Source organism: Anolis carolinensis, chromosome 3 (genome assembly GCF_035594765.1).
Source record: "Anolis carolinensis isolate JA03-04 chromosome 3, rAnoCar3.1.pri, whole genome shotgun sequence".
Classification (NCBI taxonomy): Eukaryota; Metazoa; Chordata; class Lepidosauria; order Squamata; family Dactyloidae; genus Anolis; species Anolis carolinensis.
The window spans coordinates 114373503-114495260 of record NC_085843.1 but is presented as its reverse complement, the minus strand read 5'-3'; the positions used below and the strand labels follow the sequence as shown (position 1 = coordinate 114495260).

Genomic DNA, 121758 nt, shown 5'->3' with positions numbered 1-121758 from the left:
AAATTGCTGGAAGAAACATTAAAAACCTTAGGTATGCAGATGATACCACTCTGGTGGCTGAACGCGAGGAGGAGCTGAGGAGCCTTATCACCAAGGTGAAAGAAGAAAGTGCAAAAGCTGGGTTGCAGTTAAACGTCAAGAAAACCAAGATCATGGCAACTACATCTATTGATAACTGGCAAATAGAGGGAGAAAACGTGGAGACAGTGACAGACTTTATATTTCTAGGCACGAAGATCACTGCAGATGCAGACTGCAGCCAGGAAATCAGAAGACGTTTGCTTCTTGGGAGGAGAGCAATGGCCAACCTTGACAAAATAGTGAAGAGCAGAGACATCACACTGGCAACGAAGGTCCGCATAGTCAAAGCAATGGCCCAGGGCTGTGGCGCAGGCTGGAGAGCAAGCCAGCTGCAACCAGCTGCAATGAATCACTCTGACCAGGAGGTCATGAGTTCGAGGCCCGCTCGGAGCCTATGTTTGTCTTGTCTTTGTTCTATGTTAAAAGGCATTGAATGTTTGCCTATATGTGTAATGTGATCCACCCTGAGTCCCCTTCGGGGTGAGAAGGGCGGAATATAAATGCTGTAAATAAATAAATAATTCCCCATAGTAACCTATGGATGCGAGAGCTGGACCATAAGGAAGGCTGAGCGAAGGAAGATAGTGTGATGACTCATGGGCCTTGTAGTCCTGCTCATGACATGGTGATACCTGATGAAGAAGAAAACTTGGGTTTTTTACCTTCCCAGTCAGAACTGGAATCTTCCCAGCCAGATTCTTCCCAGCCAGATCTGGGAACCTTGCACCTGCAAGAGAGTTGTGTTCCAGAAGTATGTCAAACAAACCCTGAGCCTACATCTCCTGTGTTTTCTCGCCATGAGTTTTGTAAACAACAGAGAGGTTTGGAAGCGGCCTCGCGCAGGAGTGCTAGAATAGCTGCTAAGAATTTAGCCAATTAAGCCTGCTTTCCATGAGAATCTTTAAGGAGTCAAACATCTGGTCTCAGAGATTAGCTTTCGTTTCTGGTTCCCAGAGAACTGCTCTCGGCGGGAAAGTTAGACTCTATATAGGTGTTTTACCCGCGAAGTAACTTCGCGGAGTCAATTCGTCAGCCTCCGGAGCGAGTTGTGTCTGGACAACGCGCTCCATTTCAAGCCTCGTTCCTGTTCAAGCCTTGTCCTTGTTCTCAAGCCTTCGCTCCTGCTTCCCAGCCTTGTTTACCTTCGGACCTTGCCTCGCCTTCCAGGACTAAACCTTGCCTTGTTTCACGGATTTTACCAAGTAATTCCACGGATCTTGTTCCTGCTCCTCGTTACCTTGTAGTCTTGAATCAAGCCTTGTGTTCCAAGTATCAAGTTATTTCCTAGCCTTGCTCAAGTTCATGGACTAAAGGACCTTGTCATCTCCCCTCACTTGCTTGGCAAGTGAGTGTTTCGGTTATTGGATTACAACTTTGGACCTTAATATTTCATATTGGACATTGTTTTCTTGGACTAATTTTGACCTTTCCTGAAAGGTCTACTCCTGGACTATTTCATACACTTGCTTTTATTAACTTTATATATTCCTTCAATAAAGATATTAGATAGAATCTGGCCTCTGTGTATGGTTATTGGTGCCTTGCAGCCTGGGTCCTGACAGATAGATGCTTTTGAACTCTGGTGCTGGAGGAAAATCCTGAGAGTGCATTGGATCCAACCAGTCCATTCTCCAGGAAATAATGCCCGGCTGCTCACTGGAGGAAAGGATATTAGAGACAAAGCTGAAGTATTTTGGCCACATCATGAGGAGACAGGAAAGCTTGGAAAAGATCACGATGCTGGGGAACATTGAAGGAAAAAGAAAGAGAGGCCGACCAAGGGCAAGATGGATGGACGGTATCCTTGAAGTAACTGGGTTGACCTTGAAGGAACTGGGGGCGGTGATGGCCAACAGGGAGCTCTGGCGTGGACTAGTCCATGAGGTCACGAAGAGTCGGAGATGACTAAACAACTGAGCAGCAGCAAACTCTCGGTGCCCTTTCTTATAAACTCAAAAGAGGTGAAACCAAATAAAACTAGAAAATACTTTAAACTTCCAAATACTATGACTGAAAAATAAACATCCCTTATGTGAATTGTGCCCCCCTTTTATTTGTTGTTTTATTACCACAAAAAGACTTAATTTATCATGGGTATAATAAACCCCAGAAGCCACAGCATGTCGTATTCTTCTGAGTATTGGAATAGACTGGGGACCTCATCACATGATGGAAATTCACTGTCCTAGGACGCTTCTATCCCAGTTGACCCACGGAGCCCCACGCTGCCCATCATGCAACATAGACTCACTTCCTGCAGAGCTCTGAAGGTCAACTGGAGTAGCAGCATCATAGGATGGTGCATAACCAACACGGGAGCCTGCCCATGTTCCGTTTGGAACAACAGAGCTAACATGGAAGAAAGCTGCATAGTGAAGCTTCCCCACGTGTGATGGGGAACCTTCAGCTGGCAGTGAGGTGGGGCACAGGGTGCCAGAATTGCCCCACTGCCCCTCAATTTGCCATGGAGGCTGGTGAATTGGAATGCTGGGCCTCATCAATGTGATGAGGTCCTGGGAAACCAATGTTCAGCCCTGCACTCAGTAAATGGAAACCCACTGGGTATTCTTGGACAAGTCACACTCTCAGCCTCAGAGGAAGGCAATGGCATACTTCTTCTGAAAAAAACATTGCCAAGAAACCTCCATAAGGTTGCTATAAATCACAGCAGACATGGAGGCACATAACAAAAACAAATAAAACCAAAAGAATTATTATGTGTGAAGAAGCACATAATAATTTGTGCTTTGATCTTTTCAAAGACAGAGATCCAGAAAACGCAAGGTAGGATAAAAGCAAAATAAATGTAGATTTTATTTTTAAAATACCTAGAATCATAGAATCGTAGAGTTGGAAGAGACCTCATGGGCCATCCAGTCCAACCCCCTGCAAGAAGCAGGAAAAACTCATTCAAAGCACCCCTGACAGATGGCCATCCAGCCTCTGCTTAAAAGCCTCCAAAGAAGGAGCCTCCACCACTGTCCGGGGAGAGAGTTCCACTACCTATCCTATATTATGCAGGTTTTCTTAACTCCAGTGAATTCACATGTCCCCCAATATAAGAGTTGTATACTTTTCCCCTCATATATCCACATAGCAACAAACTTTGCTTGCCTCCTCTGTTTCATTGGCCACCATATGGCAAGCAGTCAACATTTGGGAAATTGTTTACAGCCCTTCAAATAACAGTGTGTAAGGACTTCATCATATAAAGCTGAGGAAAATGTGGAGAAGTGGGAGAAATCATCTTATTTGCATGGCCATTTCATTGGGTTCAGTCTTTAAAGAAGACTAAGAATGTATTCACCCACATAACACAAGTTCTCCTCCTCTGGCTTCTAAGTCAACCATCCACTTAATTCCCATCACACTGGCAGGTGATGTCACCTTTCATTTCAAGGATACTTTTAAAAATACCCATCCTTTTTGAGACACCACTTTCCTTGGGGTCCTTATCCCTCTAGCTCCTTCCACCGTAGAAGCATTAAGGCACTTTTCTTAAGGCACCACATTCCCTGGAGTAGCTTTCCCTCAAAACCTCTCCACTAAAGGAGAGATAAGACACTCTTTTTAAACACTTCTTTCAGTGGGACCCACACTGTCTGAAGGCGCATTAGCAGTCCACCCTTTTATTGCTCCATGTCACTAAACTGAAACGACCCAAGGAATCTGACAGATCCCATTCCATCCCATGTGTTTCCCCCCTCTTTCTCCTGTTTCCACCCACATTGGGAGCTCAGAAGATGATTTCTTGCTGTCTTCTCCACCCCCTTTCACTACACTTCTACTACATTTCAGGGACGAAAGGCAAAAGATGACAACTGGAAGTAGTTTGACATCGTGTAGAGGGCTCTGTAGCACTTCGTTCCTGAAATGGCTTAGAAGTGTGTGGAGGGGACCTGCATCTGATGAGTTCCTTAGAACGGCTACACATTAGGGCAGATTAAGGGATCTGAAGCAAAAAAAATTGTCATATATTTTACATTAGGGTAGTGGTTCTCAACCTGGGGTCCCCAGATGTTTTTGGCCTTCAACTCCCAGAAATCCTAACTGCTGGTAAACTGGCTGGGATTTCTGGGAGTCGTAGGTCAAAAACATCTGGGGATCCCAGGTTGAGAACCACTGCAGTAGGGTAAAAGATATAACAATCAGACACATCTTTTCATTTAGAATAAACAAAAAGGATCTGATCCAACTTGGGGCCATACTCTGGGGATAGGAGAGCTTTCATACAGATGTTCAAAGTTGTCCTGTTCCAGGTCCCTCTCCTTACAATGTTTCTAATGAACCATTTTGTTTTTAAAAGATCAGCATGGAGGAGTGCAATGCAGATATTTTAAAATGAAGAGTGAGAAGAGATAGAAAATAATCCAAACCAATAGAATGTAATTTGGAGAGGAAGGAGCTCTTCTTTTATTTTTGAGACATCTTGTGCTGCTGATATATCAAGTTCATATTAGATTCTTTTGGCTTTTGAGTACATATGAAAATGTGTTGGTAATTTACATTCTGAACCTCTCAGACCTCTGTTTTTTTATATACCTATGCCTTTATTTTGAATGGTTTCTCTCTTCTTCTGTTTTATTTTTGTATTCATGAGTTCTAATCAGAGCCTCAAATACTGGTAGTTATTTTTTTCAACAACAAATTCAATAGCATGCTGGCTAGAATGAGTAGTGAGTAGCCATGCTAACAGATGGATTCTGGAAGCTTTATTTTTTAAAAGTTTCCAAACTGCGGTTAACTCATTTTGTGGGTGTTCTACACATTTCATGAGAAAGTTATTCAATAGTCCTGGTCTTTCCTATGATAATCCATATAAGAAATAACAATGTCAGGTGCTCTGACATGATGTTGTTGCATTAGCCTGCAATGAAAAGATTTCCAAAATAAACTTTTATACAAAACACACACATGGGTTTAGTTCCTTTAGCTTTGGTGGAACTGATTAACCATGCACCAAATTGGAAATGAGATTCCATAAAATCCTAAAAATAATTACTTATATGTCTTATTTCTTGAGGTTTATCAGATATTTTCTAAATCCAAAACATTTTCATAATACAAAATACTTGTAATATTTCAGTAAGAATTTTATGTTACTATTGATACAGGAAAAATAACCAAATTTTAACCTACAAATTTTTCTCTGTACTGAGCAAAAGTTGATAAAAGTATTCATTGGTATTCATTGGTATTGTTTGACCCAGGATCCCTAACCAACACAGCTTAACTGTCCATGTTGACTGGGCAAGGATTCTGGGTTTTACAGTCAAAACAGTAACCCTTTGAAGCTGTGATACTGATCTTCACCATCCACTCAGTCTAGTGTTGTGTGTTCAAATTGGCAATGACTCCTAAATGTTATGTTTGACTGGGTTTTTTTTGGTTTTTTTGTTTTGCACTTGTATTTTGTATGTCACACCTTGGGTGTTCTGTGAGCCGCCCCGAGTCTCTCCAGGAGATGATGGCAAGATATAAATAAATTATTATTATTATTATTATTATTATTATTATTATTGACACAACAACATTGTATGACACAGCAAACAAGATAGATATGCTGGATTTCGTATCACAAAATCACAAGTCGAATACTTCCCAAGCGTCTAGGACTGTGTGATGTATTTTCGAATGATGCGCACAGATCCCAGTAGGGTGGCCTTTTGCAGTTGGCAGATCATAATTTTGTCAATGTTTATTGTTTCCAAATGTTACCCCCCCCCCCCCCGTAGGTGCCACCGTGTCATGGTGGGGGGAGGGGGCTTAACTGTTCCAATGATGACAGAGAGCTGTGCTGGCGGTAGTGTAACTACTGGCAGGTCCAACCAAGCCAGAGAGGTCTCAGCTGAGGAGTGGAACTAAGAGCACCTAACCCATTAGCATTATGGAGAATCAAACCAAAATGAAATCTTTACTGGCTCGGTCGTCGCCCAGGATAAAAAGGACCGCGGTGGATGCTGCTGATTCTGGACATCCATCGAAAAGTGGGCTATGGAATCAAAATACAAATGAACAGTCACAGAAGCAGCAGAAATATACAATGCCAGAAAACCTCACTATTATTATTATTATTATTATTATTATTATTATTATTATTATTATTATTATTATTTAGGAAAAAGTGTTTCTACTTTCATTGTCCCATAACCTTCCTGGCCTTAGCTCTTATGGTATGTTTAACTGGCATGCAATACCACAGTTTTTTCGAAAATAGCTTATTAGGAGTAGAAGAAGTAGATATTTCCCAAGTAATCCTGGGCAAAATCTTGAGAACTTTCTTCACTTTCTGAGGTAATAATTGTGGCTCCTGGAAAGGCTCAAACTGAATTAGGATTAGTTTGATGGTCTTATCGTCCAGTACAGTGTTGACTGCTGCTTCGAGTTCAAAGAGGGACTCTGTGTTTTTGAAATAGCTAGGGCTCAGGACCATTATAGCCCGCCGGCTCCTTCGGAGAGCATTTACGATGTCATCAGTGTATGCTGGGAAAAGAAATCAATGTTATTGACCTGTCTAATTTATTCTAAGAATTTCTAAACCAAGTTTTAATCCAAAAATGATGTACATAATGTTCTGTATCTCAGTCAAAGACATAGCCGTGTTAGTTTGAAATATATCAAGAGATTTTGTAGTACCTTAGGACCTCATCCCATGAGTGGGGGGAAATTGGACGGAACCATCTTACTTCATTCCCTATCATTGAATAAAGTTCAGGCAGAGCTGTGGTTTTAATTCAGTGGGTGCTGTGGGTGGGATTGGGTGGAATATGAGTTTTAAAGGCCATTTTAGTGTACAGTAGAGTCTCACTTATCCAACACCTGCTTATCCAACGTTCTGGATTATCCAACACATTTTTGTAGTCAATATTTTCAATATATCGTGATATTTTGGTGCTAAATTCATAAATACAGTAATTACTACATAGCATTACTGCGTATTGAACTACTTTTTCTGACAAATTTGTTTTATAACATGATGTTTTGGTGCTTAATTTGTAAAATCATAACCTAATTTGATGTGTAGTAGGCTTTTCCTTAATCCCTCCTTATTATCCAACATATTCGCTTATCCAACGTTCTGCCGGCCCGTTTATGTTGGATAAGTGAGCTCTACTGTATTTACTATATTTAAATTTTGTTTTTACCACAATGTAACTATTTTAATTGCTTTTAAACTTTTCTATTGTAACTTTAAACTTGTCTAGTGTGGAGTGTTAGTCACTATTAGTCCTCATGGGAAGAAAGGCAGGATATGAATAAAGATAATAATAATAATAATAATAATAATAATAATAATAATAATAATAATAATAATAATAATAGAGGTCCATCTTCTGAGATGGCCAGCCATCCCATGTCCTTTCCCTGTTTTTTATCATATGGACTCGGGTAGCACACAACTCCTGAAAATGCATTCTGGGAAACATTTCCATGCACTCCAGAAATGGAATCTCATGGAGACCCACCAGAAATGCCCTTACTTCTTGTGATGGCCTCCGTGGGCCTTTGTTTCCGAAGCTCATGGAAATGGAGCCAAGACTGCGTTGGATGAGGTCCCTAGGTAGCCCTTAGTAGGGCTAAGGGCCCTATACACTGACGAAATAATAAAGTTCCAAGCCTACTTGAGGCCATGTTGGCCACAAAACTACAGTGCCAATACCCACTGAGTTCTGTCAAAAAATGCACTATAGCAGATGCCAGTGTGTGCCAGCTCTAGAAATCAGCAGAGCATTGTAGAAGCTCTGTTGAAGCGCATTTTAGAATCCAAAAGGGTGGCTGCCAAAAAGAACCCCAATGACATGGCTGGGCAGGAAGGGGCTGATTGAGCCTCTGGGAGAGGTAATCAACTATCTCCACTCCTAACTGTCACTTTCCCCTTTTTACCTCTTATATCAACAGGTAATAAGGGGCGGGGACCTTCATAGTAGTGGTTTTGAGACTAGGTTGTGGTTCATGTTGGCCTGAAATGATTTATATCTGATTGTTTTGTTTTAGGGAAAGTCTGTCTTGCTATATTGATTTCTTATACTATACTCATTTTTTCTATTAACAAGTGGTTATTTTTTTTTTACAAGAATTATCATTCAAACATCTAAGACATTACCTCCTCCTGGAAGAATGTTCCTTTCTTTAAGACACAGCGTATAGCCATATTCATTTTCTAAAATCTGAGGAAGAAACTCCAAGGCAAACTGTTCGTCATTGCACAGTGCTTTATCTGTCACAGTAGGATCTGGCTTTGCATAGGACACAAATGCATCATATTCCTTGCAATCTAAAAGGAAATAATAATAATAATAATAATAATAATAATAATAATAATAATAATAATAATAATAATGTAATTTGTCACCTGCCTCTCCTCATGATTCGAGGTGTGGCTGAACATGGTTAAAATACACAGATAATATATACTATTATTAAAATTATATATTAAAATACACAGAACAAAGACTGACTTTTTTCATAAGCAATACAATGGAGAAGAAAACATTCTTGAAATAAAAAGGCATGAAAAGGAAGAAGGAATAGAAGTATTATTTAAGACACTTGTACCACAAAGTGTCTTGCACTTTGTCAAACACTCATTTAACAAGTCAAGCTTTTCCCTATTGACAATAGCTTTTACATTTCTGGAATACAAACCTTCTCTATTTGCACAAGACAGGTAAAGCATTTCCCAGCATTATTATCTTATTCGAAAAATAGACTCATGTCTTTAGTCACACCTAGTTGAATACTCTAAGAGCACCAGAACCTGACTGATCTTGTAATCTAAGCAGGGTCAGCCCTACTAAGTGCTTGGATGGGATCCATGATGCAGAACATGTAAATATAGAGTTACAGTTAAGGTAGTTAACTAAGATGTAATGAAGCATTTTGACTTTGATTTTTTCAAGCTTAATGACATTTTTCTATGATCCTAGCCCCCTCCCTCTTTAAGAAAATAAGTGCAAAGTCATGTAAAATGTACATACTACGTTATTCATGTCTACCATCATGATGAATAATGGCAGTAAGTATTTTTATGGCATAACAGAGAGCAGGACCAACTATATCTGACATGTACAGTTGGTCTTCTATAGCCACAGATTCTGCATCCACAAATTTAACCATCCACAGCTTGTAAATATTATACCACCCTGCATCAGCCTTCGCAATAAGGAGATACAGTAGAGTCTTGCTTATCCAACATAAATGAGCCGGCAGAACGTTGGATAAGTGAAAATGTTGGATAATGCAGAGGGATTAAGGAAAAGCCTATTAAAGGTCAAATTACATTATGATTTTACAAATTAAGCACCAAAACATCATGTTTTATAACAAATCAACAGAAAAGGCAGGTCAATACACAGTAATGTTATGTAGTAATTATTGTATTTACAAATTTAGCACCAAAACATCGCAATGTATTGAAAACATTGACTACAAAAACATTGACTACTAAAAGGCAGACTGTGTTGGATAATACAGAATGTTGGATAAGCGAAGGTTGGAGAAGCGAGACTCTACTGTACATGGTTTCAGAGTTCTATTGGTTTTTAAAATGTTCTCCAAGATTAATTGTTCTTCATTTGAACAGCAGAGGCTGCTACAGGACAAGAGATAGAATCCAAGAGAGAAGGAGATAAACTATTTCCACATGTCAACCAATTCTGACATAGAAATCACTTCCTGATGTTTAAGATTATTATGATGGAAATTTACATATTTTTGTGTTGAGCCACAAGTCCCAGCATCTGTGCAGGGATTAATTTGAGGGCCAAATCCGAAGAGTCTTTTGGACAAGGGCAGGGGTAACTACAGCCAAAACAGGGGCTCTGGTTTCCCCAAAGAAATGTTTTCAGATAGGTGCGGAGGGATGAAAGCTCTTGCTGCCAGTAACTAAATCTAGCAGAGGTATTCTGATCTTTCAAAATGACTAAAAGCTGGGAAACCCATTGATGCTGACAAAAGGAAAGGGACATGGATATGCCAGGAAGCTCAGCATGCCACATTTTGATTTGAGGAGGGCTGGATTTTCTTTATGGCCTGGGGTTTCACAGTCTTAGTTTCAGGTGTTGGTAATGCATGTTGTAAACGTAATCAATCTGATACATGTGTATCAGCAAAAAGCAAGGTCAGTGCCACTTATATCTCAGTAGACTGGTATAGAATTGCAACATTAAGGCTCTTAAATCCTTTCTGACATCATCCCTTTTGCACATGTTCTGTACCCGGGATAAATTAGCTTTCTACCATTCTAGGAAACAATTAGATGGTATTTTGATCCACATCAAAGTTCAAAAATATTTGAAGTTGATTTGCTGTTTGTGGTTTGACATGGAAATTACAACTTCAAAATCTTGCTTTAGGTGGCCTTAAGCAATTTTCTTAGCCTATTAGTCACACTTTAAGCAGGATAGTAGAATGAATACATTTAAAATATGTTCCAACACTTCTTCAGCGTCAGTTTCCTTATGAACTTTCTACTTCTGACCTAATTTTATTTCCTGAATTTATTTTTATCCTCCCCCCGCCCCACACACACACTGATTGCCATCTGTTATGTTTTCTTTGAGCTTTCTCTATTCAGCCCCAGCAAAGGATCGTTACCTTGACGCGGTGCTGGGGCTTGAGTGCCTCAATGAAGCCATGAGCTATACCGTGCAGGGCCACCCAAGACGGGAAGGTCATGGCAGAGAGGTCAGACTAATTACGATCCCTGGGGAAGGCAATGGCAAACCACCCCAGTATTCTTGCCATGAAAACTAAGTGGATCAGTACAACCAGAGAAATGTTGGTATACCATCGGAAGATAGGACTCCCAGGTCGGAAGGTGGTCAAAATGGTACTGGGGAGGAGCAGAGGACTAGTCCAACTAGCCCCAGATGTGATGACGCAGTTAGCTCAAAGCTAAAAGGAAGGCTAACGGCCGACGGTGCTGGAGGTGAAGGACGAATCCGATGTTCTAGAGATCAACACACTATAGGAACCTGGAATGTAAGATCTATGAGCCAGGGTAAACTGGATGTGGTTATTGGTGAGATGTCAAGATTAAAGATAGACATTCTGGGAGTCAGTGAACTGAAATGGACTGGAATGGGCCACTTCACAAACGTTGACCACCAAATCTACTACTGCGGACAAGAGGAACCCCGAAGAAATGGAGTAGCCTTCATAGTTAATAATAAAGTTGCGAAAGCAGTGATTGGATACAACCCAAAAAATGATAGAATGATCTCAATTCGCATTCAAGGCAAGCCGTGTAACATCACAGTGATCCAAACATACGCCCCAACCACAGCTGCTGAAGAAGCAGAATTAGATAAGTTCTACGAGGATCTGCAGCACTTAGTGGATAACACACCAAAAAGAGACATTATTCTCATTACAGGAGATTGGAATGCTAAGGTGGGCAGTCAAATGATAACCGGGATCACAGGCATTTTGTTGGGACAACAAAATGAAGCAGGACATAGGCTAATAGAATTTTGCCAGGAAAACGCTCTGTGCATAACAAACACTTTCTTCCAACAACCTAAAAGACGACTTTACACATGGACTTCACCAGATGGTCAACACCGAAATCAGATTGACTACATCCTCTGCAGCCAAAGGTGGTGGACATCCATCCAGTCGGTGAAAACAAGACCTGGAGCTGACTGTAGTTCAGACCACGAACTTCTTATTGCAAAATTTAGAATCAGACTAAAGAAAATACACAGACCAATTAGATATGATCTCACAAATATTCCTAATGAATGTGCAGTGGAAGTGAAGAATAGATTTCAGGGACTAGATTTAATAAATAGAGTCCCAGAAGAACTATGGACAGAAGTCCACAACATTGTTCAGGAGGCAGCAACAAAGTACATCCCAAAGAAAAAGAAAACCAAGAAGGCAAAATGGTTGTCTGCTGAGACACTGGAAGTCGCCCAAGAAAGAAGGAAGGCGAAAGGAAACAGCAATAGGGGGAAATATGCCCAACTAAATGCACAATTCCAGAGGTTAGCCAGGAGAGACAAGGAACTATTTTTGAACAAGCAATGCATGGAAGTGGAAGAAGACAATAGGAAAGGAAGGACAAGAGATCTCTTCCAGAAAATCAGAAACATCGGAGGCAAATTTCAGGCAAAAATGTTTAAAATCTTGAAAGATGTTGCTGTCAAGGTGATGCATGCCATATGCCAGCAAATATGGAAAACACAAGAATGGCCATCAGATTGGAAAAAATCAATTTACATTCCCATACCAAAAAAGGGAAATGCTAAAGAATGTTCAAACTTCCGTACAGTGGCACTTATTTCACATGCCAGTAAGGTTATGCTCAAGATCCTGCAAGGCAGATTCCAGCAATACATGGAGCGAGAGCTGCCAGATGTCCAAGCTGGCTTTATTAAAGGTAGAGGAACCAGAGACCAAATTGCCAATATCCGCTGGATAATGGAGGAAGCCAGGGAGTTTCTGAAAAACATCTACTTCTGCTTTATTGACTATTCTAAAGCCTTTGACTGTGTGGACCATAACAAAGTATGGCATGTGCTTGGTGGTATGGGGATACCAAGTCACCTTGTCTGTCTCCTGAGAAATCTGTATAAAGACCAAGTAGCCACAGTAGGAACAGACCATGGAACAACAGACTGGTTCAAGATTGGGAAAGGAGTATGGCAGGGTTGTATACTATCGCCCTACCTATTCAACTTGTACACAGAACACATCATGCGACATGCGGGGCTTGACAAATCCAAGGCTGGAGTTAAATTGCTGGAAGAAACATTAACAACCTTAGGTATGCAGATGATACCACTCTGATGGCTGAAAGTGAGGAAGAGCTGAGGAGCCTTACCACCAAGGTGAAAGAAGAAAGTGCAAAAGCCGGGCTGCAGTTAAATATCAAGAAAACCAAGATCATGGCAACCAGACCAATTGACAACTGACAAATAGAGGGAAGAAAACGTGGAGCCAGTGACAGACTTTATATTTCTAGGTGCGAAGATCACTGCAGATGCAGACTGCAGCCAGGAAATCAGAAGACCTTTACTTCTTGGGAGGAGAGCAATAGCCAACCTCGATAAAATACTGAAAAGCAGAGACATCACACTGGCAACGAAGGTCCGCATAGTCAAAGCAATGGTATTCCCTATAGTAACCTATGGATGCGAGAGCTGGACCATAAGGAAGCCTGAGCGAAGGAAGATAGACGCTTTTGAACTCTGGTGCTGGAGGAAAATCCTGAGAGTGCATTGAACCGCAAGAAGATCCAACCAGTCCATCCTCCAGGAAATAATGCCCGGGTGCTCACTGGAGGGAAGGATATTAGAGGCAAAGTTGAAGTATTTTGGCCACATCATGAGAAGACAGGAAAGCTTGGAGAAGATCACGATGCTGGGGAAAATGGATGGAAGAAAGGAAGAAAGGCCCACCAAGGGCGAGATGGATGGGCAGTATCCTTGAAGTGACTGGGTTGACCTTGAAGGAACTTGGGGCGGTGACAGCCGACAGGGAGCTCTGGCATGGACTGGTCCATGAGGTCACGAAGAGTCGAATACAACTGAACGAGTGGCAGCATCTCTATTCAGGGCTAAGTTGATCTTGCTATACAGCCCTTGCTGTGTGCAAAATAGTGATGATGGAGGCAGATATAGCATTGAAGGACATATTCTGCAGGTCAGGAAGTTGTTTTCAAAGAGCCCAAATACCCTAAAGAGACCAGATCCTTTCTGATCTTACAAGATTAACAAGGCCAGCTGTGGTTATTTCTTAAATGAGAGACTGAAAGGGAATGCCACAACTGTATGCTGTATTTCAGAGGACGGAATTGGCAAACCACCTCTGAGGATTCCTTGCCTGTGAAATTCATGGGGCCACCATAAGTCATCAGGTGGCTTGAAAGCACATACATGCAAACAATATCTGGAAGACCAAATATAGTCTCTAATCCAGGGGTTCTCAACCTGAGGTCCCAGATGTTTTTGGCCTTCAACTCCCAGAAACCCTAACAGCTGGTAAACTGGCTGGGATTTCTGGGAGTTGTAAGCCAAAAATATCTGGTGACCCCAGGTTGAGAACCACTGCTCTAACCTAAAAGTTTCATAGAAAACAGCTTCAAATTCCTATTCCATTATCAATCTCATTGCCTGATCTTGATCATTCACTGAAAAAGGGGGAAGGTAGAATTTAGTAGCACTGTTCAAACTAACTGAACAATTTTAACACAAGATTTTGTGTATAGTAATCAATTTCTTCAGATTACAACATAATATAATATGTATTTATTTATTACCCACCTCTCCTTGTGACTCGAGGTGTGTTACAAATTGTTGAAATAACCAGGTAAAACAAAGCACGGTTAAAATAAGGGGCTTTGATAGGTGTTTGTTTCAAAAGAAACAACAGAATGAAACAATAATGGGAGGGAGACAAAATATAACAGTATACAAGAATATGTAAAATGTGAGTCTGGGCATAATCTTCAAGGAACTGTATGTTCTCATACATCTCAGGGTGTTGTTGTAAGGACATAATGCAGGGCAACCTTTTTATGCCACTATGAGGTCCTTGGTATCTGTCTAGCTAGCTAACTAACTCCATGCATGCATCCATCCATCCTTAAAGAAACTGCACAACATAACAAGAATTATTACTGAAGCATTCTTACCCCCTATAGTTTCATCTTTGGCCAGGTAATACCGATAAAGAAGCACTAGATCAATCCAGCGCCAGTAAGCCAGTGTACTTCCCAAAATTATTCCAAGAAGTGTTGTGATGGTACAGCACAAAGCCAGAAGGAAATAGATACCTAAAAAGAAAAAGGCATTGCTATTTGCGTAAATGCAATACTGATGAGAAACGAAAAGATGAAAATGAAGTGGTCTTAAAATATATGGGTTCATTGTGTTTTTGAAGGCTTTCATGGCCGGAATCACAGGGTTGTTGTGTGTTTTCCGGGCTGTATGGCCATGTTCCAGAAGCATTCTCTCCTAACCTCAGGAGAGAATGCTTCCGGAAAAGACACAACAGCTCTGTTCATTGGTGACTTAAATAGCAAAGTTAGCTGCTCACATTTGAACACATACTGGTCATGAGGCCAAGTCATGAAGCATTTGTTTTATTTTCAGAGCAAATGTGTATGAACAGTTCCAAGAAGGTCTGTTTTCATACATTGTATAATCAGAGGCTGGAAATGTCACTTTGTAATCAAACTTCCAGAATCTCCCAAGAAGAATGGGCAGTGGCTTTTATAATTGGGGGATTAAGGGGACGTAATTCAAAAAGTAACTTCTGGACATCTTGTAATTTGGACTTGCCCAACTGTAGGAAAAGGGAGAACTATTCTGAAAAAAAGAGCAAAGCACACTTTGGGCCCTTCCACACAGCCATATAACCCAGAATATCAAGGCAGAAAATCCCACAATGTGTCAGGACCCAGGCTGCAGAGCACCAATAACCATACACAGAGGCCAGAATCTATCTAATATCTTTATTGTGGAAATATATAAAGTTAATAAAAACAAGTGTAGAAAATAGTCCAGAAGTAGACCTTTCAGGAAAGGTCAAAATTAGTCCAAAGAAACAATGTCCAATATGAAATATTAAGGTCCAAAGTTGTAATCCAGTAACCGAAACACTCACTTTGCCAAGCAAAGTGAGGGGAGATGACAAGGTCCTTTAGTCCATGAAACTTAAGCAAGGCTAGGAAGTAAACTTGATTCTTGGAACACTAGGCTTAATTCAAGGCAACAAGAAACGAGGAGCAAGAACAGGATCCGTGGTAAATTCGTGGCGAGGTCCGGAAAGCAAGGCAAGGTCCGTGGAGCAAGGCAAGGTCCGTGGAGCAAGGCAAGGTCCTGGGAAGCAAGGCAAGGCTGGAAACGGGAGCAAAGGACTTGGACGCGGGAGTAGCGTAGTCCACACACAACCTACTCCCGAAGCTGACGAATTGACTCCGCAAGATTCCTACGTGGGCAAAACACCTAAATAGGGTCTCGTTTTCCCGCCAAAGAACAATTCTCTGGGGAACCAGAACCGAAAGCCATTCTCTGTGTCCAGATGCATGACTCCCTAAAGTTTCCCATGGGAAGCAGGCTTAATCAGCTGAATGCCTGGCAGCAATCCTAGCGCTCCTGCGAGACGCCTCCTGAGCGCCTTTCTGTTGTTTATAATAATCACGGCGAGAAAATGGGGGAGATTTCGGCTCAAGGCTTGTTTGGCAGACTTCTGGAAGGCAAATCTCCTGCAGGTGCAAGGGCTCCAATTCTGGCTGAAAAAGCTCCAATTCTGGCTGAAACGGTGGGAAACCTAAGTTTTCCTCTTCATCTGTCACAACAGTGCTAGGAACGGGACTACATGGCCCATGAGTCATCACACTATCCCCCTCCTCAAGGCCCCTCTCCAAAATGGGCTCTCTTCCCGAGGTGCGGGGCCGTGGCTTGGCGGGGTAGGCCTGGTGGAAGCGGCGGGCTAAATCGGGGGCATGGACTGTGGAAGCGTCTTCCCAAGAGCGTTCTTCGGGGCCAAAACCTACCCAGTCAATGAGATACTGAAGGCGGCGGCGATGAAAGCGAGAATCCAAAATGTCCTGAACCTCAAATTCCTCCTCCCCATCCACCAAAACAGGAGTGGGGGCCGGCCGGTCTGCATCAGGGCGCACACCATCCGCCGGAAGGAGCAGGGAGCGATGAAACACTGGATGAATGCGCATAGAGCGCGGAAGTTGAAGTTTGAAAGTCACGGGGTTAAGTTGCGCCACCACTGGATAGGGACCAATGAAACGGGCATCTAGCTTCCGGCAAGGGCGGTGGGAGGGCAAAAAGCGAGTGGACAGAAGAACCCGGTCTCCTACCTTGATTTCGGGGCCCGGCTGGCGATGATTGTCAGCGTGGCGTTTATAGTCCTCCTTGGCTTGGTCTAGTTGCTGGAGCAAAAGTTGTTGCACCGCTGTGAGTTCTTGCAGCCAGTCCTCTGCTGCGGGAACTTCTGAGGTTTCAATGACAGAAGGAAAGAAACGTGGATGGAAGCCGTAGTTTGCAAAGAACGGGGTTTCTTTAGTTGAAGCCTGGACACCATTGTTGTAGGCAAACTCCGACAGCGGCAACAGGGAAGCCCAATTGTCCTGCTGATAGTTTACATAACAGCGAAGGTATTGTTCCAAAGTGGCATTGGTGCGCTCAGTTTGCCCATCCGTTTGGGGATGGTGAGCCGAAGATAAACGAGAGTCTATGCCCAATAGTTTTTGTAGTGCTTTCCAGAAACGAGAGGTGAATTGAGACCCACGGTCTGTGACCAAACTCTTGGGCAAACCATGTAATCTGAAAACATGCTGAAGGAATAAATCTGCAGTCTCTTTGGCCGTGGGGAGGCCATCGCAGGGAATGAAATGGGCTAACTTGGTAAAAAGGTCCACCACCACTAGGATCGTGGTGAATCCAAGGGAAGGTGGTAGGTCAGTGATAAAATCCGCAGAAATTATTTCCCATGGACGAGATGGAGTAGGAAGGGGATGCAGTAGCCCTGAGGGCTTCTCCCTTCTTGTCTTGGAACGCTGGCATACCGGGCAGGTATTGACATATTTTTCCACATCCTTGCGGATCTTGGGCCACCAGAAATCTCTTAGGATCAAATGCATGGTTTTAAATAATCCGAAATGCCCTGCTGGCTTGCAGTCATGACACAGACGAAGTGCCTTTTCCCTGCCCGGTCCTGGAGGGATGTAGACGTGATTTCTATAGCAAAGCAACCCATCCTTAAGCGAGAAGGGAAAATGTAGTCCTTGGCGAAGTTGATCTTGAGCCCAGGCATCCGCCTGTTGACTGGCCCTGATTTCCTGAGCACAAAGGGGCCCTGGAGTAGAGGAAGTAGATTCAATTGGAGTGGATTTGGTGTTCCCCACTGTGAGCGTGGCAAAGTTCTCGGGCTGCAGCAATTGGGATTCAAAGGTCTCTCTGCGCCCTGCAGCATATTCTGGTTTCCGTGATAGAGCATCTGCTTGCTTGGTCTGAGCTGGGGTTACATAATGGATCTGGAAGTCAAAACGCTCAAAGAATAAAGCCCAGCGCTGCTGCCTCTGATTTAACTTGCGGGCAGTTCTTAGATGTTCTAGATTCCGATGATCAGTATGGACCTCAATGGGAAATTTGGCCCCTTCTAACCAATGTCTCCAAGTTTCAAAGGCTGCCTTTATGGCCAAAAGTTCTTTTTCCCAAATAGTGTAATTTCTCTCTGGGGCTGTTAGTTGACGGGAGTAAAAAGCACAAGGGTGAAGATGATCTCCCACTGGTTGCAAGAGTACAGCCCCAATTGCCACATCGGAGGCGTCGGCCTGCACAACAAAAGGGGTTTTAGGATCTGGGTGCTGAAGGATTGGCTGGGACGTGAATAATTTCTTTAGTTGCTGGAACCCTTTCTCTGCTTGCTCCGTCCAGCGGAAAGGCTGTTTCCCACGGATGCAGCTGGTGATTGGATCAGACCAGCGGGCAAAGTCTGGAATGAACTTGCGGTAATAGTTCGCGAACCCCAAGAAACGCTGCACCTCTTTCTTGTTGGTTGGCGCCCGCCATTCCAATACTGCTGAAACCTTTGCCGGGTCCATGGAGAGCCCTAGTGGCGAGACACGGTATCCCAGGAAATCTACCTCTTGTAGATCAAAAGCGCATTTTTCCAGCTTGGCATAAAGTCCATGATCCCGCAATCGTTGTAACACCATTCTGACGTGGTTCTCATGTTCTGATTGTGATCTAGAAAACACCAAAAAATCGTCCAAGTAGATGATCAAGAACCGATCTAGATAATCCTGAAAGATATCATTGACAAAATGCTGGAACGTTGCGGGAGCTCCACATAAACCGAAATTCATGACCAGGGACTCGAATAATCCGAATTTAGTCTGGAAGGCGGTTTTCCACTCGTCCCCCTCCCTGATGCGAACTAGATTATAAGCCCCCCAAAGATCCAGCTTGGTGTAAACCTTGGCCCCTCGAAGCCGGTCTAATAGGTCCGAGATCAAAGGCAGGGGATAGCGGTTCCGCTTAGTGATATTGTTCAATGCTCTATAGTCCACCACCAAGCGTAGGTCCCCTGACTTCTTTTTCACAAACATCACTGGGGAAGCGGCTGGGGATTGAGAGGGTCTGATGAACCCCTTGCGGAGGTTTGACTCTATGAACTCCCTGAGAGCTTCTTGCTCTGGTTCAGTCAGGGAGTAGAGGTGTCCTCGCGGGATCGGGGCCCCCTTGTGATGACTCATGGGCCATGTAGTCCCGTTCCTAGCGCTGTTGTGGCAGATGAAGAGGAAAACTTGGGTTTTCCACCATTTCAGCCAGAATTGGAACTTTCCCAGCCAGAACTGGAGCCCTTGCACCTGCAGGAGGTTTGTCTTCCAGAAATCTGCCAAACAAGCCCGGAGTCAAAATCTCCCCCATTTTCTCGCCGTAGTTATTATCAACAACAAAAAGGAGTTCAACAGGCTAATCGCAGAAGCCTGAGAATCGCAGCCAGGCATTCAGCTGATTAAGACTGCTTTCATGAGAACCTTTAGGGAGTCATGCATCTGGACACAGAGATTGACTTTCGGTTCTGGTTCCCCAGAGAAGTGTTCTTGGTGGGAAAACGGGACCCTATTTAGGTTCCTTGCCCTGAAGGAATTTTGCGGAGTCAATTCGTCAGCAACTGGAGTAGATTGTGTGTGGACAGCGCTACTCCCGTTTCCAAGCCTTCGTTCCTGTTTCCAAGCCTCGTTCCTGTTTCCAAGCCTTCGTTCACGTTTCCAACCTTGCCTTGCTTCCCGGACCTTGCCTTGCTTCCCGGACCTTGCCAAGTATTTACCACGGATCTTGTCCTTGTTCCTCGTTCCTTGTTGCCTTGTATCAAGCCTTGTGTTCCAAGAATCAAGATTACTTCCTAGCATCACATCAAGTTCCTTGGATTAAGAACCTTGTCATCTCCCCTCACTTTGCTTGGCAAAGTGGGTGTTTCGGTTATTGGATTACAACTTTGGACCTTAATATTTCATATTGGACATTGTTTCTTTGGACTAATTTTGACCTTTCCTGAAAGGTCTACTTCTGAACTATTTCCTACACTTGCTTTTATTAACTTTATATATTTCCTTAATAAAGATATTAGATAGATTCTGGCCTCTGTGTTTGGTTATTGGTGCTCTGCAGCCTGGGTCGTGACACCCCTCCACCAAGTCAATGGCACAATCATAAGGCCTATGCGGGGGCAGTTTCTCGGCTTCCTTCTCATTGAAAACATCCCAAAAGTCTGAGTATTTCTTGGGCAAGGTGATGATGGATTCAGCGTCTGTGGCATGGCAGACCTTGGCTACAAGACAATGGTTTTGGCAATATTTAGAAGCAAACTGCAGTTCTCTGTTGGTCCAAGAGATGCTGGGGTCGTGGAGTGTCAGCCATGGGATCCCTAGAATCACAGGGAAATGAGGAACCTCGATAACAAAGAAGGAAATCTCTTCCATATGTTCCCTTATCCACATTCTGGTGGGTTCAGTCCATTGGCTTACTGGACCTGTCTTTAGGGGGCGGCCATCTATGGCTTGCACCACCCGGGCGTTCTTGAAATCGTGATATTGTAATCCCAGAGAGTCGGCATACTCTCTATCAATGAAATTGTTTGTTGCTCCTGAGTCTATCATGGCATGGATCATGACGGGTCCTTTTTTCGCTGACCACAAGGTGACCACTAGGAGAAATAGGACCCCGGTTGGCGGCTCTTGAGTGGGGTTTCTGACCGGGTTGGCGAGCCTCTCTACGCCCGGTCGTTGGCTTCCCCCGCCGGCTTTGCACCAGCCGCCTCGGCCGTCTCCGACTCCACGGAGGACGCCGCCGCCAAACGAGCGGCGGGCTTTCTTTTGGCTGGGCACTCTCTGGCAAAGTGGCCCCCGTCTCCGCAGTACCAACAGAGGTTTAAACGTTGGCGGCGGGCCTTCTCGGCAACGTCTAACCTGGGGCGCACATTGCCCAATTGCATTGGCACCTCCCCGCTTTCTCTGGGGTATGGGGCTGGTGGCGGGGGTCTCCACACTGGACGTGGTTGGACGCCGGCGGGAGCGGGAGGTTTTGCCCCAGCTCTCCCACTCTGGCCTCGGAGCCATTGTTTTCTGTTGGCGAGCATGACTTCGGCTCGTAAACATTGGTCAATAAGTCTTTCAAGAGAGTTCGGAGGATCCACCTTGGAGATTTCTTCCAACATCTCGATATTGAGACCCTCCCGAAAATGTCCTCTGAGGGCTATGTCATTCCAACCGGTGCTTTGAGCCAGCACTCGGAACTCGGCTATGTACTGGGACAAGGGCCTGTCCCCTTGAGAAAGGCGCCGGAGTTTGTGGCCGGCCGCCTCTAAATTGTCCTCGATCCCCCAAGTCGCCTTAAGGTGATTTAGGAAGTTATGCGCGGAGCTTAGGTGTGGGGAGGATTCATCGAACAGCGCTGTGGCCCAATTGGCCGCGGGGCCGTCCAGGAGACTGTAAATCCACGCCACCTTGATGTCTTCTTGGGGAAACTCGGCATGACGGGCTTCTAGGTATGCCTGGCATTGACGACGGAAAACGTGAACCTTGGAAGCTTCTCCAGAAAACTTGGTTGGCAATGCCAGGGCAGGGAGACGGATTCCGCGTTCCTTCAAGCCCCGTATTTCTCCCTCCTGCGCATGGATCATATCACGGATTCTGTCCACTTCATCCTTGGTGATGGTGTAGCTGAGTGGCTGGTCTCCCGGCCCGGCTCCGGTAGACATTCTGGCCTAGGTTGATTGGTGCTTAAGGTGGCGGAGTCAAACTGTCAGGACCCAGGCTGCAGAGCACCAATAACCATACACAGAGGCCAGAATCTATCTAATATCTTTATTGTGGAAATATATAAAGTTAATAAAAACAAGTGTAGAAAATAGTCCAGAAGTAGACCTTTCAGGAAAGGTCAATATTAGTCCAAAGAAACAATGTCCAATATGAAATATTAAGGTCCAAAGTTGTAATCCAGTAACCGAAACACTCACTTTGCCAAGCAAAGTGAGGGGAGATGACAAGGTCCTTTAGTCCATGAAACTTAAGCAAGGCTAGGAAGTAAACTTGATTCTTGGAACACTAGGCTTAATTCAAGGCAACAAGAAACGAGGAGCAAGAACAGGATCCGTGGTAAATTCGTGGCGAGGTCCGGAAAGCAAGGCAAGGTCCGTGGAGCAAGGCAAGGTCCGTGGAGCAAGGCAAGGTCCTGGGAAGCAAGGCAAGGCTGGAAACGGGAGCAAAGGACTTGGACGCGGGAGTAGCGTAGTCCACACACAACCTACTCCCGAAGCTGACGAATTGACTCCGCAAGATTCCTACGTGGGCAAAACACCTAAATAGGGTCTCGTTTTCCCGCCAAAGAACAATTCTCTGGGGAACCAGAACCGAAAGCCATTCTCTGTGTCCAGATGCATGACTCCCTAAAGTTTCCCATGGGAAGTAGGCTTAATCAGCTGAATGCCTGGCAGCAATCCTAGCGCTCCTGCGAGACGCCTCCTGAGCGCCTTTCTGTTGTTTATAATAATCACGGCGAGAAAATGGGGGAGATTTCGGCTCAAGGCTTGTTTGGCAGACTTCTGGAAGGCAAATCTCCTGCAGGTGCAAGGGCTCCAATTCTGGCTGAAAAAGCTCCAATTCTGGCTGAAACGGTGGGAAACCTAAGTTTTCCTCTTCATCTGTCACAACAGTGCTAGGAACGGGACTACATGGCCCATGAGTCATCACACAATGTCTGCTTTGAACTGGGTTCTCTAAGTCCACACTGCCATATATCATAGTTCAAAGCAAAAAAAAAAAAGTGGGATTTTAGTCAGCTGTGTGCAGACATGTAGCGGGGGGGGGGGGCGCTTGAGGGGCTTCAGCCCCCCCCCTGAAATTCTCAGGGTGGTCCACGAGAAGGCCTTGCATTTATTATTTGAACTGTTATGTTTATTCATATCATGATCTGATCACTGTGCTCAATATATACCATAGGCATAAGGGTATTTGGATAGTGATGCAAAAGATTTGCTAGGGTAGAACCTCCCCCCCCCCCCCCGCTCAGACTCAGCCCCCCTGAACCAAAATCCCACCCACCCCCTGAATCAAAATCCTGGTTACGGACTGTGTGGAAGGGGCCTTGATTGCCTAAAAGAGTAAAGAAAGGATATAAAGAACATATGCTTTCTATTTATCTGCTTTATGATTCAAAAATAGTAGATGCATTCTATTCTATTCTATTCAGTTAGTTAAGCCAGGAGACAAAAGCCTGAAGTGAATGTATATAGCCTAGAAAAGTTACTTATTGGACCACAACTCCCAGAATCCCCAGTCAACATAGTGGTGGCTGGAATGTTTTGGGAACTGTAATCCAAACATAATTTTTTCTAAGCTCTAGCAGTGATCAATTCATTCATCTGATATGAGTTTTGGATGCTTTTAACAAAGGTTTAAATAAATGCACAGATGACCAATATATTTATAGCTGTTTGCCGTTATAATTACAACATATTGAACTTCCATACTTTGAGGCACTGTAACTTGATTACCAGATCCCAGAGAACAAATAAACAACATGAAAGGTCTGCTGTCCCTATGCTTTTTCTGGAAACCTCTTGAGTATTTACTTCCAGATAGACCTTTCTCTGATCCATCTAATATAGTGCTTCCCAACCTGTGGGTCCCCAGATATTTTGGCCTTCAGCTCCCAGAAATCCTAAACTGGGTGGAATTTCTGGGAATTGTAGGCCAAAACACTTGGGGACCCACAGGTTGAGAACCACTGAGTGGTGCTAGAAGTAGCAAATGTCTCTCCAGGACAGGATAGGAATGCATAGCAACACTTTAGTATTAAAGTACTTTTAATTTTTTGTCATTTCTGCTATTTAAAGAATGTCTCTGAAGTGAAAATACTGGTGGATAATTAATACAAGTTATCTTGAGTTGTGTACAGGATATCAGTTACACATACACAGAAAGAGAAAGATACATAAAAATGTGTTCAATTTTTACCTTTTTCTGTTTTTCTTTTAAGCCTGAACATGCCAGTGGAGTTGCCAATGGAGTTTTGAGCCAAGCAAATGAAATGGCTCCTTAAATCTTTTTCCATTATTTCCATCAGGGTGAAAACATTATTAAAGATTTGACCTTCTAGTCCCTTTGGATGAACCCTAAAGAAAATAATATTTCCATCGCACACTAGTTAGAATCCATTTTTACAGATTTACAGTGGCACTGGAAGTTTGTCGACATTGATATTTTTATATGGTGGCTGGCCTAATTATCTCAGTGACAATGACTCACAGTGCAGAACACTAACCTTTTCCATAGACAGCCAATGAGGAGGTATTTCCTTTCACCACATAGGTGGCTGAGATAGTGAAGGTTCAAAGTATAAAAAACATTGTTTCATTTTTTACACTAGCCCTTCAAGCATGAAGGAATCACACTTCTAGAATCTGTCACATAGCATCCTCCTCTCTAAAAATAGCTGCTGATTTCTAGCCAAAATTATACCTATGGTGCATATACACTATGGCAGGGGTCCTCAGACTTTTTAAGTGGAGGGCCGATTCATGGTCCCTCAGATTGTTGAGGGGCCGAATTATCATTTGGAAAAAAAAAACCAACAAATTCCTATGCTCACTGCACATGTCTTATTTGTAGTGCAAAAAAACAAAACAAAACCCAGCAACATTTATTTATTTATTTACTACATTTATACCCCACCCTCTCTCACCTCGAAGGGGACTCAGAGTGGCTTACAAGTTGTATGTACATACAATATATTATATTAGCATAGCACAATATTAGCATATATATTACTGTATTGTACTATACCATTATACCATAATATTATTAGTAATATTACATTTAATATATAATATATAATTAATATTATTATATCATACAATATTATTATATTGCATTATTATTATTAGCTACCCTGAGTCCCCTATTGGGTGAGAAGGGCGGGGCAGAAATACTGTAATAAATAAATAAATAAATAAATATTATCTTGTATTACCTAATAATATTATTATCAATATTATATGTATACACAATATATTATATTGTTACCATATCATTCATTTACAATATTTCATTTACAATATTGGTAAATGAAAGAACAATACAATATTTAAAAATAAAAATAGTTTTAACCAACATACGCTAAACTTATCAGGATTTCAGTGGGAAGTGTGGGCCTGCTTCTGGCCAATGAGATAATCAAGTAGGATTGTTGTTGTTGTGCCTTCAAGTCATTTCAGACTTTGGGCAAGCCTAAGTCTAAAACTGAGGGCGGGGGCCAGGTAAATGGCCTTGGAGGGCCGCATCCGGCCCCCGGGCCTTAGTTTGGGGACCCCTGCACTATGGGATTAATGCAGTTTGACACCACTTTCACTGCTGTGCCTCGGTACTACAGAATCATGGGAGTTTTGGTTTTACAGTTCTTTACCCTTCTCTGCTGGTGACTTGCCAAACTACAACTCCCAGGATTTTATAGTATTGAGCCATGACAGTTAAAGTGGTGTCGAACTATTAATTCTACAGTGTAGATGCAATCCTACTATCCTTGTACAGTTGTGCATTTATTCCTCTGTGCAGTAACACAAAACAAAGCCAATCAGAAGATAAGAATTTGCCAATGGTGAAACATTTCCAAAACTAAGGAGAGATTGCTCCTGAAAATTTAGGGGAATGATGTATAAATGAAGAAGACTAATTCCGATTCCAGCTACATCTGTTTTTTATGGCCTGTGTATCACATAAAACATTATATAAAAATGCTGTTCTGAATCTACAAGTCTCTCTTTCACTCAAATTATATATTAAAAAAATAACTTTTTGTTATATTCAATTTGGAGATTATTTACCTTTTTTTAGATGCTAGTTCCTTATTTTCACTAGTTTCTATGTACCACTGTATTGAAGATGAAGCATTCATTTCAAATCCAAACTTGGCTTTGCATTCAAGCTCAATATTTTGTCCTGAGCAAAAGGAAAGGACACATGCAATTCAGCATTTTGAATATAGACATGTTCCAGACCAAAATGTAAATGCTTCCATTATCCTTTAATTACATGCACTAAAAAAAATGAATGTTTGAGCACGTAAACCAAAGTATTTGAAAAACATTGTTCTGTTGATTAGAATTCAAGTTTTCTTGATTTATCAATGTAAGCTACTTACCAAGTTCTACTTCAAGGATTGTCTCACCACTGGGATACAAAACTGTAGGAGGATTCAGAGTGTCTTTCGCTACAATATGAAAGTGGGAGGTCACAAGCATGCAGTGTATCGGGCACTTCTTAACATAAACTACAGTATTTTTTCTTAGGGACTACAACCAACACATGAAAATAGAAGTTCTATGTAATCAGGAACCCTAGAATATCAGCAGGTACCAATAGCAGAGGGAATTGGGTGGGGGGCTGTGTAGACTTGAACATGCTCCCTTTGAGCAGAGCTGGAGATGGAGGTAGGACCAACACACTCATCTTCATGTCTTCATATGTTCATTCAAAACACTTGGTAAATGTGTGAACAGATTATATCAAGTCAAACAAATTATTTAATATAGTCTTAAATAACTAGAGTATTATGGAATGATAGAGGAAAGCAGCTCAGTCAAATACTATTTGAATACATTTGAATTTTTAATAATACTGAGAGCTGAATAGGATTCACTACTGAGGTAGGAACATCTTTTCACAATATGTTGTCTTGCCTATATCTGTTCTTTTCTAATGTTCATTGTCCTAACTGCTTTTAATTCGACTGATACTTTAATTATATAAATATATTTGTCTTTTGTGTGATCTGAACATGTAATGGTATCTGTTTTAACTTTTGTAAGCCACCTTAAGTTCTGGACTGAAAAAAGAAGGGGATAATGGGGATATAGGATGGCAAAACTGTGACCCATTTTTCTGGCAGTTTATTTTTTATTCCTTAGTTTCCCTCCATTTCTGTTCCAAATGGATGCAGTATTAATTCAGGTCACAATTTGTAAAGAGAAGCAAAGAAGGTAGTTTAGCACATTTAAGAAACCAGTTGGAGGAAAATTGTTCCCTAGTCCCTAGGCAAATGCCTGTAGTCTGTGGAGGCTTTTAAATAGAGGCTGGATGGCCATCTGTCGGGGGTGCTTTGAATGCAATTTTCCTGCTTCTTGGCTGGGGGTTAAACTTGATGGCCCACAAGGTCTCTTCCAACTCTATGATTCTATGATTCTATGATTTTATCTAGTACATCTATATCAGAATATAATGAATTATTACAATGAAGGCATAGCGACTTACCGATAATAATTACTTCAACTACTGTTCTCACTTGCCACTGAGCACTGTTGTCAACCAATGTATAATCACACACATAAGTACCATTATCTTTGTCATAGACAGTACGTAATACCAGTTTATCTCCCTTAAACTGTAGACCAGGTCTTTCGATATTATGATGTTTCATTTTACTTCCATTCTATGGGGATAAAAAGAAGACAAGCCATCCCACACGTTAGATTGTTAGGAAGCACTTGGCAACTAGCAAAGGTTGAATTGAAGGATATGCCTCATCCTCTATCAGGGAGAATCAACCTTCGCCTGTTTCCCAGTAACCCACTCATTTGCCCCTAGTGGCTGATTTCTGAAGTAGCTTAGACAAAATGGGGAAAAGAGACATCCTTTCTCCCTCTTGCTGGCCTCATCATTTTCTTTTTGATCTCCCTCCAGGCCTGAGTGAGGTGCAACATCCATGCTTCTCTTAAGCCCTGTTTGGAATGTTCATGTTCACCCAATCTATATAAATAAAAATGTAATGTTCGTTTGTCGAGACCTCAGATCTCCCAAACTACTTCACCGATTGCTACAAAATTTGTGTGATCGAGGTGACCGCCCCCCCAGGACTTTGTAAAAGATAGTTCAAAAATCAAGACTTTATGTTCTATATTTCATAATTTATAGTAGAAGGTGATTGAGACTTTTTACTGGAGTTTACTGTGGTTTACTAAAACTCTCTGCACAAAAGGTGTTTGACCTTTTAGCCTGAGGCAAGAGATAACAATTTCCTTAATACTTTCTTTAACCAGTGACAGAAGCACTCCCTTTTGTTTACCCAGACAAAGGAGTTAGCAAAGGAAAAATCTAGTTTTAAACCACATGCTTTACAATCTTTCCTTTGGATTCTGGATTTCGTATGAAACTTTATGAACTCTAGACCTTTGGGTGGCTGGGAGAGGGCAATATGATTTCTGATTCTATGAATGTATTCCTATGTGTCTCCCTTCCCAAAATGCCTCATATATGAAAAAATAGAGTGACTGAGGTTTGACTCAGCTACGTGCAGACAGCCCCCCCCCCCCCCGGATGGGCTGGAGTACCCTGCCCGGAGGAGATTATCACCTACCCTTGCATGGGCAATTATTTGGGCTGTTCCCCCTTCTGAGTTCGGAGCAGGCCATCAGAAGGAAGAATAGCTCACCCTTCATCCACACAATTATTCAGGAAACAGCTCTCCCTTTGTCAATATCAGTGTGTCAGACACATATGTAGATTGGACATATTGACTTATCCATCCTTTGCATAATCTGCTTGGCTGTCCATTAATCGCTGCTCAGCCCGCCCCTTGTCCCTGATTGGTAGACTGTAGGAAGCCATCTGACTGGGGGGATTTCGAGCCACCCAGTCAAAGAGCCAATCAGAGTGGAACTGGGCGGGGAAAGGCGGGGAGGGAGATTTGAATTGCTCCGCCTGTCTTTTTGCTTATAAAAATTGCTGCACTGGATTATGTGACATGTCATCACTGCGAATGATTGCGTCTTGACATCTGCGTCAGCTGACTCGAAATAAAGACAACTCGGTTCTCTCTCTTCAAGATTTGGGTGAGATTATTGTGGGAAATAGGGTTTTAATTTGCAGTGCCCCCGCTGGCCAGGATCGAATCCTGCGGTCAGAGGGCATCGGTTCATTCCTGCTCCAGGGACAAACCCTAAATTTGCTCGACAACACTTGGACACAATGTAGCATTCCAACTGACTAGTGTTTTAAGGTATTCACATACCTACTATCACAAACCTGTCATACCTAAAACAGGCAAAACCATGCCCCTTTGCAATGGCCAAGCAGTCTCCTCCCTTTAGCAACCAGCATAGGTGGGGTCACAAGAGATAGCTAGGCCCGCCTCATCACCACTCAGTTTGACTGGACAAGTTATGCAAAGCCAAGGCTCTGTGGCCTAGCCACAAAAAGGAGAGATAGTGACAGTGAAAATCCTTTTCGTGGTCCCCAGTGAGGTGAGTGAGAAATATCACTACTGAACAGACTGGAGGGAGTTGGGAAGAATTCACCATGACTTATAGGAGTTGTAGGGACTGGGATGTATAGTTCATCTGCAATCTAAAACCACTCCGGTTAACTGAGCGTCCGTATTATCTGAGGCGTTTGAAAGAAGGAGAGGGAGAGGGAGGAGGAAGCGCCCTGCGATCACTGCTGCCTAGCAATGCTCACAGGGTGCTTCCCAGGGGGCGAGCCCTTATCAGGCCTTTACTGAAGGGAAGAGTTTTCCCTTCCCTTCAGTAAAGGCGCTGGACTTTGAGGAAACGAAGAGCCTGTTGCAGTTTAGCAGCGTGCTCTGCCTTTCCCCAATCCCCGTCAGGCCTTTACTGAAAGGAAGGGTTATCCCTTCCCTTCAATAAATGCACTGCACTTTGGGGAAACAAGGAGCCCATTGCGGTTTAGCAGTGGGTGCCGCGTTTCCCCAATACCCATCAGGCTCTTACTGGAGGGAAGAGTTTTCCCTTCCCTTCAGTAAAGGCGCTGGACTTTGGGAAACGAGGAGCCCATTGCCGTTTAGCAGTGGGCGCCGCATTTCCCCAATCCCCATCAGGCCTTTACTGAAGGGAAGAGTGTCCCCTTCCCTTCAGTAAAGGCGCTGGGCTGGGCCTCCCTATTATCCAACAGATCTGGCTATCCAAGACGCGGCCTGCCCGTTTAACTCGGATAACCGGAACTCTACTGTACTTGTATTCCGGTGTATATAGTAGACTCTGATTCACAATACAGTAGGCCTATAACTTTTGCAGTGGTTGGGGACACAGGACCTTCACAAAGGTGGAAAACACACACAAACATACAACCCAATAATGCAATTCTGCATAGAAAACAGAGTTATCTGACCCCAAATGGATCTTACCTTGTACCATTTAACTGATGAATGCTGAAAATGATGGTAACAATCTTTTCCTGGGCAAGCAATAGATGTTCCTTGAGAAATAAATAGATACTTCTCATTCTCGCTGTCACCTGAGCAATCGGCCACATTTTTTGTTTCAACAACTATAAAAATATTAATGCATGGTGATATCTTTTCCCTGTGGGACACAAAAGGAAGTTCAGGAAAAAATACTCAGAGAAGACTCAATTCTGTGAAGGCATGAGAAATGGCCAAGATACACCCAACAATGTAATTTCTTGTTAAAAATACATAATGAATCTTCACCTACACATTTAAATCCATCTCACATCAGCACGCTAGCAGAGAAAACATAATGTATCATACAACATTTTAGGTAACAATAACAAAACAATTCTGAGCAATGGATGATGAATCAATATGAATACACAAAATCTAATTTAAAATAGAATTAAAATAGAATTATGGAGCAACAGTTGGAAGAGACCACAAAGGTGACCTGCCATGCAGGAAAAGCACAATCAGTGCATGCCTAACAGATGGCATCTGTTTAAAAGCCTCCAAGGAAGGAGCTTCCACCACACTCAGAGTCAGAGAGTTCCACTATTGAACAGCTCTTACAGTGAGGAAGTTTATTTATTTATTTATAGTATTTATACCCCACCCTTCTCAGACTCAGAGAGGCTTACAGAACACACGGCAAACATTCAATGCTGATTATACAATTAACAAGGGCAAACACACAAACAGAGGTAAAGGCAGTTTTTCCCATCTTATTTCTGGCAACTTGGAGATTGTGTTTGACTTTGGCCATGGGGGGGGGGGGGGGTGCTGTCATTCCATCTTACATGCTGAGGAGCTTTCCTCCAGTCTTTAAGGGCGCCTTTATTATCTCCCCACGAAATGTGATACCTAACTATTTATCTATTTGCATTTCTGCTTTCAACCTGCTAGGTGGCCAGGTGAGCTGGGGCTAACGAAGGGTGCCCAGGGTACCCAGGCTCGAACTGCCAACCTTCTGATCAGCAGGATGTTTCTGCTGCACAGCGATTTAGCCTGCTGTGCTAAGCCCGTTCTTCCTAATGTTCAGGTAGAATCTCCTTTCCTGTCATTTGAAGCCATTGCTCCAAGTCCTAGTCTCCAGGATAGCAGAAAACAAGCCTGTTCCCCCTTCCTTATTACAGCCTTTCATATGTTTAAACATGGCAATCATGACTTCTCTCAACTTTTTCTTCTGCAGGCTGAACATACCCATGTCTTTAAGCCACTCCTCATAGGGCATGGTCTCCAGATACATAAAGTTATGTGTTCAAATGCCACACTTTGCCACTGAAAGGGACAAAGAATGATCTTATAAAATAAGAAAGCAGATTGGAATGCAATCATATTTATTATGTTATTGCTGTACATTACTTCAGAGGATAATGGAAATCTCAGGTCCAGAGAGATTTAGATGTAGATGCTGAAGATGCAAACTCTGCATAGGATTTTCAAAATATTAGTGAAAGGAGATTGAGAGGTGGGGTTTTTGAAAGTATTGTGTCAGAACAACAAACCTATTGATGCAGACATATGTGCCAGAATGTTGGACTTTCAGTGGATTAAACCAAAGGGCATTCCCCCAAAGAGTCGGGTTGCTGGTTGCATTCTTGAAGTCCATTTTAACTCCTCCATCACTTGATTGCCGAAACCACTGCACCTGGCTTTCATCCAGATGAGAAGAGTTGAAGATCACAGTGGGGTCCTCAGATAGTAAGTCACAGGATACAACAAATTTCTGGTCACTGATAGCTCGATACCTCAAATCACTGGGTTTTTGAAGACATCCTGAAAGGATGTGAAAAAACCATATAATTTGAGAAGAAACACAGCCATTATTGCGACCTCATCAGATGTTTTTTTTCCCCTGTCCTAGCACGCTGCTGACAGGCAGCTGGGACATAGTCTGCCAGAGCCCATCATATGATGCAGAGCTGCTTCTGCTAAGGCTCTGTTGGGCTCCATCCCAGAAGCATGCCAGCAGCGTGCTAAGAGAGAGGCCTGAGGATATGAGCGACTACCTGTATCCTCATAAAAGAAGTTGAGGACAGCTGGAAAATGTTGTGGGATAGCAGACCACAACCAGCCATAGTAAGGGGATGAAGCTGGGTGCTGCCTCACAGTTTCCCACACTGTCCCCCGGCTTCTGGACCTCCATGTGATGAGGTCCTTAGTTTCAAACTTCAGTAATATCATGACCATTTCTCCTTCACTGAGCTCATAGATAGATAAGAAAGCTAGAGCCTTTCACAAGGCCTGAGTGCCAACTGCCAAAACCAATTTTAAACAAATGACAAGGGAGTATCGGCCTTTCTGCTCTATACTATATGGCAGCAATCCCCCAGTTTCAGACAAAGGCGTTTCTCACACCTGCCTAGAGAAAACAAGGACTTATGTTGCAACCTATTGCATACAGAGCATATTATCTTGTACTGAGCTTCACACCCTCCTCCATCAAATAAATGCTGATGATGGTGAGAAGCTAAATGTACAGGCTGTTTAGGAGGGAACTGTGATTATGGGAGAGAAATCTTTGTATCTTCTAGGTAAGATGCCTGTCTATGCATACTTTGCTACGGGAAGGCCTAAAGCAGCCCTAGCTATTCTTTGATTAGAAAACCTCTACAGCTAAAAGTTGTGCTTTCATTCAAAGCCTGCAACTACAAAAAGGTCCATTTTCAAACTTCTACGCAGGAAAAGCCAAGCTCTGTGTGAAAATTAAGACTAAGCTAACTGTATCACTACAGAAAATGAGCATTTGAACTGTGTGGACAAGCAGAAGAACATGATGTCTTACCTGTAATGTTAAAATCTCTGGATTCAGCACTTTTCATTAATAGCAGGATAATCCAGTAAAATAGCATTGCTTTCTAACACGACATTTCTTCAGTACTCATTTGGCCCTGAACATTCATGGTCAATGCAATTTTTCCTAGGACAGTTTATGTACCTGTAAAACAATTTTTTAAAAGAACAAATAGTTGACTGTTTTGAGGAACAGCTTGTCCCATTCAGGGCAGCGCAGCAAAATATTAGCAGTCATGCCAGCCACATGACCTTGGAGGTGTCTAGGGACAACACCGGCTCTACGGCTTAGAAATAGAGATGAGTACCAACACCCAGAGTTGGACACAACTAGACTTAATGTCAGGGGAAAACATTTATCTTTTACTTAAGATTTGATCTCAATTAATTGTTTTTAAAATTTTCTTGGAAATGTTTTTGTCTTTGGAAATTGACACATTAAATAAATAAATCAATATAACATGACATTTCTTCATGTCATGGCTGACTACCTTTGGGGACAACTTGCCCTATGCAGATTTGAGGTAAGAGATGGGAGCCATGAAAAAGCTAAATGAAAAGTGTGTCTAGCTAAACAGGAGTCCTTGTGATCTCCAAGAGTCTGATGCTATTGTGGGGGTGGGTTTCTCATTTGAGGATATCTAAACTCTGGTTTCATCTATCTCTAATGACACCCACCTCACCCTGAACATGCCTAATCCCCTTTATCAGGATTTTTTTTAAAAAGGAGACAAGTGATTTGACTGATACTCTAACAATTCATCAGTTACAGCCCTCCAAGATAGCCAAGTTGAGCCTAACTATTTTGCTAAATCTAAAGGTAAAGGTTTCCCCCGACGTTAAGTACAGTCATGTCTGACTCTGGGGGTTGGTGCTCATTTCCATTTCTAAGCTGAAGAGCCGACGTTGTCCGTAGACACCTCCAAGGTCATGTGGCCGGCATGACTGCGTGGAGCGCCGTTACCTTCCCGATGGAGCGGTACCTATTGATCTACTCACATTAGCATGTTTTTGAACTGCTAGGTTGGCAGAAGCTGGAGCTAACAGCGGCCGCTCACACCGCTCCCAGGGTTTGAACCTGGGACCTTTCGGTCTGCAAGTTCAGAAGCTCAGTGCTTTAACACACTGGGGCTCCTTTTGCTAAATCTAGTGGGGAAGAAATCTGAGTTCAAAACCAGCAGGTCTTGGCATTTCACTTCTGGCTGAGGGAAGGCTGGTCAATGGTGACCTGTGTTTTTTAAAAACAAAATATCCCTTATCATGCAGAAAGACACCAAGTTTATCTGGGACAGAGTTTTTAAAACCCTGCTGTAGAACAATTGGTATCAATCAGTGGTGAATAACCTCAGGCCCTGGGTATCTGCAATCTAACTGTTGGTTTCCTATAGCGGTTTGTCTATTTTCCAGTTTTTGTATTATCCAAGTTTCAAATTCCAATAGGTTACATGCCGCTCTTAAGGCTTGTATGCTGATAAGTAGCCTTATATTTCTTCTCCCATGGAAACATAGTCCCCAAAACTTATCAAAACCTTGTGGTGAAAGATTTCCCAGCTTACATAAAGGAAGGATAGTAGTTTGATGACAGAGTACATGCTATATACAAAGACAGTTCCAGATTCAGATTCAACATCTTTCAGTGGGGCTGGGAAACTCTAGATACCTCTTAATGTATGTCAAATTTATCTAAGCATAGTTGTAGCTCTCATCATGCTTAGAATGGAAATTGTACCTAGAAGGGACAGGTTTGGAGCAGACAACGAGGAACAATAATCTGGCTTGGTATACGTTTCTTAAAGTGATCCCCAAAATGCAATTTTCATGTAGTGATTAATGAGCAGAGTGAAAAGCATGGAAGTGTGGGGCTCAGTTTAGGCACAAATGCTCTGGATATAACTGTTAGTCCACCTCAGACTTCGGTACCTATGCAATAAGTATAAAATAGCATCTAGGAGATTGCTGTAAGGCTTACAAAGAGATGTTTCAAGACAAGAGCTACTAAAACTCAAAAGACATTGTGTACTTATTCCATCTATATTTGGTTTTGGAATGGGAGAAAACAAATGATACAGTTACAAGTGGAAAATATCTTCTGGATCCCATATAAACCATGTTTGAGAGTCACGGCTCAATAATCCCATAAAGTAGAAGCTCTCAGAAAAAAAATCTATGTAAAGTTATTTAAAAATATAGTATGCATAGAGATTCCAGATAAGGTTATTTTCAAACATTGCCCTTCCTCATCCACTGAATTTTACAAGGGTTTTACATGAGGTTATCTTCATCATTCTCCACAGAATCCTCACTTGTTTTTTCCACCACTGTTTCTATTTTTAATTCTTATGGAGAAAAACCACTAAGCAGAAAAAGTCAGAATAGCTGCACAGTGCCTTTTCATTCCTATTGTCAGGGGACCTCCATTTGGAAATGACTTAGAATTACTGATCATTCCACATAGAAAAGGAAATATTTTCCATGCAGACACAGCATCCTCCTTAATGATCTTTTGATCCCCTGAAAGAGGACACAATTTTAGGTATTACACTAAAAATTCTGGAAAAACATTCAAGAATTCATTAGTTATAATTTTAAATCAAGTGTCTGATCAGAAGTAAATCCAATTGAGTTCAATGGAATCCACAGGTGTTGCAATTTGCTAGTTTAATCCTATAGCTGTCTATTCAGACTCAGTAGCACTCACTGACTCTGGTGAAGCATACACAAAATTAGATTTACATGAGGATAAGTTTCATTGAATTTATTTCTGAGAAAATAGTGATATAGGCTTGATCTGTTAAGTTTCTATAGTAAAATAAAAATGTCTATAATATACCCAATTATCATGCCAATATTCAAACTCAAGAGTACTACAATGCACTACAATGGCTGAGTATAATATTTAAGCTAAGGAAGTAGTCAATTTGAGTTAAGATTAATATGTTGTTGGTTCCCTCCGAGGGAAAAGGAGAAAGATGGAAACTATTTCTTCAGATAACATCTATGTGACCTGTAAAATCTTTGCAACATTTATTGAGTTCACTTCAGATTCTGCTGCACTATTAAACAATGCTGATCCATTAGGCACTGTTAATTACAGCTAGAAGAAAATAATCTTTCCAAAACACCTAGATAATATATCTCCTACAAATTCTTAGTCACTAACTGAAGAAAATCAGAATGGGGAAAAGGCAATATGCTTATCATTGGGAAAGAGAATAAGAGCATCACAGGCAACAAACCTCAAAATAAAAAAAAAAACGTTTGCTTCAGAAATATCTGAAGCAGAACATTACAGAATTGGTAATCTGAAAAAGTGACTACTATCTGGACAAATATCTTACCTCTGAATCCTGCCAGTTGCGATAAGAGCTGTGATTAGCTCTGAGGCGGCATGTCAGTTTCCTTCTAATCAGAGTTTCCTTTATCACGATGTCATCAGCTTCCTTTTTGCTATGCGTTTCTGGCAACTCTTCACATAAAATGTGGGAGGGGAAAACTGAATGAACTTTTCCATGAAAGCTACCAACGATGTCTTATTAATGTCTTATTCTTATTTGCATAAAGGTTTTCAAGATCATTTCATCAGGAAATGCCACTCTCCTCCCACCCTACCACCAGTTATGCAGTTGGTAATATAAGATTGATGCCAAGATGTTTCCATCTAATGTAATTCTTCCTCATATCTATCTGCTCACCCACCCTTTTGCTACAGATCACTGACAAGATAATGTTTACTTATACACTGTGTACTATTGTCTGAAAAAAAACTATAGGGAAAAGCATTGTAATCCTGAAGATCACTGCACTTTGTGACTGAAAAATAGAGGAATTCCATACATCTCAACACTTCACACATGAAAGCTGGGACATATGGTCAAACAACACCAGCATGTGGTCAAGATAGCCAAAGAGAGTTATATGTCACTACAACCATTTGCTTTTGCCAGGTCTTATTTGCAAGACTAAGATTCTGCCTCTTTCTCTTTCCTCTTTGTTGAATTAATTGAGAGCAACCTGCTTTTGTGCATCAAAGTCAATTTTCAGCACTTGATCTAAGCTGGAGGGCAAAGGAGGAAGTTGGAGAATGAAACGGGGACATTTTAAAAGCAGCTGGGAAAGTGGGACAACAAAGGGTTAATTGGGACTAGCCCTGCCAAATAGGAATAATGGAAGAGTTTTGGATTTCAGGGCTGACTCCAGAAGATAGATACTGCTAATTCTGTGGGTGAAAAGAGCAGCATGAGAAAAAAGTTTCCCTTGTATGTTGCACATCCTTCATAGTGGAAAACCTGTTGAAAGTGCCTAGTGAAAGTCCACAACTCTCTCAAATGCTATGGCCCAAGTGGGTCTAAGGGCCAATTTTTTGTACTTAAGATTGTCTGGGGGTGACCTGGGCTGTGAAAAGTACCAAGAAATAAAACAAATGGAAGTAGCTAGCACCTCACTTCTTATTTTGAAAACAAAACCTGATACGTTTTAATTTTAAATGGCGTAGAGGCCTGGCAATTTTCTTTCAATGCGAATTCCTGTGCCTGGGGGTGTGAGGAGAGGGAATTCACCCTCTGGCTAGCTGGAGGAGTTCAGGGTGTTAAAATAGCCAACCTATGATGTTGTGGCTATACTTCCTGTTAGGGACAAAACTCTGCTGTCCCCCAGTTCTGCTGCTCTGTAAAATATTTGTAAAAATACTTTAAAAAATAACTTCACGGTTTCATGGGAGCTTTGCAAAATAAAATCCTATAAATGTTTGATTACAGCAGGGGAAGAAGGGGACAATCTCATCCCCTGATGTCACTTGTATGCCATGCCATATGGCACAAGGAAAATTCCAGGACCATGGTTTCCTCGTCAATAGCAGAAGACAGGTTTTGCAGGGAAGTGGCAGACCGGAAGCTGGTTGCACACAGAATCAAACAATAGGAACGACCACCAAAGGTCACATTCCTGGAGAAAAAACATGCTGGTACCTTCCAAAGGTAACAGCCTTCCTTCAGTGCTGGTTTGCCACCTTCCTGCAATAAAGTTGCTCTGCATGCATCTAGTCCACATGGACCACTTGTTATCTCTGGCCCCTTCTACACTGCCATATAATCCAGATCATCAAAGCAGATAATCCACATTATCTGATTTGAACTGGATTATCTTAGTCTACACTGTCATATAATCCCGTTCAAAGTAGATAATCTGGATTTTATATAGCAGTGTTAGAAGGGACCTCAATTTCCTTCATCACATCACTGTTGGCTCAGATCCAGAAAGGATAGCTCCTCTATAAATATAGGCAAATCTTGTCAAAGTCCAAATCCTTTGGACTATAATGCCTATAATTTCCTAGTTAACTTTATAATCCACCATCTTCAAGCTTGGCACATTAAATCCATTCTTGGTTTGCAACCCTTCATGATCACTTCCCCATCACTATCCAATTATAACTTTGAAGAGTAAATACCTGGACAGGATTTTCAATATGAAAATTTGATCATTAGTTTGCCATTTCTTTGACTTTCCCAGTTCAAACTCACAATTTCTGAGATAGAACAGGGAACTGTATACTGTATTCCTAGAGTCACTCTACCGTTGATTTTTAAGAAGTCTATTTGATATCACTCCCTTTCTTTCCTAATTCCCCCCTCACTTCATTTGTTCTCTCTTTTTTACCTCAATGCATGTTCCTTTATAATTAGTTAACACTGAACAAAGTTTGCACCATTACCTATTTTGTTGAGATCCTTTAGAAAGTATCTGCAAGTTGCTTAGCTTGTTGCTGCTCTGAATAATCACGTATCTTCTCAAATTCAGCCACTTGAGCGCTTATCCCCAATCCCAGATCATTTAGGAAGAAGCCAAATAGCTTTACTCAATTCATTAAAGCTGTCTGGGAGCCCCACTGAATCTTTCTCACCACTGCAAGAACTGTTTACTCATATTTGCTACATCTAGCAGTACTGTAATCCAGAAATCACAATTGCTTCAGAGGACACACAGGAAATTGCAGACAAACTGTCCTGCATGTTCAGTGTGAGCTGCTTTGTGATGACGAACACTACTCTGGCAGCAGCCTTCACTAATCTCCTCCTCTTCCAAGGTTTTCATAGCATCCAACATCTCGCAGATGAAAACTGGGATCTATGGAAGAAGCACACACACAAACATGCACACTCAGAAGACCCATTGGACTTTGCTTTTGCCTGAGCACACTGAAGTTACGATTATGTCCCCTCAACAAGAGAGATAATGGGAGAAAGTGGGGCAAGAAAGGATCGATGAGAAATGACAGTGACAAGGGCTCCTTCTAGACAGACCCTTTATCCCAGGATCTGATCACAGGTTTTCTGCTTTAAACTGGATTATATGAGTCCACACTGCCAGATAATCTGGGATAAACAGAAAACCTGGGATAAAGGGCCTGTCTGGAAGGGCACAAACCGGAACAGCTGGAAGGTACATATTTTTACACTGCTAAAGTGAGTAGGACCAATAAGCAATAGCATGTTACCTTTAAAATGCTCAAATATCTCGTACTCTCCATGCCAGCTAAGTTACTCCATGAGTAAGCTTTGAAAGATTAACTAAAAAGTTCATTGCGTACAGTATATGCCTGGGGGTTATAGTACAGTAGATATAGTCCAAAAAACGAATTTTCCCCAAATTGATCTTGTAAACTAAAATATGGAAATACCTTTAAGTACTGATGGGCCATCAATATGCTTCTGCCAAATCTCCCTGTTTGGCAGACTCCCCTCCAAGACATCTGTTCAACATGCCTGGAGCAGGCCCTTTTCCTGGAAGATTGTGTTGCCCTCAAAATAATCTGTTGGGAACTATGAACTCAGAGGATGGAATGAAATGCTGTGGAGTCCACAACACATAACATGCAATTAAAACTAGAGAGGGAGCAAATATCCCCCCTCTCCATCAACATCACACATACACAGCCTAAAAGCAGAACACCTTTCAGTTTTGAAAAGTAGACAGGCAAGGAAAAGAGAACACAAGACAAAAGACACACAATGGAGGTTGAAAAGCACAAAATTTGCCAGTTTGTGCAATCAGCTGGTGGCTCAGACATTTGCTTTCTTCCTTCACCTTCTCATGTAGTCTTCCACTTAGGAATGTAGCAGGGAGAGCAAAAAAATGAATATATTGTCCATGAATAATTCTTCTCACTCCATTACATTTTCCCCCAATCCCCAAATTTTTAGCACTGTATGTAGAAACAGAATTCCAGCATCCGAAGAAAAGGTGGCAGACAAAATTACCCAGATGATGTAAACACAGCAAGTGGAAGAGTTCGTGCTGTGAAAGATTTTGAATGTCTCATGTTCTATTATGCTAGATATTTGGGAGCCCAAAGAAAAAAATATTTGGTATGGTAGAGTTCCTATTGAGGGGGTGTCCTTATTTGGCCCCTTTTCCCCATAATGCAAATCCCTCTTTTTATATCTTATTTGGAATTTTTTAAACAGAAACCGGATCTCTATCTGTTGAGAGTGCTTTGTTTGTGTATTCTTGCATGACATAATGGGATTGGACCGGGTGGCCCTTGGGGATCTATCATTTTTACGGCTTCAGCTCCAAGTTCGTGCTCCTTACTTCATTAATCGTTTACTTGATTTCAACTACAGAAATCATTTTCTAAACATCACTTGAAGGCAAAGTTGATTGTGACAAGTAAATGGTCCCTCTATGTACAAAGATTATGTAGTAATAACAGCAACTTTTATTTATTACTCATCTCTTCTCACAGCTCAAGGTGGGGTACAACACAGCCAAAACACATATACCAAAATGCAAAGTTTAAAACATATGAATAAAATGCAAATTTAAAATCCACAGTTCGAAGTTGGTTGAGGTAGGCCTACCAGAAGAGATATTTATTTACTCCGTCCTTCTCACCCCCGAAGGGAGACTCCGGGCGGCTTACAAACTATGGCAATAATTCAATGCAGATTCAGACTATAACAATATTAGTAAAATGCAATATTATAAAACTGTAAAAACATATGCATATCGACTAAAATAGTCTTTCAAATGATGAAAACATATCAAACATATCAAAAATCTACATAGGTTTTTTTTTCTTGTTTCTTAAATGTTGACATCTCATTTTGCTGTTGGATCGCTTCTAGCAAGTCATTCCAGTCTCTGGGTAACAGTTGCCAGGTAAGTTTCAGCTGGTTGAGATAAATGTCCCCTCCACTTCAGTGTCCAGGACAGATTATCGGGAGGAGGGGGGGGGGGGGTAATCCTGTAGGTAACCTGGACTCAAACTATGTAGAGCTTTAATGATCAGCATCAACACTTTGTACTTTACCCGGAAACTAACTGGCAACCAGTGGAGTTACTTTGATATAAGTGTAATATGCAACACATAATTTTTGCACTGTGAAGTCTTCTGAAAATAGCTATGATAAAATTATCTGATTATTTTAAAAGGTCACTCTTTATACCAGTTGAACATTAAGTCTAGTTTTCCATGTTACCTTGTGCTGGGGTTGCTAGGTGTCTTGTATGCCCCTTATTTCAGGATAACTGTGTTTCATACAATCATTAAATGTGACACCCTAAATCCCATTCATTCTGTTGAACACATGATCATCATATTATACACCAATGTTGGGGAGTCTATTGCGATTGTGGCCAGTACAAGTAGCAAAATCCCTCTCCTTGTGTTGGCTTCCGGCCTGCCATCACAAGATTTCAAGGTTTGGGGATTCTTACCAGATATGGGGGTTTACAGGAGTGACTTCCCATGATTGGTATTGTTTGCATGTAACCAGTCCAATGCAATACTTGTGAACTCTTGAACAAAGAATAAATCCATTTGAGTTTTAAAAAATATTGAAATCTTTCCCAGTCTTGTAGTAATATCCTACCCATGCTTCATTTCCCATAGGTTACATCAAATGGTTTTTGTTTTTTTTTGTTTTTTTTTGTAATTGTTGATGGAAGAGTTTATCATTCGCTGGATCACTCTGCTGAGGTAAGTGGAGGGAGCAGGCATGTTCATCCATTCCTCCTCTCCAAGCAGTTCTGCTCTGCCACATTAAGGGGCCACCCAGACAAGGCCTAAAATACGCAAGTCTCGCACTTTTACCAGAGGCACCCAAACGACATATCCTGTAAAAGCAAATTAATTCAAGAAAACCCTGCTTTATTCCGAATTAATGAAAGGCCTGGTTCTAAGGGGTTATGGACTACCAGGTAGTACTGGGACTACACGGGGGCCAGTCCTCACCTTGCACCTTTTGGGCTCCTGGAGCCCAAAGATGAGAGACGGCACCCACTTCCTTCCTAAGGCCCCTCCCCCAAAAAGCCCTAAAAATAAAGAGTAACCCTACCAGACCACCATTAGGCCTCCCTGCTCGCCTTCTGGAGTGTAACAATGACTTGCCAGGAAGCTGGGGGGGGGGGGGGGAGGACAAATTGCTTCTGACCACCCCCGCCTCCTAGTACATCATTAGTATGCTCCAGAAGACATGCAGAGAGACATCATGGCAGCCCAGCAAGTTTACTCTTATTTTTAGGGCTTTTTTTGGGGGGGGGGGTTCTCGGTGTCCCCATGCACTCCTGAAAGATACTAGGACATGCAAAGCCCTTTTTGGCTGTGGGGAATTAAACCCACTTTGGAGCAGGTTTATTTTACCCGCTCTGAAGTGGGTTTAAATGATGTCTGGAAGCGCCTTGGGAGAATCCTCTGGAACTATTTGGGAAGGGATGCAGCTGAGAAAAATCACCACCCCTCTTGGATCAAACACTTTCCACAAGCAGAAGTTCTTTCTACCAATAATCAGTGGGCATAATCAGGCACAACCACATCAAGCTGAGTTACTTAAATGTAACCAGGAGCAGGTAGCTTTACTTGAAATGTCTTACTCCTATTTCTTACTCACATTAGACATGTGTTTTAAGTTGCTGTTGTACTTTAGTGCCAGCAGAAGCCTGTTTTGCTATGAAGATTTCATCCATCCATCCATCCATTCATTCATTTTATATGCTTCATTCACCCTAAGTGAAACCCAAGACAACTCAAAAAACATTGGACCAGTTCAAATGTGAACAGACACAGTTCTACAATCAGAAAAATTATACCATAAAAATGAGAGAATATGTTCTCTTTTGAGCCCTATGACAATTCTCCTCTTTGCAGGCAATTCCTATATCCTTTATTTATTGTTTGTTTGTTTGTTTGATTGATTGATTCTTACCTTTCCTTTCCCTCAGAAAAATGGATACTCAAGGGAGTTCATAATATTTTAGAAAAAAGTATTTTAAAAACTTAAGTTATAACATTAGACACGAAACAGATGGGTACATTGAAACACACCTGAATTAAAAGCCATTGAAAAAGCACATCAACAGGAAAGTACATCCATATATTCAAAGGACCTTCTTCTGCAGTCCATTTTCAGAACTCTACTTGAAAAAAGGGGGAGCCTCCAGTGGTGTAACGGGTTAAACCACTGAACTGCTGAACTTGCTGACCAAAAGGTCAGCAGTTTGAATCCAGGGAGCAGAGTAAGCTCCCGCTGTTAGCCCCAGCTTCTGCCAACCTAGCAGTTCGAGAACATGCAAATGTGAGTAGATCAATAGGTACCGCTCCAGAAGGAAGGTAACAGCGCTACATCAAGTCATGCCAGTCACATGACTTTGGAGGTGTCTACAGATAACATTGGCTCTTCAGCTTAGAAATGGAGATGAGCACCAACCCCCAGAGTTGGACACGACTAGACGTCAAGGGAAAACCTTTACCTTTACCTACTTGAACAAAAAGGACTTTGTTTGCCAACAGAAGTTCAATGGAATTGGCTGAGTCTCCCATTACAGGGAGTTCCATAGAGCAGCCAATGAGGAAACTTGCGTCCTGTCCTCAGTCATGTTTCTGAGGATTGAGGGATTTCATCCTCTCAAAGGAAAATAATAGTGGCTTGAAGCAAAATACACTGTGATCAGAGACAGTCCCGATATGGTACAAAACACATTAGTTTTTAATGTTCTGTCCTGCAATGATTCTGCTCTTCAAAAGTAGTCAATGTTTTTCTCAAGGGGGGCTTAGCAGGCATTGCATAACGGAGCTTCTTCCAAAACCTAGAATTTAAAGGCAATGATTTCTCTTTGTTCCATTTCACCACTTGTTTGGATGAAAGAAGTTGCAAAGACATGGGCAGGAAATCAAAATTAGTTACAGGCATATATTCTATTAATATTACTTTAATTTTTCTTTCAACTAAAGCCTTGTGAAGCCCAATTTCAAGTTCAAACATGACTTGGTCAGAAATGTAGTTCTTACTCAGTATAATGATTAGTCTTCGACTTCTGTCAATAAATGACTGGACATCATCAATAACAGCTGTAAGCAGAAGAAAGATGAGTCAAAGTTCATTGAAACAATGAAGGGAAATTAAATGCTAATAAAACAATTTGCAGTGTTCTATTCATGGGGTGTATTATAATCATGTGTAACCCACAGGACTATACTACTACTAAATATTCTTTAAAAACAAACAAACTTACCAACATTTATAGAGTTCTTTCTCTCAGTACAACCTCCTCAACGTGAGCAAGAGTGATGATAAATTTCTCACACAAATTTCTTTAAAAGTTCAATCCAGAAGCCAGTTAACCTCACCCAATGACTTTTGTTCTTTCCACTCATGCCTCTTTTGCTGTTCGATCTCACTACTATTCATACATTTTAACAGAGGTATAGAACGTGCATCCCAAGGCCATTTTGGTGGGTTTCGAGACCTCAGTTAACCACTCAATGCACTCCCAACTGGGAGGAAATCCTATTTTGCAATAATATCAGAAACTATTTTTGAACATGTCCCGAACATGTCCCACGCAGCATGGGAGGCGGGGTCAGGGCGAGTAGCACGGGAGGTGGGGCCAGGGCACGGGAGGCGGGGCCCGCCAGCGCTGCGGGAGGTGTGGCCATGTGTCTCCCGCGGCACATGGCCACGCCTCCCGCAGCGCCGGCGGGGGGGGGGGCGCTTTTCCCACCCCCGCTTAATATTCAAAATTGTCTCCGGCCGGCCCTGTCCCCAAACTTTGCCTAAAGTGGGGCAAGCTTGAATCAAGTCAAGAAAATCCTTGACACTGGGTTTTGTTACTGATGAAGACAAGCTCCTAGTTTTTCTGTCCATATTTATGCAGAGGAAGTTTGCAATTACCTTCTTAGACTGAGAAAGTGTAGCTTACCCAAGGTCTTCCATGGCTAGATAAGGACTTGAAACCGTTTTTTCCCAGAATCCTGGTCAAGCACCCAAACCATGTATAATATATTGAATGCCATTAAATGACAGGACTATCTCTGTAAGGCTGTTGCAAACATAAAGTTGCAGCACAAAGTTATAGTCCACTTTACCACTTCCTCATTATGCTCTTTGGATATAAATCCAACACAGTTTTCCCCAGATATCTCCTTCTGCAGTTTCTCTTCTCTTCATTGTTCTTTTTAAAGTTACCAATAATTACGATGTGAAGGAATTGGCATTTTTGTATTATCATATTTTAAAAAAATGTTAGAGGCCTTTCTTTAAAAAGTAGGCTAAAGATATTTAATGAATAACTAAAATGACATTAACATCTAGTAGTTTTTTTTTTCTTTTTGAAGGCTCAGAAAACTATGTTAAAGGTTGTCCTTGGTACATAATGCAAAATTGTGCAACTGTCACACAATATCAAATCTGTGGTGTCTGAGAACTTCAGAAAGAAATTAACTTCTGCAAAGGAAGGAAGGTAGGTAAGATGTTATCTGCAATATTATCAGAAACTAGACAGCTCTTCCTTTAAATCAATATGACTACTTAACCAAATTGTAAAACAGCAACCACCTATGTCAGTCACATATTTTTGTTTTGGACAGAGTAAAAAAAACCCATCAAAATGTCTTCAGCATGGAAACACACATCTCCCAGTTGGAAAGCTACTTTTTACAAAAATAATTTGTTCCCATTATGCATTGCAGGGTCTGAAAATTCATTCTCATTATTTATTACAGTGTCCTCATTAAGAAGGGATGCAGTCTTTGTTAGTTTACATAGCCCATTGACACAGGCTTAAGTGCATATCTTTAAGCAATATTTTCACACTTTAGGATGCATATGGCAAGTGACTGATCAGGTTTCCCAGCAAACAAATGCAAAGGGAATATGAATTAAATCAATTCCATTCCATGCATCCATTGTTAAGTACTTTCAGGTTTATAGGGACTCTATCTTGATTTTTAGTGGCAAGGTTTCTTTACATGTGGCTTCTGCCATTGCCTTTCTCTAAGGCTAAGAGACTGACTTGCCCAAGATCACCTAGTGGGTTTTCATGGCTGAGCACAAATTCAGACCTGGTATCCTAGTGTTCTATTCTAAGACAACTAAACAATGGTAGATCCAAGTATATAAAGCATTTTAAAAAACTGAACTACAAGGAGACATGCCATTATACATTTTGCAAGAATGTTCATTTGTATACATGGATAGAGGCAGAGATTTGGAATAATGCAGCAAAAAGAACATTTTCCTTCCTCCAAAATCTAATTGGAGCAGACAGATGACGTCTAAAAATTTATCTGCATGTGATGCTAAATGATGTCAGTGAATTTTTAAGAAAAGTCTAATCCTCAGATAAGATCTATTCTAGCTTGCAATTACAGCCCACGAGGAGAGGGTGAGCAACCCTTTTCCTGACACAATCCAAGGGGGTAAAAACAAACAATTCCCTCACAGTGTATAAATGATGGACAGGAGAACAGGCACTAATGGAACCTTTGTTTCTACTGCTATTTGCAGAGGTGTGACCTTTTTCAGGAGTGAAGCAACTGCAGTTCATCTCCCTGTACACTGTATTCCCTTCTAGAGTGTCATAAGCTGCACTTAATTTCCCATCCAGAGTGCATACATGGTGTTGGAATCTGCACTTGATTTTGCTATTTTAAAAAAAAAAAGCCAAAGTGACTGCATGTGACACATTTCATGTACAGGCAGGCTGTAGGTTGAAAACATTCAACTTACAAATGACTCCTAGTTAAGAACGGGGGTGAGACAACAGGAAGTGAGAGAAATCTAGGAAGGGAAATTCACTCCTGGAAGACTTAACTAGGAGAAAAGGTATCTCTACTGAAGTTTTATCCTCAATCCTTGTTTCCACAACAAGCCAAAGTTTTCAAAATCCAGTTATTACAGGGACAGAAAATGAGGTGGAATATTCTAAACAGTGGTACAAACAGCAAAATAAACATCACAGGGGTATTAACCCTTACCTATGCTATCCAAAGCTATATTTGGCTGGAATTATACTTTAAAAGTGTACACGTTCTGTCTTAAAAATTCAACTTAGAACAAACCTACAGAACAGATCTTGTTTGTAACTTAGGGAATGCCTATACCTAAACGCTAATACCTCAGTAAAATGTTAGTTTTCAGAGTATATAAGCAATACCATGTTAACTAGAGCAATGGTTTCCAATCTTTTTTTGACCAGGAACAACTCTCCAACATTAGTACCTAGAGGGTTACGAATCAGGTTTTTGGTCAACTTTGGAAAAGCAGCAGTCAGGAGGTTTGTTGCTACGCCTTTTGTGAATAGTCAACCTCTCTCCTCCCAACATCCCTGTTGCCTCAGCACTATAAGAGGGTTTCATAAGACCAGTCGCTCTCATTGCAATGATGCAATAACGGTGAGGCCGCGGGCCATATTTTAGTTTTTTGGGGACCACTGGTGGTCTATGGACCAAAGGTTGGGAACCACTGAACTAGAGCAATGGTCTAGATCAGGAGTCCCCAAACTAAGGCCCGGAGGCCACATGCGGCCAAACGAAGCCATTTATCCGGCCCCCACAGTAGCAGCTCCCTCCTCCTCCGTTGAGGAAGGCGCGTGCGTGCCTTCCAAAGCTTTGCTTGTTTATAACGGTACTTTAATTATTATTTAATAATTATTAAGGGGTGCTTTGCTAGTGCTTGTGGTGCACAAAGGCAGAAGGGGGTTGGACTAAATGGCCCAAGGGGTCTCTTCCAACCCTCTTTATTTTTATCATTATTATTATTATTATAATTATTATTGACACAAAGACACAGTATAGCACAGCAAACGAGATAGATATGCTGGATTTCGTATGACAAAATCACAAATCAAACACTTCCCAAGTGTTTAAGACTGTGTGATTTATTATTATTATTATTATTATTATTATTATTATTATTATTGACACAACGACGTTGTATGACACAGCAAACAAGATAGATATGCTGGGTTTCGTTTCACAAAATCACAAGTCGAACACTTCCCAAGTGTCTAGGACTGTGTGATATATTTTCGGATGATGCGTGCAGATCCCAGCAGGGTGGCTTTTTGCAGTAGGCAGATCGTGATTTTGTCAATGCCTATTGTTTCCAAATGCCGGCTGAGATCTTTTGGCACGGCACCCAGTGTGCCCATCACCACCGGGACCACCTGCACTGGTTTCTGCCAGAGTCTTTGCAGTTCAATCTTGAGGTCCTGATAGCGGCTGAGTTTTTCCTGTTGTTTTTCGTCAATGCGACTGTCACCTGGGATGGCAACATCAATGATCCAAACCTTGTTCTTTTCCACAACTGTGATGTCTGGTGTGTTGTGTTCCAGAACTTTGTCAGTCTGGATTCGGAAGTCCCACAGTATCTTTGCGTGCTCATTTTCCAATACTTTTGCAGGTTTGTGATCCCACCAGTTCTTTGCTGCTGGGAGGTGGTACTTGAGGCATAAGTTCCAATGAATCATTTGGGCCACATAGTTGTGCCTCTGTTTGTAGTCTGTCTGTGCAATTTTCTTACAGCAGCTGAGGATATGATCAATGGTTTCATTGGTTTCCTTGCACAGTCTGCATTTTGGGTCATCAGCTGATTTTTCGATCTTGGCCTTAATTGCATTTGTCCTGATGGCTTGCTCCTGGGCTGCAAGGATCAGGCCTTCTGTCTCTTTCTTCAGGGTCCCATTTGTGAGCCAGAGCCAGGTCTTCTCCTTATCAGCTTTTCCTTCAATTTTGTCAAGGAACTTTCCATGCAATGTTTTGTTGTGCCAGTTGTCAGCTCTAGTTTGTAGTGTGGTTTTCTTGTACTGGTTTTTTGTCTGCTGTGCTTTGAGGAGTTTCTGATTTTTGACTTCAATCAAAGCAGGTTCTTCACTTTGCTTTACATATTCTGCCAGGGCATGTTCTTCTTCTTTGACTGCTTGTTTGACTTGTAAGAGTCCTCTGCCCCCTGATCTTCTAGGCAGATAGAGCCGGTCAACATCGCTGTGGGGGTGCAGGGAATGATGGATGGTCATGAGTTTTCTTGTTTTTCTGTCCAAATTGTCCAGTTCCATCTGTGTCCAGTTTATGATGCCAGCAGTATATCTTATGACAGGTATGGCCCAGGTGTTTATGGCTTTGATGGTGTTGCCTCCATTGAGCTTGCTTTTGAGAATTTTTCTGACCCTTTGTGTGTATTCTTTGCTGACCACAGTTTTCACATGTTCATGCTTGATGTTGTCCAGCTGTAATATGCCCAGATATTTATAGGCCTCTGGCTGGTGACACTTTATTGTTTGGCCATTAGGCATATTTATGCCCTCACTTTCAATGATTTTTCCCTTCTTCAATGCCACTGTCGAACATTTGTCCAAACCAAACTCCATGTTGATATCAGTGCTAAAAATTCGGACAGTGTTGGTCAGAGACTGAATTTCAGTTTCTGTTTTCCCATATAGCTTCAGGTCATCCATGTACATCAAATGTGAAATTTTGTGAGAATTCTTAGATGTTTGGTAGCCGAGATTTGTTTTTTGTAAGATTGTTGACAGAGGGATCATGGCAATAATGAAAAGCAGAGGGGACAATGAATCTCCCTGGAAAATTCCTCTCCTGATGTTGACAAGTCCATAGCTTTCATTTCCAACAAACAGTTCAGTTTTCCAGTGCTCCATCATGTTTTCAATGAAGGTGCCAACGTTTTTACAAATCCCGATGGCGTCCAGGCACTTGATGATCCAGCTGTGTGGGAGTGAGTCAAAGGCCTTTTTGTAGTCAATCCATGTCATGTGAAGATTAGCTTTTCGGCTCTTACAGTTCTCCAGGATCATTTTGTCAATCAATAACTGGTCTTTTGTGCCCCTGCTTTTCCGTTTGTTGCCTTTCTGTTCATCTGGCAAGATGTTTTTTTCTTCAAGATAGTCTTGAATTCTGTCAGCTATGATGCCAGTCAGTAGTTTAAACATAGTGGGCAGACACGTTATTGGCCTGTAGTTTCCTGGTGCTGCTCCTTTTGTTGGATCCTTTTGTATCAGGTATGTTCTTCCAGTTGTTAGCCATTCACTGACACTTCCTTTCTGCAGCATCTCATTGAATTGTTGGGCCATTTTTCCATGTAAACTAATCAGATGTTTGAGCCAAAATCCATGAAGTTGATCACTACCAGGCGATGTCCAGTTCTTGACTTTTTGCACTCGTTTGCTGATCATTTCAGTTGTTATTTCCATTATTATTATTATTATTATTATTATTATTATTATTATTAATAATAATAATAATAACAACATTGAGGCTGGGAGGCCATCTGTCAGGGGTGCTTTGCTTGTACTTTTGGAGCACAAAGGCAGAAGGGGGTTGGACTAAATGGGCCAAGGGGTCTCTTCCAACCCTCTTTATTATTTTTATTATGATAATGAATTTTTTTTTTCGTGTCAGGAGCAACCGAAGTTGCTTCTGGAGTGAGAGAATTGGCCGTCTGCAAGGACGTTGCCCAGGGGACGCCCGGATGTTTTTTGATGTTTTACCATCCTTGTGGGAGGCTTCTCTCATGTCCCCGCATGGAGCTGGAGCTGATAGAGGGAGCTCATCCGCACTCTCCCCAGGTGGGATTCGAACCTGGCAACTTTCAGGTCAGCAACCCAACCTTCCAGTCACTTAGTCCACTACGCCATCTGGGAGCTATGATAATGATTATGATATGATGATGATTAACATTGAGGCATAATTGTTCCCATTTTGTTTGTTTACTTCAAAATAAGGCATGTACAGTGTGCATAGGAATTTGTTCACAGTTTTTGTAAAACTATAGTCTGGCCCTCTAACAGTCTGCGGGGCTATGAACTGGCCCCGTGTATAAAAAGTTTGAGGACCCCTTGTCTAGATCAATACACAATAACTTCTGATGTTCAACATCTTCTCTGAACATCAGAAAAGATCATAACTTATACATATTACTTTTTTGGAATAGAGTTCCCAGTATCCCTAATCCCAGATGGGCATTCTCCATTATAGATAGTAATTCTAAGAGGCGAAATTCAAAAATGTAACATTTCCAAGATATGAAAAATTTAAAGTATTGTTATATTTCATAACATCCCTAATCCTGCTATGAACTGGCTGTGTAGAGCTGATTAAACACTTACTACTGACAAGGGATCATTTCACATGAAAAGTTTTGATAAATACAGCTCTGCACTCAAGTTTTGAAGTGTAATCCTACCCCACCAGCTTACCTGCTCCAGGGGAGATATCTCGTTCAAAGATGCACAGTTTGTATCCAAAATTATCTTCTAATATTTTGGGTAACACCTCCAATGCAAATTTTCTCTCTTCGCCATATATTGGTACAGAGTCTTTCAGGTAAGACACGAAGGCATCATATAGCTTTCCATCTAAAAATATCAAGAACCCAAAGAATCTTTGATATTATAATAAGAACAGCATTCTTCTCTTTTCTTCTGATCTATCTTTAGGAAACACAAGGTTTGCTCCTAGGAATGGTAGAACTACAGCAGAAAAATGTGGAGGCTGGATCAAATTTTTTTTCTACCTGAAATGAAGGACAATATGCCATCTGCCCCTACTACACACTTAGAATTTTTCAAAATAGAAATATTGATATGACTGACTCAAATTTTATTTCAATATTGGCATTGGGAGAGCATCTTCTAAGAACTCTAAAGGGAACAAAGGAGAAACTTTGCTTTCAAAATCTTGTTGATGCGCATTAGCCATCCTCCACAATATATGCTGTTGGCAATTCTTTCCTCTCTCTTCCTGATTGTTGGTTCCGGTTAACCACCCCATACCCACTGAACATTGTTAAAATGCTGAAACATTTTCTCATATCGGCAATATCCCAAAATTCCCCAATAAGCATAATCAGTAGTTATGATTTCTAGATTAAAAAGAAGAAACTATAAATTATTCTGCATATTTACTGTTTCCTTTTAAAAAATTCCACTCAGTTCATACAGACTGAGGCAGTCATGGGCAAACTTGGGGCCTCCAGGTGTTTTGGACTTCAACTTCCACAATTCCTAATAGCCTCAGGCCCCTTCCTTTTCCTCCTGGATTAAAGGCATGAAAGATCTTTTCTTTCATACAGTAATGGAAGAGTAGGAATTATTATTATTATTATTATTATTATTATTATTATTATTATTATTCATCCCACCTTTCTCTAAATAATGAGACTCAAAGCAGATAAAGTTACAGACCCTTTTCAGTTCTCAAATTATATTTACAAGATTAAAAGGGTCAATTCCTGGGCAAAATGATTTGAAATAGCACAGTAACCCCACCCTTTAATAAGTAGAACCCCATGATGTTTTACCTCCTAAAGTTTCATCTTTCCCTGTTATCTCTCGATATAGCAACACAAATTCAAATCTGAACACCACATACAGAATCACCATAAACACAGCAGCAAATGAAAAGAATATTGCCATGATAATGCCAGTTGTAAAGACATGGACAGGTAGATCTGGATTAGAAAGATCTGGGGAAGGGAAAGAAAGCAACCGATTATTGCTAAAAGAGGCAAAATCACCTTCAGAAAATTTTATCAAGTTTTTTAAAATGACAAATTATTATCAGACTACTCCGTTGTTATCTGGCAACCCAACTCAATACACCTTTAGACAGAATCAAGATGACCATAAATATTTTGACACCAAATGAAAAGGGTTCCTACAATCTGTCTTCAGGTTCTCTTTTCTCTTAAAAACAACAAATTCTAACCAAACAATTTTTAACAAATTATTTCATGAGAAGTTATTTACCTCTCTGTCATGTTTTTTGGTTGCCATATCCTGATCCTAAGGGTCAACTAAAATTCCCCAAAGCTACGTTTGTGATGGTAACATAAATGTTAAGAGGGATAATTCTGTGTGTAATATCTAAGAGAGAATGAATGCGACAGAAAGGTGCTGCCAATGTGAATGGACTGCTTTAACTATAAAACAACTATTAGCAGTACAAATGTGAGTTACCACTTTGCCCACAGATGGTTTAGGGTCACTGAAGGTCAAATCTGGCACTTTTAACTGAATCAGAAATAGCATTGCGTAGTCAGTAGAGAACAGTATGGGTACAGAACTGGTGAGATATTACCCAGCTGTCAAAAAAATCAATCATGTTCTGCATCAACTGAAATTTCTAAGTTGTTTCAAAGGTAACCCATGTAGAGAAAATAATATACAATGTGTCACTAAGCCAGAGTGCATGTTGCCAAGATGTTTCTTCAACAGAGCCCACCAGGTGCTATTATACAACGTAAGGCAATTTCCGGTGGCGCTCCGTAGAAGCGTCCTGGACATGGGAGGACATGGGAGGCTTCCTGTGTTCTCATTAAGAATAAGGGGAAGTCAGGTGGAGACGTTTTCCCCCATGTGATGGGGAAAACAGTGCAGCAGGCAATGCGGGGCCCGGGCAACGATTTCCCCCTGCTGCCAGCAGGATTCACCATGCTGCGTGGCAAATTCCCCCACTGCCATCTAAATTACTGATCTCAGTTTGATGAGGTCTTTAGTAAGCTATAGTGGACTTACTATTTAACTCCCAATATAGGCCATACATATAGGCTGAGACAAAGAAAAAGCTGGCCAAAACTTAAGGCAGGCATGCAGAGATGAGAAGATTTCACTTGCTGCAGTCAGTTTGATCAGGCTATTTGATTGAACATTGAACAAGGAAAACAACAGCAGCAGCATTTTGGTGTCTTCTTCAGGATAATCCCCACCCTATAAAGTCATCTACCAACATATCAGTACAAAGCTAGAGTGAAAAGATATTAGTATTCTTCTACTTATCCTATCGCATTCTTTAAAAAATAGAAATGAAAGTAACACATTCACTATAACAGACATAGCAATTTTTGAAACCTATTGTAAATCATTAAAGGGAAAAACTTATTATTTTTGTTGACAGCGAAACAGTCATTGAACTGGTATGGAACACTCTGAATTCCAATGTGAGAAAATGTCTTAAACCAATATTTAAAATATAGTAAGCAAAGAATGATTTTCAGAGGCTGTTAGATTGAAACTCCCGTCAATGAAGCCAATGATGTAGAGTGATGGAGGTTGCCATCAATCCAACAACAACTACAAGTTACCTATTTCTGATTTTGGTGGCTAGACATACATTAGACTAAATTATACCCTACCTTTCAGCAATGTATGTATCTGACATATAGATGGATATCCTCCGAAAGATAAAATACAATTGTATGATGAATTCATGTCTTCCTCTTTAACATTTTTAATCCACAAGATCCTTGTGACATATTTTCCCCTTTTTTCATAACTGCCAAATAAATTAGAAAGAATAAACATTTAGCAGCTCCAGCTCCTGTGTGCCTCCTGGTGCTATTGCTACATAGAGATTTTATCATACATAACACACCAGCTTCACATTCATCGTATATGTGCCTACCTACTGTTTTTCTTAATTTTTCCTGATTCACATACAGTATTTTACTTAGAGCCAGTGTGATATAGTGGTTTCAGCACTGGATTATGACTGGAAACTGGGATTTGAATCCCTGCTTGGTCATGAAAGCCAACTGGGTGACCTTGGATAAGTTGTATTCTCATCTTTAGAAGAAGGCAAAGACAAATCCTATCTTAACAAATATCAACAAGAAAACCCTATGAGAGTTTCACCTTAGGATTGCTATAAGTCATAAATGACTTGAAGACATTTTACTAAATGTGCACACTGTTCACCATTGACTAAAATATGTTTTTCCTTTTCCCACTAACTTTTCATTTTCTCATCTGTTAGCTTTTTAAAATATGCATACCAATTTTTTTTGCGCTACATTTCTAGAGTGCCCAAGAGCTCCTACAAATTCTCAAAAACATATATTAAAATACATACATACACATTTTCAATACATTTATTCCCCAATTAATCTTGACTACCTCATCAAGACTGGTAAATCTACCATTTTTCCATCCATTTTTCTGTTGCGGAACTGTCTTTCTGACATCTTAAATTAAACATGGCAATGACAGAGCTCTATGATGTTTCTTGGTAACTTCTGAAGAAACAAGCATTAATTTATTGTCTGAAAACCTGTCTGCTTTAGAATTAACCTTACAGTAATCTATAGCACTTTTCTAGATTTTGTTGCATCCCATTCTGCTTTTCTTTTATTTTTTCTGTCTGCGTAGGTTTCTGTAACATAACAAAACCTAGAAACATGATGTATTCATTCTGAACTCAATCTTATTTTTAGGATCAAATATTCCTATAATGAAGGAGAAAAATAATTATTCCCTATATATCAAAACATGTCCTGAGGAACAAACAGCATAAACTCTAATATATGTGTGTGTGTGTGTGTATCTATCTACAGTAGAGTTTCACTAATCCAAGCCTCACTTATTCAAGCCTCTGGATAATCCAAGCCATTTTTGTAGTCAATGTTTTCAAAATACCGTGATATTTTGGTGCTAAATTCGTAAATACAGTAATTACAACATAACATTACTGCGTATTGAACTACTTTTTCTGTCAAATTTGTTGTAAAACATGATGTTTTGGTGCTTAACTTGTAAAATCATAACCTAATTTGATGTTTAATAGGCTTTTCCTTAATCTCTCCTTATTATCCAAGATATTCGCTTATCCAAGCTTCTGCCGGCCCGTTTAGCTTGGATAAGTGAGACTCTACTGTATCTCCAAAGATTCTCAAACTGTGCTCCTCCAGATGTTTTAAGACCTCAGCTCCCACAATTCCTAACAGCTGATAAACTGGCCGGGATTTTTGGGAGCTGAAGTCCAAAACAACTGAAGGAGCACAGTTTGAGAAACACTGTATTTAGTCCCACACGTACGGACTTATTGGCTACATTAATCCATAGAACAGGCTTGGAGATATCACATTCTGTTCCACTTCTGGTAGCAAAAAGGCTATATGACGCAGAGAGACTCATAAACATGATATGTGTTCCCCAAATCCCTCAAAGAGTCACGGGATGGGCTATTTTTTTTTTTTAAATGTCAGGTCTCCAACCATCCAAGATGCCCACGTTGACAAAATCTTCACCACCATAGTGGGAAGGACTTTATTGATATGCAAAATGGATTGTCTCAGAAATTAAATGACATTGTATCAAATAAATTGGTACCATCTTTTGAACCTAAGTAACGCATGGACACATCTCCCCATATAGGGAGTTATGGAATATTGGTTAGATGGAGATTTAAATAATTATTTCTTCAATATTTATTCTCCCCTCCCAAATGATTATTTCCAGGACTGGGAACTAGCTGTTAAACCCATTCAGCTAGTTAGGAAAAACAATGTAAGACAGATACCCTGAGAAACTGGGCAAAATGCCATTAGTCCACATGAATTCAAATATGGTTATATAGTACTGTTCTTGGAGCACTACTTACTAAATATGTTCTTTCATTTGACATAGTGAGATCTGTTCCTCAACATCCTCACATGAGTCTATTATGGCATCATTGTGAATCCAGTAAAAAGAGTCTGACTTGTTGGAATAACCCAGAAAAGCTGTGCAGTTCAGTAAAAGTTCTTTACCTATGCAAAAAAAGTTTCAAATAAATGACTGTATTAATGAAAGCCTACCTAAGTGCTAAAAGAGGGGAAACAGAATAATTTAGGTCACAACACATTCACTTTCTTTCCCAGAAGCCTCTCCCTTTTAATATTGTGCAGCATTTTGCCCCTTAAATGCATAACAAGCTCAACCTCAAGCCACAAAGGTTCCTGTAAACCCCAGGAAGCCCCATTAAAGAACTACTGCACTGGTGCTAGGGTGTCAATAGAGACAATCAACAGAAATGCTGAAAAGCTAGCGAATTTACTAAAGTTTAATAGGTCATCATGTTAAATTTCAGAAGGGTGGAAATCTAGTTCAACTATCTTGTTAGTTTGGTCATATATATTATTTTACACTGGGGAAAGTCAATGTATAACTTGTCAGCATATGACAGCTACTGCTGTTCTTTCAGTGTGAGCCATCTTATTGTTTAGCTTCCTAAAAAGTTGACTGTGAATTAAGCTTCCAGTTCTCATAGAAGTGAAATTTGAACATTACATCAGAAACATTTAGAAAGTGTTTCTAATATTTTTCTAGACACCATGACCAATTCCATGGTGAGAATTAACATAAAAGTTTAAAAAGGCATTTTGGAAAACATATTCAACCTGCATCCAGGTAACCACTACACAACCTCTTAGAGACCTGATGACTCTTCTACTGTTCCACTTTCAATGTTGCATCAACAGTAGAACAGTATCCAGATCAAAAGAAACAATAATGACAGTCTATTCCCCTTAGAATATTAGCTCTGGACATTGCAGTTCAAGAAAGATATCAACAAGCTGGAACATGTCCAGAGGAGGGCAACCAAGATTTTCAAAAATCTGGAAGCCAAACCTTATAAGAACATAAACAACTGGGGAAGGCTGAGAAGTGGCAAGATAGTGAACTTTAATATATGAAGGGATGTCATGCAGAAAGTGGAGAAAGCCTTTTCTATTGCTCCAAAGGGAAGAACATGAATTAATGAATTCGAATGACAATAAAAGAGATTTCACCTAACCATTAGGAAGAATGTCTTGATTGTAAGAGCTGTTCAACAATGGAATAGACTGACTCAGATAATAAATCACATTTTTAGGCTCAAATACCCACTGAACAAGTCTTGCACAGAAGGTCCAATCATAGGGTTACTATAAATTAGAAGGTATGTCAAAACAACATGCCAATCCTTGTATTGATTGCCATTATTCACATAAATACAGAGTCCCATTGAAAAATTATAATAAAAAGGCAATGCTTACAAAAATCAGCCTTCTGAAGATGCTGGCAAGTAAGTCCACCTGCCATACTTCAGTAGCATCAATGCATACAGTATAACTGTATGTTGAAAGCCTTTGCATTTACAGCTATGTGAATGAAGGCTTCTATGCACCCTGAACTTTGTAATATTCAGGTCCCAGGATGTATGTAAGCCTTGCGGTGTCTTATGACTGTATGCACAACACATTCCTTCACCATCATCACCCAGACTAGCATGTCTACATCCTTAACAAACCTGGAACAAATGCTTGCTACAGTAGATGAAATATTATATGTAAATCTGAACATACACATACAGAAAGACTGACAAAAAGATTGAGAGGTACCTATTTCTGCTCTGGAAGTACTGTGATCTGATCCAATTAGTGCTGGTCTGGTGAGTTCTTTATCACCTTAAAGAGAGAGAAAAAGAGAAACTGTTACTTGAAACCCAGTTTCAATTTGCCAATAAATGTCAACAAGTTCAGTCTAGGATAAAACAACTACATGATTTTATTATAAAAATATGCCATGGAGCTCAACAGGGATGACTCTTTCGCTAATTTAAAATGTTTTAAATCCATTAAATTGAACTGATAACTCATTTAAAGATGGCAGTTCAGCTTGTAGATCAATATGCCACAAATGAATGGCACTGATACTAAGAGTTTATTAAAAAAATACAAACCCAGTGGACAGTCTACAATATTCTTTTTGTGAGATTCTACAAGGTCAGAGGCCCCAAAACACAGAAATTCTTGTTGTTTCACCACAGCTCCCCAAATCCCCAGACAGAATGGCTTCCTTGATAGGAAATCTGGGTCTTCCAATCCAAGGAGTGTGTTTTCAAGTAATAAGATCTGTATTTTTCATCTTCCTGTCCTATCTGCCCAGGCATATTCCTAGCTTTGAAGAAGTTTCCTATATCACAAAAGAATTTTTAGAATCATATTTGCCTGTAATTGTTTAATATTATACTTACCATTTGTTGTTGTTTAGTTGTTCAGTCGCTTCCAACTCTTCGTGATCTCATAGACCAGCCCACGCCAGAGCTTCCTGTTGGCCATCGCCACCTCCCAGTTCCTTCAAGGTCAAGCCAGTCACCTCAAGGATACCATCCATCCATCTTGCCCTTAGTCGGCCTCTCTTCCCTTTTCCTTCCATTTCCCCCAGCATCACGACCTTTTCCAAGCTTTCCTGACTTCTGCATTATTTCCTGGAGTATGGACTGGTTGAATCTTGTTGTGGTCCAAGGCACTCTCAGGGTTTTTCTCCAACAGCACAGTTCAAAAGCGTCTATCTTCCTTCGCTCAGCTTCCTTATAGTCCAGCTCTCACATCATAGGTTACTATGGGGAATACCATTGCTTTAGCTATGCAGACCTTCATTGCCAGTGTGATGTCTCAACTCTTCACTATTTTATCAAGGTTGGCCATTGCTCTCCTCCCAAGAAGTAAACATCTTCTGATTTCCTGGCTGCAGTCTGCATCTGCAGTGAACTTCGCATCTATAAAGATAAAGTCTGTCACTGCCTCCACGTTTTCTCCATTTGCCAGTTATCAATCAGTCAGGTCACCATAATCTTGGTTTTCTTGATGTTTAGCTGCAGCCTGGCTTTTGCACTTTCTTTTTTCATCTTGGTGATAAGGCTCCTCAGCTCCTCCTCATTTTCAGCCATCAGAGTGGTATCATCTGAATATAAGGTTGTTAATGTTTCTTTCAGCAAATTTAGCTCTAGCCTTGGATTTGTCAAGCCTTGCGCGTTACATGATGTGTTCTGCGTACAAGTTGAATAGGTAGGGTGAGAATGTACAGCCCTGCCGCACTCCTTTCCCAATCTTGAACCAGTCTGTTGTTCCGTGATCTGTTCTTACTGTGGCTACTTGGTCTTTATACAGATTTCTTAGGAGACATACAAGGTGACTTGGTATCCTCATACCACCAAGAACTTGCCACAATTTATTATGAGCCACACAGTCAAAGACTTTAGAATAGTCAATAAAGCAATATATATATATATATATATATATATATATATATATATATATATATATATATTTTAAACTCCCTAGCTTCCTCCATTATCCAGCGGATATTGGCAATTTGGTCTCTCATTCCTCTGCCTTTTCTAAACCCAGCTTGTACATCTGGCAACTCTCGCTCCATGTATTGCTGGAGTCTGCCTTGCATAATATAGAATACATTACAATAATATAGAATAAATTACATTTAATATAGTGGTCTGTGAAAGGGATAGTTCTCTGTATTTATGTCCTTGCCATAACTAACTATGGCCCAAAGTTATTAAATGGTTTTGTTGAAGCTTACCTTTCACTATTAGATCTATTGTTTTTGTGGTATTGTATGTCCTTCCTCCATGAACAAGTGATTTTACACATGTGTATTTTCCACTATCTTCAGCTTTTAACTGTTCAATATACCATTCATCTTCTGTCTGGCTCACAATCCTTTCGCAGTTCTGTTTAAGTACCAAATGGTTCAAAGGAGAAATATGATTAGCATAAAACTCGCCAATCCAAAACATGAAGAAATACAGAATACTATGAGCACCAACACCTTTGTGAAGATTTGGAGAACTAGTCTTTTTACTCTAAAATAATGGTTTTGATAAGCAATGCATAGTGATTGCTTTCTGTATACTTTTTACTGATTACAGGGGAGGACTAAAATTTCACCAACACTGTATTAATTGGAGCCACTAAGCAAATGTTATGTGCCTTTAGCCTTTCAAAGAACACTTGTATAGTTACAGGTCTTACTGTTATTACATTACAGTTCTCATTATTACTCAATAAAATGAAATTACAGGGCAATACTACTAAAAGCTAAAATACTAATGTAAATGAAAAAATTATCCAATGTCCAATGAAACAAGCCAACAAAGAGAGTCTTAGAAACACACTACATTGGAATGTTGATACCATGTAAGCTTCAATGGGTCCAAAAATCTTAATCTAGTTCTTTCTGACTGGTACTAGGGTGCATTTACACTGATGAGTTAGACATCACTTTAACTGACATGGCTCAATACATTGGAATCCTGGGATTTGTAGTTTGTGTTATAGCTCAGACAGGGGCTCAGGGGTTCACTGATGAATCAGAAGGGATTGTGGGATTTCCTGGAATTCAGAATGATGAAGATTCCGGCCAGGTTCAAAGTGTTGATTATTCAGGCCAGGGAAATAAAACTGACTCAGACAGTGCAGATCTCCAAGGTTGGACAATGGAGCCAGAAACAACATCTTTAGATGTCAGGACCCAGGCTGCAGAGCACCAATAACCATGCACAGAGACCAGAATCTATCTAATATCTTTATTAAAGGAATATATAAAGTCAATAAAAACAAGTGAAGAATATAGTTCAGAAGTAGACCTTTCAGGAAAGGTCAAATATAGTCCAGGAAAATAATGTCCAATATGTGATATTAGAGTCCAAAGTTATAATCCAATAACCGAAACACACACTTTGCCAAGCAAAGTGTGGGGAAATGACAATGTCCTTTAGTCCAATGGAGCTTGACAACAAGGCAGGGAAACAAACTAGATTCTTGGCAAACAAGACTTGATACGAGGCAAATAAAAGCAAGAAGCAAGAACAAGGTCCGTGGCAAGGTCCTGGAAACAAGGAACTGGAGTAGCATAGTCCACACACGATCTCACTCCTGAAGCTGACGAATTGACTCCGCAAGGATCTCCTTGCGGGTAAACACCTATATAGGATCTTGTTTTCCCGCCCAGGAACACTTTCCCTGGGGAACAAGAAGTGAAACCCAGACTGTGTCCAGACGCATGACTCCTTAAGATTTCCCAAGGGAAACAGGCTTAATCAGCTAATTGTCTGGCAGCGATTCTGGCGCTTCGGCGATTCGCCTCCCTAGCGCCTCTATCTCGATTATAATTATCCTTGCGAGAGAACGGGGGAGAATTCTGCCCAAGGCTTGTTTGGCTGACTTCTTGAGGGCAAACATCCTGCAGGTGCAAGGGCTCCAATTCTGGCTGAATCGGTGGGAAACCCAAGTTTTCCTCTTCGTCTGCCACAATAGTACTAGGAACGGGACTACATGGCCCATGAGACATCACACTAGATAAGGGTGATGAGCTAACAGAAAGTTCTCAAGGGAATGCATCTGGCATTACAGAGATTAGCAAAGGCCTTCATTTATAGTTCAGAGGTGAGAACCAGCTTCATAGGTTCAAGAGGTTACATGGGAATGAGATAGAGAAAATTTGTGGGAAGTGAAATGATTTCATGAGAGCTTATAACAGCCTTTTGTTTACCTTAGAATTAGTTCAGGCAACGTTGGCTTTTGAGGGAGAAGCTAGGCCTGAGTTCTTTGGTCCCTGTGTCAAGTCCTGGTTTTGGATTTAAGTATCTTGAAAGATCTATATTCTTATTCTATGATTTCCACTCAAGTTTTCTAATAATATCTTTTGTTTATGGATTTATGCGGTACTTGTGATTTTTGGCTATTCTTGGACTGTGTTACCTTTGGATTTTTATGAGACATTTAGATTCCTGTGTCTTCTATTGCTAAGTCTTTCTTGGATCATACCTCTTTTTCCTTTATTCCTGCTTTTTTCATATATTTTTCTGTATTTTTACAATAAACTGTTTGATTAAACTTTAGACTCTTGTGTAGTGCTGTGGTCATAGGTGGCTCCAGGCCTGGAGTGCAACAGCTTGGTGAAGAACCATCACTTTTTGGCAGAGAAGGTTAAGGACCTTGTAAAAAAAATTCCCATCATTCCATAGCATTGAGCCATAGGTGTTAAAATGTCAAATTGCATTAATTCTACACTGTAGATGTACTCTTGTCACCCACTCATCCTCAGACTGCATCTATACCACATATTTATGATAATGTTGTACCACTTTAATAGCCATGGCTTTATCCTACAAAACCCTGGGATTCGCAGTTTGGTAAAGTACTTAAAATTATCTGCTGCAGAGCTGTACTTCAAAGGAGTGGTCCATGTGCAACAACATGTGAGTACAAAATACGAGGTCTTTTCAATAACATCACTATAAGTGTAGAACTCGCCATTCCCATCCTGCCTTTACAAACAAGACTTTTAAGGCTGTGTGTGATGGCACGCCAGGGTTAAAAGGAAAACTATAATGTCTGGCTATACCCAGTGGCTATCAGTATACCCTCTGATGTACTTCAGTTCTTTAAAATAAAGACTCTTGAGGCAAGATAAAGTTAACCAAATAAGTTTACTGGAAACAAAAGGCAAAGTTAACTTCAGTCAGGGTCTTGAAAGGCGAATCAAAATAATATATTACAAATACTAAGTTTGTTAGTTGAACTTAGTTACACTGGTAATAAATACTTGACTATATTTAAATAATATGAGGTAAAATACTCAGCTATTGAAAGTAGAATACTGGACTATATTGTTGGTAAATACTTTGCTATAGGTATAATATAGAACTAAAATGGTAAAGTACAGAGCAATGGTGAAGTACACTAAGCTATAATGGTAAAATACTCTTTTGGTGGTAAATACTGGACTTTGCTATGGTAAACTCTGGACTATGATAACTATATGGTAAGGTACTCTAAGTTATGTTGGTAAAATACATGCTAAGGATGCCTTTCTGGATTGCCAAGGAGCCCAGATAATTTCTGGCCTTCTCCTCTAAAACTCTGACACAGAATAAAAAGGAGGGAAAAGCCTTGCAGGCAAACTCTGAGGCTAAACCAACTGAGCCAGGCCTCTAGGGGGTTTTAAGCTTCACCCCTAAAAACTAAGTACAAATGGAAAAGTCCACACCAAAGGGAGAACTAAACAAGGAAATGAAGCAGAGGAGGGAAAAGGCTAGGCCAAGACAGCACACTGTGGTTTGCTATTTTTTATTTTAAAGCTGTGCTCTGCTATTTTTTATGGAAAGTAAGGATAACTAACAGCCTATTTCATTTCATCTAAGTGTTTATTTATATTCCACCTTTCTACCAATGTGCAACATAGATTTTTTTAAAATTTGTTTTTATTGTTGTTTTGTCGTTTTATCCCACTCCCACCCTCCCCTATCTGTAGCATAGATTAAAACAAAATACAGTTAAGAATGATCGGTGAAGATAACGAAGATCTCAAAAAGCAATTGCATAAGATATCCTATTTTTAAAAGTTTAGTTAGGACACAAGGAGAACTATACTATAGGAAGAAGTGGTTTTCAAGAAATACCTTGTACCATGTTATGTTGGAAACATTGGCAGTGTGAGGGATATCGTTGCATTTAACGAAATAGGATTTTCCAACTATTCCTGGTATCACAGTTAACACATGATTTGCATTGAAACAACTTTCTTTATTTCTTTTGATAATGTTTAGGGACCATTCATAACAGCTGATGACTTCTGACCCATTGCTGTGAGGCATAATGGAGAAAAATATCACTATACATAAATTTCAAGCAGAAGTTTTATCATGACTAGTACAAACATATACCACATCTTTCTTGCCCTTAGTCAATGTGTGAATTCTTTTGAGAGGCTTCCTGGAAAAACCAGACCTTTAAGACCTCAAAGCAGAAAGATGCAGCTAGTTAAAATGAAACAACATTGAGACAAAACGACAATCTTCTTGCCTTGCCAAATGAGACAGGACACTATATTCTTACCCAGAGAAAAATTTCTTTGTGGGCTTGAGTCAGAATCCACTATTAACTGTATTGATTGGATAACAACCCGCCACAACTCTTACTAGGAAATGTGAGAGATAATAGAGGATCTCTCAAGCAGGATAATCAAACTGGCAAAGCAGAAGCTGAACAACTACTGTCCCACATGAACTCACATAGAATTAGACGCTAAATAACGTTCATTCATTTAGTCAATTTTTACTAACACAGCCCTTCATATTTACACAGGTTAGCAGCGCAGGACCTCTACAAAAGTTTTTATAAAAAATGAATTAAAATCTTGGGGTGTTTTTCTCCAGAAAGAACACCTCCCTAGGAATTTCTTTTTCTACCTAGAGATTACTAGAAAGATTTTAATCAAATCCATAATAATCAAATATACAAAAGTCAAATCCCCAAGTGTGGAAGGCCAACTGTATTGTAACTCTTGACACTACGTTCTCCTATACATGGATGTTGAGCTTGCTTGCAAGCTGTAGCAAGAAAGCATAGATATTGCAAGGCCTTGACTGACAGTACACTTCTATCTGGGATAGTCATCCTCTTCCACTAAACATCCTACTTCAAGAAGGGACACACATGGAATTGTGGGTGAGAAAGAAGACACTCGCATAGCCAGCCAGATTTACCAAATCAACTAAGGCGATTAAGGAGTTGACAGATGTCATAAACATCAAAACACATTAGATTGTAACATCACCAAACTTGGTAGGAATTATTTGTGCAGGATTTATGCTTTAAATAACCAATTTTTGCAGTTCAGCTTATATATCTAGATCGGTAGGTCCCAATCTTTGGGCCTCTAGGTGTTTTGGACTTCAGCTCCTACAGTTCCTAACAGCTGGGATTTCTTGGAGTTGAAGTCCAAAACACCTAGAGGTCCAAAGGTTGAGAACCACTGATCTAGATAATGTATCTGGATTGTAATTTCAACAACTCCCTAAAGCCTTCTACCTCTGAAGTCTTATCAGCACTGTGGGATCAGGCCTTTGATAAATAGTGCAGTGCAATAATTTTATTTGGAAATCATGCAATGGATTATGGAACGGCAGAAAAACCAGTTTCATCAGAATATATTCATCTCCTTTCCGGTCTACATGACCTACTAAAACGAGGTGATGATTTCCTTTCAAGGTTCTTCATGACCCAATTGTTGATAGCCACAAAAGCCACAGTGTGGACTTGGTGAGACAGAGAAAACTCTTACCAAGCAGCAGCACAAAAGACTTCTGAGATCTCTTTTAAATGAATCCATTTTAGCAAAATAAAAAAGATTGAAAAGTGCACATCTAACTCAGTTATTAAAATGCCCAAGATTCTTACTGATATTGAGGAAAAGCCAAGGAAATATTAGAGCCAGTGTTTCTTCTCTCTTTTCTCCATAGAAGGGTGTGGTGGTCAACAGATGCACCTTCACCCAAACCAGTTGTTAAAATTTGGTCGGGTCCACTGATCCCCTTGTGGGCCGTTTAGCTTGGATAAGTGAGACTCTACTGTATTTCAAAATGTTATGTAATGACTACTACAAATGTAAATATGGACTGACACTGTTTTTTTCATATGAAATTAATATGAAGACTAAGACTGAAAAACGAGCATGCTTGTGTTTATTCATTTGAACACCTACCTGAGACAACAATTATATTTTCCGGTGTCATTCAATACAACTGGCCAAAATTGCAGATATCTCCCATCCATTTTAATTCTGTTGTCTTCTTGAATTTCCATCAATTTCCCTTCTTGTTCTCTATGCCAAGTTATAGTATATCCTTTATCTTGTTCTATAGCAGGGCAGCAATTTGAAAAATATTCCCCTTCTAATACATCAATAGGTGAGCGCCGCTTGCAGGGTTTACCTTGAAAAAGTTTTTAAAATGCATATATAAATGCAGTATATATTTATGGCCTTTCCCAAAACCTGAAAAATAATGTTTTATACTAAACCTATTCCTAACTAGGCTTTGAAAAGTTACTTTTTAGTATATCAGATGGACATAACTTTGGTAACCATTTCTCCAGTTATTCTCCTATAGACTGAAGATACTGAGAATGCAAAGAAATGTAAAGAAAAGTGTAGTTAGGTGTCATTTTTATGCTGACATGCCCAGCAGCACTGAACTTTATCATCTTACAGTAAGGAAGGAGTCAATGCCATTGAATAGCTCTCTGGGTTAGAGAATGGCCTGGATCAGAATGAAATTCAATCCCAACAAGATAGCTTTCCCTCCTGAGTGTGCTACGCCTCAGTAGTCATGTTCATAGTTTGAGAGTACCCCCTTTGTCCTTCCACACCATCTAATTATAAGACTATATTCCACTTTAACTAGCATGACAACATTCTATGAAATTCTAGATTTGCAGCTTGATGAAAAGCATTCAAATTCTCAGTGAGCGAGCTTCACCAAGTTACACATCTAAGATGTTGCCCTGGCAGTTAAAAGTTGGAACATAGCATTATAATTGTACAAGTGGAAATGCCTGTTGAATTTGCACTGTTCTTAGCTTACCAGTTGGCAGCAGTGGCAAAGTATGCTTTTGCACAATTCTGCTTAATGTGTTTGCTACCATTTTTTCCAAGTCAGCCTTACACAGCAGCAGATACTCACATATGAGTTGCACTGTGTCGTAACTACCGTGACGCCAACCTTGAAAACTGTCTGGGAAGCTTCAGCTAAGACAACACACAGCAATGAAGTGGCTCGTTGGAGCATGTATTGAGATCATGTTACTTCAATATCAAAAGACATGTACCTGTTGCAAGTGCTTTTGAGATCCAACTTCTTGGCAGGGGGTTGGACTGGATGGCCCATGAGGTCTCTTCCAACTCTACTATTCTATGATTCTAACTGAAGGAGTTGGTTACCTCTCAAACTCTTGTTTTGGGTTTAGTTGCCTTAAGGACCACCTGTTTTGTTACAGATTGTCTATCTGCAAACTACAGGAAACTACAGGAAAGGAGATTCCACCTGAACATCAGGAAGAACTTCCTCACTGTGAGAGCTGTTCGGCAGTGGAACTCTCTCCCCCAGACTGTGGTAGAGGCTCCTTCTTTGGAGGCTTTTAAACAGAGGCTGGATGGCCATCTGTCGGGGGGTGCTTTGAATGCGATTTCCTGCTTCTTGGCAGGGGGTTGGACTGGATGGCCCATGAGGTCTCTTCCAACTCTACTATTCTATGATTCTATGATTCTATGCAATCCCAATGTTTGTGAATTGCTTGCATTACTTCCAAACTGTGGAATGCACAATACAAATTACAATTGCTATCAACTTTTGTTACAGTATGTTTAAGAAGAGTATTTAAACATCTTTTAAAGGTGTTGTACCAACTGAAGCTTCCCAGACAATCTTCATGATAGGCATATTTAACATGCATTTTCACTTTACACAATTATAATGCTATATTCCACCTTTAACTGCCAGGGCTTTGAATACATTACGTGACATGTATACTTCAGTTAACAAAGATGACAGTCATTTAAAATAATATTTGATACCAGAAACAGAAATAACATGGAAAGAATAAGTACAGATTGCTACATTTTTTTATTTGTTTTTAATCTGTCTCCTAATTATTGATAAGTGCTAACTGAGTGCTAAGGTGAAAAATATGCAACAACAACAGTAAACTATTTTAACTTATTATAAATTGCATTAAGAAGAAAACGTTGAGTTACTTTTACCTGGGCTAACAAAGCAAAAGATCAACGACACCGCAACGGTCAGTTTCTCAAAAGACATTCTTAAATGAATGTAGCTGTTTCTCTTCTGGAAAACAGTTTAAAACACAGAGAATTATAACATATAGACTATTTCAGGATATGACTAAAATGAGAACTAAAGCTGCAGATATTTTAGCTGGAAAATTATTCTTACACAGAAAAATATTTGCATAACCAAAGTGGAAACTTTTGGAGTTTCTTTGGGCCCCAGCCGCTTCTTATATCAGATTCTGACTCTAGATATGAGGCACAATTGATGATTTCTGTAGGATGTTCGAGTGATTCATCTTGCTCAAAACTGAATACAAATATTTCTCTACTAGAAGTACACTTATCTGGAAAAAGTTACACCTATTTGGAAAAAAGTTTTATCTGCTACTTTACAAAATTTTAGCTCCCAGAATCCACAATTTTGAAGCAAACTGATACAGTAGAGTCTCACTTATCCAAGCCTCACTTATCCAAGTTTCTGGATTATCCAAGCCATTTTTGTAGTCAATGTTTTCAATATATCGTGATATTTTGGTGCTAAATTAGTAAATACAGTAATTACAACATAACATTACTGCGTATTGAACTACTTTTTCTGTCAAATTTGTTGTATAACATGATGTTTTGGTGCTTAATTTGTGAAATCATAACCTAATTTGATGTTTAATAGGCTTTTCCTTAATCCCTCCTTATTATCCAAGATATTTGCTTATCCAAGCTTCTGCCGGCCCATTTAGCTTAAATAATTGAGACTCTACTGTACAATGATATAGCGGAGATATACTTGTTGAATGAGACATGGCAAGATCATGATAAAAACTTTGCTTAAAACTGCCGTGGTTAGTAGTGCTGATAACCATCCATTTCGAAGTATCTTGACTGTGAAAGGCTTAACCTGGATTGCTTCCAAATGGAGAAGCAATACAAATGACCAAAAGGAATTAAGAGGCTGCCCTGTGCCATTCCATGCCAGAATCGAGCATACCCTCATGAAGCCAGAAGCTGGAAAATGTTAAATAGCCTCTGTGTCTTTGTCTGTATGTGTTGTATGTCTAATAGCATTGAATGTTTGCTATGTATATGTACATTGTGATCCGCCCTGAGTCCCCTTCGGGGTGAGAAGGGCGGAATATAAATACTGTAAATAAATAAATATGTCCAGAAAGTGGTGGAAAAAGATAATTGCATAGAAAGACAACAAGACCTCATAAAATGTCATAATTAAGGCAGGTTTCACTGCACAATACAAAACCTCATTCTCAGAGGTCTCCTGGATGCAGCATTTCAAACGGGGTATTCTGAGGTCAGAACAAATTAGAAACCACTACTTCCCATGACTTGAACTCTAGCCGGATGTGTGCCAAAAAGGAAGGACACATTGGGTAACTCGTTTAAACCTGAGACTAAAAACTAAACTAGGTCCTCCCTGATCTAGAGGAGATTCAAAGTACCCAATTTCAATGCAATTGTTCCCCTTTAACTGCAAGGTTCCAACTTTTGTAATCCTAGCATCTGCAATTCAGGAAAACTGGCTGAGAATTGTAAATATCCCTCCCGAAACTACACATGCTAGGAAGAACTGTATTATAACTTTGCAGTGAGAGTGCATGCATGTACAATATATTTCCATTAGAATCTAAAGTGCAGGTTGGTATCCCTTATTTGAAATTATTGGGACCAATAATTTTGGTGCCTTGAATGTTTCTGGGTATATTTCACTTGCTAATTCCAAAAATGTCACCAATTTTCCCCTATCAGCCCTAGTTTTTGAGATCTGCTCACACATAGAAAATCATGTTAACCATATCTAGGAAACTAGAACTGATGCAGTCTCTCCAGTGCAATTTTCTAAATCAGTGCTCCAAATAAACCCAGGAGCAGGCCTCAAAACCAAGACACCAAGATTTTCTGTTTTGGGGCTGTGAAGAATTTGGAATACAGTAGAGTCTCACTTATCCAACATAAATGGGCCGGCAGAATTTTGGATAAGTGAATATGTTGGATAATAAGGAAGGATTAAGGAAAAGTCCATTAAACATCAAATTAGGTTATGATTTTACAAATTAAGCACCAAAACATCATGTTATACAACAAATTTTACAGAAAAAGTAGTTCAATACACAATAATGTTATGTAGTAATTACTGTATTTATGAATTTAGTACCAAAATATCACGATGTTTTGAAAACATTGACTACAAAAATGCATTGGATAATCCAGAACGTTGGATAAGCGAGTGTTGGATAAGTGAGACTCTACTGTACTTACATACGTATATAACTTCTTATACTGTATATGCAAGATTATCTTGGAGATGAAACCCAAATGTAAACCTAAAATTCATTTATGTTTCATATACACCTCATTGACAAGGAGCCCCTGGTGGTGCAATGGGTTAAGTGGTTCTCAACCTGGGGTCCCCAGATGTTTTTGGCCTACAACTCCCAGAAATCCCAGACAGTTTACCAGCTGTTAGGATTTCTGAGAGTAGAAGGCCAAAAACACCTGGGGACCCCAGGTTGAGAACCACTGGGTTAAACCCTTGTGCCTTTGCTGACTGAAAGGTTGGTGGTTCAAATCTGGAGAGCGGGGTGAGCTCCTGTCTGTCAGCTCCAGCTTCCCATGCTGGGACACGAGAGGAGCCTCCCACAGGGTGATAAAACATCTGGGTGTCCCCTGGGCAATGTCCTTGTAGACGGCCAATTCTCTCACACCAGAGGCACTTGCAGTTTCTCAAGCTGCATCTGACACAACAAAAAAAAACCTCATACACACATCCTAAAGGCAATTTTATATAACATTTTAAATTATTTTCTGCAATCTGTTTGTATAACCTGAATCATCAGAAAGCACGAATGTCACTATCTCAGGCCCCATCTAGACTGCCATATAAAATCCAGATTATCTGCTTTGAACTGGATTATATGAGTCTACACTGACATATAATCCAGTTCAATGCAGATAATCTCGATTTTACATGGCAATGTAGATGGGGCCTATGACACCCAAAAGGCCGACTTGGGAAGATTCTGGATTTCTGATAAGGAATGCTCAACCTGTACAACACTTACCCTGAACCCCACTCCATATAGAGACAGAATCATACAGAGCTGGCGCCTCCAGAGGCCATCCAGTCCAGCCCTGTTTTGCAGATGCATCCACGATGTAGTGTTCAGGCAGTATGATCCCACTGTAGCTGCCATGGCGAAAGGCTATGGCATACTGGGATTTGTAGTTTGGTGGGGCTGAGAAGGCTAGAGACCAGGCATCCTCAAACTGCAACCCTCTAGCTGTTTGGGCCCCACTGGCCATTGAACAATTGAGAGAGGGAATCCCAAACAGATGGAGAAAAACAGTTTGAAGGTGCCTGTTATAGACCTTAGGAAACTATGACTTCCATGATACCGTAGCATTGAGACATGGAATCATAGAGTTGGAAGAAACCTCACAGGCCATCCAGTCCAATCCCCTGCCAAGAAGCAGGAAAATCACATTCAAAGTACCCCCGACAGAAAGCCATCCAGCCCTGCTTAAAAGCCTCCAAAGAAGGAGCCTCCACCACACTCTGGGGCAGAGAGTTCCACTGATGAACAGCAGCAGCTTAAGCGGCTGAGGGGGGAAAGGAAAGGGCCTGAGGCTGTTAGGAATGGCGGGAGTTGAAGTCCAAAACACTGGAGGGACCAAGTTTGTCCAGGCCTGCTTACAAGGGATAGCCCTATCTGATCTCCTCCAGCCTCTCTCTCCTTGCAAGGATCGGGTCCCAAGGAGGGAGGCGGCGCAGGAGCGGGTCCCTCTCGCTCGGAAGCCCTACCTTTTGACTCGAAAAACTCAGAGGGAAGCTCGCCAAGGCTCCGGCGGATTCTCGTTTGCAGGAGAAATGCTGGGGGCTGGCTTCGGAGGCTGCGCCCAAGCGGAGAAATCCCAGCAAATGCCCTGGCGGTCTGTGCGGGCTGTCAAAGGGAAAGGAGACGCACCCGCTTCTTCCTGGCAGGCCTGTGCGCTCAGGCATGTGCGAAGTAAGGCTCCAGGGCAGGAGTCGGGGCTCCAACAGGCGCCAGGTCGCACTCCGGTCTTCCTGTTTACACCAATTAGAGGCGGGTGAACGAGGCTTGCCTTGGGCTAGATCTACGCTGCAGAGTTCATGAATATGAATAATTTCTATTCAAAGAAATATATACAGAGGTTTGCTTTGAGTTTTCCGGGCTCTAATGGCCATGTTCCAGAAGCATTCGTTCTTGACGTTTCGCCTGAGCTAATGAAGTCTGTTGGAAGTACAGTAGAGTCTCACTTATCCAACATAAACGGGCCGGCAGAATGTTGGATAAGCGAATATGTTGGATAATAAGGAGGCATTAAGGAAAAGCCCATTAAACATCAAATTAGGTTATGATTTTACAAATGAAGCACCAAAACATCATGTTAGACAACAAATTTGGCAGAAAAAGTAGTTCAATACGCAGTAATGCTATGTAGTAATTACTGTATTTATGAATTTATCACCAAAATATCACGATATATTGAAAACGTTGACTACAAAAATGCGTTGGATAATCCAGAACGTTGGATAAGCGAGTGTTGGATAAGTGAGACTCTACTGTACTGTACCTTCAATATACGTGGATGTAGTTGATCTGGCCCTGGGGACTGGAATTCGTTTAGAGCGGCCAGGTATTCCTGGACGACTTGTTTCCCTATTTGGGGTTGGATTTTCCCCTAATCCTTCATCCATTCCATGTTGCTGAGGTTGAGGGTGGCTTTCGTTTTGTTTGGAGGTGTTAGCTGGCCCTGATTGATTTGTGTCTGGAATTCCCTGTTTCATAGTGTTTCTTAGATTTTAGAGGGTTTTAAAAAAATACTGGTAGTCAGATTTTGTTCATTTTCATGGTTTCCGCCTTTCTGCTGAAATTGCCCACATGCTTGTGGATTTCAATGGCTTCTCCAGACATGAATCAATCAGGGCCGGCTAACACCTCCCAACAAAGGATTCCCCCAGCTAGACCTTGAAGCTGCAAGGCTGTTCAATGTTAATCAAGGTGGCCAGTTGAAACATTCACACCTGCCTCCAATAGACAGGAGTTTTTTCTCCCTCCCTAAACATTCCACAGATAAATAAACTGCACTTGCCTTTATCCTACAAATTTCTGATACTTTCTAAAAGTAATCTACACATCTCGCACTCTTGTTGCCTGCTGAATTTAACTTCCTCCTTGTTACTCCCTTTAAGTATCAATTTATTTCTTCTGTTTTTAATACCACTCTTCTAAATCATAAAACTGATACTTGAAGATTATCCTAATCTTTGCTACAAAAAAGTAACAAATGAGTCCCAGTCTTTCTTAGAGTTAGTCAAGGATTTCTCCTTCATCAACACTGTCAATTTGCCATTTCAACTAATTCGCATATCTACATCAGCCATTCTTCTTGCGTGCGGATATCGGGCTCTTTCCATCTCTGGGCATAGATTATTCTTGCTGCAGTAATCTATATATATAAAAGAGTGATGGCATCAGGGCAGCGGACAAAGCAACAAAACTACAGGCCCCCCAACCTCGAAATTTGACAACACAACCCATCACACATGCCTCAGGGTTGATACAACAAAAAGAAAAGAAAAATAAAGTCCTAATTAGAGGGAGAGCAATAATTGTTTTTATCCAATTGCTGCCAGTTTAGAGGGCTAATCTCTGCCCACTTGGTTGCCTAGCAACCAGCCAAGGGACAGCCAGGCTTCAGTTCAGGGACAGGCAAATTTAGGCCTCACTGAGGCTTCTTCCACAGATTATCTAATTTGCACTGGATTATATGGCAGTGTAGACTCAAGGCCTTTCCACACAGCTATAGAACCCATTTATAATCTTACATTATCTGCTTTGCACTGGATTATCTTGACTCCACACTGCCATATAATACACTTCAGTGTGCATTTTATACAGCTGTGAAGAAGGAGCCTCATATAATCCAGTTCTAAGCAGATAATATAAGATTAGAAATATACAGTAGACTCTCACGTATCCAACATAAACAGGCCAGCAGGATAAGTAAATATATTGGATAATAAGAAGGGATTCAGGAAAAGCTGATTAAACATCAAATTAGGTAATCATTATACAAATTAAGCACCAAAACATCATATTATACAACAAATTTGACAGAAAAGGTAGTTCCACGCACAGTAATGCTATGTTGTAATTACAGTAGAGTCTCACTTATCCAACACTCGCTTATCCAATGTTCTGGATTATCCAACGCAGTTTTGTAGTCAATGTTTTCAATATATCGTGATATTTTGGTGCTAAATTAATAAATACAGTAATTACTACATAGCATTACTGCGTATTGAACTACTTTTTCTGCCAAATTTGTTGTCTAACATGATGTTTTGGCGTTTCATTTGTAAAATCATAACCTAATTTGATATTTAATAGGCTTTTCTTTAACGCCTCCTTATTATCCAACATATTCGCTTATCCAACATTTTGCCAGCCCACTTATGTTGGATAAGTAAGACTTTACTGTACTGTATTTACAAATCTACCAGTAAAATATCACAATGAATTTAAAACACTGACTACAAAAACATTGATTATGAAAAGGCAGACTGCGTTTGGATAATCCAAAACATTGTATAAGCGAATGTTGGATAAGTGAGATTCTACTTTGATATGAAATAATTTCTAGGATAGAATAATGCAGAACAATATAATCTCTAAAACCAGGACAGTAATAAAAAAATAAAGAAAGTAAATAAAGCAAGGAAATTGGAAATTCCACAAAGGAAACAATCAGGGCCAGCTAACACCTCCCAAGAAAGGATTCTTCCAGAAAGGAAGCTGAGAAGGCAGTAAAGCACTATGTATTACCAAAGTCATTATTATTACCATCATTACTATCATTACTATTATTATTATTATTATTATTGTGTTGCGGTCAACCGTGAAAATGAATACAATCTGGCTCCAAGTATTCAAAAACACTAAAATGCAAAAAACAGCAAAAATGAGATAAGAATATATGACCTACTGACAGACCCCACATGAACATGGAAAGCGCCTTAAATGTATATTTAAATGTATAATTATGTATATTTTAATGGATATTCTTAATTTTATTGTAATTTTTAATCTTGATGGATTTTTAAATTTGATGACAACTGTTTTTAATGTGTATGGTTATACTGTAAGCCGCCCTGAGTCCCCTGATGGGTGAGAAGGGCGGGGTAGAAGTGATGTAATAATAAATAAATAAATAAATAAAATCAGAATATATAAAAATTAATGTGGTATAATAAAACAGAACAATACAATCTCTAAAATCAGAACACTAAATAAAGAACAACACTCTGAAAACAAGGCAATTCCAGACAGGAAAGAATCAGGGCCAGCTAACACCTCCCAACAAAGTATTCCCATCATCAAAGTCTGGCCAATCCTCTGTTTTCTCAGGGCCACAGACAGTAGAAGCACATAAAATATCGCAAACAACACCACTCTGAAAACAAGGCAATTCCAGACAGGAAAGGATCAGGGCCAGCTAACACCTCCCAACAAAAAAATCACTCAGGGAGGAAACAGCTAGGCTTTAAATCTGCAAGGCCATTACATCCTAATCATTTTTCCTAATTGCAGCATTCATACTTGCCTCCAACAGACAAAAAAAAAACAATCAGAAATATTGTATATTCACAACCTTTAGGAAATAATATCCCCTGATGGCACAGCATGTTAAAGCGCTGAGCTGCTGAACTTCTGGACCAAAAGGCCGCAGGTTTGAATTGGGGGAGCGGAGAGAGCCCCCACTGTTAGCCCCAGCTGTTGCCAACCCAGAAGTTCAAAAACATGTAAATGTGAGTGCATCAATAGGTACTGCTCCGGCGGGAAGGTAACGCCGCTCCATGCAGTCATCCCACATGACCTTGGAGGAGTCTACGGACAACACCGGCTCTTCGGCTTAGAAATGGAGATGAGCACCAACCTCCAGAATCAGACATGACTGGACTTAACGTCAGGGGAAAACGTTTACCCTTTACCTTAACTACCACCAATTCCTCAATACTTTATTTCCCATACCACCATTCTTCGCCACAGCAACGCGTGGCCGGGCACAGCTAGTCATGTATAATAGCAACCTTCGATATTTCTTTTGAATTAGTTTGACACCCCTTTAACCATGTGGCCCAGTGATATGGAATCCTGGGAGATATAGCTCATTGAAGCACCAGCATTATTTGACAGAGAAGGCTAAAGGCTTTGCAGCACTATAAGTCCCATGATTTTCTAGCATTGAGTCATGGTAGTAAAAAGACTGCACTAATTCTGAAGCATAGGTGCAGCCACAGTTTTTAGGACTTCCAATGTGAGAGGTTTGCCATTAAAAGATTTTAAACTTGCATAGTATAGTTTTATTAGTTGACCAATTCCTGACAAACGTTTGATTGGTGAGACTGCTGACCCAAGACCTCTTCAACAGTTAGTAACTATGAATTGCTGTGAGTTTTTTGAGCTGTATGGCCATGTTCCAGAAGCATTCTCTCCTGACGTTTTGCCCACATCTATGGCAGGCACCCTCGGAGGGTGTGTGATATGTTGGAAACTAGACAAGTGGGGTTTATATATCTGTGGAAAGTCCAGAGTGGGACAAATAACTCTTGTCTATTTGAGGCAACAAAAGATTCCCCCAGGCAAGGAGCATCCAGACTTTGAGGCTGCAAGTCTTTTCAATGCTAATAAAGGTGGCCAACAGCAACATTCACATTTGCCTCAAACAGAGAAGAGTTCTTTGTCCCACCCTATACCTCTCACAGATATATGAACCCCACTTGACTAGTTTCCAACAGATCTCACAACCTCTGAGGATGACTGCCATAGTTGTGGGTGAAACATCAGGAGAGATTCCTTCTGGAACATGGCCATACAGCCCAGAAAACTCACAGCAGCCCAGTGATTTGGCCATGAAAATCTTCAACAACAAGTCATGTCTTTACACTAATGCCATGTCTTTACACTAATGCTCAGAGCATGGGAAATAAGCAAGACGAACTCCAACTCTTAGCACAGCAGCACACATACGATGTCATAGGCATCACTGAAACCTGGTGGGATGACTCCCATCACTGGAATTTAACCATTGAGGGCTATAACCTCTTTCACAGAAATAGAACAAAGGGGAGAAGAGGGGGAGTAGCTTTATATGTCAAAAACAGTTACGTTGCAGAAGAAATGCGAGACTGTAATCCGGGAAACCAGCTTGAAAGCATCTGGATAAGAATCAAGGGAAGCGGGACTCAAAAAGACCTTGTCGTGGGTGTCTACTACAGAACTCCGAGTCAGGATGAAGGACTTGATGAAGCCTTCTGTCAACAGCTGACCAAACAGGCACAAAGAAGAGATATAGTAGTCATGGGTGATTTTAATTATCCCGGTATCTGCTGGAAAACAAACTCGGCCAAGAGTACAAAGTCCAACAAATTCCTTACTTGCCTTGCAGACAATTTTATGGTCCAGAAGGTAGAAGAGGCAACAAGGGGATCAGCAACTCTTGATCTAATCTTAACAAATGTGGAAGACCTGATCAATACAGTTGAAGTGGTTGGATCCTTAGGGGCAAGTGACCATGTGCTCCTGCAGTTTGCAATACAAAGGAATGCTGAAACTAAGACAAGTCAAACACGCATTCTGGACTTTAAGAGAGCTGACTTCCAAAAAATGAAGGAATTACTGAGCGGCATCCCATGGACGCCAATATTAAAAAACAAGAGAGTTAAGGATGGATGGGAGTTTTTCAAAAGTGAAATACTCAAGGCGCAAATGCAAACAGTGCCAACAAAGAAGAAAAATAAGACAAATGCAAAGAAGCCAGAATGGATGTCCAAAGAACTTCTAACTGAGCTAAAGCTCAAAAGTGACATGCACAAGAAGTGGAAAAGGGGAGAAATCACCAAAGAAGAATTCAAACATATAGCCAACACCTGTAGGGAAAAGGTTCGCAAGGCTAAAGCGCAAAATGAGCTCAGGCTTGCCAGGGACATAAAAAACAACAAAAAAAGGTTTTTTTGCTTACGTTGGTAGAAAAAGGAAGAAAAAGGAGGTGATAGGGCCACTGCAAGGAGAAGATGGGGTGATGGTGACAGGGGATAGGGAAAAGGCAGAACTGCTTAATGCCTTCTTTGCCTCGGTCTTCTCACAAAAAGAAAGCCATCTTCAACCTCAGCAACATGGAATGGACGAAGGATTGGGGGAAATCCAACCCCAAATAGGGAAACAAGTTGTCCAGGAACACCTGGCCACTCTAAACGAATTCAAGTCGCCAGGGCCAGATCAGCTACATCCAAGAGTATTGAAGGAATTAGCGGAAGTTATTTCAGAACCACTAACAATTATCTTCAAGAGTTCTTGGAGAACAGGAGAAGTCCCAGCAGATTGGAGGAGGGCGAATGTGGTCCCTATCTTCAAGAAGGGAAAAAAGAACGACCCAAACAATTACCGTCCGGTCAGCCTCACATCAATACCAGGCAAGATTCTGGAAAAGATCATTAAGGAAGTGGTCTGCAAACACTTAGAAACAAATGCGGTCATTGCTAATAGTCAACACGGATTTACCAAAAACAAGTCATGCCAGACTAATCTGATCTCTTTTTTCGATAGAGTTACGAGTTGGGTCGATACAGGGAATGCCGTGGATTTCAGTAAGGCCTTCGACAAAGTCCCCCACAACCTTCTGGCAAGCAAACTAGTAAAATGTGGGCTAGACAAAACTACGGTTAGGTGGATCTGTAATTGGCTAAGCGAATGAACCCAAAGGGTGCTCACCAATGTGTCGTCTTCATCATGGAAAGAAGTGACAAGTGGAGTGCCACAGGGCTCCGTCCTGGGCCCAGTTCTGTTCAACATCTTTATTAACAACTTAGACAAAGGGTTAGAAGGCACGATCATCAAGTTTGCAGATGACACCAAACTCAGAGGGATAGCTAACACTCCAGAAGACAGGAGCAGAATTCAAAACGATCTTGACAGACTAGAGAGATGGGCCGAAACTAACAAAATGAAGTTCAACAGGGACAAATGCAAGATACTTCACTTCGGCAGAAAAAATGGAAATCAAAGATACAGAATGGGGGACGCCTGGCTTGACAGCAGTGTGTGCGAAAAAGACCTTGGAGTCCTTGTGGACAACAAGTTAAACATGAGCCTACAATGTGATGCGGCAGCTAAAAAAGCCAATGGGATTTTGGCCTGCATCAATAGAGGAATAGCGTCTAGATCCAGGGAAGTCCTGCTCCCCCTCTATTCTGCCTTGGTCAGACCACACCTGGAATACTGTGTCCAATTTTGGGCACCGCAGATGAAGGGAGATGTTGACAAGCTGGAAAGCATCCAGAGGAGGGCGACTAAAATGATTAAGGGTCTGGAGAACAAGCCCTATGAGGAGCGGCTTAAAGAGCTGGGCATGTTTAGCCTGCAGAAGAGAAGGCTGAGAGGAGACATGATAGCCATGTACAAATACGTGAGGGGAAGTCATAGGCAGGAGGGAGCAAGCTTATTTTCTGCTGCCCTGCAGACTAGGACACGGAACAATGGCTTCAAACTACAGGAAAGGAGATTCCACCTGAACATCAGGAAGAACTTCCTCACTGTGAGGGCTGTTCGGCAGTGGAACTCTCTCCCCCGGACTGTGGTGGAGGCTCCTTCCTTGGAGGCTTTTAAGCAGAGGCTGGATGGCCATCTGTCGGGGGTGCTTTGAATGCAATTTCCTGCTTCTTAGCAGGGGGTTGGACTAGATGGCCCATGAGGTCTCTTCCAACTCTACTATTCTATGACTCTATGACTCTATGACTCTATGACTGTGATCGAGGTGACCACCCTCCCCCCCCCCCAGGACTTTGTAAAAGATAGTTCAAAAACCAAGACTTTATGTTCTATATTATAGTAGAAGGTGATTGAGACTTTTTTACTGGAGTTTACTGTGGATTATCCCTGCACTCTGAGGCAAGAGATAACAACTTCATGAATTGTAAGATCATGCTGCTAAAACTTCACTTTTATGAATTTCCATATTGGGTTCCCCAGATGTTGTGAACTTCGTTCTTATCAAATGTTTTCAATTGTTTATATCATTCATGATTCCCCTTTATGCAATGTAACCCACCTTTATGGATTCTCCCTTATTTCCTCGAAATCTATCTATCTGCCTATATGTGTTTGTACTCTTTAGGATCCCCGGAAAATATGTATTTTTCCCAGCTGGGTTTATGTTCCAACTTTATTTTATTTTTCATTTTATTTCACATAATTGGCAAATCATGAAATCAAATGGGAAATATTTTGACCCCAACATGAACCCTAGCCCCTATGACCCAGGCCTCCCTTCCCAAAAACAAAAGGATAATCTGCTACAGCTTAACCCAATCTAATTCAGATTGCATGGACAATATAAGGCTGAGTCACCAAATTCGGAGTATAGTCCTAAAGGTGATTCAGCCCCCAGGGCAAACATTGTCATATCTCAGGAAATTCCAGGACGCCCCACGTTGAGCGCCCTGTGGAGCCTGTCAATTTTGGCTCATCAACACCCATCACCACTTCCCGTCTGACACCCCAAGGCATATCTAAAATCTGTGAATGTGACAGGACCCTGGACATCCTTGATGGGTGCCATTAATTCCTTTAGAAATCGGCTGGGCAAGGATTAATCTGATATTTCCTGTCCTGTCACTTCATTGTTTCAATAGCTCCCGCCTCCTCCTCTCTGATTGGCCCGAGTGGGGACAAAAAGCGGCCCCCCTTTGGGCCAGCAGAGCGAGGCGGGAAACGAAAGCCCGCCTCGTTCAACCTCCCAGCCTATCCGCGATCAGATGGGCGGGGGAGCGGGGCGGGAAATTCAAAGGGCTGTCAGACCGAAACATTGTATAAATATGGCTTTATTTGAAACATATGATACGCTAGTAGACTGAATGATCACTACTAGTGTCCTTTTCAGCTGAATTGCTCAATAAAGACTCCTTGGCGGATTTTCCTTCATCTTTGGCGGACCTTCTTCATTTCGGCTCCAGGTTGTATTGCGGCTCATATTCTCCTTTTGGCTTCGCCAAGGTCCGTTCCCTCAGGACCGGGTCGGGTCTCTCCTTAAGGGCCCGATCCCCTAAAACGCGGTCGACAACATAATTTGGCGACCACGAAGGGACTTGCTTGGAAGTTCCAAAGGTCAATTTCTAGGCTAAAATTCCAAGCGGCGACCTTGGTCCAGATATTCTGGAACAGGTTGGGGAGAGAAACGGCTGCAAGGAGGGCCCTCCGACCAACAATTTGACCTCATTTCACATCTAAATTTCTCTGGCAGTCCCTTTCTCTCTCTAGATCTGATTCAGGGTACTGAACAAAGGAGCCAGATAGGAGGAAGCAGATTTTTAGCTCCTCGAAGGAAAGGCGCCAACGTGAAACAGGGGACGCCCTGAAAAAAAGGGAACCTGCTCCGTTGTTGAGACCCAGGTGGGCGGAGCTCTGGAGGTATTGCACTTCGGATCAGGGCTCGGTAACAAATTCCTGGTGAAACGCGGGAACATCTGGCACCTGGGGGCATGTGAGAACAGTCTGGCTTGTAAGATTACAGGTTCGAGGATCGTGGGGTAGGGGAACGGTTGTGTTCCCGGGGCACCTGCGGATTCCACGGACGCCAGCCATTCAGTCTTGGTGGAGGGAACTCTTGGAAGGACGAGCGGCACCTAGCCGGTTGGGTGAGTCGTTACTCCATTAACTGTCAGGGTAGGCAGGGGCTGAGCCAAGAATGGGTGTTTGTTCAGCACGTCTAGGGTGTCCCACCCCAGCAGACATCCCCAGGGATTCTCCATTGGGTAAGATCCTGGCCAATTGGGGTGGGTTTGCATCGAAAAGCATGGTGCAGGCCAGGTTGGGCTAACTCAGCGTGCATAAGTGGCCCCTTGTGGCCCCTGAAGGGGGAACAGCTTGCCCCCCCCTTGAGTCGCCGAATTCGGAGTGTTGACCTAAAGGTGACTCACCATGGGGAGGGCAGGTGGTCCCAGCTTGCTTATGCCGTGATGTTCATGGCCCTAAAGCCAGGGAGAGAATTGGAGGGGGGAGGGGGTCCACGTCTTCCCATGCAGAGATTTGGGCTCCAAAAACAACCCCCCAAAAGATTCCTCCCTAGACCCTTTCCCCTTACCCCCTCCTCCAGAGGATTTTCTGGACACATTTGCTTGCCTTCTCCCCACCCCATCAGCCCCCTCCTCCAATCCCCATCCCCACCTTTTCTCCTCACCCTGAGTCCTACACTGATCCTGGACTCCCAAATTGGCCTTCCAAGGGAACCCTTACTTCAGGGATCCCCCCCCAAGAAATTCCCCTCCAGAGAGTTCAGCCCAGTCTAACGTGGAGGAGGGCTCCCAGCCCCCTCCCCTCTCACCCCAAAACACACCTGATCCAAAACACTGTTCCTCTTTTCAAGACACACACACTCAGCCATTCTTCGCCTCTCCACCCCCCCCCCCCAACCGAATCCCTCTAAGCCTTTTCCCATTCCAAGACTCCTTCCCCCTTTCGGCCCCCCCTCCCTTAATCTCTCCCTCTCTTCCTCTCGCTCGTCCTTTTGGCCAGAGGAACAGGGGGAAAGGAGGGGCCGTGGGGGGGATGAGGACCATCAGGGGAAGGAGGAATTGACTGTTCAGAGACCATAAAACATCCATTGCCATCCTCTGTTTTATCTGAAGCCTGAATATTGGGTCAATAGTTTTCCAAAGAATTATTTTCCCCTCTCTCCCTCCTTTTCAAAGCAACCTGCTTCTGAATTTTTGAGTCACAGTTCAATCCCCTTTTCCCCTCTTCTTTTCTGTTTGTTTTCAAAACATTACCCACAACTCCCCAAAGATCCCAGAGGAACATAAATTTTAGACTGTCAATTTGCATTTTTGGTGGGTTACAATTTGCAAGTGGGATCTTTGATCTGGCATTCTTTCAAAATCGTCAGGTCACATCTTGAAGTTGTCACAAACTAAAGGGTCCTGTGTCCCTAAAGACTCCTTTCCCTTTTTCTTTTTTCTTCACCCAATCCCTTTGGGCAACCCTGCAAAACCCCTCCCCTTTTTTTGAATCTCTCTCTCATCCCCCTCTCTGGGAGTTATTGTGTATCTTTGGAAAACCTTCCATCTTCATGGACTGGCTGAGTCCTGCCGGGGGCTCCCCTGTTCTCTGAGTAATTCTTTGTTTGTTGTCCTGATTTTGGAATTTGCCTGTCTTTTAAATGTTGGGAGCCAAGTTTGGTTCCTTTTCATGGTTTTCTTCCTTGATCTATCTTTTCTGTTCCTGTCTCTCTCTCTCTCTCAGCCCCCATCCCAGCCGTTCCATTGAAGCCTGATGCCCCCCCCCCCAAAATTGTATCTGCCCCTGCCACTCAACTCCTGCCACATTCAGAGTTTTCCTCAGATTGGAAGAATCGCCCCACCATCCCCCTCCTTCTCTTGCCCCCACCGGGCTCTCTCTCTCTCTCTCTGCGCTCATTCCTCTCTTGGAGAGAGAGGAGAAGGAGGGGCCGCGGGGAGATTGTGCAAAGAGGACACTTTTTTTCTCTTCCTGTTTTTGGAGGGGCAAAGGGGGGAGAAGATTCAGTCCTGAAGCCTGCCACCAAGATCTATAGTTCTCCAAGGATCGCTTCCTTCTTTCAAATCAAATCTTCTCCAACTTGATATTCTGCCTTGCCTACCCTCAAATTGTACCCTTTTTTTTCTTTTCTCTCTCTCTCTTCCCCGGCCTGAGTGAAAATCTCTCTCTCTCTCTCAAATCTCAAATCCATTTCTCCTCTCCTTCCTCTCTTCTCACCTTTTAAAATCCCTTATTTCCCTTTGTTCCCATTTTCTAGACCCTATCCCTAAGATTTTACCTCAGTGTTGTCTTATATTTCCTTTGGTCCTTACAAAAGGGGGGAGGGGGGCCATTCCTTTAGCCGCTTCTGTTTCTTAATTTCCCCTTTTCTTTCTCTCCCATCTGGGAAGCATGGCAAAGGATTTGGGTGGGGGAGGGGGACTCCCAGAAAAGTGTTGGTTAAATTTTGTGTGTTTATGTAATGTGTGGGCTGTAAACTCTTCTCTACTCATCCCTTTGCCTTAAAAGCCACCAGTGATATATAGTTTTCTGGGAAGGAGGGCTGGAATGGACTAGCTTAGTGCTATGCTCTCTCTCTCTCTCTCCCTTTTCTTCTGTGCCATCTCACCTCCCTATTTTCAAAGGTTCAAGCCCTAATATTTTGTGACCCCCTCCCCCAGAGAAATCCTGCTGCTTCTGTGGTTTTAACTTTTTCTTGTCTCTCTCTCTTCTCAAACCTCCCTTATCTTAGGGACAAAGGGGGGTGGAAGAATGCATGTATTTTTCTATATGTGAGTTTTTTTTTCTCTCTCTCTCCCTTCCACTTCATGTTTTCCTAGGCCAAAATGCGCTTCAACATTCTTCTTTTTCAAAGCTTTCTCTCCCCCCTTCCTTCCCCCGTGAAGGGAACTCCCAGCATCCCCATTTCTCCTTATAAACATACAGTCAAAATCCTGGTTTACTTTTATAGTAAAGGCACTCTTTCACTCTCCGCAGTTCCCCAACAATCTCTTTTCTTCCTTTCGGGTCCTTCTCCCTCCCTTTCCCTGAGTGCATGCGTGTGAATGTTTTAAAAATCCCTCTAACTGCCTTTAAAATATGAGGGGGGCAGTACAGAGTCCAGGGGACCTTCCAGGCACAGCTGAAGAGATCCAGAGGACCGGACCCAACCACCTGACTGAGGACATCAGACCAGACTGCAAGACCCATAATCCATACCTGCCACCATGAACAGTTCTAAGACCTGGGTAGGGGCTCTCGGAGTGCGCTGTGGATTTCATGCAGCAGCTAGAACCCAGAGGCCATTGGAGATGGTCCTGTGAGGGTAAGCCCGGACCCCCAGTCACCCAGAAGAGACAGCCCCACCTGTGGCTGATCTGAGACCCCCACGGGGGAAGCAACACCATCTGCCTGGCTCAGGGGCTAGAGACTAAGACACTGCTGAAAGGATTCTTGCACATGGCAGGCTTTTATGGCCAGACCACCGTATGGTGCCCTCCAGCTGGCCTGGTTCTGCCCTGGCAAAGGGCTACTGAGTGCAGGTCTGCCTTTGACGCTGCCAAGGAGGCCCTCATGACATCACCAGGGGACAGAATTGGCCGCCATGGCAGAAGATGTCCCAGAAGAAATGAACAGGATTCTACCAGTGACCACCATGAGGGAAGGATGTTCCACTTTCACCAGAGCTGTGCCAAAGAAGGACCCCAGGACTGCTGGAGCCCTCACAAGGTATGAGTGACTTCCCTGACTAACCCCACCACGGGAGGGAGGGGGGGCTTATAATCTGTCCTTAGTTTCCCTAGGCACTCTCTCCTTTCCGTCTCCTCTGTTGGAGTGCTGGACCTGCCTGCAGTCACCAGGAGGCGCCGTGCTGTGAGGCGCAGAAGCTGTGCCCAGTTGCCCCCAGCTGCCAACTACAAAGGGGGGCCCAAGCTGCAGCCAAGAAAAGGCAGCCAAATGGGAGTACTGCATCACAGCCTCCATCATCCCCAGCCCTCACCACCTCCACCTTCATGCTCCATTTCCCATGACTCCAGACCAAGGGACATCTGCTTCAACACCATGGGAACACCCACCACTGACTGAACCTCAGCTTTCACCTCTTCAAGCTCCTGCCCTCCAACAAAAGTCACAATCTGATCTACCAAGGCAGAGGCCCTGCATGCAGTGAAATGTCGGGGCTTTGGGAAATGTTCATAGCCATTTCCAAGCCCCGAAGGGGGGAAAATGTGATCGAGGTGACCACCCTCCCCCCCCAGGACTTTGTAAAAGATAGTTCAAAAACCAAGACTTTATGTTCTATATTATAGTAGAAGGTGATTGAGACTTTTTTACTGGAGTTTACTGTGGATTATCCCTGCACTCTGAGGCAAGAGATAACAACTTCATGAATTGTAAGATCATGCTGCTAAAACTTCACTTTTATGAATTTCCATATTGGGTTCCCCAGATGTTGTGAACTTCGTTCTTATCAAATGTTTTCAATTGTTTATATCATTCATGATTCCCCTTTATGCAATGTAACCCACCTTTATGGATTCTCCCTTATTTCCTCGAAATCTATCTATCTGCCTATATGTGTTTGTACTCTTTAGGATCCCCGGAAAATATGTATTTTTCCCAGCTGGGTTTATGTTCCAACTTTATTTTATTTTTCATTTTATTTCACATAATTGGCAAATCATGAAATCAAATGGGAAATATTTTGACCCCAACATGAACCCTAGCCCCTATGACCCAGGCCTCCCTTCCCAAAAACAAAAGGATAATCTGCTACAGCTTAACCCAATCTAATTCAGATTGCATGGACAATATAAGGCTGAGTCACCAAATTCGGAGTATAGTCCTAAAGGTGATTCAGCCCCCAGGGCAAACATTGTCATATCTCAGGAAATTCCAGGACGCCCCACGTTGAGCGCCCTGTGGAGCCTGTCAATTTTGGCTCATCAACACCCATCACCACTTCCCGTCTGACACCCCAAGGCATATCTAAAATCTGTGAATGTGACAGGACCCTGGACATCCTTGATGGGTGCCATTAATTCCTTTAGAAATCGGCCGGGCAAGGATTAATCTGATATTTCCTGTCCTGTCACTTCATTGTTTCAATAGCTCCCGCCTCCTCCTCTCTGATTGGCCCGAGTGGGGACAAAAAGCGGCTCCCCATTGGGCCAGCAGAGCGAGGCGGGAAACGAAAGCCCGCCTCGTTCAACCTCCCAGCCTATCCGCGATCAGATGGGCGGGGGAGCGGGGCGGGAAATTCAAAGGGCTGTCAGACCGAAACATTGTATAAATATGGCTTTATTTGAAACATATGATACACTAGTAGACTGAATGATCACTACTAGTGTCCTTTTCAGCTGAATTGCTCAATAAAGACTCCTTGGCGGATTTTCCTTCATCTTTGGCGGACCTTCTTCATTTCGGCTCCAGGTTGTATTGCGGCTCATATTCTCCTTTTGGCTTCGCCAAGGTCCGTTCCCTCAGGACCGGGTCGGGTCTCTCCTTAAGGGCCCGATCCCCTAAAACGCGGTCGACAACATGACTATGTCATTTAATAGGAACATCATAGGAAAATGACAGAAATGAAGATTTAATTTCCAAATTAGAAGAAAACCCACCTCTGCTATTGTTCTGTGTCTGGCAGCATTGACATGCCAAAACCTGCAAATGCCATAAAAAGTTGGTATTTGTCCTTGTTTAGAATCCGCAAGTACAAGTTGCTCCAATATATGGAGACTCTGCATAACTGTTATGACAAATAATGGTTAAATGTTTACAGTAATGTTTACAACCCACAGAGAACTTCAGAAGTTTGAAAGAAGCATCGCGGAGAAATTAAAGAAAACATTGGCTTACTTTCCTGTAAACAACCTGGGAATATTGGAACTAAAAAGAAAGTTAAACTCACAAGAAACCACCAGAGGTTTTTTCTGATAAAAAATGTTTTGTGGCTGTTTTAGATCGTGTTCCAATTCATGTTCAGAAAGGCACAGGTTACAAACAAAAAAGGTACTGGATTGTAAGGAGTGAATAAAAAAATGACTGAAGTGTCAGAAGAGATGGTAGATTTAGAACATATTGGTGTTCTAAAAATGTGTGAAAGTGATGTGAATTCATTTTTTTTGTTTTGTCTTCCCTTACTGTCATCAAACATCATGGGAAATTAAATAAAACTAAAAACAAAATGGTTGAGCATAATCAAATAATTTAAACTGTCTCAGAAGCATTACAGTTTGCCCCTGCAGCTATCCATAAGACCATGAAGTTTGTTCCATATATCCAACAACATTAAAAGATTCCAATTCTAACAACATGAAGTGGCTCATACAAGCAACTGAAAAGAGGGCAACTTCTCTGTACTTTTAATATGGAACTGGGAGATTATTTTTACCTGTGAACTTTTTCATATGGGCAGGAGAAGCTGTACATGCAGGTTGGGAAAATACAATACCTTCTGCAATTCCCTTTTCTATTCCAATGTTAAGAGATTCAGCAGAAATGTCTTTTATCCCATCCGATCAAATAGGTGATGCTAGCCTTTTCCACTTTTTTGTCAAAGAAATATGAAGCTCACATCAATTTGTAACTTGAAGTCATACACAGACACGCAGGGCTTATAAATTTGGAGGTTCAATATTGTGACCTATAAATGTTTCAAACTGCATTTATTCTACAGTGTAGATGCACTCTATATTATACCGTGTTTCCCCGAAAATAAGATAGGGTCTTATATTAATTTTTGCTCCCAAAGATGTGCTAGGTTTTATTTTCAGGGGATGTCTTATTTTTCCATGAAGAAGAATTCATATTTATTATTGAACAAAAAAAAAGAACATTTATTATACACTGTTCGGTAGTTGTCAACACAAACCAGCATGACCAAACAAACTGTGAATCCTATCAAGAATTTCTTGTTACTACCACTATTTCCATACACAACAATCTATGGTACATACATTTCCCGTTTCTGCATGCTCTGGTGTTCTGTTTGGCAGGCATGCTTTCAAACAAAAACTTTGCTAGGTCTTACTTTCAGGGGAGGCCTTACATTTAGCAATTCAGCAAAACCTCTACTAAGCCTTATTCTCAGGGAATGTCTTATTCTCAGGGAAAAGGGGTACCACTTGTCAATTTAGAATTGGTTTGGTGGAATAGTCAGACTGCTGGACTGAGACACAGAAGATCCAAGTTCATTTGCTTATGCTTCCATTGTAATCGCTTTGATACATTTGTCAGTATAATGGAAAGTTTACGAAGGAAACAGAATGTATTCTAGAAGTCCTGTTGGATTACTGTTCAACATAATACACAGCATTAATGCCTCAGATACTTGTTGATACTTACTGTTTCAATATCCATTAATACTTAACCATGTGCTGTAAACATTTGGTATTTAGTGCTTACAGTCCATTTAGTTTGTCACCCCACATTATATTTTTGTAACCCATTGAGTAAGTACTCATGCTGATTTGCATATAATTTGATGCCCATTGAAACTTTCCTGAGCAGACTGTGGCTCAGTCAATCCCTCTCAGCCCGACCTATTTCGGAAGATGGTTTTAGGATCAATGCAAGAAGGAACTATGTGTGCAGGTGCATGTTCAATGGAGGAAAGGCACTAATATATTCCCAGCATAGTAGAGCAGTGCTAGTTCTTCTGTATAATCCCAAGAGACAGTCTCTTTTTTCTTGCTGAGATTGCCCCCTTCTGGCTAAAACCAATTACATATTTTACGAAACAACAAGATCATCTTCCACAGTGCGGGTCCCCAAACTAAGGCTCACAGGCTGGATCCGCCCTGGCCCCCAAGTCATTTACCCTAACTCAGTCCCTGTTCTAAACTTTATAGCAGTGGTTTCCAACCTTTTTTTGACCAGGGACCACTTTAACCAGGGACCACTCTCCAACATTAGTGCTAAAAGGGTTACAAATCAGTTTTTGGTCAAGTTTAGATTTGGTTTGGGGTGCCGATTCAGAAAATTGCATTAGACAACAACAACAACAACAACAACAACAACCTATAGTCCGACCTCCCAACACTCTGAGGGACCATTTGGTCCATTTGTGGGTAGCATCCTTGTATTATGACATATATTTAAGTAACATTACATGTTGATATGTCCTGCCCCCTTGCATTTCCTAGATAGGTTTTCAGGTTGTTGCATTTCTCACTGCAGCCTCCCACTCTTTTTCTCCAAGGGTCCCTTAAACAAAAATAGAAATTCTGTGAAGTTATAGTCCTTAACCAGTAAACTATAACTGTGTTGTTTGTTCATTTAATGGCCCGTCTATCTCCCACATGGGATCCAAGTGATCTCCAAACAGGATGATGATAATGTATTGTCGAAGGCTTTCATGGCCGGAATCACAAGGTTGTTGTGAGTTTTCCGAGCTGTATGGCCATGTTCCAGAAGCATTCTCTCCTGACATTTTGCCCACATCTATGGCAAGCTTCCTCAGAGATTGTGAGGTATATTGGAAACTAAGCAAGGGAGGTTTATATAGCTGTGGAAGGTCCATGGTGGGAGAAAGAACTCTTGTCTGTTTGAGGCAAGTGTAAATGTTGTAATTAATCACTTTGATTAGCATTAATAGCCTTGTCAGTTTCAAGGCCTGGCTTCGTCCTGCCTTGGGGAATCCTTTGTTTGGTGGTGTTAGTTGGGCCTGATTGATTCATGTCTGGAATTTCTTTGTTTTCAGAGTGTTGTTCTTTATTTACTGTTCTGATTTTAGAGGTTTTTTTTAATACTGATAGCCAGATTTTGTTCATTTTCATGGTTTCCTCCTTTCTATTGAAGTTGTCCATATACTTGTGGATTTCAATGGCTTCTCTGTGTAATCTGATATGATAATTGTTAGAGTGGTCCAGCATTTCTGTGTTCTCAAATATTATGCTGCGTCCAAGGTAGTTCATCAAGTGCTCTGCTCTGGCTGACTTCTCTGGTTGAGTTAGTCTGCAGTGCCTTTCATGTTCTTTGACTCGTGTTTGTGCGCTGCGTTTGGTGGTCCCTATGTAGACTTGTCCACAGCTTCATGGTATACGGTAGACTCCTGCAGAGATGAGAGGATCCCTCTTGTCCCTTGCTGAACATAGCATTTCTTGAATTTTCTTAGTGGATCTGTAGATAGTTTGTAGATTGTGTTTCTTCATTAGCTTGCCTATGCGGTCAGTGGTTCCCTTGCTGTATAGTAAGAATTTTTTTTTCCCCTCTGGGTGGATCTTTGTCTTTACTCTCATGGTTGTCCTTGGTCTTGCAGCTCTTCTGATGTCTGTGGTGGAGTATCCACTGGCCTGTAGAGCCCAGTTTAGGTAGTTTAATTCATGCTGGAGAAGGTGATCTTCGCAAATTCTTTTTGCACGGTCTGCCAGGCTTTAATTGTGTTTCTTTTTTTTGACTTGGGTGATGGTTGGAGTTTTTATGAAGGTATCTATCACTGTGTGTAGGTTTTCTGTAAACTGTGTGGCCCAATTGTTGATTGGGTTTGTGGATGACTAGAACATCTAGAAATGGCAGCTTTCCTTCATTCTCTTTTTCCATGGTGAATTGCATGTTTGGGTGGATGCTGTTGAGATGGTCCAGGAACTTGTTTAGTTCTTCTTCTCCATGGCTCTAAATGGTGAAGGTGCCATCCACATATCTGAACTATATAGTGAGCTTTTTTGGTGCTGTTTCTAGGGCTTGTTTTTCAAAATATTCCATGTAGAAATTTGCTACTACTGGGCTGAGAGGGCTCCCCATGGCTACTACAGGCCAATGGACCCTGGACCTTCCACAGATATATAAACTTCCCTTGCTTAGTTTCCAATATACATCACCATGTCTGAGGATGCCTGTCATAGATGTGGGCAAAACATCAGGAGAGAATGCTTCTGGAATATGGCCATACAGCCCAGAAAGCTCACAACAACCCAAGATGATGATAATAGGTTTTATGTATTACCCGCCTCTGCTGATGGCTCGAGGCGGGGTACAACAAAGTCTAAACCATAAGAACATAGAATATATACAATAAATTACATAGAGAAAAACAGAAAAACTTGTATCAAACACAGATACGGAATTGACATATCATAGTAATACAATGTAAATCAAAATTCATGATTGAAAGTTGACTGGATAGGCCTGTTACAGAGATGGGTCTTAATTTGCGTTTTAAATTCCGACAGCTCATTTAACTGCCAGAGCTCTTCAGACAGGTCATTCTACAGTCATGGGGTGGCCAATGAAAAGATCCTCTGGGTAATGGTTGCCAGTTGGGTTCTGTCTGTTTGGAGTGTCTGCCAGAGGACCTCAGTGTCCTAAAAGGCGGATTGTGCAGGAGAAGGTGATCCTGTAGGGAACTTGGACCCAAACCATGTAGAGCTTTAAAGGTCAAAACCAACATTTGTACCTTGCTCGGAAAATAATTGACAACCAGTGGAGTGACTTTAGCATGGGTGTAATATGATCACCCCTAGATGTTCTTGTAACCAATCTAGCTGCCATGTTTTAAACTAATTGGAACTAAACGGTACAGAGGTAACCCAATGTACAGCGCATTGCAGAAGTCTAAGCTTTTGTTTACCAGCACATGCACTACCATCTTTGCAGCTTCCAATTCTAGAAAAGGCTACAGCTTGCATATCAGCCGACATTTCTGGCTATCACATCTATGTGGGCTGACATTTGGAGAGACGGATCCAGAAGCACTCACAAGCTGTAAACAGTCTTTTGGGGGAGTGTATCCCCATACAGACCTGGTTGACACACCTCCATTCCCAGATTAGGACCCTTGATGGCAAGTACCGCTGTTTTATCTGAATTCAGTTTCAATTTGTTTTTTCTCATCCAGCCCATCGCTTCCTCCAGGCATTCATTCAGAGGAGACATGCTATACTTAGCTGACACTGTTTTTAAAGGCATGGAGAAATATATTTGGGTGTCATCAGCAAAATGCTAACACCCAACTCCATGCCTGAGAATGATCTCTCCCAGTGGCTTCATGTAAATATTAGCAGAATGGCACATTGTGAGATGCCACATAACAGCTCCTTTTTTGAGGAGCAACTATCCCCAAGTGCCACCATCTGGAACCTGCCTGAAGGGTATGGCCAGAACCAATTGCAACACAGTGCCTCTGATTCCCAGCCCCTCTAGGTGTTTCAGAAGGATACCATGGTCGATGGTATTGAATGCTGCTGAGAGATCTAGGACAGTGGTTCTCAACCTGTGAGTGTGTCATCTAAGACTGCTTGGAGTTGGAGGGCAACTGCCTTCTCATTCACTTTGGTGTATAATTATTAAGGTCCAGGGGATTTAGGGAGTGCTTTTCAGAAGTGGTGTAATGCAGGCATGGGCAAACTTCAACCCTCCAGATGTTTGTACCCCCACAATTCCTAACAGCTGATAAGCTGGATGGGATTTCTGGGAGTTGAAATCCAAAACACCTGGAGGGCTGAAGTTTGCCCATGCCTGGTCTGGCTATTGCTGCTTTTAAACAGGATGGAAAATTCACTTTTATGAGAGATGCATTGATAATTTGTTGTATTTGAAATCTAATGGCATCTCCTCATTGATTGACCAGCCAAGAAAGCAGGTTGTCCTCTTTACTTACCCCAGCAACTTGTCCACATCAGCAGTACTCACCAACTGAAACTGTTGCAGTGTAATCCCACTCAAAGAGTTGCTGACACCTCGTTTTTGCCCTCTGCTCCAATGACAGTCTAGGTTGACTGTTATGCGAGAGATTTTATTCATGAAATGGTTGTTAAAGGCTCGGGCTGTGGCGCAGGCTGGAGAGCAGCTGCAATCAATCACTGCAATGAATCACTCTGACCAGGAGGTCATGAGTTCGAGCCTGCTCGGAGCCTATGTTTGTTTGTCTTTGTTCTATGTTAAAATGGCATTGAATGTTTGTTTATATGTGTAATGTGATCCGCCCTGAGTCCCCTTCGGGGTGAGAAGGGCGGAATATAAATGCTGTAAATAAAATAAAATAAAATAAATCACAGTGGGCTACTGAAGCTTCTAATAATGGGTTCAGAGGAAAGGGTACCTGAGTTAAGTCTCTCACCACTCTGAACAGTTCAGCTGGACTTGATTCCACAGACGCAATGTGTGCAGAGAAGAAAGCTTTATTCGCTGTACGTATTGCCATCTTATAGGAGCAGAGATGCCCTCTATATCATGTCTTGTCTCATATGAGTCATTTTTCCCTACCTGCAATCCATTATTATTATTATTATTATTATTATTATTATTATTAATAATAATAATTATTATTATTATCCCGCTTTATCTCTCTTGAAGGAGACTCAAAGTGGCTCGTTATTGTCCTTCCTATTCATCTCCCTGAGGGCCTCTGTATACCAGAGTGTCTGGTTAGTAACTGGTCAGAGAGGACATCTGGGAGTGATCATGTACGTAAATAGCCCTGGTTAGATTTTGATTCCACTTATTGACCAAAGTTACAACAGGATTGTCAGTGATACCAGCCATAGAAACCTCTAAGACCTCCTGGAATCTCAAAGATACAGTGAAACCATGGATAGTCAAAGAAGGAGCAGCAATTCAACAATTAGCTGGAACACAACTTTTATTTAAATAAGAACTTGAATACATGGCATAATGGGAAAGTCCTATCCTTACATAATTTGATACACATATATTTGAAATAATACAGATGAAACATGGCTTGGTATCTGTGAGGAGAAGAACACTATTCCTTCAAATAGAACACACACCAAACATTTTACAGATTAACATATGCAAAGCTTTTATCGGGTTTGCGTCTTGCTGGCATTTGATATTCCACATGTTTCCAAAATGCAAAGTCTGTTGAAGTTGGGCGAGCCATATATTTTGTTTTCCATTTTATAGTTCCTCGCTGATGAATGAGATGTCTGAGAGATTCCTGAAGCTGTTGTGTATATGCCCCAATCCTCTCCATTTCCAACAGTATGACTTTCACGTCAGTATGGATAAGGGCGTTGTAAAAGGCAATTTGGTGTTCATACAAATAACATTGAGTCTTGGCTAAGTATTCTGTGAGGAGGATTATCAGTCTCCTGCTCTTTTGGATTCTCCTTTCGATTGCACTGATAGCATCTAGCAATACACAAAATAAATTAATTACAAGGAGATCAAGAAAAATTGTTGCAAAAATGCCTGCCAGTATTTGTGTTCAGAGCAAGGCTTTGAGCATAACTTTAATAAGTAGTATCAGGTGCTATGGGCTATTTTAGGGGAAGGAAAAGGCAAAATCACTTCGGAGTATTCCCTTCCTGACAAAATTCTAGGAAATTTATAGGGTCATCTCAAGTCATCAGGCAACTTAAAGGAACACACGCATGCACACAATGGCATACCAAACTAATCCATAACATAGCTGTAGCTGCATAATGCTCAGGAACCCAGAGTGATGGGTTGCTTCTATAGTGTATGTATTTATCTTAACAACATCTTGGGCTCCAAAAAGCAAGAAACATTTGCCTCACAGACTACCACATGAAACTTTGGATCTAGCCCTAACCTGGTATTGTGCATCATGAGTCAGGCCTGTCCACTTACGTCATCTGCTTTACATGGCAAGAGACTCTGAAATAGTGGAGGGTGGAACATACCAGCACAGGTTTATTTTGTTAACGGACATTAAGAGGACTGTGATACATTTATGCACAGTAATATTTGCCCCCACTCTATCCACCTTCCACAAGAACTTGAAAATGTGGATGCCCCAGTGTGTCTTTGAATGACGGTTTTAGTCCCTGATTAGATCTGCCCAGCCCTATTTCATTGATTAGGGTTTTTTCAGCACTTTACCCCCAGCCCCGGCCCTATAGTCTACATTTTGCACAAGTCCTTGCTCTGCCCCCTTGAATTTAATCATGCCCAGCATGTCCTAGTTTACTGGTTGTTGATTTTGGTTAATGTATTTTTATTACGTTTTTACTCTGCTGTTTGTTTCTCAAGTCACTCCTGACACGAAATTTTTTTTAATTAGATTATTTATGTGTTATTATGTTTTAAATTGCGTTTTAGCTTGTAATTTTTGTTTATGCCGGGCATGGTCTCCCTTTGGGGAGATGGTGACGGGATATAAAAATAAAGTTATTACGTTATGATTATGAATATTTGCACATATGCCAAGGTAGAAACCTGGTGGCTTGTACATGCTATTGCCCATCACATTTTGAGTGTGCAAGCTGATGTATTCCTCATATCTGTTTGGAAAGAAAGAGTTTCCACTGTCTTCAGCCAAATTTGCCCTTAATCACAATGAGATGTAAAGCAACAGGCCCAGGGAGCAGATTCAGCATATCATTGTCTTGCTTTGGCCGAAATACCTGGAGCATCTGTGATACTAGCAGAACTAATGACCAGAGCTTGGAAAAGTTTTTGATAACAACTTCCAGAATCCTCTAACCAGCCTGGCAGGTATAGTCCAAAGATGCTCGGACATAATAATAACTATTAGGCATTTACAAAAAAATGGAACAGTCAGAATTCATAAGAGCCATGAAAAGAAGGAGCAGTGCATTTTGGGAACAGCACAGAACTCTGAGAAATGTAGTTTGGGAAGGGGAGGAACCCTATGCCAAAGAATTCAAAAGGCTCTGCCCTAAACTACATTTCTCAGTATGCATTAACATCAGAAAGCACCAATCAGGAAAGGAGATAATAATATACTTTATTTACAGATTGTTCTGTAGCCCCTCCCAGTCAGAGTTCCAATACATTTGTTCATATTCTACAATTTAGTAAAGTTTCTGCCATAAAAGCAATGTTTCTGCAGTAGAACAGCTACTTTCAAAGTAAGAACTACATAATTAAACAGGAAATAACACTTTGAAACTAGGAGCAGATATTCTTTAGTATTAAAAAAAGTTTATAAAAACGTTGAAGATATGACTAAAATCCATGGATAAGTGAGACGTTTTGAAATTTAGTGGGCTAACAGTGGTAAATGTGTTCTACCATTGTAGCAAGTTTCATCACAATAGCTTTAAAATGAGGCAGAAAGGAGCCAATTGGAGTAATTTGATTATGCGCAATTACTGTAACAAAATAGTAACAACATTTCATTAGTCTCATTAAAGTACCAAATGTTTCACTAAGTATACATTAGAAACACTTTAGAAATGTAGTGGCAGCACCCCCCCAGTTTTGTAATAATTTTTGAACCATTTTTATGGCTCGCACATCCGTAATAACTATGCACTGCATTAATATCTAGGAACATCGGGATAAATTAAATATTGGTATTATACAGAATTTGAAATATTGTCTGAACTACATACCTCAGTATTTTGTGGGATATAAAAACACCCTATTTTTAAAGGAGTGTTTATATATGAACCAAATCTGAGAAAATAAAGCATACGTTTCTTTTCTTGAGTATTTTCTTAAGCCAGTAGACTCCAGTGCCCTTTCTATAGGGAGGGGGAGCAAATTTCTCAGTTGGCCAAATGTAGTAATAATTATAACATATTAGCACTATTTCACTGCAATATAAGCTTGTTTCCAAGCTTCCCCGCCCCAATAAATGTGTTGGCTAGAGGAAGGGGGCAATGTTTAATGCAATGGAAGGCAGTGAGTGAGAAACGCCAACAAGGCAGGTTGTGCTTCTCTGCTTCCAGACATCTTTCTCTCTGAAGAGCAACACCAGAGGATCACTACTCCTGGGCTAAACCTTCTTAACTTTTTATATATATAATTTCCCTGCACCAGGATATTTTAAAAAAAAATAGTGCATCAAATAAGTAGTTGGGTATTTTCTGGAATTCTATTATGCTGAGAGTAGAAAGAATGGATAGTACTGTAGTTAGATGTAGAGGGTACTATACACATTTTCATGTACCAGGATTAAATCCAATATCACTCCTCCTCCTTACAAACTAGGCTCAAGCCACAAAGAGGGGGGTGGATGTAAGAAATAGAATTATTATTATCATTTGATACACAACAAGACTAGTACATAGCAAACAAGATCACTATGCTGGCTGTTGTATTGGATCACATGTCGGACACTTCCCAAGTGTCTAGAACTGTGTGATGTATCAGCAAATAATGCATGCAGATCCAAGTAGGGTGGCAGATAGCAATTTTGTCAGTGCCGATTGTGTTTAATTGCAGGCCAAGGTCTTTAGGCACTGCACCCAGTGTGCCAATCACCATTAGGACCACCTTTACTGCTTGTGCCAGAGTTGTTGTTGTAATAATAATAATAATAATAATAATTATTATTATTATTATTATTATTATTATTATTATTATTATTATTATTATTCTAACCTCCTGATAATTGTAACATATAATTTCTGCTTCTCTGCATCTTGATTGACTCAGAAATAGCACATATTAGAGTTATGAATTGACTGGCCATAATTGAGGTTAGAAACTTCATAATAATAATCATAATCAACCATCATCATCATCATCATCATCATCATCATCATCATTATCATCAACTGTTACCCACCTCTGCTAGTGGGATATCAGAATAACATTCCCTTGCCTTTTTCCTCTGCAGAATATTGATTTGGTAGCTTACCTTCCCCAGGCAACACATCTCGCCCATAAATACACAATTTATATCCACATTTATTTTCTAGAACTTCTGGTAGGATCTGATGAACAAAAGAGCCCAGAAAATTATTTTCAAATGTGCCATTTACAAGATTGGTGGGATAGATAACATATGCATCATATATTTTCCCATCTGTGAGATAAAATGAGAAAGAGGTTCACAACTAGAACATGAATTAGAAAGAAAAATTGTTATTACAGTAAAAAAAAAAAAGCAATCATATAATTGTCAGATTAGTTGTTTTATAGTAGCTTATTCTGATGCTTCCTGCAAGCCATTTTTTTGTTATGCATCATGCTTCTCGCTCAGTAAATTCTGAAAAGAATGTATTAGAATGGATCACAATTCAGTAAGCTTTTAGTGAACTTGACATTATTCATGTTATTCAAAGAAAGTAGAGTTGAACAGACCATTCACCAAAGTTGCTTAGATCAGGCATGGGCAAACCATCTGGCCCTGGGCCTTAGTTTGCCCATTCCTGACTTAGATTCATTAGAATTTCAGGATTATTTTAATTAAATCAGTAGATATTTAATGACCCTGAAGAAATAGTTTTCAGTTTACGAGTCCAGCTAGTTACACAGTGAACAGCAGGAAAAGAAATTAGCATATATTTTAAAGGAACATACTGTCACTCCTCTGTCTCTACAGATTTTGCATCCATGAATTCTAGCCTCCACAGCTTGAACATACTTGTGAAAAAAATCCGAAAAAACAATTTTTTATAAAGGACACCGTTTTACTACACTACTGTATATAACGGGAGGCCCATTGTATTTATATTTAACACTTGTTGCCACTTTATGAACAAGAGAGAACAAGGATAATTTCATAGATCAGCTTGAGTTTACTTTTTATTCTCTTGATATCATGTTTTCCTGTTGGTTGACTTTTCATGGGCAATTAAATGAACATTGTGTGAACAGAATCCTGGACAAAAGAAACCTTTGATCTGAATATTTTTATATTCTTACTAATTTCTGTTCTCTTTTCCAGATACTCTGTGTCAGATAGTGCAAATTACCAGTGCAGAAATTGGGTGTTATGCACATGAAAGCCCGACAGAGATGAATAAATGCCCATATGCCATCCCCAGTGGTGGAATAATCAGGAGGGCATATCATGCAAAAACATATGTTTCCCTGTTCTGTTTGTCCAGCAAAGGTATCAAGATTTCCAAGTACAAAGAAGGTGGAAGAAATACCAGGGTTTTTAATATGAGAGAACACCTCTCTAAGAATCTCTAGGTCCCCCAACATGACTCTATGTCAGTGGTTCTCAACCTGGGGTCCCCAGATGCTTTTGGCCTACAACTCTCAGAAATCCCAGCCAGTTTACCAGCTGTTAAGATTTTTGGGAGTTGAAGGCCAAAACATCTGGTGACCCACAAGTTGAGAACCACTGCTCTATGGTGATCTGTCAGAAGTCGATCACAGAAGCACAATGGAGGATTGACAAATGCTTATAGAAATGCTCTCTCCAGGAATCTTTATTTCTATATGGCTCTGAGGTTGAGGAAAGGTTAAAGGACATTTTAAAGTCAGATATCATGTCCACAAGCCCTGTATCTAAATTCAAACCCCATTATTCTGACTGAACAGAACAAACTGCAGTCTTCCATATGTTACTGTCTCACAACTCCCATCAGCTCTAGTCATGATGTCCAATTATGAGGAATACATCTGGTGGCCAATTCTTACCTATTCGTGGAATAAAGCTGACAGGCTTTTCAGACATTTTGTAACCACAACTCCTATTAACATGGACAACAGGAGGAAGGAGGTAAAAGGACCTCAAGTCCAGTTAGGAGGGATACAATTTGCTCAAAGCCCTGGTGGTGAAGTGTGTTAAAGCACTGAGCTGCTGAACTTGCAGACCGAAAGGTCCCAGGTTCAAACCCTGGGAGCGGCGGGAGCGGCCGCTGTTAGCTCCAGCTTCTGCCAACCCAGCAGTTCGAAAACATGCCAATGTGAGTAGATCAATAGGTACCGCTCTGGCGGGAAGGTAGCGGCGCTCCATGCAGTTATGCCGGCCACATGACCTTGGAGGTGTCTACGGACAACGCCGGCTCTTTGGCTTAGAACTGGAGATGAGCACCAACCTCCAGAGTCAGACATGACTGGACTTAACATCAGGGGAAAACCTTTACCTTTACCTTACAATCCTTCCAGTCACTGGGGTGATCGTGGAGCACAGAATCCTTTTGGGCTGTTCCTCATCTAGCCAACAGAGGGGGTGGTAAGCTCATATCCTACTATGCATGTACAGTGTTCCCTCACTTATCACTGAGGTTATGTTCCAGGACCCCCGCAATAAGTGAAAATCCGCACAGTAGGGACACTACATTAATTTTAATATTTATACATTATTTTAGTAGTTATACACTATTTTAAGTCTTTATCAACCAATTGTATGTTGATAAACCACCTCCTTCTCCTCCCGTTGCCGCTTGGGCTCCTTTTCTCTCCCTTCAGCTTCTCCTTCCTCCCTTCCTTAGGCTGTAAATTATATTTTTTTATGATTTATAATATTTTAGAGTTTATTGAAAAACTGCAAAACAGCGAATCCATGAAATGCGAACCACAAAGTAGTGAGGGAACACTGTATACCTTTGCCCCATTTCCAACTCGCACATAATTCCTGCTTCAGTTTCTGTATATATTTCAGATTTCAATATTAATGTTAAAAATATGTAGTATGATTTTACATAGGATTTGTGTTACATTAGAACAATAAAGACAAATATCACTTCAGTAAAATAAACATTAAATATTAAGGAGCCAAAAAAAAAATAAGGTGTAAACGGTAAGCTAATCTAGGAATCTGCTATTGCAACACGTCTAATGAAGTGGTTTAAAACCAGTATAGAAAAGGTTAGGACTAAGTACATTCCAGTCTACTTGGAATACACGAAGCTCATTCCAGAAGCGTATTTAGGAACTGGTCCTGAGAAACCGAGGCATGGATTACATGGAGCAGCTCTGCTGGGTGCACCTTTGTCCTACCCAGTACAAGCCAGGAACAAAGCTCCAGGAATGCTAAAGTGAGCCAAGCCTTTCCAATAGTGCGCCAAAACCTTTCTGGCTAACACATAAAGTGAGTGGGGTTTTGTGGACTGTATGTCTAATCATAGAAGCTGATGGAGGAGGAGGAGAAGTTGGAGCTTAGGGCAAGCCAGCACCAGGGCATGGCAGTAAATATTATCTGCAGCTGTCAAATGTGCAGTTTGTTTAAATGCATCTGGACTTCACAGGCCAAATAAATTGTTGTGGTGGGCCAGATTAGTCACAACTCTATGGCAAAAGTTGACTCTAGAGTCAGGTTGGAGAATCTAGAGATCCTAGAGGAAACATATTAATCAAATCTTTGTTTGAAAAATCAAATCCGCAAAAAAGTGAAACCTGAAAATGTGAAGGGTCAGTTGCATTTTTTTTTAAATGGGAGAAAACAGTAAACTTTGTCCTTTTTACATGCTGTGATCCTGGCATTTACCCAGAAAGCCAACCAACCAGGCACGTTGTTTTGTATTTTTTTTTAATGAATATTATATTCAAATAAATATTTAATGTCTACGCCCTTCTCATTTCTTCAGCAAAGTACCTTAAAATCCCTAGTTTAATATTTAATGTTCAGAAACTTTTTCTAGAGCATCTGGTTTGCTAGAGCATCCTTTTTGACATTGGATGGGATTCAGAGACAGCATTTTATGAATTAATTTACCATTGTAGGCACTCTTTCCCCACATAGAGAGCCAGCTATCAGTAGTAAGTGAGAAAGGAGCATCTCCTTGGCTTGGGTATATCTTTGACTTTTCAACCACTTTTGACCAACTACATACATTTTATATCCTTACTCACCATCACTGGATTTGGTGTATTTAAATACTCTTCTGTACAATAATGTAATGTCAACTCGGAACAAATAGTAAAGTATTCCCAATAGCTTTAGAGCAATTAATATGATAACAAATGCTACAATCAGCCAGGTGTTGCTGTTACCTAACAAAAATGAAAATAAAATATGTATAAAAATATCACTCAAACCAGATGTCTCCCATATTTGTTGTAATTGAAATGGCTTTATTTATGATCATATTAGATTTTAATCCAGAAGCTTTAGGAATGATTCATGCAAAGCATATACAATTTGTGAGATATCTAAAAGCAATAACAAATAAAACACATGCAGTATTCCACTGTAATTCAGAGCCCTTCCACCCAGCCATATAACTCAGAATATTGGCAGATAATCCACAATATCTGCTTTGCACTGGATTATCTGAGTTCACACTGCCATGTAATCCAGTTCAATGTGGATTTTATACAGCAGTGTGGAAAGGGCCTCAGTCTTACTGTAACTAGGCCTGTTGTATAACTGAAAAAATGTGCAGTCATTTCTTTCATGGGAGAAATACTAAAACACCTTGGAATCAGGAAATAGTTTATAATGAAGTAATATGTTTTATTTCACTCAATGTGACTTCTATTCCATTCTGTGTTTTCTACCTCTTGGTATGCATATGGAGTGTACCTGATTCAGCACAGATAACACTTCTTTGGACATGAGACATTTTAAGAGCCTGCAATACAACGAAACACTCATTGAAGTCAAAATCCTATAGTAAGAAGGGTAAACAAGACCAGAGTCTGAGAGCACAAGACTTAATCCAATCAAAAGTAAAATTACTCAGAGTGATATAAGATAACTACACCAGACATTAATAAATACCGTATATACTTGAGTATAAGCCGAGTTTTCAGCCCTTTTTAGGGCTGGAAAAGTCCTTTTCGGCTTATACTCGAGTGAGGGTTCTGGTCAGCTTATATTCAGGTCGACTTATATAGGTAATCAGAGTTGGATAGTTTTATCCTAAATTACAGTTTTATGTAAATATTCAAAAACATTTAACCTACTGATGCCTCACTTAATGTAATTTTACTGGTATCTATTTTTATTTTTATTTTTGAAATTTACCAATAGCTGCTGCATTTCCTACCCTCAAGTCAAGAAGTTTTCCCAGTTTTTTTGTGGTAAAATTGGATGCCTCAGCTTATACTCAAGTATATACGGTAATCATTGACTGACCAATATTAATAATGCCCCTGCAAAACATACAATTGCACTAAAACTTTAGTTGCTGAAAGTGCTACAGGAAACTATGATTTGCAGCCCTAAAAGGTGTTGCCCTTCACTTTACATCTGAATAAATGTGCTGCAAGTTAGACTATACTCTGCATGATGGAGATATTTACATATTTTTTGTATCACAGAAAATATTCTTTCCATCACTAATCCAGACTCAATGTCCTCCACTCATATCACTCCCCTTCTGATTGCCAGACATGAAGTACATGGCATCTGGAAAAGCCTAGCATCATTGATAGCAAGAAGACTGATGAGCATTAGAAAGAAAAATAAGAGGAAAGATGCCTTACCTGTAGATGGGCCTTCACGCAAAGTAACATTCACTCTTTTGTATCCCATATCATTGGCCATGTAGCATGTGAAATTTAAACCAAGGTCCTCTTTCCACACCTCTTTGATTTGTAATATGGCCTCCGTGACCTGAATTTTGGTAGCTTCCATCCACCTAAAAGAAAGAAGGACATTTGACTTGGCATCCTGCTTGCGAAGCTCTCCCACCCAGGTTGGAGTAATTCAGAGGTTTATGGGCCAAAATCTGAGATCCAGGAAGGCCTGGATCTAATGAAATATTTAATTAATTCAGAATAACTTTGGTTATTCCAAATTAATTCATTTTTACTGGAAGCATTGTTTGGATGCGACTGATAAAAACCGAGACACATCCCGCATTTTGGGCTGTCTGGATGGGCCCTCCAAGAGACAAAAGTATTATTATTCTAATTGTGATTACAAGCAGAGTAATACAAATCTCAATAATGAAGTTCAACTTACATTTTTGCTCAATATAATGTCTTATTTACGTAACAAACCCAATTCCACACTTATCAATCACTTGTGTCCAGCAATTTTTTCCTCCCCTCCTTCTGAGAGACAAAAGTGAATCCAAAGCAGAGTGATGGGTGAATCCTGCTGTCAGAACCAATTGAAAGGAAGGAAGAAGCTACCTAAATAAATGTTCCACCCTATCCCCAGAGAGCGTTTGCAAGTTGCTGCAACAGATTGATTAAACCAGTTCTCAAACTTTTTCAGCCATGGAGCCCTTTTTGAAGTAAAAGTTTCTTGTGGAGCCCCTAGAAAGTTTATATATCATATTATATATTTCATTATATATCAGGCATGGGCAAACTTTTTGACCAGCATAAACTTAACAGTATTTATTTATTTATTTATTTACTGCATTTATATCCCGCCCTTCTCACCCCAAAGGGGACTCAGGGTGGCTCACAGCATAAGGCATAATTCGATGCCACATATACATACATAAATTAAAACTGACCATGTAAATTAAAGCCAAATAATGAAAAACATATCAATCTTAAGACAAGTTAATTAATCCACGCAATCCAAAGACATATTCCATGAGCCATTCCGATCGTCAATTGCACTATTCCATAATTACTTATTGCATTGAGTATTATTGTTCAAAGGCTTGGTCCCACAAAAATATGGAATGCTTCACAAATTTGCATGTCATGCTTGCACAGGAGCTAATCTTCTCTGTATTGTTCCAATTTTAGTACATGTTCTGCTGAAGCACATATACTTCCATTTCAGTGGAAGACCCCAGGGGCCATCCAATCGAACCCCCTTCTGCCATGCAGGAAAACCCCAATCAAAGCACCCCCATCAGATGCCCACTGAGGCTTTATAACAACAACAACAACAACAACAACAACAACAACAACAACAGAAATGTTCAACTCCCTTCTGTCGTGTGGGAAGAGCATAATCAAAGCAACCTCAGAGTGGTGGGAGGGAAATTGTATTTTGGTAGTTAGCAAAGTGAATTGGTAGGGATCTGGGTGGTGAGAGAGGGGAGGAAAAGGAGCTTATGAGGTGAGGGAAACAAGGAAAAAAGGATTTGGGGCAAGGGGAGAGGACAGGGCGGGCTTCTGCTGTTAGCCTAGCTTCTGCCAACCTAGCAGTTCAAAAACATGCAAACATGAGTAGATCAATAGGTACTGCCTCAGCAGGAAGGTAACAGTGCTCCATGCAGTCATGCCAGCCACATGACCTAGGAGGTGTCTAAGGACAATGCAGGCTCTTCGGCTTAGAAATGGAGATGGGCACCAACCCCTAGAGCCAGAGATGAGTACCACCCCTCAGAGCCAGAAGAGGAAGCATTTACCTTTATGTGTGTTATGGTTGTTTCTAGACATTGAATGTTTGCCTTTGTGTTTGTCTATGCTGGAATCCTCGGAGTTTCTTCGGCGAGATAGGGCGGAATACAAATAAAGTATTGCTATTATTATTATTATTATTATTATTAATAGTAGTAGTAGTAGTAGTAGTATGGGGAGGGAAGTGAGGAAGAAAAGCTTTTGTGGAGAGGGAGGCAAGGGAAAAAAGTTTTAGGGGCAAGGGAAGCTAGGAAAAAAGACTTTGGGGCAAGAGAGGCTGGGAAAAGGCTTTTGGTTGCAAGGAAAGCAAGGGAAAAGGCTTTTTGATGGTGAGGAAGGGGGGCAGGGAAAAGCCTTTGCACGGCAAGGGGACAGAAGAAAAAAGGCTTTTTTTGTGGCAAGGAAGACTAAGTGATAAGGCTTTTGGTGGCGAGGGAGGCGGGAGAAGGTGAGGAACAGGAAAGAGGAGGGAAAACTTGGAGAGGGAGGGAACCATGGAGCCCCTCCGCATGCTTTGGGGAGCCCCAAGGCTCTGTGAAGAACACTAGATTAAACCTTGAAAGTGGCAGAAATTTGATGTCCGCCTAACTGAGCTGGAGATTTCCCCATAGGCCTGTCCTCTTAACCAGAATTCAGCAAACCAAAAGTGGAGAGTGTGTATCCTCATCTCCTGCCTTGAAATATGACCCACAAAAATTGTAGGCTCGTGGCCAGACTTCCAGATCTGGTAAATATCCACTCAGTGGAAAGTTTCAACCAAGTTGTTTTTCTTATTGCCACCAACTGCTATTGGGTGCTTTAAAATCACTTATGACTTATGGAGACCTTAACATAAAGGGTTTTCTTAGCAAGATTTGTTCAAAATATTTGCCTTTGCACCCTCCGAAGTTTGACTTGCCCAAAGTCACCCACTGTGTTTCCATGGCTGAGTAGTGATTCAAATTTTTGCCTCCAGAGTCATAGTACAACTCTCAAACTGCTATGCCATTATTATTATTATTATTATTATTTTAAAAAAACATTGTTAAAGGAGTATGTCCCTGGTTAACTTAATTTTTCAAAACCTGAACACCATATTACATTAGCAGGTACTTACGTATGTCTGAAATGAACAAAACGCTTGGGATCTTTTCCAACATAATTTTCCCAGAAACTAGTGGCCACTAGATCAGCTCCTTCACCCAAGATTGCCTTACAGGAAAGGTTCTTAGGTAAACCTAAAAGGAAGAAATCCACAAAGAAACATCATTAATACGAATACTGTAACAGACAATAAAACATCTTGAGTCTGACCATCCATAATGAGATGGAATTATTCATCCACAAGGATTGATAGCAGGGTTTGGGTGGGCACATGTGTGGTTTCATCATGTCTATTCAGGGCTCACTGAATTCAGGGCAGCTTGCACTTAAGTGCACATACCCTGAGGGTTATTTTTGATCCTAACACCATTTTGAAATGGTGGGGTCCAATCTTTCTCACTAACAAGTGGAATCGTTTGAAGTATTTGCCCCCCGCCCCCCAAATCTACACTTCCTATGTAATATTTCCACCCTCCACATTGAGAAGATAATCAGTGATCTTTGACTGGACATACTAGAGAAAGATCGACACACATATACACAAAAATAACTATTCTCCTCAAGGGGGGATATGTGTTGGAAGAGAGAGTTTAATAGCTACATTGCCTCCTGATAACTGTCCAGAGATCCTTTGGAAATTATCCCCACTACATTTGCTTCATCATGAAGATGAAATTTTGTGATGAGCAAATTAGTTATTAAGGAGGAGAAAGAGAAGAAAGGGAAGAGACAGAAAAATAATCACTTCAGTGAATCTGATGAAGTTGGCTCTTATGGTGAGGATCATACAACAGCTGAGTTCAGTTTTTATGATATCGCAGGAGGTTGTTATGTTTGATATGAAAGACAAAGTTTTCACTTTTGGACTGCATGCCCACACCCACTTACCTTGGAAAAGGTCATATAGTGGGGCTTATTTCTATGTAAATTATATACATGGTTGTCCTTCAAAACTGAAACTCTAGTGTTGTGGGAGAAGCAGCAGAGTTCTTGCCTTGATTTTTGTTGTGTTTCATCCCTGGACTGCACAAGTTCTTTGTATCTTCAAGTTTCTAGTCCTCAATGAGTAGCTAGACTAGAGACAGGGCTAAGCTCAGGTATTCCTTTCCCCACATTCCTATGCATGTTTCCCAAAGGTCTTTGTCTTTATCTTACTTCTAGCCACTGTCTCCTCCCCGTTTGATGACATAGTAATGGAATTCTGTGAGGGAACTTCCTCTTAAGTTTAAACTGCTCCGTTGAAAGCCATGCGGTCTCCACCATGTTTTGGTATCATCTGCTTTTCTTTCTCTCAGTGAGGATGCATTTTGCCTCTCTCTAGGCAAAAGGTAGCTTTGTTGACTTTTTTTTTTACCTTTTACCTTCTTTAGAAGATGAGATTTAGTAAGCTAGTTAGTTCCAAGACTTTTTTGTCAGTAAGGTATTTCTTTTTACTTTAATAAATGTTCTTGAATTCAAAGATCTGACTGCAATCCTGAGCCATCCTAGAGATTAGAAGGTTGTCCCTTCTCACCACACGTAAGTTTCTGCTGGTTATGGAGTTTACTCCTGGTACTCTGCTATATTTTTATGGAATTACCCTGAGGGTTATTTTTGATCCTAACAGCTCAAATCCCCCAACAATTTTCGTATGTATCACTGCCTCCCTCCATTAGAGGCAAGGATCAGTTTGAGAACCGGGAGTTTTTTATAGCACTATGATTCCATTTTGAGTGACACACGAAATGAAATTATGAAAACAGCACTGGATGAGGAGTGAAGCCCACTTTCAAACATCTGTATACAAAATCTTATGAGAAATAGCATCCTTATCATACTTCTACTCAGTAGTTGCTAACTTGTATGTCTCTCCAAGGATACTGTGATACAACCACGTAGTTCTGTGTGAAACCAACAGAGAAGGAAGGTTAACTGGGGATGGCATCCAGACCCTCTCTAGACCTCCATTTCCCAGAAAAACCTACTGGAGGAGCCTGCTGGCAGAATGTCAGGTGGTGGGAAGTTCCCACCATCTCCTGACGCATCATTTCCATGCATTAGAAGTATCCTACAGATGGGCCTGCACTGCTGGCAGGCCCTTCCAGTAAGTTTTTTTGGGGGGAATGGAGGGGTGTAGGAGGGGCTCCAGGAGCCCAAAGAAATGGGATGGCTGTGGGGATTGACCCACTGGACTGCAGAAGCAACATACAGGCTTCAAACCGGTTCCAGGACTTCACATAACGATGCATTATGTGAAGTCCTGGAACCAGTTTGAAGCCTGCATGTTGCTCATGCACACTGCAGAGACTAGCCTTAAACTGTGAAAAACTCGGCACTTTTTCACACACACACACACCCGCCTCACTCTCTGGAGTGCCAGTCTCTTAATTGATTCACATGATGTGATTTGCACTTATAGCCCTTCCAAGCAGGGCAGAAACCCAGGAGGAAGTGGGTTATTTTAACCCACTTTGTCCTGGGTTTCTGTCCCCACCTCAAACCCAAACCCCAGGCTGTTCCTTGAGGGGTGGCTAGAAGCCAACCCCAGTCACCCAAACGTTAACCAAGGATGGCATCCAACTCCTCTCCAGACTCCCATTTCCCACAAAAAACCTACTAGAGGAGACTGCTGGCAGAACATCAGGTGGTGGGGCAGTGCCAACATCTCCTGATGTATCATTTTCATGCATCAGAAGTACCCTACAGAGGGGCCTTCACTGCTGGCAGGCCCCTCCATTAAGTTTTTGGGAAGGAAATGGAGGTGTGGGAGGAGGGACGCCCTCCCACTCCTTCAGGCTCCAGGAGCCCAAAGAAATGGGATGGCTGTGGGGATTGACCCCCAGGTCCACAGAAACAGTCTCAGGCTTCAATTCCCACAGGCCCAGAACCTGCAAATATCTGGACCTTAGCTGAAGGTCCAGATCTTTCCAAGTGTCAAATTAATCCGGAATAAACTGGGAAATCCCAGTTTAATCCACATTAATCCAGGTTTGTCTGAGGCATCATCTGATTTGATCAACAGAATAAAAATGTACTTCTTTCGCCTGTCAAAATATAGCAATTAAAGACATAATATCCTTACCAATTTTGACTTCTATAACCTCGTTGGGTTGTGGATACAGAACTGTTAATGGTATCCGTAAATGAAGTTCTGGGATATGGGAGGAAGGGAAAATAAGAAAATATTATATTAATAGAGTCTGGCTTGAAAAAATTAAAATCGGGTATTGTATCTATCAAAATCTGTAAGGGGCTTTATACAAATGCTGACAGGTGCTGGTCCATTCATGCATCAAATCTATTTACAACTGTATAAAGCATTGGTTCTCAACATGTGGGTCCCCAGGTGTTTTTGCCTACAACTCTCAGAAATCCCAGGCAGTTTACCAGATGCTAGCATCTCTGGGAGTTGAAGGCCAAAAAGTCTGGGGACTCACAGGTTGAGAACCACTGGTATAAAGGATTACTTATATGGGCACATTAGTTATGCTTGAGAACTAAGTACAAAGCAGGCAAAAACAAATACAAACTGGTAATTCAGGTCTTGCAACTGATGTTAATGTGGTTCTGACATAATTTTTCATTTCATTGAAGGCTATCTTTTGCAATTGATATGGCATAAGTTTTAACTGTCTAGAACATCAATATGTGTGTAATCTCACAAACAAGCAAAGCAGAAGTTTATAAACTATATTCTTACCATCAACTCTAAAACCCCTTGTTGCAGATACATTAAGTGTTCTGTTACCATGTCTATATGTAAACTGGCAAGTATATTTCCCAGTGTCATTTATATTTGCATCATGAATAAGAAGCATATTCTCCTCTGTCCTGTACCTTGATCCGTGCAGTTTCTTACAGTCCTGAAATGCAAAATATTTTTTCACTTTTGACCTTTATTATTACACTGTGTAACACAATTTTTGTTCCTGGGTTATATGTTTTATTTCCTAATTGGGTCTATCACAAAAATATGGGGAAAGTTTATTAAACTGCAAAAATTTTGTTTCTGCGGGACATCCTGCAGCACATTTTGTTATAGTTTTTCAATGAATATCTCGTAGAGTCTCAACCAATTCAACATAGTTTGTGGCAACCACAGAAATGAAATTTCTGGAATATAACAACTACTTTCAAAGTAAATAGCACACAATTACACAGGAAATAACAGGAGCATTTTTTCAAATTTTGTAATATAGTGTTATAGGTACTTTAAATTCAGGATTGTACAAAACCCACTGAATTACAAAAGGGAGGAATCAGTAGACTCTGGGAAGCACTGACATTCTGTTGCATTTTTTTTTTAAAGTAAAAGTTAGGATACTCATTAAGCACAAAGTAGGTATAAAACAATAGAAGTGATCAGAGAATAGAGAAATGCCTTATTTTTTCTCCTTAGATTTGCCAGCATTTTGGGGGTGGGTGGGCAATATATGCCCTCTAGATGTTGAACTGTGACTTCCTTTAACCCTAGCCAGCATGAACGATGATAAGAAATGATAGAAACTCTAGTCTAACAGAAAGTGTGTGTGTTTGTATGTATATGTGTGTGTGTAATACAAACTAGGGCTGTGCAAATAAATCATTTCTGCTTCATATGTATTATTTTGTAAGATTCATACATGCAAGGCTGTAGTACATCTGTAGCAGCAGCCAGAGTACCAATAAATTATTGAATCTGCAAAGAAGACTGATAGTAAATCTGTGCTGGACTGGGAGGAAAATCCCTAAGTTGGAGTTTTATGGTATGTGTTGTGAGTCATATAGAGACATTCAAGAAGATAGTTGTTGTGGCTTTTTTTAAAAGGTTTTGTCAAAAATTAAAATATTCCTCAAAAATCAGTGGATGAGGGGTTTTTTTTCATGTCAGGAGCAACCGGAGTTGCTTCTGGAGTGAGAGAATTGGCCATCTGCAAGGACGTTGCCCAGGGGACGCCCGGATGTTTTGATGTTTTACCATCCTTGTGGGAGGCTTCTCTCATGTCCCCGCATGGAGCTGGAGCTGATAGAGGGAGCTCATCCGCGCTCTCCCCGGGTGGGATTCGAACCTGGCAGCCTTCAGGTCAGCAACCCAACCTTCAAGTCACAAGGCTTTTATCCTCTAGGCCACTGGAGGCACCTAGTGGATGAGTGAAATGTTCAGAAACTTTGAGGGGGTGGAGTAGTAACAGTAGAAGCTGTGTTCTACAATTGTAGCATCTTTCATGCCGTTAGCCCTAACAATGAGGGAGAAAGGAGCCCCTGAAGTTTCCCCATTGGCACAATTAGTCAATGAAAAAGCAATGAAAAAATTGTTATATTATTATAGTAATGATTCAGACCCCTTACAATATTTTAGAGACACTTTAGAAATTATCGCTGCCACCACCGCCCCAATTTAATAATGAGTATTGAAATATTTTTTCATTGATCGCACAGGCCTAATACATACCTTGTACCACTTCGGTGCAGATGCATTCCAATAGTTATAAAAAGTAGGGCAATAAATTTTTCCCGATCCAAGACTTCCCACAATTTCACTATATAAAATATTCTCATGGTAACACATGCTTTCTCTTCGTGGATATATTGTTACAGTATTAACCTCAATGGAAGCATCCCTGTGAATACAAAACAACAGTGGTTGAGATCCTGCTTGAAAAAGAGGTAAATGTGACAATGGAACTCCATCATCATAGCTATATCTCCCCGGGTGGGACCACCTCCAAAACCAAAACTTACAAGCCAGACAGCCTCACCAGTATAGGGATTTCTAGGTCTTGGAAAATGAAGCACTTTGCAGCAGGCCACTGCAATGACCCCGTTGCCTTTCACAAATCATATTCCTACTGGGACAGACTGGACATGTTTTCAGTCACTACTTTGTTTCCCAGCACCTCAGAAATCCCTGGGTTGGCAGGGCCACCTGGCTTTTAAACTAGATTTTGAGGCCCTTTCAATCACTGCATTGATGCAGCAACCACAAATCTGACTTCCAAAATGTCAGTGTCATAAGTCTGACTTACTACATATCAAATAATAAACAGAAAGTTAGCCGATCTGTTTTGGAAAAAAAAAACCTAATCAACTAAAGCAAAAAGAGAGAAGTTTTCCCCATTTTCTACCTACTCAGAGTCAACGCACGTATAATTTCCAGAGTCCTTAGTGAAAGCTGGCAGAAACCAAAGTTCGGATCCAGAAGAATGTATCCGTGCTTCTTTGTCTGTAGTTATGCTTGTGTCACCAAGATACCAGGTCATAGAAGAGAATGTACACTCCATAACAAAAGCCTCGCCTTCTATTGCAAACCCTGGAAGTGAATGAGTAGATTCAAAAACTCTTCCCCTAAACCAATGCAGATAAAGTCATGCATCCATATGATCACTTGATGTATATACAAAAGCAGGGATTTTACATGGCCCCATTCCTTAGGAATCTGTAGATCTGTCTCTGTTGATCCGCTCCCCCCCCCCCATCCCCCCAGTTCCAGTGGGCACTGAGTAGAGGACATAGAACAAGAACCAAGGAGGCATACCAGTGTCTAAGAACATCTTTGCAAATGTTTATCTAGCAAGCCAATAAATTCTAATTCTGTCCAACTCAGTCCAAGGCAAGGCACTCCTAGACTTAATAAGATACACCTGAGAGGCAAAAGAAGTTGAGAAGCAAAACAGACATTTTCCATTGTAGTGTCTTCAGCCCCATACCTTTAAACAGCAGGAATGAAAAGATGGGGAAACACTGGATTTAGTGCCAATGTTGTTTGGAAGGAAGCACCCACAATCTTTGAAAAGGAAGTATTTCTTTTATAATGGATAAGGAGAATAAGGAACATGGAATCGAACATTCAGAAATATGCAGAGTAATTCCTGGTAATAATAATAAAGTGTAACTGGCCTTAGATATATACTACTCCCTCTACATTTGTAGTTTTGACTTTTGAGATTTCTAAAGAGGACATATCTCAAGGAATCTCTAGGTCCATCCAGTACAGTTCTAAGGTCAGCTATTGAGAAATTCCAAGAGAGGTGTGCTCTCAGGCAAAATTTAAAAAATTAGCAGTTTCTTTATTTGTGTGTGGGTTTTTCTTTTTTGTTTTTTGTTGTTGTTTTTTGCATTCATGAATGGCTTATACCACTAATCCCAGCAAATGTTGATTGCTGACTTTTTGCACATTACTATAACAGGATTAGAGGCAAGGGTTCGTCCCTTGCTAAAGAAGCCTAGCTTGGATCCCATGACCATTGCCAATTATCGTCCGATCTCTAACCTTCCATTCTTAGGTAATATGATAGAGCAGGGTGTACTGGGACAATTGCAACAATTTTTGGATGATACAGCCGGCCTGGACCCTTTCCAGTCAGGCTTCCGCCCTGGCCATGGGACGGAGACAGTCCTGGTTGCCATTACAGATGAACTCCGGCGCCAGCCAGTAGTTCAGCACTACTGGTACTTCTCGACCTTACCGCAGCGTTTGACACCATTGACTATGATCTAATGATTCGCCATCTTGCCATGTCCAGAGTTCGCGGTCAGGCCCTCAATTGGTTCAACCCATTTCTGCGAAACCGGAGCCAATGCGTGGAGTATATGGATCAAGTCTCTGACAGATCTTCCCTCCTATGTGGGGTACCCCAAGGTGCAATTCTCTCCCCTCTTCTCTTCAACATCTACGTTAGACCCCTTGCTAGTTTGGCTCGGAGTTTCGACCTAGACTGCTATCAATATGCTGACGACACCCAACTCCTTCTGCGCTTGGAGCCTGGAGCAACGTCAATACCAGACAATTTCACCTTATGTCTGGAGGCCCTGTCGAACTGGCTACGTGCTATTAGACTGAAGGTGAACCCAGCGAAGACTGAGATTCTCTGGCATGGCCGCTCGAGTGGTCTGACCCATTTGCTACCCACCTTCGATGGTGCTGCCCTATCTCCTTCGCCTACCGTTAAGAACCTGGGTGTCGTTTTGGATTCGCAGCTGACAATGGAAGCTCAGGTCGCTGCTGCTAGCAAACAGGCCTTTTTCCATCTACAACAAGTGAGGCAACTGGCACCCTATCTATCTGATGAGGCTCTGGCAACAGTCATCCATGCCACGGTCACGTCTAGGCTGGACTATTGCAACACCCTGTATGTTGGCCTTCCGATGTCCACGACCCGAAAGCTCCGTATTGTTCAGAATGTGGCAGCCAAGCTACTCACAAGAATACCCATGAAATGCCACATAACACCAGTGCTGCAGCATCTGCATTGGCTTCCAACTGATTACCGTGGTCTATATAAGATACTAGTTCTGACCTTTAAAATTCTTTACGGCCAGGGCCCGCCATACCTTAGGGACCGCCTATCCTTCTCCCATCATCGGAGGTCACAACGACCATCCCAACGCGACTTACTTTATATACTGGGTCCTAGAGAAGTGCACTTGGAAAGGACCAGACGCAGAGCTTTTTCTATTTCTGCCCCTGCCTTATGGAATGCCTTGCCGCCCTATATGAGAGCCATGCGTGAGTTAGGGCCTTTTACCCTAGCACTCAAGACCTGGCTCTTTACTAGAGCTTTTAATCTATGTTAATTTTATCAATATTTGTATGTATGTATTTTTATCCTTTACAATTTTATCTTGTAAATCGCCTAGACCATCTTGGATGGAGGGCGATTAATAAGTAATTAAATGATGATGATGATGATTAGTAGGATCAGAATGGAAAATGAGAATGACACAGAATGAAAAGCAACCTAAACAATGAGATATTTTTAGCTCTCTGCTTTTATATCTGAGTAATCTAAGTAGTTTTTTTATTAACCCGGCACAAGCTGAGTAGTCACAGAGCTCTCATCCTTTCTAGAAAAAACTGTTTCCCATGAAAAGGCAGACAAACTATCTTTAGACTTCATCCCACGGTGCCTCTCCAAGTGTTTCTATGCACTTAAAACACAGAGCTCCACAAAGTCCTTCACATGATGCAAGATCATTCTGTGGGTTTCTCATTAGACCCCATTTCTTAAGTGTGTAGAAATGCAAAGATTTTAAAAGACACTTGGAATTCGACTTCAGGTGGTTCCTTGTGCATAGAGATGGTTTGAAAGCCTGAAAGAAATTAATAACATGGGGATTTACAGATGACTCACTCAGGAAATGGAAATCATTACAGGTACAGAAAAGAGCTTCTCTTTTCACACTAGTGGTCTTCAATAGTGTCTTATGTTATTTTGAAATGATGGTTTTTATTTTTAGTGGAAGGTGGGTAGCCAATCTATCAATGACAATCCATATATGGGCACAGATACTGGACCAAATATCCACTTGGAGACTGGGAATTGTTATTTTGACATGGAAGCATTTAGCCAACTCTGTCTATCCATGGCAACTTTTTGTCTTATTCAAAAGACACATTTCATAGCCATCTCAATGTTAATAAAGCATGACAATGGACGTAACCGTTGCAGTGACCAAAATGCTCCTGTGATCTGCTGATTTCTTTTAGATCTTTTAGATTTGTAAATTTAGTGTGTGTATATTTTAAGAAAATGTAGGTAAAATCAACATAGAATAACACTTACCATTTCTCTGTGTTGCACATTCATAGAAAAATGCAGCAAACAAGGGGAAATACAGCAGACACATCATTTTGCTAAATTAGAAAAATGATAAAATTAAAGCAATTTCTTTCTTTTAAAACACCTAATTACATTTCTGACTGACTCATCAAAGTAATCATAACCCTGATAGGAAACATTATTTTTATTCAAGTGACATTCGTTTTAAAAGTTTCCAGTAAAAGAAATGTATAATCTCATATTGGTAATTTTGCAGTAACTCAGATCATCATATATATCAGTAAACAACCTTGTGGCACTTCAAAGGCAAGCTGTATGTGGTATATATAAACTTTCATGGAAACTTCACAGTATTTTAGGTCATATAAAATTATTTTCTCTACAAAGTTGAGCAAGATTGCTGTTTTTGCTGTGAAAGACTAGCGTACACACACTCCCCTTCCCATTAAAAAAAAATATTCATATCAAAGCATTTCAGCCTTTTCTGTTCCTTCTTTTCAGGAAGGAAACTGTTCCGCAACAATGTCACTGCTATGAGAGAGTAAGGTGGAGGACAAACCAACAGCTAGATCATGAGAAACGGAAAGACTCACAGATTCTGTCACTTTGGCCGTTCCTCCTTTCTTCAAGGAGCTGCACGACTGATTTCAAACATAATTGCATCAGTATAAAGCATATTTTGAAGCACCTCCTACAACATGTTTTGTCATCTTAACAGCCATATGATGCTTTGCTATTTATTTTACCATAATGAGCATGATTGTCTACAGAGGTAAGTTTCCTTCAGTGAGAAAAGATTCTCTTTGTCCCCTGAATATTATCTGTAGCAGTACCCTTCAAAGCATTCCCCAAGTGAAATTGCTTTGAAGGGGGAAAAACATCATTTGCAGTGACATCACAGATTAACGCATTACATGCAAAAGATTACATTGTAAATGTAATTCCCAATCTCTACTCCTCTTTACAGCAAATGTCTTGAAAATTTGCTTGGTCTGAGTCATTGTCAAGGATGCAAAATGATACACTTGTTGCTTCTCCTGTTCTTTCTTGTAGTACCTAGAACAATTTAAACCAGAGCTTGTCTGTGTTATGACATGTTAGTGTGTTGGCTGCATTGTATAGGTGTGTTGCACAAATATAACAAGAGGTGACAAACATTACATGAATTTATGTTATTAATTTACAAATCATATATTTTAAAATATATAAATGAAGGTTTTCATGAGATCTATTGTGTTCCCACACATTTCTTTATTATTTATTTATTTATTAGACTTGTATACCACTACTCCCAATTTGGCTTGGAGCGGTTTACAGAAGTAGATTAAAACAATACAATTAGCTTTAAAATATCAATAAGGACAGACATAGCCCCAATTTTTTCACCCATCGAAAGCTTGTCGGAAGAGAAAGGTTTTACAGGCTTTCCGAAAGGCAAGTAGGTCTCGGGTAGTTCGAATTTCAACTGGCAAGGCATTCCATAAATAAGGGGCTACAATCGAGTAGCAGAAGACAAATGATAAGTCCAGATGTTAGGGACTTCAAGCAAATTTTGGTCTTTGGGCCGAAGTAATCTCTGGGGTTGGTAGGGGGATAAACGGGCCCTCAGGTACGCCGGCCCCAACCAATGTAAGGCCTTAAAGGTTAGTACTAGCACCTTGAAAGTAATCCGGTACTCAATCGGTAGCCAGTGCAGCTGTTGTAGAATTGGGGTGATACGCCACCTCGCCGGCACCCCGGCGAGAAGACGAGCCACTGCATTTTGCACCAGCTTGTTTCCGGATCACTGCCAAAGGAAGGCCAATGTAGAGGGCGTTACAGTAGTCAAGCCTCGAGATAAAACGTTGCCTGGATCACCGTAGCCAGGTCATTCCGAGATAGGTAGGGAGCCAGTCGCATAGCCTGACGTAAATGGAAAAATGCAGATCTGCTCACAGCAGAGACCTGGGCCTCCATTGTGAGCACAGGGTCCAATAAGACTCAAGACTTTTTACAGAAGATGACAGACGTAGTGTCTCGCCGTCCAGGGTAGGCAGCTGGATCTCCCTCCCACCCAGGCAGCCCAGCCAAAGGATCTCCGTCTTTGCTGGATTCACCCTCAACCTGCTGGCACGCAACCATCCAGTAATGGCCTCAAGGCACTGATGGAAAGTTGGAAACTATCGGGTACAGAGTCCGGCCGGCCCTCCATCCTCAGAATGAGCTGAGTGTCATCCGCATACTGGTGGCACTCAAGCCCAAAGCTCCGCACCAGTTGAGCAAGCGATCGCATATAGATATTAAATAATAGGGGAGAGAGAATAGCTCCCTGCGGGACCCCACAAGTTAGCGGAGACCTCTCAGAAACCATCCCTCCCCTCACCACCCGCTGTCCCCGATTCTGGAGGAAGGAGGACACCCATTTAAGGGGTATCCCCCTAACCCCCGTCATGGCTAGGTGGTGGGTCAATAGATTGTGATTGACTATATCAAATGCTGCTGTGAGATCCAATAACATGAGCAGCGCTGATCCGCCTTGATCCCTCTGGCAGCGAAGTTGGTCTGTGATGGCAACTAGCACAGTCCCCGTCCCGTGCCCCCTACGGAAGCCGGACTAGAAGGGATCAAGTCCGGCTGTGTCATTAAGGAACTGCTGCAACTGTTCCGCTGCTGCCCTCTCAACCACCTTGCCCAGAAACGGAAGGTTCGAGACTGGGCGGTAGCTAGAGGGAACCGAACGATCCCAGTCTGGTTTCTTCAGCAGCAGAGATACCATCGCCTCTTTTAAACCCTCTGGAAAAACTCCTTGCTCAAGGGAGCTATTTATTATATTCAACAGAGGTTCACGTAATCCCTCCAGGCAAGATTTTACTAGCCAGGAGGGACACGGATCGAGGGAGCAGGTGGTCGGCCTGGTTGCAGTCATGATCCTGTCGACAGCCTCTACATCCAGCGGGGTAAACTGGTCGAGGATGGGCCCAGCGAGTGGCCACGGAGTCTCAAGTTCACTTACTGTATCAATCGTGGCAGGGAGTTCCCGGCGGCGAAGCGAGATCTTGTCTGCGAAATAGCTCTGGAAAACCTCAGCAGAAGGGGCCAGATCATTATTGTTTGGGACAGAAGGGATTGTTGTCAGGGATCTAATAATCTTAAATAATTGTGCTGGGTGTTTGCTTGCAGACGCTATCAAGGAAGCATAATAAGAATTTTTGGCCTCGGTGATAGCCTGCTCATAAGACTCTCTGAAATTCTTATAAGCTGATTCCGATTTCTTGTCACAGCATTCCCGTCTCTTCTTCCATTTCATCACACGGAGCTCCTCAGTAAACCAAGGAGACCGATTCTTACAGGGTCGGAGAGGGCGTCTAGGGGCGATCTCATCGAGTGCATTGGATAATTTGGTGTTCCATGTATCCACTTTCACCTCCAGTGAGTCACTGACAGGTTCCATGGTCTTCAAAGCATTCAGGAACCTGACCAGTTCCATAAGTCTCTTTGGGCGAACCCAAATAGGTTTGGCGCCCAGACTGGGTGGGATGGTATGCTCTATACGGATTCTTAGGGTGCAGTGGTCCAACCATGGAACCTCCAGAACGGAGGTTAGGGTCACTTGGATTCCAACTCAAAAGATCAAATCTAGTGTATGACCAGCCTGATGTGTAGGCCCAGTATTATAAAGTGAGAGTCGCCATGGTCGACACTAGGTCTTCAGTTGCTGAGGAAAAGGAGCCTGCATCAGCATGGACATTGAAGTCCCCCAAAACGATAAGCCTGGGGAACCTCAAGGCCCATTACAATTTATACCTGTGTTTTCCCAAAAATAAGACAGTGTCTTATATTAATTTTTGCTCCCAAAGATGCACTAGGTCTTATATTCAGGGAAATGTCTTATTTTTCCATGAAGAAGAATTCACATTTATTGTTGAACCAAAAAATATGAACATTTATTATATACTGTACAGTAGTTGTCACCATAAACCAACATAACCAGACAAACTGTGACTCCTATCAAGAATTTCTTGTTACTACCATTATTTCCATGTACATGCATGCTTGGTGTTCTGTTTAGAGGGCATGCTTCCAAACAAAAACTTTGCTAGGTCTTATTTTCAGGGGATGTCTTATTTTCGGGGAAACAGGGTATGCGTGCCCTTATCTATTATAAGGGGTTGGTTTAACCTCCAGTTTGCTTATAAAACTAAATTATTGTGTCCCAAAATGATGCATATCTAAAAAGTTTGTCACCAACACGAAATGCTTGGTAAGCTCTGATTTAGACAAAACTAACTAATGGGTCTTGCCTTCATTTTCAACCTCATTTTCAAGCTTCAGTAAAAGCACCAAAAGTCCAGATAACTCACAAACTGACTCCAAGTTTTCCAAGTATTATTTGATGCTTAGACCATAGGTCTTTCACATATAATGCAAACAAATAAATAAATGAACACCAGATTATTAAATACAATACAAAATACACCATTAAAATCTATATATATAGAAATGTAATGTGTGTTTTTCCGTTGGAGTAAACAACAAAACCACTAAACCAAATCACACCAAATCTGGCCACAAAAGACAATCTATGTCTTTCAATTAAAAAACCAGGAAAAATAGTCCAAATTACAGAGGATGAGGAAGAGCCTTTCTCCCCCTAAGTGCCAGTCAGAAAGGTAAGCCTTGCTGCCTTTAGGCCCCGTCTGCTTCATATCCTAGCAACTCCATCAGCCAAAATGGCACCCAGGGCACAGGCAGAGTACACTTAGGCCTCATCCACACTGCCTATAAAATACAGATTATTGGATTTGAACTAGATTATATGGCAGTGTAGACTCAAGGCCCTTCCACACAGCTATATAACCCAGAATGACAAGGCACATAATCCACAGTATCTCCTTTGAACTGGATTATCTTGAGTCCACACTGCCATATAATCCAGTTCAGTGTGGATTTTATACAGCTGTGTAGAAGGGGCCTCATATAATCCAGTTCAAAGCAGATAATATAAGATTATAAATATAATATAGAATAATTACTGTGGTATAATAATACAGAACATTATAATCTCGAAAATCAGGACAGTAAATAAAGAGCAACACTCTGAAAACAGGGGCATTCCAGACAGGAAACAACCAGGTCCAGCTAACACCTCCCAACAAATAATTCCCCCAGGCAGGAAGCAGCCAGGCTTTGAAGCTGCAAGGC

The 121758-nt window shown here is 41.2% G+C and overlaps 3 protein-coding genes and 1 pseudogene across 4 annotated transcripts; all 4 read right to left on the bottom strand.

The window, feature by feature from the left end:
- Positions 1 to 4467: 4467 nt before the first annotated feature.
- il18rap (interleukin 18 receptor accessory protein) lies at positions 4468 to 42500 on the bottom strand. The gene is made up of 11 exons (XM_016995647.2): positions 36431 to 42500; positions 33085 to 33237; positions 31805 to 32075; positions 30249 to 30426; positions 27362 to 27539; positions 26253 to 26321; positions 25936 to 26050; positions 24071 to 24228; positions 14723 to 14863; positions 8186 to 8356; positions 4468 to 6564 (listed from the first exon to the last, which is right to left on the bottom strand). The coding sequence occupies exons 2-11, from the start codon at positions 33149 to 33151 to the stop codon at positions 6218 to 6220; spliced, it is 1695 nt and encodes a 564-aa protein (XP_016851136.2). The 5' UTR covers positions 33152 to 33237; positions 36431 to 42500; the 3' UTR covers positions 4468 to 6217.
- A 9-nt stretch (positions 42501 to 42509) lies between these two features.
- il18r1 (interleukin 18 receptor 1) lies at positions 42510 to 72605 on the bottom strand. Its single transcript, XM_062975395.1, has 11 exons — positions 72367 to 72605; positions 68526 to 68610; positions 66471 to 66699; positions 64387 to 64570; positions 60504 to 60654; positions 58523 to 58588; positions 56761 to 56908; positions 54518 to 54657; positions 52685 to 52849; positions 51582 to 51740; positions 42510 to 44439 (listed from the first exon to the last, which is right to left on the bottom strand). Exons 1-11 carry the CDS (start codon positions 72562 to 72564, stop codon positions 44078 to 44080), a joined length of 1887 nt encoding a protein of 628 aa, XP_062831465.1. The 5' UTR covers positions 72565 to 72605; the 3' UTR covers positions 42510 to 44077.
- Positions 72606 to 94616: 22011 nt separating this feature from the next.
- Positions 94617 to 117212, bottom strand: il1rl1 (interleukin 1 receptor like 1). 2 transcript variants are annotated; one of them, XM_008116141.3, is made up of 11 exons: positions 117171 to 117212; positions 116581 to 116651; positions 113147 to 113327; positions 112470 to 112638; positions 110739 to 110901; positions 110121 to 110189; positions 107073 to 107193; positions 104147 to 104301; positions 102569 to 102709; positions 98676 to 98843; positions 94617 to 95230 (listed from the first exon to the last, which is right to left on the bottom strand). In XM_008116141.3, exons 2-11 carry the CDS (start codon positions 116645 to 116647, stop codon positions 94875 to 94877), a joined length of 1590 nt encoding a protein of 529 aa, XP_008114348.2. In that variant the 5' UTR covers positions 116648 to 116651; positions 117171 to 117212; the 3' UTR covers positions 94617 to 94874. The 2 variants fall into 2 exon arrangements, with proteins under 2 accessions (XP_008114348.2, XP_062831464.1); XM_062975394.1 differs by lacking the exon at positions 117171 to 117212 and having other exon boundaries at positions 116581 to 116906.
- Positions 105296 to 105393, bottom strand: LOC134298140 (U6 spliceosomal RNA; annotated as a pseudogene).
- Positions 117213 to 121758: the final 4546 nt, after the last annotated feature.

What these genes read in the sequence shown, in the direction of transcription:
- il18rap (XM_016995647.2), bottom strand. Translation starts at nt 33,151, where the DNA reads ATGCTATTTTACTGGATTATCCTGCTATTAATGAAAAGTGCTGAATCC. An exon ending in ACATATGTCTGCATCAATAG is followed by an intron (nt 30,427 to 31,804) that starts GTTTGTTGTTCT and finishes TGTGTCCCACAG; the next exon opens with GGAAAAGATATCACCATGCA. An exon ending in CAAAGATGAAACTATAGGGG is followed by an intron (nt 8,357 to 14,722) that starts GTAAGAATGCTT and finishes ATTTCCTTTTAG; the next exon opens with ATTGCAAGGAATATGATGCA.
- il18r1 (XM_062975395.1), bottom strand. Translation starts at nt 72,564, where the DNA reads ATGCCTGAGCGCACAGGCCTGCCAGGAAGAAGCGGGTGCGTCTCCTTT. An exon ending in CCAACATAACATGGTACAAG is followed by an intron (nt 60,655 to 64,386) that starts GTATTTCTTGAA and finishes GTACTTAAACAG; the next exon opens with AACTGCGAAAGGATTGTGAG. An exon ending in CAAATGAAAGAACATATTTA is followed by an intron (nt 54,658 to 56,760) that starts GTAAGTAGTGCT and finishes TTTATTTGGCAG; the next exon opens with TTATGAAAAAAGGGGAAAAT.
- il1rl1 (XM_008116141.3), bottom strand. Translation starts at nt 116,647, where the DNA reads ATGATGTGTCTGCTGTATTTCCCCTTGTTTGCTGCATTTTTCTATGAA. An exon ending in TATACGTGCGTTGACTCTGA is followed by an intron (nt 112,639 to 113,146) that starts GTAGGTAGAAAA and finishes TTGTATTCACAG; the next exon opens with GGATGCTTCCATTGAGGTTA. An exon ending in TTTGTTCATTTCAGACATAC is followed by an intron (nt 104,302 to 107,072) that starts GTAAGTACCTGC and finishes TCTTTCTTTTAG; the next exon opens with GTGGATGGAAGCTACCAAAA.